The sequence below is a fragment of the Peromyscus eremicus genome, chromosome 18 (assembly GCF_949786415.1).
Source record: "Peromyscus eremicus chromosome 18, PerEre_H2_v1, whole genome shotgun sequence".
Taxonomy (NCBI): Eukaryota; Metazoa; Chordata; class Mammalia; order Rodentia; family Cricetidae; genus Peromyscus; species Peromyscus eremicus.
The window spans coordinates 33,726,256-33,870,434 of NC_081434.1; the positions used below are offsets into that span (position 1 = coordinate 33,726,256).

Genomic DNA, 144,179 nt, shown 5'->3' on the forward strand with positions numbered 1-144,179 from the left:
TGCAAGGATTGCAGGGTGTGGCACCACACCCGGCTGGAGTGTCCCTTGCCCCAGCAACACCCTGGTGGGGATTGACTTGGAGGACACCAAGCACCGCAGGAAACAACTTGCATGACTCAGTAGTCTCTCATCTTGAGTCACTGAGTTGGCAGTCCCCAAGCTCTACCATGGGACTAGTTTGTTCCTTCCTTCTGCTGATCGGTCAGTGAACAGCTGTTGTGTGCCAGGTACTGTGTGGGACACGATGTGTCGGGGGAAGGGGGATATGGACTAGGTCAGGAGAAGGGTTCACTTATCCTCAGCATCTTTCTCGTAATATCTCATACACTTCAAGGTTGCCTCAGAGGTGGCTCCAGCCTACAGGCATGGAATCTCAGACCTGGGGGAACTTCATTTCCTCCCAACATCATGTGCACCAACAGCATGGAAGAACATCAGCCCACAGACAGCAGCTGGGGGTCACATCCATCCTGTCCTCAAGATGGGGGTCCCAGGCCCTTACCCTGGAGCCTTCATGGGGCATCTTTGGGGACCTGAACCTGAGCCAGAGCCGAAATGGAAACTGGAGCCCTGGCTTTGGCCAGTGGAGCCCGAGGCTTTGGTAATGCAGACATAGCATCCTGTACGGCATAGGGCGGGTGATGTAGGCACACCTATGGAGCATGTGGCTTTCCTTTTACAGGTAAAGAGACTGCACCCAAGAAAGATGATAGAAGTTAGCGCTGGAACCAGAGCCCTGGGTTTGCGGTCCTGACTGTCTGTTCTGTTCATGTCCTCTGTTATGATGCGGTACAAAATGGCAATAAATAAATAAATAAATAAATAAATAAATAAATAAATAAATAAATTTAGACTTAGATAAAGAACTGAAAACCCTGGATTTTAATCCCAACCCCATTATTCATTATCTGTGTGACCTTTAGTTCAAAAATCTTATCTTGGCTCCTTGATTGAAGCAAAGCAGGGTTAATAACCTAAGTATCAACGGAATTCATCTATTGCATGGAACTGTTTAGAATGTAGGCATTACAAATAGTCCCCAGTGATGACGCCTTTTGCTTTTTGAGTACTTATTCATGGTATTTACTCAAGAAAGGGCTAGGAATGTCATATTGTCAAGTTTCATCCTAATAAGATCATTCATTGACATTTTCTAAGAGAACATGTGTAGGCGGAGTTTTCATGGGGACCACTGGTCATCTCTGTCCTGCTAGCCACTCCCAAATAACCACACAAAGACTTAATATTAATTATAAATGTTCAGCGATGGTTTAGGCTTGTTACTAACTAGCTCTTACACCTTAAATTAATCTATATTTTTATCTGTGCTCTACCATGTGGATCGGTACCTTATCTCAGTACGGCGTGTTCATCTCTGGCTTCCTCTGCCCCTTGCTGGCCACTCCTGAGACTCCACCCTTCTTCTTCCCACCCAGTCTCTTCTTGCCCATCTATTGGCCAGTCAGATCTTTTATTAAACCAATCAGGAGGCACCCTGGCAAAGACACATTTTCACAGGGTACAGAAGGATTATTCCAGAACAGACATGTCATTATCTCACCCCAGCATCTCCTGCCACCTCCTCGCTCGGGCGGAACCTATTTAGGTCCTGGAACCCCGACGAAGAGCAAGAGAATGGAGAAATGATAGACGCACGAACACAGAAAAGCTGGGATTGGGTGATCTGGGTTCTCAGATGCAGAAGCTGCAGCAACCCAGAAGCTCAGCCTTTCTCTGTCTACAGCTGAAGGAGGAGGCGTAGTCATTGCGTACAGCTGAACCAGGAGAAGGAGTTAGATGATCTTGGTGGGAACAGTCTCTGCAGGAAAGCAGTCTTCAGGCTGTAAACATGGTGTGTGTGGGGGGAACTATGGAGGACATTTTCTGTACATGCTATCAATATCCGCACATGGACCAGGGGAAGGCCTTGCCATTTCTTTTGTGAATCTAAGGCATTGGGAACCTTGACATGGTCATGCCCATGCCAACCAATACACATTCACTCACATTTTTACTCACTCCCCACAATTTCCTGTCTTCAGATCCATAGCAGTGGCCTATGAAGTCAATTCATTTAAGATAGTCCAATAGCATGGTATCAGCCAGCATCCTTACCTGTAAACCTCAGGCAGCCTACGAATGACCTTTCTCATTGTCTTTACCTTGGGATATTGTAGCTTCATCTGTGTCCCAGGTACACAGGAGGCCTTGAGATAATATTATGACATTGCTTAGCCAACATATGCTCCTGTGGGAACTCAACACCTGCCTCCCCTAGTCTTAGAGGGTTTTTTTTTCTCATGTGTATGTGTGCATGTATGTGTGCATGCGTGTGTGCTTGCACGTGTGTGTGCTTGCAAGTGCGTTTGTGTATGAATGTGTAGAGGCCCAAACTAGCACCAGGCATCTTCCTCAATCTCTTCCCATCTTATATATTAAGGTAAGGTTCCTCACGGAACAGGGAGCTTGCCTTTTCAGCTAGTCTGGGCGAGACAGCTAGCTCCAAGGATTCTCTTTCTACCTCCTGCTGGCTGGGTGAGCTGCCTTGCTTGCCCAGCTTTTACACTGGTTCTGGAGATCCAAACTCCAGGCCTCATTCTGAGCCTTCTCCATAGCCCTTCTCTTGTTATTTCCAAGTTACAAGAATCCCAGGTTCAGGGGGTGCTCACCAACCTAAGACAGAGCGCCTGTGTGGCCTGGGCAGGCGTCTCCATGATGGGTAAGGTGACCTGCTGACGTCCCACGCAACCTAAGTCAGAAGCTCATTTTTTAGTAAAAGGGGACCTGTAGGGCCCTGGCCCCCGTTTTGGGTAACTGTTGCCTTGCTTGCTGACCTTGACCTTGATATCCTCCCTATGCTAATTCCCTGCCGGGTTCCACCCTCCTGAATGCTTAAGGAAAGATCCTTGTCTGTGTATCCTGCATAATGGGTGTTAACAGCTTAGATGCAAGATTGTAAAACATCAGTAGTGAACTTCTGCCCTCTGGGGTTCTCCCATTGTGTTGTAAACCTGTATTTAAGACCTCCTCCCTCCTTCAATAAACAGCATGGGGGGGGATTATACTGTATCAAGCTGATAATAGAAAAATGAATAATAAATAAAAATGAAAAAAAAAAGAATTCCAGGTTCTACATTGTCAATGTAAAGAAAATACTCTCTCCTCCTCTCTGTGCTGGGCCCCAAGAACAGCAGTGCCTGGCTCTACCTACAAAGCCTCGGGTAACAGCTTCATCACCGTGCATGTGTTTTGGAGTTTCCCTGTGTTCGGAAGCCCCTTATCTGGAGTTCCCCCTGCCAGTTTGGTGGGCCTGAGACCTTCCTGCACCATTCTAAATAACTACTGTCATTGGAGTGTCAGGGATCTTTCACATGGGACATGACACCACATGTCTCACCCCTTAGCTTTTTTCAACATTAAACTGTTGATCTTGAAACTTCAATCCATAATATTCCCCCACCTTTGCCTTGAACCTGCTAGTATGACGTCTTGCCTTCCATGGTATTTCCTGAGCTTCTGGTAATTGGAGAGATAGAGATAGAGATAAAGATAGATAGAAAGAGAGACAAAGAGATACAGAGATAGAGATAGAAAGGAAGAGAGAGAGAGAGAGAGAGAGAGAGAGAGAGAGAGAGAGAGAGAGAGAGAGAGACTGCAGTTTCCTGTAAAGCCTGATCCAACACCTTCTAGGATCAAAATGAAAGAGAACCCCCCCCCCATTTTCTTTACTTACACGTCTAAAATCCAAACCAGCTGTTAGCATAGGTATTCAAGGCATCGCTGAGCGCCGAGTCCATCTGTGCTTTTTTGGGCTTACCACACTTATGTCATGTAGGAAGTGATTTCGACTAGTCTGGGCAGGTTCTGTATTGTATTGTTCTGGAAATGACGGCAGTGAGACTCACAGCTCGGGGACCTGTGCTACTCTGTCACTACGTTGTGCTTTTTCCCTCCTTCTTTCTAACGACACAGATGTGGATTTGAGGGTGAGTCCTAGAGTACAGAGTCCTAACGAATTTCAATCCACGGAAACATGTAAACATTTGAAATTAGCTTTAATTCCCCGTCAGCTGCTCTCCTCTGATGTTCTGCTCATATCTGTACCACCCCATCGTAAAACTTCGTCATACACCATTCCTCTTCTTATGGGCTACAGGTTAATTTAACAACAACAAAATTAGCGTGGCCAGGGAGATGGCTCCCTGGGTAAGAAGCGCGGTTGCTCAGTGGGTAAAAGTGTTCGCTCTGTATGCCCAGTGACCCGAGTGCATGGAACTCACGTACCAAGCTGAATACCACAGCACACTCATTTGTTTTTTGTTTTGTTTTGTTTTTGGTTTTTTTTTTTTTTGGTTTTTCGAGACAGGGTTTCTCTGTGTAGCTTTGCGCCTTTCGTGGAACTCACTCGGTAGCCCAGGCTGGCCTCGAACTCACAGAGATCCGCCTGGCTCTGCCTCCCGAGTGCTGGGATTAAAGGCGTGCGCCACCACCGCCTGGCTGGCACACTCATTTGTAATCCCGACGCTCCGATGGTAAAATGGAAGGCAGATGGGAATCAGTTAGCATCTCATGGGCTCTTAAGCCTAGAGGATACAGAACAGTGGCAGAAACTACAAGAGAAACCCTGCCTCAAAACGAGGTGGAAGGAGAGTTCTGGCTCTTAAAATGTTGTTGTCTGAACTACACATCTGCACGCGCGTGCGCAAACACACAGCAAATACATAAAAAATTAAACTGTCCCTTTCTGAGTAGGTGTTAAGGTTAGAGATGAAGGATTCACAGGGGGAGTGATTTATATAAGCAACTCAAAGCCGTATCGGAGTCAACTGACCAGTTTATCTCTCAGATGCATTCAGTTGAAGGATTTATCCTTGGGTGTTTGCGTTGAAATGGACTGGAACCAGAAATCAAAGCATCATATTAGCTAACAAGAAATTGTTCTGGTACACACAGAGAGACGTTATTGATGTATTATTTCCAAGTTCATCATTACCCCATGATCCCAGGCAAATGTGGGTCTCATAGTCTTGTGTCTGCTATACTTGTCTTGTTAATTTTTTCCATTCATTTATTTATTGAAACAGGGTCTGGCTCTTTAGCCAAGGCTGACCTAAAACTCATGATCCACCTGCCCCAGCCTCCTGGATACTGCCTGGTATTACAGGTGTGTGCCGCCACGTCAGACTTTATGTGTGTGTGTAAATGGGTGTGCACTGCAAGAGGAAACACATAGTGAAGTTGGGGTCATTACAGTGAGTGTGAGTGTGAAAGCCTGGGTGGCCCTACACATCTCCCACAAATCAGAGTGGATGGGAAACCCAGGGCAGCAGAGTATGAACGGAAGGCTTTCTAGCAATTTCCCAGACATGATGGATAATATCTACAAACGCACCAAAGTCACATGTCCCTCTCCAAGAATCCGACCCACAGGACAGAGACAAATGATTCGATGAAAGAATTGGACGTGTAGGGACAAATTGTTCAGTGGTTCTCCACCAAGTTCAGACATGATCGTGTATGGGTAAGGAGAAATGGTCCAGGTGGTTTATCTGGCTGATCTTGGAAGGCTGCTTGGAGGAGGCCGGATGCGAGATGAGTAGGGATGGGTAGGACACTGACACTTGCTTTTCAAGGATGAAGGTGGTCTGGGTGGAGCTTTGGAGAAATACAGATTCCTGGGTTTGACATCAGCCTCCCGGGGGTGAGGCCCCATTAGAGCAGCTGGGATGTAAAACCAGGATCAGGGCCCATCAGGAGCGAGGCTCAGGTCCGTTCAGAAACTATGAACAGAGTCTTGAAGGGGCACCTCAGGGCTGTGCCTGGAGCAGCCAGCTATTTTTACCTCTTCAGAAGACCAAATAAGAGGAATTAAATGAGGCATAGTTTACTCTTGGATGTGAAGGTTGTTAAAGACACTGAGATTTTCATCTGCTATAACAAACAAAGGCCTTCTTTGGAACAAGGAAGAAAACCATTTAAAAATCAAGCCATTGTCTGTGGTTGACATCTTGTGCACCCCAATAAACTTATCTGGAGGTCAGAGAACCAAACAGACACTATATTAAACATAGAGGTCAGGCAGTGGTAGCACACGCCTTTAATCTTAGCATTCTGGAGGCAGATCCATCCAGATCTCTGTGAGTTCAAGGCCACACTGGAAACAGCCAGGCAGGGTGACACACGCCTTTAATCCCAGCACTTGAGATCTCACGTCTTTCTTGGGAAAGACACATGCCTTTAATCCCAGAAAGTGACGACAGAAAGCAGAAAGGTGTATAAGGTGTGAGGACCAGGAACTAGAGGACTTTTAAGCTTTGAGACTTTTAGCAGCAGTTCAGCTGAGATCCATTTGGATGAGGACTCAGAGGCTTCCAGTTTGAGGAAACAGGATCGGCCGAGAAGTTGGCGAGGTGAGGTTAGCTGTGGCTTGTTCTGCTTCTCTGATCATTCAGAATTTACCCCAATAACCTGGCTCCTTGTATTTAATTAATAAGACCTTTTAAGATTCATCTACAATTGTCAGCATGGTGATATACGCTCATAATCCCAACACTTGGGAGGCTGAGGCAGGAAGACCAGAAATCTGAGGTAAGCCTGGGTGGGCTGTGTAACCCGACCCTCGACCCTGTCTCAAAATTCAAAAAGCAAACCTAAAGCAAACCAAAATGAAACAGAAAACATGCCAACCTCCCCACTCCCAAAAGAAGAACAACAATCAAAAAGGATTCATGATTTTGTTGGCTAAGCCAGTGGTGGACAAATGTTTCCTGTAAAGAGCCGAAAAGGAAATACTTTCAATTGTACAGACCATATGGTCTCTGTCACAGCTTTAATCCATTCCATTGTGGAACAAACACGATGTTAGACGGTGTATAAGTGAATAAGCATATCTATGTCCCAATAAAACTTTATGGATGCTGAAATTGAATTTTATGTCATGTGCACCTGTTACAAGATGCTACCCTTTAAAAATTTCGTTTTCAACCATTTCAAAATGTAAATTCTTGGGCTTGGGATGTAGTGGATTATCTAATACATACAAGGCCTTGGACTTGACCCCCCCCCAGCATCACAAAAATAAATAAAACAAATTCTTATTATTTCCAGTAGCCAAGAGATGGGTCTACACATACTAGAAAAGTATTCAGCTTTTGTCTTAGGACGTTATGCTAAGTGAAATAAGCCAGTTGAGGAGAGACGAATATTGTATGATTCCACTTACATGAAGCACCTCATCAAATTCATAGGAGCGAGAAATAGAACAATGCTTTCCAAAGGCTTGGGGCAGGCTAAGGGTGGGGTCGAAGTTGTGCTTAATGGTTATAGCATTTTAGTTGTACAAGACTAATGTGTTCTGGGGAATCAGCTTCCTAACAAAGCAAACACACTTAACATGACTGAACTAGACCTTTAAAACAGGTACATTTTATTGCCTTATTTTTCAAAGCTACAATTAAAAAGAAAAAGGAGTGAATTCTTCCACTTAAGCCTGGCAGATCTTGCTTTTTCCCCCCCCCCCAAAACTATAATTACAAAGGAAAAAGAGAATCCCCTTCACTGTAGCTACACAGGAACAGGCCATAGACTCCTGAGACAATCCAAATCCAAATCCATGCTTCTCAGCGTCCCCAGCAAATCCTCTAACCACAAGGGGTGGGAAAGGCAGCTCCCACGAGGCCACCCACAGGTCTATGAAACTTCTTTAACCCTACTCCGTAATGCATGTTGCTTTGATGTAAATGTGGCTTTCAGTGTAAAAAAAAAAATCAGTAGGAAATGGGTGCTTGTTCGGACTCAGTGAGGCTGGATAGTTCAGTCCAAGAAGCACAGTTCAAAAGGGCGGCAGAGGACTGGGTCTTCCAGTGGACACTGACTGCAGAGTGAATCATGTTCCCTTTACCCCATTTCGCGGTCCATTCCCAACCACTAAACGCTGCCGCACCCCCAAACACGGATGCCTCTCCAGAGCAATGATGGCAGACTACTTTGCGGTTTCTCCCCAGAACCACCAATTCCCAAGTGTCTGATATCACTCACTCTCTTGATTGTCTTCTCCCCCTCTGGTTATGCTTTTTTTTTTTAATCTACCTGTAATTCTTTCCCCCTTTATCTGTCTATCTATCTATCTATCTATCTATCTATCTATCTATCTATCTAGTGATGAGGATTAACTCATGGGGTTGTGCATGCTAGGCAAGTTACTTTACCTCCAAGCAAGACCTGTGCAGATTTCTAGAGCGTTCTCTCTGAGGTGCTGTACAGGTGTTGTGTCCCCAACCCCCAGCCATCTTCCTCAAGAGACTGAGGCACCACTTACAAATGACCCGCCTGGACACTTCGACACATCCCGCCCTGAAGCCCAAACTTCACTTGACGGCCCTGAAGACAACCTGTGGGTTTTGACAAGTGTGAGATTACACGCGTCTACCACGGTAGCATCACACAAGGCAGTTCATGGCTGGCCCTAAGTCTTGTTCTGCCTCCTTGTCCCCAGCTCCCGGTGACAACATTCTCACTGCCCTCCATAGTTCTGCCTTTTCTGTAAGAGCTGGAATCATACATTTAGCCTCTTCAGACTGGCTTCTCCCAGACGCACACTTTCTAAAATAAAAAGCAACATGCGCTCCTCAAGTGCCCGTGCTTCTGAGTTAGATGGTACATTTACATTCTACATTCAGTTCACACGGACAGCTGGATCGTATAGGGACACACACAGTCTGCGTTCTTCTGCTGAGTGACAGGAGAAGCCAGCTAGGGATTTTAAATGATAATCTCCAAAGTGGAAAATGAGCCGTGGAAAATCAGGGTTTGATAAACAGCCCCCTTTCCCACACCCACCTTGATCTGTTTCACTTCTTACCTGTTTCTTTTCAGAGTGCTGGGGAGCCTGGTCCCAACCAACAGGTTATACACGTCAGTTATTAAGCAAAAATGCTGGCCCTGTTTAAAAGGGTGTGGGGATAAGCAGTAGCAGGTGGGGAGAGATGGTATTTATTTCCATGAATCCAATCCCCCAGACCTTTAATAGTAAGGAGATACTTATAAACAAGTAATTCAGAGACATCACAAATACTAGGAAAAAAGAAAGCGAGGAAATGTCAGAATGTGGTCCTCCTGACCTGGAAACTGGTGTTGGTCTGCTTTGAGTATGCTGTGGCTAGTTTTCAAAGCACCCCCATCCCCATCCCACCATGATTCTGTTATCCTGCTCTGACAATCACACCAGACACACAGGGAGCAGGAAACCGGTGGGGTAAGGCCGGGCAGTTAGGGTTTTAACAAGCCACTGTTCCCCCCTACCCCCCATGCTGAACGTTCAGGTTTGAAAACCACTGATCTGAAGCCCTAAAGAGTGAGGGCATGGGGCTGGAAGGTTCTGGAAGGCTGTGAGTTTGAAGCAGGAGGCTGGGGTGCGGGAACTGTGTTGAAGGGTTTGTTAATTAGAGACCCATTCCCCCCTGCAGCCTCAGAGCAATGTCCAACTCTCCAATCAGATCCTGGCCAGGGCTCTCAGGGGCGGGGAGTCCAGGCTTGAGACCACAGGGTGCCCCTTCCGGAGTCTGAAGCCACCTGGAGCTCCAAAGTAGGCACGAGAAAGTGGTGTCTGTTAAGTCGTTTTACAGTCTCTTTCTTCTGTTTCTGGTTGTGAGCCTAGCCTTTAAGGGCTGAGCCATCTCTCCAGCCCTATCCGTCTCTCTCTTAAGAAACCTGGCTTCTAGTTTGTGGCTCTTAAAAAAGTTTAATCCCCAAAGAGGACCCTAATGCTAAAGTTGGCTTAAAATGATGACTATCATTATTAATTATATTGTTACTGTTAAGTAAGTCCCTGACAGTAACTCTATCCGACCGCATCTCTAGGGAGCGCCCATCATCTCCTTTTGTGTACACCCTACTACATCTTTTCACCCTAACCTCGCCTGGTCTGCAATAAAAGCAGCCCAGTGCCCAGAGCATCCAAGCCCCGAACCCCACTGGCGATTCCTCCCAGCCCTTCCATGCCTACGGACAGAGATCAGCGCGCCCAGCTTCCTTTCAGGCCAGCTTTGCAGGGCACGACCCCAGCCAGGGTGATGCCCAGCTCAGGGAGCCGGGTGCACGGGAGCCGACGGAGCCCGCCGTGTGGAGGGGCGGCGGCCTTGCCGGCGGGTCCCCAGGCTCCTCCCCTGGGGTGGCCGAGCAGGAAGCGGGGCGGGCGCGGCGGGGGCGCGGCGCGGGGGCGCGCGGGGCGTGCGGGCGGGCGGGCGCGGGGCCCGGCGCCGGGGGTATGCGCGGGTCTGGGCGAGCAGCCCCGGCGCACAGCCGCGGCCCCGGGCGCGCGGCGCGGGGCGGAAAAGCCTGTTTACACAGACTGCACACCGCCTGGGGAATAATGCAGTAAAGGAAGTGAGCAGGCTCGGCCTGACTGCTCCAACTTCCTGCTCTCACACACAGCAGAGAAAAAAAAAAAAAAAAAAAAGAGGAGCGAGAGAAAGAAAAAAAAAGGGGGAAAAATCAGGATCTCATTACAAGAGCAACAGACCGTCTGCAGACGCCTGTCAGCATGGAAAGTCGGGGGCTTTCGCCCGGGTCCTCCTAGAAATCTCCCCAAGAAGACTCCCAAACGCTCCCCCACATCTGGGTAGGTTGCAGGACTGTTTGTGCCTGTTGCTCCGGCGCTTGCAAAGTTTTCTTCGGGGTAGTTTTTTTCTTTTCTTTTTCTTTTTTTTCCCTTCTTTCTTTTCTTGGGCTGGTGGGGGTGGGGCGGTGGGCGCTGTGGGGTGTGGGTTGTGGATTGTGGTGGGGGAGGATGGGGGTGCGTCCCCGCGGGGGAGGATGCTGCGCGCCGTCACCGCCACCGCCACCGCCACCGCCACCACCACCACCACCGCGGGAGCTCGTGTGCCAGCCTGGGGGCTGCGCTGCGAAGCTAGTGGAAGGGGAGCCGGGGCGTGCAAGCTCCCGCACCCCTGCAGGCTGGCGAGCGGGGCTCCGGGGCCCTGGGATGGAGGCTGGTGGCCGGAGCCGGCTGCGTGGCTGGAGGCTGGGTCACCGCTGACCTCCAGCTGGGGCTGCGGTCGGGATTCCCTTCGGGATGGGCACCGAGGCGCGGGTGCTCAGATCCAGGGAGGGTACAGGGATGGAGAAGGGGGTGGAGGACGTGGGCCGTGGAGCTGTGGGGCCCGGGGCTGCGTGTCCACTCTTCGCTGGGCAGGTGACCCCCGCCCAGGTCACCGCCCCAGGCGCACGCCCAGTCCAAGGGACCTTTAAAAGCCGGCCGAGGCTGCTGGTCCGGATTCGGACCTGGGAGATGGGCCGGGCGAGGGATGCTCTTGAAGTTCTCACTTCTTTAACTGCCAACAACTGCCTGCTGGCCTGTATATGTTACTGGAACTTTTTATTTTATTTTTTGGGGGGGGGGAGAAGCGGGGATTAATTTGGGGGCGGGAGCTAAAAAAAAAAAATTAAAAGGTCTCCGTTTTGTTACGTTTTCTGAACCGAATCATTGCCGAGGATAAGCTGCAGTTACGCGGCGGGTGGGGGTGGAAGCAAGAAAGGCTATTTCAGAAACTGCAAAAGGGGCTTTTTAGAAGGAAAAAAAAAAAAACAACGAGTGTCGGGAGAGTTTCTGGCTTGTCTGGAAACGGCAAGACTAATTGCCGTGCGCTTCCGCTTTGAAACTGGCTGCAGACAGCATCTTGAAAATGACTCACTGAGGAGCTCACAAAGAAACTGTGGTTTGCTGCTTCTCAGGTTTATGTATTTGTGCCCTTTTACAGTTTCCTTTGTAGTGTTCGAGAGGGTCCCCCCGCCCCTTTCCCGCCGGCCCCCTCCCTCCCTCCCTCCCTCCGTCCTTCCCTCCCCGCTTTGAAAGCCCCTTGCTGGCCTTTAACTCCCTCCAGCCCTCTGCCCGAGGTGGGGACAGTTGGGGGTAGGGGGAGGCCGAGTTGTTTTTGGAGTTGGCTGGGGAGAGGGTTAAAGGGTTTCTGCTGCTGCAGGGGGAAAAAAAAAATCCTTGAATTTTCCACTGGCTGCCGCAGGAAGAGAGAGTCCCTTCAGTCATTGCTAAGTAATGTCTGCACACGCGCGCGCGCGCGCACACACACACACACACACACACACACACACACGCGCGCGCGCGCACACACACACCGACTAATCTCATTGGGAGTTTCCGCTGCTCCGCACAGGAGGGGTTTTGTGCAAGCCGCTGTCAGCCTGCTGCCCAGCCAGGCAAGTCACCGCCTTATTGACTTAGAGGTGCCTGCTCCACCCCGCCAGTCTTTCCAGGGCAGTCTCAAAAAAACTTGGAAGTCTCTTTGGCCATTTTGGTTCTCAGGCGAACATGCTTTTCGTCTGTGCGTGCGTGCATGCGTGCATGCGTGTGTGTGTGTGTGTGTGTGTGTGTGTGTGTGTGGTTTTGTTCTCTGTTGTCCAATCAACTCTTTTACACACACACACACACACACACACACACACACACACACGTCTGCCCATCCTCTCCCATCTGTGCCTCGGCTTTGTTGGGGGGTGGGGGCTGGTGGGGGGCGGGCGCGCTGGGGAAACCCAGCATATTCCGGGCATCTATTAAAGAGCCTAAATCGATTTCTGAGCCTTACTGCCCAACAAAATATTCTCTGGTCTCTCTCCTTTTCTCTCTTTCTGTGGCACGCATTTATTTGGAAAAGGTCAGTTATGGGTTTGAATTTATGAGGATTATAAAATTAGAGATTGTGTGAGGAGGGCGTACAGGTCAGACAGTTAAGGAGACTGTCGGACGTAAGTGTCCTAAGAGCTTCCAGTAATGACTCTGCTTGCAAAACCCCCTTTCGTTGCCAAATATAGCTCAGGCCTTCTGGCTTTTCCATTTTTTTCTTAAGTCTTTAAATGTTGACTAGAAATGTGTAGAGTTACTAAAAAGGACAAAGACTTTTAGGGAGCCCCCTTGGAAGCACAGGACCCTTTCTTGACCTCTTCAGACTTCTAAGGTGTTGCCATGACTTCTCCCGTGGCAAATGTACCCCCAAAACAACCCAGCCAGCCCACCCTATCTGAGTGAGTGGGCCCAAGTTCAAGATTTCTCTTGCACCCTTCCTTGGGCTGAGTGGGTGGTCAGTAAACTGTTGGTGCTGAGTGACTGAGTTGGACAACAGAACTCCAGCTGATGGGGAAGTCTTCCGAGTGCTCACATGCATCGTCTTACAGGAGAGTTCCCTGAGGTCGGGGTTGTGAACAGTGGTTCTCAACCTTCCTAATGCTGCGACACTTTGATATGGTTCCTCATGCTGTGGTGACCCCACCACCATAAAATTATTTCCATTGCTACTTCATAACTGTAATTTTGCTACTCTTATGAATCATAGTGTAAATATCTGATATGTGACCCCCTCCAAGGGGTTGCGACCCGCAGGTTGAGAACCGCTGTTCTGATCAGAAGAAGGATGAGTGTCAGAGAGTCCATCCAAGTTGTTGAAGATGCTTGAGATCTGCTTCTGTGGTTTTTCTTCAGGGCTGATTTTTGCTTCCTGCAAACATCACCTACCACGGTGCCACTGGCCTCCACTGGCCGATGCCAGGGGTGCTGCTACTCATCCAACAATGCCCGGGATACCTCCCCATAAATAATCTGCCAGCCCCAAGTGTTAGTAGTGCTTACACGGAGGGACCCGTTCTCATTCACCTTAATGATGACGATGAAGCTCCCACGGGTATTCATTCAACAAATGGGATCAGAAGTCTTCAGTTACCCCTTTTCATGAGGGTAGCATACTCTTTATGTCTGTTTCTGTCTCTGTCTGTCTCTCTCTCTCTGTGTCTCTCCCCCCTCCTGTCTGTCTTTTTTTTTTCCCGGTGCCACAGAATGACAGATACTGACATTGTGTTGCCGTGACTTTTGTGAGCTGAATTTTTGAACCTCTCTCAACTCTGACTCTTCACACAACCAGTACTGAAGCCTTTTAGATGGGAAGGGCAGTATTTGGATGGGGGAGAGCAGGATTTTTTTTTTTTTTTAATCAGCCCCATTTGAATTTTGAAGTTACCTAAGCATTTATTAAAAACCTCCCCCTTTGTCTTCTGTAAGAAAGCAATTAATTCAAAAAAACTACTGCTAATATACAGTAAATGTATATTACTGCTGATATACAGTAAATGCAGCTCTGAGGTCACACATTAAAATTTATGTTTGTCATAACTTTGTGGAACTTAAATCTGTTCCTGGAATTCCTTTTAGAGGATTTCCAGGCAGTGTGTAGAAATTAAAATATTCCTTCTCAGTGATCAGATACTGGATTTTGTGTGTCCTGTGCCACTAAATTATATGTATATAGATAATATTGTCAGATGTTAGAAAACGTAACCCATGGCAAGCCCGGGGCACTTTATTAAAACATTCCCCGTGGATGGGACTCCCTGGAGTTAGGTGAGCTACTCCTTACTAGTAGGTCGTTTGGGTCCTTGACGTGAGTAGGCAAAGACATGATCCTCTTTCCTTTCCAGGCCTCAGGCTCCTCATCATGCATAAAAAGCGAAGCGCTCTCCCTTTGTTTTGATTTTACCCTGGCGACCCTTTCCTCAGCCTGCTTTTCTTCACTCGAGTTTGTGAGTGGCATGACGTCCCTCACCTTCATCAAATAGCCTTGTATGTTCCGGGCAGACATTTTCTGTGTAGTAGACGCCTTTAGCTCCTCTTGGTTGTTGGAGGGTGATTTAGAGCAGGTTGGAACCACACCAGTCAAAAGGCATCTTCTAAAAGTTACTTTTTCTGTTTTTCTTGGTTGTGAAGCATATCACAAATTACCCTAGGAAAACATAGAAAGCCACAAGGACAGCAATAAACATCTCCAAAAATCCTGCTGCTAACATGGCGTTGTATATTTTTGTAGTCTTTTAAAATGTGTGCTGTGTATACAGACGCACAGGGAACATGTGTGCTCGCAAGGTTTTATTTGGAGGCATGTCGTACTTTTAAAAATAGCTGATTTTCACATAGCATCCCACATGGTGCATTTTAATAATGAGTACCGAGACTCAAGTTGCCAAACATTGAGCTTGTGTTTCTTGGGGATGGGTTGCCACGATTTCTAATGAACTGGTCTTGTGTTCTGTCTTCTGGAATGTTTTCAGAATGCTGCCCTCTTGAAAGATTGGGTTCCTGTGTGCTGTGAAATTTGGGATTTTGATGAGTTTCTCTATGACTTAAGTGTGAGTCATGATTGGCAGTTGAGTATCGAGCTGTGGTAACAGGAAGTGAGGGCACTACGCGCCAGAACAGAATGCTAGATGAAGGAAGAGAATGGAGGTTAAGCTGAGAAATACACCTTGGGATGATCCAGATGTGGAGGGGAGGAGGTTCCGGTCCACGTAGACAACCCTTATTTATTGCTGTATCCATACTTTCCAAACTTTGGTGTTTTAAATTATTTTTTTTAAAAACTCAGTATTACTATTGCCAATGGCCAGTTTGAATTGAAGTCAGTTTTTTGGTCGAAACCGTGGCAGTGACATCATGGTGACTCCATTTTTGCCATGTAGAGCGCAGGGCCAGCAAATTAAATTACCCCTGTGTTTGTGTGTTTAGGGTTCTGTTAACAAATCCTGAAGGCCTCCAAAGGTGGTAGCTCATTCTGTCTTTTAAGTAACTGCTCTTCAAATATTTAACTCTCTGTGATTCTCTTCCACAATCAGAATTAATATAGCCTTGTACTTATTCCTGGAAATCTGCACCAAGGTCAGCAGTTTGAGAATAAACTTTGCAATGGTCACTTCAGACAGATGTGATTTGGGTTGAATTGTCACTCGGAATAACTCTAGCAACTTTACTGACATGTAGTGATGTACATTTCCTGGGAAGAATTACTGAACTATTTTAGAAATTAAATAGAATTCATTTATAACTTAGCTGAGAATTCTACTTGTATATTTTTTAAAGTAATCAAGGTGATTGGTTGTAATAACATTCGGATTTGAATCAAACTAAAGTGAGTTGACTCACACACTCAAAGTGGCTCAAAGGCTTTTCATATTTTTAAGTATTTCTCAAGCCATAGGAGCTAAGGCATTCCCATTTAGCCACGAATCTGATAGGAATCATGGAGTAGATATAAAACACAAATATCTGGATGTGTTTTCTGAAGACTGGTTAGGTTAGGGCCCTCAGCAATAGGAAAAACGAACCAAGACAAAAAAAAAAAACCATAAGACCCTGACATATTTTTTACTTTAACAAAAAGGGAATAGGTGTTGCTGCCTTGGTATGTACACCTTTGACACCAGCCTTTGGGCAATCGAGGCAGGCTGATTTCTTCTACGAGTCTGAGGCCAGCCTGGACTACAAAGTGAGACCCTGTCTCAAACAAGTAAGCAAACAAACAAACAAAAGAAGGCATTGGTTTACGTATATTCATATGTAATATTTTTATTTCTATCACTTCAAAGTATTCCCTGAGTATTTTTTTTTTTCGTTCCAATGGGGATAGTTTCATGATTCTACCAAGCAGATTTTTAAATCCCCAAATTCCTTGATAAAATACTGCAGTCCTTTTACTTAACTGTACAGCTAAACACGAATCAGTAGGATATGTGGATTTCCTCATCATACAGGGAAGAATCTTTTCTAGTTTATTTGATGTAAAAAATATTTAACCAGTGTTGTAGGGAAAATGAAAGTATTGCTTTAAAACTAACTGGGTTGAGGGGATATTACTTAATCATTCTGTGCCTCAGTTCCCCTGGCTGGAAATATGACTGAAATGGAGGACCTTGAATGTCACGTCCCAAGTCCTATAGCGGTTTTCTTGGAGGACGTACTTGGCCTTGTGAAAATGTGATATGAATTTTTGCTGCTACCTTAGGACCAAACGTAGCAATTTAAGTTTCCCGTTGACTTCACTTGACCCTTTATTGAATAAGGAGGATCCAAAGAAGGACAGTGCCACCCGCCTGGCTTCCCTCCGTTCTCCCTGAGTTTGGAGGCAGAGCTGAATGTTGTGCTCATTTCCAATGACCTTCTGCCCTCTCATACGGCGGAGCACAGTGACTGAGCTGGGTTGAGCTCGGAGCCTGAGTTGTCCCAGGGAAGGTCCCTGTCTCCAGGCTAAACCCTACCTCTTTTGTGTGAGCATAGGGGTACATATGCTCCATCACCTCTGCTGCTCAGAAGGACACCCACCTTCTTTATCCTCCCCTGTCCCCAGACCCTGGCAGCACCAGGAGCCACAGTCCTTTCTGATCTCACACCCAGCCTTCCTTGCGCTGGCTTCCCTGCTCTACCAGATCCTTCTGGAGGATGCAGCTCAGGGTAAAGATGCACATCTCTAACTGCAGCTGCACATTGTGGATGCGGCCAGCCTCATCAACATGTGGTCCTTTCTTCTGTTCCTCAAGCGCTTACGGATTCCCCTGCACTCTGCTGGGAAACCACTCTTCAGAGGCTTGCAGTCTACAGTCATCCTTTATTTTTATTTATTTTTGGAATGAACTTAGTAGTTTTCCTGTTTTTTTGGCATACAGGGTAGTAGATATCATCATGTCATGCATGCTCATGTATGTACATCACTGTACCATGCTGACACCCCTTCTCCACCCTCCCTCCCTCCCTCCTCTCCCCCTTCAACTGGTCCTCTTTGGCTTTCTATATCTCTCTCCTCCTCCTCCTCCTCCTCCTCCTCCTCCTCCTCCTCCTCCTCCTCCTCTTCTCCTTCTCCTTTTCCTTCTCCTCCTCCTCTTCCTCCTCCTTCTCCCCCCCCCCTCTCTCTCTCTCTCTCTCTCTCTCTCTCTCTCTCTCTCTCTCTCTCTCTCTCGATTCACGATTCACCTATCCCCTCCCTGGCGAAGCCTGTGCTGGCCCTCAGCCTTCCCTTGGGACCCCAGCCCTCAAGAGAGGCTTTATTCCCAGGTTTCCTCATTACCCAGATTCTTGCTCTCTGAACCCAGGAGCTAGACAGTTACAGGTGTGTATATCTGGAGACTGCCTGTTATTCCTAATTACCTATTAATACCTGTTACCCCAAACTCCAAAACCAAGAGTATGTGATAATATGTTGTCTAGATCCTTGAACCGGGTAGCTTCAGAGAGTGAGGGATGCTTGCCGGTGTGTGCAGCCTGATGTTTGTTCCACATCTGTGATGCCCATCCGGCTGGGCGCTCGCTTTGGGCCCACATCTGTTTTTCTCGTCCTCATGTCCACCCAGCACTGTGTGCAGCACCTGGCACTTGGTGAATTAAAACCAAAACAAAGCCAAGAAGCCTTATCAGTGTAGCCTGGGCTTGATAAACGGCCTTGTTGTGCATAAACCCAGACCTTTTCTAGACAGTGTCCTGCTGAATTGCTAACAGGCAGGTCTCCTGGCTAAATCATAAAGCCAGCCAAGAAGAGTGCCTGTGCCATTCGCTATAGTTTTTATTTAAACTTCCCAGGAAGGTGGATGTCCAGAAACCGGGTTAGTTTGTTACTATTGAGACAAACTTGGCTCTGATTTTAGGATCAGTGTGTTCGACCGAGAGTGGCCGGCTTCAGCTCGGAGGACTTTCCTAGAAAGCGCTTTCCTGCCAGAGTCCATCAATTTTAAAGACACCCTACTCCTTTATGGAAGATTTCAGGACAAGATGCTCACAGTTGCCCTGATCATCCGTTTTGAGTCCTGCTGCCTTTCTTTACCTAGAACAGCTGCACAGGAAGTGTCTGTCACCTTTTGAAATCAATGATGTTTCTGCTGGAGTTTAAAATAATAGAAAGGATGGGTTAAAGACCAGCTCATTTCTTGACCAAGGAGGACTAGTTACACTAACTTGTTTCCCCTTAGTTTTGCGAAGGAGCCCTTTGTTGGGGTCAAGTCTGTGTTAACCAGAATATATGATCAAGCAGGTACCCTCCCCCACCCCCAGCCCTGCTGCCATGATCTTAGTCAGAAAAAAATGACCAAAACGAGCCTCAAGATTTTTCCCCAGGGCCAGCTCCCCAGTATGACTAGGAATTAACTGGGAGACTGCTCATACCCATACCTTGTTATCCTCAAAATGATGTCACCTACACCCACAGTGCTCACCTAAGGAATACTGTAAGCAAGAAAAGGGGGTGTTGATGTTGGATAACTATCCGACACTCGAAGTTAAGAACGTCTCGCTGGAAGGCTTCACTGAATCTGGACTGGAGTGTCCCCACGCCGTCCCCTTATTGGAGTTTGTTAGATTTGCCTTTGGAGGCGGAAATATAAACTCTACTTATTAGGATTATTTTTAAAAAATGAAAGAGATTGGTGTGGAAAGGGGAGTGTACATATATGTGTTTGCTTAGGTAGACAGTGGCTGCTGGGTCTAAGAGAACCTGGCAGGATGTGACCTCAAAAGTGACCAAAACAATTCTTCCTCCTATGTAGGGTGCAAGGCTGCCTGTGTGTGGGATTTGAGCCCTCCTTCTGTACCTAGGGAGGTGCCCAAGGAATGTTGTTTACTGTGCCTCTCTACCCGGAAGAATCATTGTTTCAATATAGGAAGTCAGGCGAGAGCCTGGGTTTACGCTGTAATTTTCAGGAAAGAGAAAGCTTAGATTCCCCATAATGCCAGCCAGTCCTATTATGGACATAGAAAGGAGGCACCCAGGCACTTAGTGCTGTCTGTAAAGTTAAGTAGCAGGTTCGCTGCCTTAGTTTCCTTGTTTGATCTTGGACTTGAATTCTTGGAGTCCAGGACTCAGGAGCATTGATAAGGAAGTTATCCCTGCCTTTGTCCATCTCTGTTCTCCAAGCTTCACCCTCAGAGGCCATTTAGACCAGAGGGCATTAGGTTCTCTCTGTCTCTGTCTCTTTCTCTTCCCCTATCTTTCCTCCCTTCTCCTGTCTCTTTAAAAGAAAAAAAAGTATTTTAGAACTGTACCTCCAAATGCTCCTAGGCAGAAGCACGTGGTCACACCTGGATTGCATACCCAGTGCCGGTAGAGAAGGCCTTGGGCAGACTCACTTCATCTTGGATGACTGAGGCAAAAGCAGTGTGGTCAGCCAGCCACTTGGTATCCCTGGGTTTTGGTGAATTCCCTTAATCCATCACTTTACTATTCCCGACTCTGAATGTGTGATATGTGGGTAAATAGACTCACGCACATGATATTGAAATTGTCTTTTAAAGGGAGTCATTTTAATCACCAAGGTGCCTGAATCAAATGGGATGATGCAAGAGTTCTGTGGTTCTCAGAAGGTGGAAGGTTGGGTTGGGATACAGGTCAGTCGGGAGAATGCCTCACTGGCACACGTGACCCTGGGTGCCATCCCAGGCACCACATTCACTAGGTGTGGTAGAGTAGCCCGGTCATCCCAGTGCTCCGAAAATGAAGGCAGGAGAATCAGAAGTTCGGAGTCATACTTGGCTACGTAGTTAGTTCAAGGCCAGCCTGGGCTCCACGAGACCCTGTCTCAAAATGCCAGCAGCAGTAGCAACAACAAAAACAGTGTTAGACCTAGAATTTTGTCCTTAAATGGGCAGAAGCTGTCCTGGGGGAATGACTTAATAGTTCCCTATTACCTTTAGAGTGCTGATTGGATCCCTAGGTCCCACGCATGTGGCAGCATTTGCTTGTAATGCCTGTGCAGGGGAGGCAGAGGTAGGACAATCCCTGGAGCTCACTGGCGGGTCTGTGATCATTCCAGAAGGCGGATGCTGTTCCTGAAAACAACATCTGAGGTTGCCCTCTGGCATCTGTATGCATATGCCCTCCAACACGAATACACACACACACACACACACACACACACACACACACACACACACACACACGTGCGCGCAGAAACTTTAAGACCTCGTTGTAGAAGATTATAAATTCACTACTAGATTAGACTATTTCACTTTTCAAAGGGGTGATTTTCTTCTTGAGGAAGGGGGGAATATCATCTAAATCCAGTACTGGCTATTATTATAGCTAATACATTCATGCTGAGAAAAAGAAACAACATCAAGTTGTATGTGGTATTTCAGAAAGAGCCACCTCCATGAATGGCAGATTCCTGCGTAGGAGTTCAAGGAGGTGAAGCTGCTTTGGGATGAGGGTCCACGTTTGAGACGGGTGCCATCTTTTTCGTTAGATGCTTTTGATGACCTTTATGCAGCATCTTTCATGAGACGTGAGTGAATGGTCCATTGGCAACACAGCACTGTGTACTTGTTCAGTGCGTTTGTTTTTGTTTTTGTTTTTTTGGTTTTTCGAGACAGGGTTTCTCTGTGTAGCTTTGCGCCTTTCCTGGAACTCACTTGGTAGCCCAGGCTGGCCTCGAACTCACAGAGATCCGCCTGGCTCTGCCTCCCAAGTGCTGGAATTAAAGGCATGTGCCACCACCGCCGGGCTGTTCAATTTTTGGAAAGGTTTTAGGTGTAAGACACTGGAGAAGACCAGTTTTGAAGTCACGCACTGTGTATTCTGCAACCATCTTCTTATCAATAACAGCATCTATGAAGAACACCAAGGCATTTTAAATGTGTCCCATTTACTGTCCCATTTCACTTACTGTTGTTGTCCAGGTGTGGTTTAAAATAGACATTCATGAAGAGTTGGGTGACTTCTGGCTTACTTACTTACCTCAACACCACTGGGCTGTTACTTCCTGTTTAAAAAAAAAAAGAGCTTTATTAGATGTTATTTATCATTGGAGGGAATTCTCTGCATGTGTCAGGTCCCGTCTGACTAGACTTGAGTCCATGCAGGAAAATACATGGCATGCGGGCCAGTGAAGCTGATGGGGCCAGTCGCCACCTTCCTGACTTCAGATGCCACCACACCTCCACACATGCCCACCACATGAGCGGGTGACGGCACACTGAGGACTCGAGCGTCACTTCCAAATAGAATCTGAAGACCAGACTGGGGTGCGAGCATTAGTGTCTGGAGTTTGTGTTTCCTCAAGTATGAAACAGCTTTGCTTTGAGAACGATAGCAACGCTGAGTGGCCACAGCCTCAGAGCCCAGAAGCACCCAGCTCCTAGCACAGCACTCTGTGAGGGGCTCTCTACGCTTCTCCAAAACCCAAACACGATGTCTCCAGCCAGGTCTCATCCATAAACACCAGTAGCACATAACCGCTTTGTGTGAGAATACTGTCTGTCTCTAGCAGAATCAAGAGATCTGCTCATGTCAGCCCTCAGTCTCAATACTGGTAAGTGTTTTAGTTAAGCAAAAGCAAAGGAATTATAGTACTGTTAGCCTCCTGTAAAATATCAGCAGTTCCAAGGTGCTATATAGAAACATTTTTATCTTAATCATATACTTCTAAACAAAGACAAGATCGGCCAGTTGATTTCTCTTTCTTTGTTTCTTTATCTGTGTCCCATTAAGAACCAAGAGATTTAAAATAGTTGCAGTGGAGTTAGTCCTGGGAGAGAGAAGGGTTGCTAGTCTAGGAGGGAGAGAGCTGTCTAAAACAAGCTTCTTGTTATTCCATTGATGATGGTGGTGGTGGTTGTGGGGTGTGTGTGTGTGTGTGTGTGTGTGTGTGTGTGTGTGTGTGTGTTAGGTAGAGATAGAGTGACAGAGATAGACACTTGAGAAATTATCGTCTTAACACTTGTGGAGAAGACAAGGTTCTAAGCTTCCATGGTAGACATGACTGTTCTTCGCCAGGGCTTCTGTGAAGGAAGCTGGAAGGATGTGGTCCAGGATTCCTATTGCTCATTCTGGTTCCCTAGAAAACTAGTCTAACGCACCACACATTTGGGAAGCAGATCCTGAGGGAAAGCTGTGTTTTGGTGATGACAGTTAATGACATGGAGATAAACAACCTGTCTGTTGCCTGTGATACTCATAGTGGCCTTGGAAGGAAAGGGGTAGTTGTGTTCTTATGGAGACAGGACCCGGGAGAAAGGAGAGGACCTGTAACTGTCTCCAAGAATCTCTCAATGTGATGTCAGAGGTAGCCAGACCAGGTGCAGCTCGCCAGGAGAAGAGGAAGGTACCCGGATGGCTGGGTACCGCTCTGCCAGGAAATGCCTGACCATCCTTGTATCACGTCTAGGATGTCCAGCACGGCTGTGCAGACTTCCCATCCCCAGAATCCCCCAGGGTCCTTTGGAGAGGAAGGGATTGCGAGGCCGCTCACACCTAACCCCACCTGGGACCCCTTCCTTCCTAGGCCTGCACCCTGCTTCCTGACCCCTGCTCAGCCCCCACCCCCACCCCTGTGCACAGGAGCAAGAGAGGTCTCTTGTAAGCAGGACCTACTGCAGGGTACCATCAATGGCGAAGGAACAGTGCTGGGACTTTCAGCTAGAGGAGCTGACATGACTTTTCTCAGTGTTTCAGTTTGCCCCCCCCCAACCCCCACCCCACCCCATGTTTCCACTGGGTGGTGCTACAGGAATTCCTACCTTTTGCCTCAGGAGTTTCCCCCTTCCCAGAAAGACGCCTCTGCAGCATAATAGGAGGAAGTCCTGATTTAGAAAGGTTTTGCAGTTTCAACACAATGGGAGAGCTGGAGGATGCTCTGGCAGGAAGCGCCTCGGTTTCGGGATGTGGAAAACCCACCATCATTCTGTGGCGTGCAGAAGTGTTCTCACTGCACGGGGCTTGTATTTTTGCCTCTACCAGCGCCCCGTTAGCACCCTAAAGCTTTCAAGTTTATCTGAAGGGTTCCAGTTTTCCGTCTCCCGGAAGTGGCGTGGAAGATTGCCTTTATTTTGATTGATTTATTTATTTTTTTTGAAAAGCCACCTTCAGGTAATCTAAGTGAATAAACGCTTCCTGATGGTAACACAAACACAGACGTAAGAACGCCTCTTCCTTAAGGGGACAGCTGAATACTGGAGTCTCCTCTTACTGGAAGGACGGTGCATTGTTACTTTGTTATTTTGTTGTTCCTATTTGTGGTGCTTGGGGGGCCTTAACCCATGGTCTCAAGTGTACTGGGACTGCTCTAGCCTTTAACTGTGTACCCAACCTGGATTACATACTTTTTATTTGCAAAATACTTTCGATCTTAAAAAAGAAACAAATCTATCACTTTGTCCATGGTCCTGTCAAGAGTGACCTTTGCCTTCTGTAGATGGGGAGCCTGAAGGAGAAGCTACCAGTGTCCTGTCTCAGAACCTATAAACTCAAAGGTTTGGTAGGCACCAGGGTTTTTTGTTTTTGTTTTTGTTTTTATTTTTTTCATAGCCCAACTCCCAATGTCCATCCCCCGCCCCCAATGCACAAGACTGAATTTATTAACGTTATAAGCTAGAAATTTGGGGAGAAGATTTGCCATTCCAGGCAGGCCTCTGAAATACACAGATAAAGAGTGTTGGGGAGACATGTCCACTGCCTTACATTGAAAGTCAACTTTAAGGACAGTTGGCAAGGTTTTAGTAAGTTGAACTGCCCGTCTCTGCCTGATGGGAAGTCACTGAGGCTGCTCTGGGTGCCAGGTCCCTTCCAAGGGCTCCCACACACAGGTTGGGGCGCCCAGGCTGTCCCTCTCCACATGAGGAGCAAATCTCACAACTTGTTTCTGAGTGCCACGAAGTGCCCATGTTTGGGGTTAGGTTTACCTTCCTTCCGTCCTCAGGTTCCACAGTCCTGCTGTCCACACGTCCAATAAAAGGACCGGTCCCCTCACCTCTGAAGAGCAACCGAGTTCTGGAGTTCACAGAGGGCTCGTGGCCTGCTCTGTCATTTGTCACCGACCTTCAGCCTGGCCTGGTGGCACAGGCCTGAAGTCCCAGCTAGCTACTCAGGAGGCTGAGGCAGGTGGATTACAATTTCAATCATTGTCATCTTAGGCTCCATGATGAATTCAGCATCAGTCTTCAACTTACCCAGATTTTGACTTAAAATTTTAAAAAGTGAGTGGAGAGTTAGGCCCACTTGTCGATGGTTCTTTGCCCAGTGTGACTCTGAGGTTCAGTTCCCCATTAAACAATCCCATTGGGTGAACCTGGCAGGTCCATCTGATGCCTTTTTCCTGTCTGTCTCTCTGTCCTTCCCCCATCCGTCTATCCGCCTGTCTATTTCTATCTCTGTTCATCGAGGAAATTGGCTAAAAGAAATTGTGGCAGAATAGCTCAGATTCCTTTTATTTTGTTCATTTCTTTGAGACCGGGTCTTTCTATGTAGCCTGGGTTATCCCAGAACTTGCTCTGTAGACGAGGCTGGCCTCGAACTCACAGAGATCCACCTGCTTCTGTCTCCGTGTACCACCATGCTCAGCTCGGATTCCTTCATCACACGGCCCAGTCAGAGTACCTGGAGTCACAGAGTGGTGAGATCAGAAATGAAGGGCACCTCTGTACCATACCTGCTGAGAATGTCACTTTGCCTTCTGACTGTTGTCTTAGCAGCAGAGAGGTATGGGAAACAAGCCTCCAGAAAAGTCGTCCTCAACCTTCCTAACGCTGTGACCCCTTAACAGTTCCTCATGTGGTGACCCCCAACTGTAAAATTATTCTTGTTGCTACCTCATAACTTTTTGTTGCAACTGTTAACAATCATAATGTAAATATTTGTGTTTTCCCGTGGTCTTAGGTGACCCCTGGTAAAGGGTTGCTTGACCTCCAAAGGGGTTGCGATCCACAGGTTCAGAATCACTGCTCTAGCGTGGCAGTGTGCGTTGTGATTAGAGATCTGGCCTTGGGAGCAACTATTCCTGGGTTGGTGTGTGTGGGGGGGTCTGTCTGCTCTTCTGGTTCCTGGGGCCACGTGCATCTGTCTTCGTGTTTCTAAGTCTTGGCTTCCTGGTGGACAGGCCTGATGGAGAGTGTGAACATGTACTCAGTGTATTAAACGCAATGCTTGGTGTCCTAAATGGCCATCGAAGGTTAAGTTAAAGGAAAGGCTCCTTTAAGGGTGGAAGTTTGGGCCTGAGCTCTGTTCTGGAGAAGTCCATGGTTCTTAGTATTGGCAGTGGTGGAGAATGCAGCTAGTGTTTCCTCAGACCAGGACTCTTGATTTGGAACTTACAGGTCCCTTTTAGATGGCTGCAAACCCTGCTGACATGCTGTTGTCCAAGCATACACGTGTTTATGTCTGTATGCGTAGACATATATATAATATTTTTCCCTCAGCGAGTTCTCAAAATGGTCTACGGGTCAAATGCACAAGGAAGACCCTTCCCTGTGTTTGTGATGATGTGTATGTGTGCCCATCTATTTTAGGTGTGTGACTATATGTTTTAGGTGGAATATATGAGATTGTTGCTATTTAACGGCTTTTGACTGTAAGAACAACAATTTCATATAGTTCAGCCTAGTAGACTGTGATGCTGAGGAAAGGTAACTTTGAGTAGTCTTATAGCCGGGCTGCCTGTAGTGAGGTGTATATTTACAGCTTCCTTTCCTGTTCAGCACCAAAGCCTGGCAAGTTCAAATGCATCAGGCAGCTTGTAAATCTATTTACCTAAAACAACTTCTGTTGTGTCTTGTGTTTTACTGGAGCAGTCTTGAATTTTCACTGGAGATTCGATTGAATTCAGGGACTCACTGCTTGAGAGAAGCCAAAAAGTCCGACAGGCGCGTTCTTAGCCGTCAGCATATGAGCGTTCTTTTGGAGAGAACAGTTTGGCCGTCGTGTGGAGGGTTAAAATAGAGCGGACACATAGGCCGAATGAAACCAGAGCTGCAGTTACAAAGTGGGACAGATGTGGGAGGCCAGGTTTCCTGTGGCCCATTTTCCAGTTTCCTGCCTGCAACCTGCAGAAGAAGAGGAAGCTGTGAGAAGCCTGGGATGCGGGCTGTGCCTTGAGCCAGAAATAAGACTCATGCAAAGAGCCTGGACAGTGAAAACAATCGCACAGAAAGTAAATGTGCAGGTTTTCATCCAAAAATGTCTGGAAAGGAGCAGCCCTGCTGCTGCTGCTGCTGCTGCTGCTGCCCAAAGAAAAACACGGTCCGCATCCCTGGGGTACCGGGGTGGGGGCGGGGCAGCCATACCCACCATGCCGGAACCTCTGTGTTTTACAGCCCTCCTCCTCCTCCTCCTCCTCCTCTTTCAAGACATGGTCTGCTTTGTGAGCCCAGCTGGTTATCTGGAAAGATTTTTTTTTTTTTTTTTTTTTTTTTTTTTTTTTTTGGTTTTTCGAGACAGGGTTTCTCTGTGTAGCTTTGCGCCTTTCCTGGGACTCACTTGGTAGTCCAGGCTGGCCTCGAACTCACAGAGATCCGCCTGGCTCTGCCTCCCGAGTGCTGGGATTAAAGGCGTGCGCCACCACCGCCCGGCTTGGAAAGATTTTTTTTTTTTTCCCCTCCATAGTGCTATGGTTTCTCATTCCGTCTCCTGGACCTATTGATACCCAGAGAGGTGGACATGGACAGACCAGTGACTGCAGCCTCCCTTGCGAAATCTGGGTTTCTTTCTTTGATCTAGCTGCTCCATAACACTGTGGTCTGTTGTTTTCAAAGAAGCAAGGAAGTGGAGGTTTGTCTGTTGAAGATACCTTCCTTGCATGCTCTGTTGGTGTGGCTGGTTACCCCGATAGTGCATGTAGGGTTCAGATGACCAGGAGATACTGGCGAAGTGGATAATGCCTTATTTTTCCGAGAAAGTGATTGCTAAATGTCTGTGGGTCCCTTGGCTTTTATTAAGCATCTATGAAGCCAAATACTTCACCTCCCCCAAAGAAAATGAGATAAAAAAAAAATTGGGATCATTACACACCTGTTTAGTGGGTGCTTGTCTTTCATTGTGTGTTGGAATCGCTGGGGATGCTGGGGATGCTAATGAAATACTGGCTAAAAATATTTAGCCAGTCTGTGGGATCCTTGCTTCTTATAAGGCAGCTTTGACGGCCACGCAAAGGCTCTGCTGCCGCCTGCTAACATGCAGGATATTATTCTGAACTCCAGGGCTGTCCCAGGTAGAACTGAAAATTGCATCTTTGAGGTCCATGGAAGGTGTGTGCTTCTGGGACACGGGATATTTATTTATTATCCTGTAGATGGCCCACCTCTTCTCTAGGCCCAGAAAGAACAAAATGTACCTTAGGAAGAAGCTTTGGGACGTTTCCATATGAGAGATCAAAGAGGGTCTGTGTGAGGCGGGCTAGAGAGGTCTGAAAACGTGGGGTAAGATAGGGTTGGGCTGTGCCCCGCCGGGGTGGGGTGGGAAGTGGATGAATTTGCGGATGTTGGAGGAAGTAGAAGGACACTGTCGCAGTGGAGATGGGTGTAGACATCCATTTAGTTTCCAAAGAAAACAGCCTGGTATGGGATCCACCAGCGGGCCAGGCCAGTCACTTCTAATTTACCCACAGATGACAGAGTTCCAGAAGAGCTGGGCAGTTTGTGTAGACAGTGAATTGTGATCCTGTTATGACAGTGGCTGTCAGGGATTTCTCCTGACGGTTCTCTCCTCAGATGGGAGAACCGTTGTTAAAGCACAGCAAACTGCCGGGCATAGTCTAGAGGATAAATATCGAGGGTGAATAGTACTCGCTTCTCTGTGCTGTTCTCTCGTTCCTTTTAAGAACATCCACAATCTATAGCTTATTTACGGAACAGAAGGAGAACACAGACAGTGGTTGTCCCATGGGAAGAGCTTTGGGGAACATGAACACCTTGACCTCGTATGTTTATTCTTCATTTGTGATGGTCGGCAATGACTAAAATGTTTCTTGAAAATGAATTGTGCCGGGCAGTGGTGGTGCATGCCTTTAATCCCAACACTCGGGAGGCAGAGGCAGGCGGATCTCTGTGAGTTCGAGGCCAGCCTGGTCTACCTAGGAAGTTCCAGGACAGCCAGGGCTACGGAGTGAGACCCTGTCTCAAATCAAAGCAAAGAGGTAAAAGGCAAGAAAGGAAATCAAAGAGCATCCCTTTACCCTCCCAGCTGCCACTTCTGTACGAGACCGCAGAAGCAAAGCGGACATGCTGAGAGAATCAGGTGCCAGTCAGTAGAAACCAACAAACAAAACAAAGCAAAAAAGAACAAGCAAGTGGGGTTTGGGAAACCTGGCTTTGAGCGAGGCGGGTGCAGCCAATTCACAGAAGGACATCTGGCGCCACCTTGTGGCAGGTGGGGAGTAGCGCGCCCTCCGACGAGCGTACCTGAGCTTCGGAGGGGCAGGGGGGTGGGGGGGTGGGAATCAGATCTCCCAAGTAGTCAGTCTCGCCTGGGTGAGTTTGGGACGACAGCAAGAGTGGCCAGCCGGTTCGTCTGCGGCATCTTTCACTTTGTGATCCTGCCCTAAGTTTTTTTTTTTTTTTTTAAAGCAAGAGAGACGACCGGGGAAGAATAAAATCCATGTCGTGTTTACATAAAAACAACAACAACAACAACCCTGAGTGTTGGAAACACCAAGGCAGTGAATACTCAGAGTATACAAACACCCCACCCCACCCCACCCCTGTAACCCCTCCACCTCTTTGCGAGGTCCGTTGTCCTAACCATCTGGCGTAGGGAACCCCCATAGAGTATGTCACGCACAGACAGAGACTTGTTGTTTTAGAGAACCCCTCCTTCCCCCTCCCCCTCCCCACTCTACAGATCTCATCCACTTAACTCCCTGGCCTTCTTCCGGAACACAAGATCCAGGGGAGCAAAAGTGTTCCCAGGGCCAACCTGACCAGCGGGGGTGGCTCTGTGCTGAACTGCCCAGCCGGGAGGCCTCAGGAGTTAGGGGCTTAGGCTGGTGGAAAGGATTGGTGCTGTGTTACCTCCAAGGATGCCAGACAATAACAGCGTAGACAGTTATATCCCAAGTCACCTTTTAAGTCCACGTGCACGATGTAGCTGAACGTTCACCTGGACTTCGGTGACTCTATGGAAGCCATTGCCTAATGATAGAGACCAAAGTTCATACAGGATCTGAATGACGCCTTTGAGCCGGGCAGAGGCCATCTGATGTCACGGCCTCATCTGTGAAGAGCTTTCCACTAGTGTTTAAGTAGTGCTTACTATGTCCCCGGTACAGTTTATTAGTAACGTTGTAATATTTAACAGTAATCTGCAAGGCAGGTGTTTTTACCCTCTTGTTACCATTATACACCACCGTCACCATTATAACACCGCCATCACCATTATAACACTGCCATCACCATTATAACACCGCCATCACCATTATAACACCACCATCACCATTATAACACCACCATCACCATTATAACAACACCATCACCATTATAATAACACCATCACCATTATAACACCATCACCATTATAACACCGCCATCACCATTATAACACTGCCATCACTATTATAACACCATCACCATTAAAACCACCACCATCATCATTATAACACTGCCATCACCATTATAACACTACCATCACCATTGTAACACCATCACCATTGTAACACCACCATCACCATTATAACACCATCACCATTATAACACCGCCATCACCATTATAACACCATCACCATACCACCATCACCACTATAACACCAACATCACCATTAAAACCACCACCATCACCATTATAACATCACCATCACCATTATAACACCGCCATCACCATTATAACCACCACATCACCATTATAACACCGCCGTCACCATTATAACACCACCGTCACCATTATAACACCACCGTCACCATTATAACATTATATCATTATAACCCCGTCGTCACCATTATAACCCCGCCATCACCATTATAACCCCGCCATCACCATTATAACCCTGCCATCACCATTATAACACCGCCATCACCATTATAACAACATCATCACCATTATAACACCACCATTATAACACCACCGTCACCATTATAACACCGCCATCACCATTATAACACCACCGTCACCATTATAACACCGCCATCACCATTATAACCACCATTATATCCACCATGGTCATCATCCCCACTTCACCTGTGAGCATATAGATGTACAGAAAGGTGAAGTCACATGAAGTCACATCTCCAAAGTCCCACAGGCAGGCGGGGCAGATGCTCCAGAATCTTGTCACACACCGAGTGCTTCCCCCGCACGCACACGCACTCCTTCACCTAGCATCTTGGAGAGGTAGAAAGGAGCCCTGCTCCGGGAAAGCCATGCAGCGTCTAGGTTCTGGAGAAGACCCCTCTGGCTGGTGGGATTCAGATTTTTGTGGAGGCTCATTTATGGCTTTGTTTATTGTAGAGAGCTGAGGTAAAATAACCTGTCGCTGGTACTCGGCCCTGCCCTACAACGCTTCATTGTTTCCCTCCAACACCCGTTTTTTGTCCCCATTTGCTTATTCATTTCAGTATGCCTCCCTGTAAATGCCCCATCATTCAGATTTTTGTTGTCATTAGAACATCTCCCGAGTGCCCCTTGTCGATCAGTGAGTAGAAGATTGTCTCTGGCCTGTGTTCGTTGTATATCTGTCTAGCAACTGCGATTTGATCCTTATTTGAAAATTCCATGACAAAGGCATTTCTTCACTGTCAGCGTCTCAGCAAGCCCTTCTCTGACGCCCGCACCCCTGCCCCAGTCCAGCCTGCCCCCCCCGTCCCCCCCCCCCCCCCCGCCGCCGCCGCCGCCGCCGCCGCCCCCTGGTCCAGCTGTAGTGATTTTCCGACACACTGCATAATTTAATTCATTGTGTGTTTTGTTGTTCCCAGCCTGTCTCTTTCCACGGGCGTGTGAGCTCAGTAAGGACACAAGTCCTTTTGTCTACCGATGTATTCCAAATAACTAGACAGCATCTTGGCACAAGATAGATACTTAAAAAGAGAGAGAAGAAGAGCTAGAGAGTGATGTTGTTGGTTGGGTGTAGCATCATCTTATTTAAAAGAACCTACAGTGATGTACACAGTATCATAGCTTTCAATGAATTTTGTTTTCCTTTTATTACATTTATTTATTCTTGCTGCGCGTGCATGCGTGTGCGTGTGTGTGCGCGTGTGTGTGTGTGTGTGCGTGTGCATGTGTGTGCGTGTGCATGTGCGCGTGTGTGTGTGCGTGTGCGTGTGCATGTGCATGTGTGTGCGTGTGTGCGTGTGTGCGTGTGCGTGTGCGTGTGCGTGTGCGTGTGTGTGCGTGTGTGTGTGTGTGTGTCTGGGAACACATGCCATGGCATGCGTGTGGAGGTCCGATGGGAATTTGTTGGAGTTGGGTTCTCTCCTTCCACTGTGTGGATCTTGGGGAGAGAAATCAGGACGCCAGGCTGGTGGGTAAAGTGCCTTTATCCGAGCTGTCTCGCTGGCCCTGTCTTGTCTTGTTTTGTTTTGTTTTGCGAGATGTGGACAGGTTTCCGCAAACATCATCTGCCACGTGTGAAGCTAATGGTTCATTTGAATGGGCTGGGAGAGGGTTGGCTTTTGCCTCTGAATTTCATATCATCCTTCGAGAACTGCCTGTCCTGAGCCTCTTAGACACCGCTCTGCCCCTTTACACGTAAGGAAAACCACAGTAAAGAGTGCAGTAAAGAGAGATAGATTGTCACCACTGCCGGTGGATCCGGCTGCGTGCCTTTTCAAAGGAGGCTGTTCAGATCTGATAAGCATTTTACTTTGTTATTTTAATCGTTTAATTGGCATGGTAATGGTATGTATTTATGAGGTGTGATGTGGTGTTTTGATACTTGTGTATTGTGTGATGATTGAATCAGCAACATTAGTCCATTCAGTACATCAAACGCTCGTCGTCCCTGTGCGGCGAGACTCGAACCCCATCTTCTAGCCACCTGGAAATAGGCCATCCATTACTACTGGCTTAGCCACCCTGCTGTGACAGCAGACCCAGGACTTAGTCCTCAGGTCTCTTGTGACTTAGTATCCCTTCTGCCTGGCCTCTGCCCCTCTGTCCTCTCCGTTGTCCCCAGGCTCTGGGAACTGTTCTTCTGGGCTCTGCTTCCTGGAGACAGGCTTCTTAAGACTGTGCTTGGGTGAAATGTGCAGGGCTTGGCTTTCTGAACCTGGCGTATCCACCTAACATAATGCCCTCCAGGTCCATGATGAGGGTTTTATCATTTTAATAACCGAATAGCATTGCATGATGCTTGTAACCTATCTAACGTATCTCCCCATCTGTTGATTGACAAGGCGGTTGATTCCATGTCTTGTTCATGGTGACTAAGGCTGCTATAAACACAGACGTGACGTGCAGCTGTCTCTTTAACATGCTGATGCCATCATTTTCTGTGAATGTGGGCCTCGTAGTGGGGTGGCTGAATTGAGGTGTTTAGGCTTCTCCGTGGGTTATTCTTCTGTAACTGTGCTAATATAAGGATGGTCATTTCCGCAAACCTCTCACCAGCACTGGACAAAGGTACCCCGACAAGATCCAGCCTGGACATTCCAGAGTGAAAGGGGCCCTGGAGCGGGCTGGTGAGCTCAGTGGCTTCTGCATCCTCTTTCTCTGTAGAAGTAGAGAGAAGGAAGAGCCTTGAGAGGGAAGGACCCTGCAGGCGGCAGGCTGGAGGTGAGCTCCAAGGAGTATGGCAAGTCAGGGCAGCGCATCCTGTGAGAGCAGTGAGCCATCTAAAGCTGGATGGTGCTGTGGAGCAGGGAAGGGCACTGGCGGGCTGGTGAGGTGGTATAGTGGATGAGGTGCTTGCCTGCAAGCCTGGAGACCTGAGTTCTGTCCCTGAGAACCAACCGCACGAAGCCTTCCTCTGGCTTCCATTCACACATTTTTTTTTTTTGTTTTTGTTTTTTTTTGTTTTTTTGTTTTTCGAGACAGGGTTTCTCTGTGTAGCATTGCGCCTTTCCTGGAACTCGCTTTGGAGACCAGGCTGGCCTTGAACTCACAGAGATCCGCCTGCCTCTGCCTCCCGAGTGCTGGGATTAAAGGCGTGCGCCACCACCGCCCGGCTCCATTCACACATTCTTACACTACAGTGTGCCTGTGTATCCCGTTGTCCCCCCATCCCCCCCCACCCGCCCCCAGTCATTTTTTACAGGGTGGTGCTAAAATGCCTGATAAAATTTCATATACTCAAAATAAGGTCTGGGCAGGGCAAGAGAAGCATTTTCTAATCAGCCAGCGGACAAACACACAAACAACAGCAGCAAAGTGTGTTGTGTGTTCCCTTCAGTGTGTGGTTTGAGTGTAAAGTCGTCCTTACTGGAGGCTGGGAAGGTTCGGGGTGCCAGATAAAGGGAAGTTCGACCACAGAGACCAGCGCACATACCTGGAGGAGCAAGTTCCGGCAAGTTCTATTCTAGGGACTCCCTACTTTACAATAATCTATTGTTTATCTTACAAGAATCTAAAGACAGAGAAGTCCGAGGCTCCGAAAATAAAGAGGAAAGAATTCACCTCGGTGCCTTTTGTGTGTGCTGCCATATCCTGAACTAACAAAAACCAAAGTGTGTGTGTGTGGGGGGGGGGGGGCAGCATTTAAAACATTTAAAAGCCTAGACTGCCCGGGAATGGATGTGGGAGCGTTTGTCACATTTCAAGTGTTCTGTTCATTGGGAGCTCCCAGGTCTGGGCGACCAGCCAAATGAATGTCAGCTGATGACATATTGTAACTTAAAGCAGGCTTGGCTGCCAGGACCTTGTGTCGATATGATACAATATGATACAGTCTCATGGATATGATGTATCCATATAAGTGCTTGCTGTGATAATACAGCTAACATCCAGCCCAAGCAGCAATGCTTTCTTGAATTCTTCCCTAGTAAGTCCCACCGGAAGCTAAGTACAGCCCCCCACAGTTCTTAGAGCATACCCCCAGGTACGGACGTCAGAACCTTTCTCTTCCCCGGACATTCCAAATGACAGGTACTGTAGCTGGCGGGTGGGGCAACGTGACGCATGGCCGTGTGTGACAACACCTGCACGTTACACAACTCGATGTTGTCATCGTTAAAATGAACAGAAAGACATGGAGTCAAAGAAATACAGCTTGTGTCCTTGTGGGAGAGGGCGAGGGTAGTGTCCTGCACGGGTGACTCACCTGTGCCTGGTCTTGGCTCCCTGCAACATGGCTTGATGGTGGGGGTTCAGAGCCACCTTGTGCCTCAGTCACACACACACACACACACACACACACACACACACACACACATACACACACACACAGGATGCCTTCCACAGTGGTGGGACTGTGAGGTGACTGAAAGGGAAATATGTCTGACACTCACCACCGAGCAATGTGCGGTTTGGACTTCCAGCACAACGTAGAACTTTGTGTGACTCAGTCATCAAAACTGGGGCACCTACTAGGGCAGACCAGCGGCTGGAGTGACTTTTGAAGAGGAGCAAGTCTGTGCTGGGTGGGACGCTTTCCACACTCGAAGCCTGAGCCCTGAGTCACACCCAGGGAGCCCAGTTGCTCACCGCAACTCCGAGTGATCTTCGAATGCTCCGGCTTGCTGTCTCCCACACTGAGGGTTGATGGGTGGCTCTGAGATCCTAATCTCCCACTCTTGCCTTCTGTGGGACCGTTTTCCCCATTTCAGGAATCTGGGAGTCCCACATCTACATTTGGCGCCCAACGTGGGGCTCAAACCCACGACCCTGGGATTAAGAGTCCCATGCTCTACCGACTGAGCTAGCCGGGCAGCTGGGTATCCCATCTCCACCATCCACTCCCTGGTCTGCCCCGTCTGCCCTTTCCTGCCTCTTTGAGCTCCAGAGGGCGTCCTAGTGAAGGGATTATGATGTTACAGCTGTCGACTTTGGCTGTATCGGCGCCATGTAACAAACTCTCCCAAAAGATCCTTTGCTTGCTCACTGTGGCCTTTATTTTACAACATGTCTGTTTCTTCAGACTGGGTCCGTGCCAGCCTTTGATAAAGTTCAGGTAAACTCTGTGTATCTCATCATCACTCCAACCCAGTATTTCACTGGCTGGATAAAGACACATAGCCAAGCCCAGCTCTCAGGGTGCTGAAGATGTAGGGACCCCCTGCCGTGTAGTGCCACCTGGCCCCCTAAAGGAGCAAAGCAGGGAAAAATTGGGAAGAAATTCTATCATATTCTTGGTGTCCAAATTCTGGCCAAACCTTTGGACAATACCTTATTTGAAATACATTGGAAACTTTTGGTAGCCATGTGAAGGGCTCTGCTTGTAGGTGCAGAAAGAGGCTGCCAGCTTGGAGGTCCGCACAGACAGAGCCACAGGGACCGAGGAAGCCACATGGGACCCCACAGGTTGTACTGAGTCCCTGTTCCCTGTGCACAGGTTGGAGCCCACAGAAGGGATTCTAGGAAACACAACCCCCCAGGAACCTGGTGAGACCATGGTATAGAATGCGCAGGCGGGTCTGCTTTCTTCCTGTCTCTTGTGGAACAATACTGGTTCCTGGCAGTTAAAGATTCAGGGCTGCTGGGTATGTTCCCACCTGGCCTGGGAGCCTGAGAGAGAGAGAGAGAGAGAGGGGGGGGGGCAGGCCTAGTCCTTTCCTTTCTGCAAAACTCCGAACTGGCTGGCATCTCTCTGCCTCTCCAGGAAGGTTCCTCTGAGTGGCCACGAAGTTTCAGAGATACTTAAAAACTCACTGCCAGAAGGTTTGGCCGGAGACACCCAAGAATTTGAAACGTGTGTGGCTGATTCGAGCTCATTAGGAGCTGGAGCCGTAATGCCGCACATCGTGCCAGAAGCCCTTGCCGAGGTCAGGAGTTGCTGGTGTGGTTTGAAGTCAGAAGCCGGGGGTTGACTCTTAGAAACCCAGTGACCAGTGTGGTGAAGGCAGATCTCTTTAAGAATACCCCCTTTAAAGAGTTATAAATAACACACCCTGTGGGTGTGTGTAGCACGTTCTTAGTCTGGATTTTCTCTAACAGAGACACCCGCGTGGCACCCATGTTGCCCAGAGAAACAATGAGATTCTTTCTTCTGGCTGGGCCTGTCAGAGGAAACAGGAAGTGAATGCTTATAAAGGGGTGACTGGGGGCTTTCATATGGCAAGGGGTGGGGGTGGGGGTGATGACTGCTGTTAGGATCCCAAAGCTGATTCTTGTGGTGCCGCCGTGGAACCCAGGGCCCAGGCCATGCTGGCCAAGTCCTGTCCCACTGAGCAATACGCCTGCCCTCTGGAACTTGCCGGAAGGGGCGGAAAGATGTCAGCCAGTTTGAAGGTCTGACCGAAGGGAACCGCTGGGCCTGCCTCTCTCTCTGGCTCCTTGGCCACCTAGAAGCTGCTCTATGAAGGAGCAATGGAGAAGAGGAGCCAGGGGACTCACTGTAGAGAACTCAAGGCCATTGCTCTGTCTTCTGGGCATCTTGGTTACTGTCCCTCATGGCTGTCCCAAAGACCCCGGTGTCCCCTCATTCTGCCGGCTTGTCTGCACCTCACAGCTTGACTGTTGTGCGTCATGAGGTAGAAGCCTGGCCTCCACCTCGGGACCTTTCCTGAGCTTTCTCAGCTCAGCCTCAGAACCGACCCAGGTCCATCTGCCCAGATCAGAACACCCACAGCGTTTGCTCATGAAAAGCTTTTCCTAATTACATGGATGATAGTAAAATAAATGGGTAGGGCTCGCAAGCTAGCTCAGCAGGTCTAAGGGTGCACACCAGCAAGGGTGAGACCCCAAGTTCAATTCCCAGGACCTGGTGGAAGGAAAAAAACTGACCACTGAAAGTTGCCCTCTGACCTTCACACACATGCCACGGTGTGCATGGGTACACATGTGCACTGTGCACACACACGCACGCACCATGAATAAGTGTAATAAAAACATCGGGGTAATCTCCTATCAATATACTCAAGTGAAAAAAAAATTGGAACCTCCAGCAATCCCCCCTGAACTGCGTCAGTGTGGATGAGTTAGAGTTCATTAGGTTCCAAGAATGAGAGAGCAGCGTGTTAGGAGGAATGAACGCCAGAGTTGATGCTACAGGGAAAGGCGAAGGCTAGCGTATTTCGTGGGATTTCCTCTCCTGGTGGGACAAACACTTCCCACCTGTGTGCTTGAGGCTATGCGGTTGGAGAGGCTGCATAAGTGCCTGGGGGAGTTGAAGTCCTCTTCTGTTGGCCATGACCGGTTCTTTAAATTCACCAGGGCGTCTGCTCTCTGTAAGCACTGTCCTGGGTTCTGACCTCATTGACAATGTGAAGCATAGCTGGGTCCCTTCCCGGTAAATGCCACGCTGGCTGTGTAGTATGAAAGGACCGTGTGACCAAGGGATGCTGCGTCTTCCTTACCCCAGGCCCCCTGTTTAAACTCAGTCGGCCCCGGCAGGTGCTCATGGCCACATTTCAGCAAGTAATGGCCAGAGAATAACCAAAACACAGTTGACATGATGGGCGGGAATAAAGCCAAGCCAAGGAAGAGATGGATGGGGCATCACTGTACGGGGTGGTCGTTCCTTTAGTCAGTTTAATGCCACATAGTTCCCAGTGCGAGGTGACCGCTGCTGGTTTGTATGTCATGCATTCCAGGGTCCGAGAGCACTGCTGTTGTGTTTCTGGATCAAAGCGGCTTGCAAAAGCACAACCAGAGAGTCTGTGTGTGGTGAGGCGGTCCACCGGGATGGGGTGGGAAGCGCTGTGGCACTGTGGCGCTCTACGGAGCAGAGCCACCGTGTAGCACCCCTGGCCTGCAGGCCCCAGCTCTGACCTGCCTGTCTCCCCCCACACACACACCCCCAGGTAATGGAGAGTGCAATCACGTTGTGGCAGTTCCTGTTGCACCTGCTGCTGGACCAGAAACATGAACACCTCATCTGCTGGACGTCTAACGACGGTGAGTTCAAGCTCCTCAAGGCGGAAGAAGTGGCCAAGCTGTGGGGCCTCCGCAAGAACAAGACAAACATGAACTACGACAAGCTGAGCAGAGCCCTGAGATACTATTATGACAAGGTAAAGCCATCCTCAGCCCCGTGGGGAGGGGGTGGGGGGAGGCGGGGCGGGGTGGGGGGGACACTCGTAGCTCACCGATGAGCGGGTGCCGTGGATCAAGTTATCAAGTTAGAAGACCGAGTGGTGGCTCAGGGGCCACTCAGTCAGTCAAATGTGTGTCCTGTGGGCACAGGATCTAAATCCAATTCACCGACAAAAAAGGCCTGGTGTGGTGGAATATGCTATCCCAGAGCCAGACGGGTGGAGACGGGAGAATACCAGGGACTCAGTGGCCAGCCAGCCTCGCCTACTTGTCAGTTCCAAGCCACTTAGAGACCCTGTTTCAAAAAAAAAAAAAAAAAAAAAAAAAAAGACTGATGTATGGAACCTGAGGTGTGATGGCCACGTGTATACCCATGACCATGTGTACAAACAGCACACGGAAAGCCCAAGAAAATGGAGGTTACTTATACCTTTAATTTTGAGAAAAAAAATTTCCCTCCTGTGGAAACCTTTGGTGTGTTACTGGGGCTCAGATCTTGTCTCCCCCCCCCCACCCCCACCTGCCTTTTCATGTATAATTTGCTGAAGACTGGCAGCTGGCGGCAGGGGTGTCGGGTGGCTGTGGGGCTTTCCAGATGCTGCTCCGGGGACAGAATAAGAATTAGAGTCTTTCTGGATAGGGGCGCAGTCAGAAGAACCTTCCCTGGGAAAGGGCAGTTTGGGGGATGCAGTATTTGCCCCCCTGTGTGCCGGGGTTGGTGAAGCCCAGTGCCTTGTGCGTGCTAAGCAAGTGTTCCACCACCGAGTGACAGCCCCAGCCCTGGACACGTGATTACTGTTAAGTATCTGGCATCTCAGTATCCCTGTTTGTGAAATGGGAATCATAGCAATTCCAGAATGCAGGGTCTCTGTGAGGATTCACTGAGCCATAGCGTGCTAAGTACTTCTATCTGTGCTTGGCATGTGACATTTGACGTGTTAGTAACTTCTCTGGTTAGAAACAAGGCCAGTTCCGTTTCTACATTGAGGTGAGAGAGCACTATAATTTAAGAAATTAATTTTATGTATATGGGTGTTTCACTTGCATGTGTCTGTGCACCACATGTGTGCAGTACCCACGGAGGCCAGAAGAGGGCGATGAATCCCCTAAGACTGGAGTTACAGACAGTTGTGAGCTGCCATGTGGTAGCTGGGAATTGAACCCAGGTCCTCCGGAAGAGCAGCCAGTGCTCTTAACCACTGGGCCATCTCTGCAGCTCGTAGAGTGCTTTTAGAAGTGAATCACAACACAGTTGCCGAATGATTGGCGTGAGTCTAATTCATTTCTCACAGATTAGTTAGCATGCTTTGTAGGGCAAAATTCCTTCTCTTTAGTATAAACATATCCGGTCCGTAATTATCGGGCATTTCTGTTTGAACCCATGCTCGCTGACTGTTTAGCTTCTTGAACACAAAGGCTTAGAATCCTGGTAAACACTGTGAGCTTTTGTTCTGGGTTCGCTCTTGCTATGAAAAGGTGAATTCCAACTGATTTAAATATTAGTTCCCGATCTATATTTAGCGCCTTCTGTCTGCAAACCCCTTTGGGATTGAAGACAGAAGGATTACACGTTCCAGGAAGCGAGGACGTCATTAGTTATAAAGCACTCCTTTCTGCTTGCCCCTAATTGCATGTGATTATGTCATTGGAGAGCTCAAGGTGCATCCCATTAATGTGACAATTAATTAATCCCGGCTTAGCGCAGAGTCCTCCGAAGATGTGAAGGCACTTCTCGGCTAATTGCACTGTCTGGAAGCCAAGCAGATGGCGTCTTGCTTTGCCTTTCCCCCCACCGGGGTTCCGTGTTCTGCCGTGGGAATTGGGGGCCCTGCAGGAAAACAGTCCGCCTCGCCTGATGGCGGAGAGCTCCCGAGCTTGGCCTCTCCACTGTTTTAAATCAAGGTGTCGGAGAACAGAGGGTTTGTCCTGTCAGCCTGGAGGGGTCTGTGTCAGGGCTGGGGAGTGGCCGTTGGTGGCCGCCAGCGCCGCTGTCTAGGGAGAACATCTTCAGATGGGGAGAGAGACAGTCAAGCGTCTCTCTCACACGGTGAGACCCCGGTGTGATGGCGTCCACGTCACCCCAGCACTGAGAAGGCAGAGACAGGAAATCCTCAGGGTTCACCGGACAGCTAGCCCAGCCTAAGTGGTGAGCTCCAGGCCAAAGAGACCCCGTCTCCAAGGAGATGACTGGTGCTCCTAAGGATGACACCTGAAGTCCTCTGACCTCCAGGTGCATGTATATGAGTGTGCACACACACATACACACATGTGCACACACAAGTACAATATACATACTCACAAGTGTACACACACATACACACATGTGCACACACACGTACACACAAGTACAATATACATACTCACAAGCGCACACACAAGTATAATTCACGTACATGCACACACAAGTACAACATAAATACACACAAGCACACATACATATGCGCACACGTACACACAGGTGCAGTATACATACAAGCACACATACATATGCACATACACATATACACACAAGTACAATATACATACACATAAGTACACATATATACACACACATGTATACACAAGTACAGTTCTCATACATACAAACACATACATGCACACACACTTTTTTTTTGAAAGGTGCTTCATAGCTGTCGGTCAGGGGGCGTATTGCTGCTTTCTGTTAGGTGTCTAGGGACCAGGCCCAGGCAGTTCCTGTTGAACTAGATGACTTTAAACCGGATGACACTCCATGAGACAGGTCCTTCCCCAGCCTCTTATACAAAGCAGAACATGAAGACCAGGCTAGCCCACACAGCTGGTGAGTGGTAGGGGCTGGGGCCCAGCTGCTGCGTGTTCTTTACGACACAAACCTTGACTTTACTTTGGAACCTTGGAGCTCAGGTCAGCCACCCATAAGCTCTTCTGACCTCAGGAATTGGGTTTTTTGTTTTTTGTTTGTTTGTTTTTGGTTTTTGTTTTTTTGAGACAGGGTTTCTCTGTGTAGCTTTGCGCCTTTCCTGGAACTTGCTCTGTAGACCAGGCTGGCCTCAAACTCACAGAGATTCACCTGCCTCTGCCTCCCGAGTGCTGGGATTAAAGGCATGTGCCACCACCGCCCAGCCTGGTCCCCAACTCTTAAAATTGCAGCAATGCCATGCTGAGGATTTGGCTTCCACCTTCCGGACTCTGGGGACCCGCTCCAGCCACGGCCACAGACTCTCACTACAGTTTAAAAAGAAAAGGAGGGGGAGGAGGGAGCAGGAAGGGGAGGATGATGGAAGGGAAGAAAGGAAGGAGGGTGAAGGAAGATGCGGAGGAGCAGAAGAGCCGAGAGGGAAGAGCAGGAAGAGAACCGCCATTCTATCACTGAGACCATTTATTTTGCGTTTTTTCTGGCTAACACTTCCTGTTTCGCCAGCAGCACTCTGATGGGCTGCATCAGTCAGACTGGTTCAAATCTCTAGTGTCTGGCGGCATTAGCCTGGCAATCGCGGCCGACGTCAATGTCAGACCTCTCTCGGAAGGGCAGCTTGGATCAGGGTCTCTGTGGGTGTGACACCCTTGGGCCACACGGGGGGCACAGTGTGATGTGCCCTGCCCTGCTCTGCTTTTCAGGCGAGGGTGGGGGAGTGATCCCAGACTCAGGCTGGTCCCCTCTGCCTCTCGGTGTCCTTGGGATGGTCTTGGACCTCCTCTCCCCCGCCCTCCCTCACACTGAGCCTGTGAGTGGCATAAACCTGTGGCCATTTTTTTTCTGTTGTCTTTTCTGGCCTTCTCTAGCTAGCTAGCATCCTTTCCTTGGTGGCTGAAAATGCACATCCTTCAGTTTGTCCCAATAGGGAAGTTTCTCTGCCAGAGCAGACAAGCCTGTGACTAGCCTTATTTTTATATGGTATATGTTGTATTTTTAGCTTGTTCCAGCATATTAAAAGTGGGCAGAGGAGAAATGTGGAAATGTGTATAAAGCTATACACGAGACACGGAGGGGGGAATTCTGTATGTGTTCATGACATCTGGCAGAGTGAAGTGCAATAATCAGTGTCCCTTCAATACATGTGCCCTCCAGCCCACAAGTTGGGATGGAGAGGCGGGCATGGTGTGGGTTTGGGATTAGATGTTTCGGTTGGAGACCAGCTGGGGAGGGGCAGTCTCTCTGGGCCTGCCTCAGCCTCCTTCCTTATAATAATGCTAGATTCTGTGACGTCTAGATTCAACAGCATGCATGTCAGTGTGTCCACCATCAGCCAGCACCCAGGCCAGATCAGAGGTGAGGGAGCTGAGGCCTGCCTTGGGAGCCTCGGAGTCGCTGGGACTTAAAAGGTCCCTGATCTCTGACACCAAGGGCTTGAAGAGGTGACTGGGGCTGAGATGTAAGCCGCTCCTGAGGACTCAGATTCTGGGGTGGCCACAGCCTCCACCTGCCTATCTATGGGTTTCCTCATGCACATACCCATTATTTTAGGAAAATCTGGTGTGTCGGGGATGAGTGTCAGGGTTTGCAATGTTGACCTCCAACAAAGAACTCCTAGGCCTACCCAAAGCTTTCAAAGGGGTAAGTAACTGAGCAGGCCCCACTAGCATTCTAGGAAGGGGGTTTGGGGTAGGGTAGGTGGGTAGCGGCCTCTGGCCAGCCTAAGGAGCTCTCAGGCATTGAGAGAACACTGTCTGAGCCCTGGGCAGGGGAAGGTCGAGGTGGCAGAGACCTGAGCAAGGCACTGAGTGGCACTCACCCTCTTCTGACAGACAGCCTGCTTTCCCAGGTGTTGCGTTAGCTCTGGGTGAGCTGCCCCGACAGCTGCAGCTCTGCCGAGTGGAAAGTTTCAGTAGGCTCCCCGCAACCCTAGTTTTAAACCGATACTTCCAGAAGGTAGACTGGAGGATGTAATTATAGGGCCGCCTTTTGGAGAATTTGTTAACAAGCTGTTTCCTCTACTCCTTCATAACAGCAGGCACACTTGGTTTAAAATCTTTCATCTTAGGGCAGAGGAGGGAAGGACTGACAGACAGTTAACATGTGTAACTGCTTCCACCGTGGACCAAGGGGTGTGCTGCCTTCATTCACTTAGAACATTAATTTATTTCCTCCTCATGCTGGGTCGCCTTGCCCAGCCTTAATACATGGGGAGGAGCTTAGTTAGTCTCACTGCAACTAGATATACTGTGTTTGGGTTGATATCCGTGGGATGCCTGCCCTTTCCTGAGCAGAAATGGAGGAGGAGTGGATGTGGGGGTTAGGACGGAGGGGTGCATGCATGGGGACTGGGAGGAGAAGAAAGAGGGGAAACTGTGACCAGGGTTTAAATAAATAAATTAATTACAAAAAAATTCATCTATTTCAATGTATATAGGTGTTTGATGTGCATGTATATCTGTGAGCCACGTGCATGCCTGGTCCCCAGGGAGGCCACAAGAGGGCACTAGATCCCTAGGACTGGAGTTACAGATGGTTTTGAGCTGCCTTGTAGGTGCTGGGAATTGAACTCGGGTCCTCTGGAAAAGCAACTAGTGCTCTTAACCACTGAGCCACCTCCCAAGCCCTGTTCATTCACTCTTTAATGACTCCTTTACATTGACAATTACATCCTTCTCTGCCACTTCTGTTTGTTCTCAGGCTCTCAAGTCTCTCAGCTATTTCTTTGAAAATGTCCGTCCCTCCACTCACATGGTTCAGCAGCTATGGGGCTGGGGACAGAGACACACAAATCATCCCCACCCCACCCCCAAAATTGTAAAAAGTGCTAGCATAGACATGGTGCCAGGCCTTCCAGAAGAGGGGGGTAGGGAAGTAGGGATGGAGAGAAGACTTCTGGGGGGGGGTCAAGATATTTGACCTAAGGCTCCTGGGCTGAACCCGAGTCCAGCTGGTGCCAGGCTGGGAGAAGAAGACTAAGCAGGGAACAGCATGTGGGAAGGTGGGAAGCGCATATGTTTGACCTCTCCTAGTGCAGAGTATTTATTCAGGGAATGAGGTTGAGATGAGGCAGGGGAGAGAAGCATGGGGCATCTCAGGTTGCTCTTGGTACTTAGTGATGAGAGCCGGTAAAGGATGGAAACCAAGAAGGAGCCACGATTCGATTTGCATTTTAGAAATAAAAATCCTCATTTGCCTCCCGTGCTCCTTGCCGTTGGTTGGTTCGGCACTCGGCTCTGATCTTTTCTGGCCATTTCCTGAGGAGGCATTTTCCTCACTGGGTGAACTGGCCTCATCATGACATCAGAACCAGGGCCTGCAGCCCCATCTCCAGCACACAGGGGCAGGGGAGGCGAGAGACACACTGCCCGGCACTCCCATGGGTGCAGCTGCTCATGGGAAGCTGATGCCATCCACCTCGGGTTGCTCCACGAGAAGACCCGGAAGCTTACTCAATCCCTTATCCTTCCCCCCGTCCAACAGACCTTTTGTCTCTGTTGTTGTTGGCAGAGAAGTTCATCCCAGGGGGAGACTGGAAACTCTGCCAGCTCCCTTCTCATCCACAGATGAAAATGGTGATAGGCTGAACAGCCCTCTGGTCTCCACAGCAACGGCCCAGCTGATCCTCACAGGGCACCGAGTGATCTTCACCTAATTGGAAGGAAGTTAGGGGGAGCAGTCAGGGCAGAGCCACTGGCAACAGATCCCAGGAAGTTGGATGCATCACCTTCTTAGCTTAATTGGGTAATTCATTTTAAATGGGGTGTTCAGTCATGACGAGAAAATGTTAGTACTAATAGCCTGTATCTGAAGTCAGCTGCCTGTGCCGGAAAGCTTGGCTCTGGTGGAATCCTTTAAGACCCCCAAAAACAAATTTTGAGAAGATAAAAGGATGGCTGTATCTTCAGTCCAGTGAGTGTTCCTGTCCTGGAACTTTCTAGAATGCCTGTCTGGGCTGTTGTGATGGTGTTCTGCATATGGTTGAGATCCTTCCTGCCTGGCCCTAGGCCTGAGTATCGGGGAGCCTGAGAGCCCTGCTGGGTGCCTTTCCCCTACTTCGCGCCACGTCAGCTGCTCCGATTGTGGGGGGCGCAGCAGATGGCACCTTGGCTTCTGTCCAGAGGCCAAGGAGGGTAACCAGGACTTCCCTGCATGAATTTGGCCCTGGAAGCTGCCTGGAGACCTGCGTGTAGCTGAACTCCCTTTTGGAGGACTTCCAAGCTGGCCACCTTGCCCCCTCCCACCCCCCACCCCCGCCCCCGGAGATGGCAGCCGGCATAAGAAGGCAGGCAGTGGGCGTGCAAGAGACCGGATACCACGCGTTAAATTTGGGGGGTGCTTTCTGTCTTGCCCGTGCTTCCGAGCCGGTGTCCCTGTAGCACTCCACATTCCCCCAAATAGGGCGGTTGCTAAGAAACAGGATGAGACGGTCTTGAGAGTACAGTTAGCATGTTGATGGGGCGGCGGCTGGGGGGTGGGGGGAGACCTCAGCTGCCGAGGAGGCTCGCCAGCCTTGCCAAACTGCTGCATCAGGCACTTGCCCTAGCCCACACCGAGTTCCCTTTGGCAGGCGCCAGCATTCCTGCTCCGGGCTCTTAGCTGCAGGGAAATTTAGGGATTGTGTAGACAAACTGACAAGAAAAAAAAAAAACCTGCTAACATTCACATTGCACCTCCCACCACCCACCAGCCACCAGCTGCTCCTCTGGGCGGGCTCTCCGCCACTTTGCTCACAGGCTCAGCTCCTACCCCAGATGGTAATACCAGGAGGGAAGCTCACGTGTGTGGGGGCATGCTGTGCTAGGCTCTGTGCTAGGCATTGCATGCACATTTGCTAACCATTGTCTGACTCCCAAGGCATTCGGCCTTGTGGCCAGTGATGGACCCATTCTAGAGATGGAGATACCGAGTCTCGGGGTGGGGGGGCGGGAGGGGGGAGGTTTGAGTAGTGCGCACCCAAGATGAAGCAGTTGCTTAGGGTCAAGCACTCAGCCTGTAAGTTTTAGCCTCGAGGCCGGAGTTGGGGATACGTGAACTTGAGGATCACACAGGTACAGGTTGCTGGGGTCCCAGGCTGGAGTCTTCCCATCCTTCCTGTGGCTGATCTGGGGCAGGCCGAGAGACAGAGAGGTCCCAACGCTGACTGATCAAGTGGTCAATGGAAAGACTGCTCTGAGCCGTGAGTGCTGAGTGCTAAGGTGCTCTGAGCGAGCTGAGGAAGGGAGATGTTGGGTTGGAAGCCCCAGAGAACCCCTGCTTCTAGATCATGCTTCCTTAAGGAGCCAGGATGAGAGGGCTGGAGACATGGCCTGGTGGCTAAGACCACTTGCTGCTCTTCCAGAGGACCCAGGATTGGTTTCCAGCACCCAGATGGGGGCTCACAGCCATCTATAACTTGAGTCTCAGGGGATCTGGGACCCTCGTCTGGTCTCTGTGGGCACTAGGCGCTCATGTGGTGCCCGTGCATACAGGCAGGCAAAAAAATACTCCTGCACATAAAATCAAAATAAATAAGTCTTCAAAAACGATCCAAGAAATTATGAAGCCGGACATAGTAATGTACACCCTTACCCAGTGTACAGGGAGTAGAGGCAGACATGAGTTTAAAGCCAGTCTAGCGTACATTGTGAGTCCCAGGCCAGCCAAAGCTGCATAATGAGACCCTGTCTTGGGTGTGTGTGTGTGTGTGTGTGTGTGTGTGTGTGTGTGTGTAGGGGGGGGAGGGGGGCAGGCAGGAAGCCATGTTGGCATTCCTTACCCATCCGCTTTCTTACCTCCCTGGCCACCCCAATGGCCCTGGGAAATCCCCACACTCTCTTTACCATCTGGCCTCACTCTACTGGTTTTGAACCTTCCTACCTCTGGGTCTCACCTTGAGCCCCGCCCACCTTGCCTGTCTGCCCCAGGCCACCTCTCCAGCTGAACTCTGTTCCTCAGCAGCCTGTGCTTGGCTGTCTTGTCCCGTGCCCCCTTCCCTCTCCCATCACTGATCCACTTTATTTGGGCCCCCGCCTGGTTTTTTTCCCCCTAATTTGCCATCATCTCCACAGTGTGGGCTGTGGTGGCTTCCTGTAACCGGAGAAGTGTGAGTGAGGGGTGAGCAGGCCTCTTCCATAGCATCGGGGGAAATCTGTCATTGTGAAATGTCAGCCCCCCCCACCCCCATAAGAACCGAAGAAGCCACCTCACTCACCTCACCCCGCCTGCTGGACCTCTAACCAATGAGGAGCCTCAATGCAAAGTATTCTTGGTTTCTTTTAAACGCCTCTTTAGTTTGGTGCTTGCCTTAGCTTTCTGTTCCCGTGATAAAGCTCCATGAATCAAAAGCAGCTTGAGGAGAAAAACGATGTATTTCTATCATGGGGGGAAGTCAGGGCAGGACCCTGGAGGCAGGAGCTGATGCAGAGACCATGGAGGAGCACAGCTTACTGGCTTGCTGTCTTATACGGCTGCTCACGACTACCTGCCCAAGGGTGGCAGCACCCACAGTAGGCTGGGCCCTTCCACGTCAATCATTAATCAAGAAAACGCCCCACAGATTTTCTACAGGCAGTTTGATGGAGGTTTTCCTCAATCGAGGTTCCTTTTCCAGATGACTCTAGCTTGTGTCCAATGGACAAAAAAGCAAACCAGGCCAGTGCCAGAGGCTGAGCCCAAGGCTCTGTCTCCAGTATGGAGTGTCAAAAATCTGTCAAAGCTGGGGGTAAGGGTGTACTTCTGTCCACCTGTGGCCCTGACGTCCGCATGTCAACTGTCATTAGAGCTGTGCAACCCAAAATGGAGAACCATTGTAGCGGGTCCCCAACCCAGCCAGGGAAGGGTTCTGCTGGCTGAGCAGTTACGGTTCCATTTATTGGGGACAGACACCCTTAGAGGGGTGTTTAAAAGAGCCAGGATGGAGTTAGGGCTGAACCTAGCAAGAAGCAGCTGCAGAGACAGCAGGGGAGAAAGATGCCCTCAGCATCCAGCTTGCGTCTCCCAGGGAGGGGTGTCCTGCCGGACCAACAGGAAGAGGGGGTCCTCGGGATGCCCCGGTGGCTCAGGCAGTGAGTCTGAGGAGCCCTCCCAACGTTACATCGCGGCCTGGGGCGAGCTGATTCACACGGCAGTTTACTAATGCCAGAAAAATAAAAAAAAAATCCTTAACCCAAACCACAAGAAAAAAAAAAAAATCTCCCAGCCGGGAGCTGGCGGAGTAGGCCAACTCCGAGCCAAAGTTAGGGTGTGTTATTCTTAGAAGTTTGTGATGATGTGTGGGCGCGCATGCGTGCCCGCGCTCCAGATGTAAGATCTAGACAAAGGGTGTCCCAGCTCTGCCTAGCCTGGTGCCTAGACCAACATCCAGCGTGAAAGACGCAGGCTGGGCCCTCCACAGAGGCAGTGGCTCTGCTGAGCAGAGGTAATTTAAGAAGCCCCTCAAGGCTGCTGTAACAGATATTCCCCCCCCCCCCCGACTTGGTAGCTCAAAGCAGCAGAACGTTCCTGCCCCCCTCAGAAGCCAAAAGCCTAAAGTTAGGTTTCAGCTGGACCCTTGGCTGGTTTCAGGGAAGATCCCCCCCCCCCCCCACGTCTTCCAGCCCTGGTGGTTCCCAGCAGTCCTTGGTGCTCCATAGCCTGTCTGCCTCTGCCTTGATGTGTGCGTCCTTCCCAAGTGTCCCTCTCTGTCCTCTTCTAGGACACTAGTCATAGCACTTCCTGCTGACCCCAAGTCTCGACCCCCTTGGCCGGTTTCATCAGCAGAGACCTTATTGCCAAATAAGGTTACCGTCTAAGGTTCTGAGTAGGCATGAGTTCTCAGGGGAATACCATTCACCCACCACACTGTGGGGGTAGAGGAGGCGGCCTAGTTAGAAGTAGCTCGGGTGGATGGGGTCAAGGAGCCTCTGATACATGCTCCTTGGGGGCAAAGGTGAGAGGACCTTGCCTAAAACAAATGTATAGCTGATCCTAATAAAGCTAAGCAACTGCTTAGGGCCCTGGCAGTCCATAGGGCTCAGGCTGAGCTGAGTCAGGGCCTGCACTGACTGCCCACCTACCTAACACTTAGAGGCTTCCAGGACTCCTTCTGGTTCTGGTTCTCAGAGCCTGGGCATTTCCAGAGGAAAGTCTCTTGGGGTTTTGTGGGCAGGTTTGCAGGTTAAGGACAGGGAACGTTGAGCGTGGCTCCCGTAGGCATTGTGTTCTAACTTTGGAGAGGGGGTACTTCAGCAGAGTGAGTCAGCCTCCAGTCTGTACATGAATCAGGTGATGCACTTATGTGGGGTGTTGGCTGGGAAGCCAGTAGCTTGGAGACACGCCACCCCTGCTGCTAGACTGTGGGAACTCAGGGCAAAGCTCCGGGTCCCTCATCTGCGAAATGGGCATTTGGGTGGGTGAGGCTCCCTCACAGGCTTTAGAGTGAGGTGCCATCTAAGGTTATTCTGATTGCCCCACAGCAGAATAATAAAAGTGTGGTACAACGGCCACTGTTGGCCAGGCAGAATTCAGCTGTGCACAGACGTGTTTCAAGGACTCCGTGAGCAGGGTACTGACACTTACGAGCTTCTAAGAGCAAACCCATGAGCTATTTTTTTCCGTTTTAAGGCAAACAGAGGCCTATGGAAGTTGACTAATGTTTCCAGGCTATACCAAGTAGAGAGGCTGGGATTTGAACCCGGGTCTGGCTATGCCAGTGTTATTTCATGTAATGTTTGGTTCATCAGTGCTGGCTTTAACTGTGCGAACTGTTGGCCACGAAGGCACACCAAGCCTCGTGTACTAGAAGTTAGTTTTCTGTTACTCGCCTTAGGTAATATACCACTCCTTGGTTGGTTGTTGATAGCTAGTCAAGGATGGGATTACTGGGTCCCAGTGCTTCATGCCAGGGGATCTTATGAAAGCAGGTACCTCCATGCCCCAGGGATGAGCAGAAACAGTTCTGTTTGTGGCTACAGAGAGTGCGCCTCCCCACAGGGAGGAAGAAGGAGCCTTTCTGTAGCTAGAATTTTCCTGCCTGGCCCACAGTCAGGACAAATCTCTCTCACCTGCCAGTCCCACAGCCGTTAGACCCAACCAAGTAAACACAGAGACTTATATTGCTTACAAACTGTATGGCCGTGGCAGGCTTCTTGCTAACTGTTCTTACAGCTTAAATTAATCCATTTTTATAAATCTATACCTTGCCACGTGGCTCGTGGCTTACCGGCATCTTCACATGCTGTTTGTCATCGTGGCGGCTGGCAGTGTCTCTCTGACTCAGCCTTCCACTTCCCAGCTTTATTCTCCTCCTTGTCCCGCCTATACTTCCTGCCTAGCCAATGGCCAATCCGTGATTTATTTACTGACCAATCAGCAACACTTTTGCCATACAGACCATCCCACAGCACCTTTCTTCAGCAAGGACCTTGCTTCTGCACCGAGGAGCCAGTTCCTAGGCCCCTATCAACAAAACCCCACTGCTGCTCCAGAATGCAGTGGTTTAACATCAGTAGCAGCCTGTGGACCCAGGGCAGCTGCCTTCTGGAAGGGGGTGTGGTCGTTGAGCAGAAATGTCTCAGGCCTAGCTGTGAATACAACCCAGGTTAGACTTCAGGCATGGTTACAAGTCATGTGACACGGGCCCAGTTTCAATCTGACAAGCAACACATACTAGATACATGTCATGTAGAAAACGCAGATGGAAAAAAGAATATTATAATCACTGTTACATTACATTATGCATCTTCTAAGATTAATTTCTTTCTCCTATAAGCATGCATGCATATGTATGTGCATATATATGTGCATATATATAACATATATATACATATACATATTAACATCAATTCACTGAAATGATGAAACCTCCCATAGGTACTGTAATTTTTCACTTAAGTAATATGTAAAGATACAAGGGAGCAAGCACACTGTTGTTCTCTGAAATAGTGGCATGATAGTCCACTCTATGGCTGCCCCACTATTTAATTCCCCTCTCTAGGGTGGAAAATTGGATCAAACCTCCATGTCCACACAAGAGCAGTGACTTGACTTCATCTTTAAAGCAGCTGGGTCATGTGCACCTTGTAAGGTGGCTGTGTTCATGGTGGGTGGTGGCCTGCTTGTGTGCTGGCTGTGTCTGCCCCCTGACCCTTCTTCCCCACAGCTCATTTCACACAGAGCATCCATCTACTGTGAGAACGTGCCCCACAGAAATCCACCATCCCGTGTCTGCTGGCACTCAAGCTCCTGGATCCCACTGCCAGGGACCTGAGTGACAGGCCCCCAGGGTCAGCAGCCTCCAGTGGTCTCCCATTGGAGCCACAGCCACTGTCCAGAAGCCAGGCTGGGCCTTCTTGTCCGGCAGCACATTTCCTGCCTCAAGAGGCATCAGGAGCAGTTGGCATCTCCTGGGTGTCTGGCTCTTGTCTGTACGTCCACACGGGACCTGATGTGCAGCGTCTCTGCCGTAGGCTTTGGTCCCCATCCATGGGCATCTCACGAGTCCTCAATTTAGCAGTGGCTCCCTGATGGCCACTGCTCTCTCCTCCCTCCCCCAACCCCTAGAATTCATTGGATCGTGTGAGGTTTTCATATCGTGGTGAACGTCACATTACGGCTTGTGTTCAGCATGATGGACCGCACATCTCTTTCTTGTCTGAATCCAACTAAGTAAAACACCGTGTTTCCCCTGCTTGGTTGAGGTATATAAACCAGATGCAATCTGCCTGCTGGGCCGTGGGCCACAGAACTGTGGATAAAGCAAGGAGAATACACACAGCCTCCCAAGAGGTTCGTTTTCACTGTTAACCTGTCATCCAGGCTAAGAGCAGGTAGCGTGAATGGATTAATATTGGCTAAATGGGCATGGAAAATAAGGATGGTGACACTAATGCCAATGAATGTTTGGGGCTTTTATTGGGTATTTGGCTACAAACATTAGGTGGATGGGTCTGTCCCACTCTACAGTTGAGGATGTCAAATCATGTGGGTAGAATGAGACTGGGTGGCGCTCAAACTTAATCCAAGCAGCAGCCTTGCAGTAGTATCAAGTAGATACTTACGGGAAAGGCCCAACTGTGTTGTCTGTCCCCTTCCCGAGCTGTGCTCCCCACACGCACGAGGCTGAGAAAAGTCCCAGCTGGTGGAGGAAGTTTCTGTACAACTTCTCCCTCCTGGCTGTGCCCGCGTGGCTGACCTTTCTCAGGGCTGAGCCCAGGGTGGGGGTGGGGGGGAAGTGGCAAGGTCAGAGGGCAGGAGGCTGCAATTCCAGGGAGCCCTCAGAAGATGGAGCGTCAAGGGAGCGCAGCCAGGAAGCACGATGAGAAACCCGTTGAGGAAACCGGTTGGATCACAAGTGTGAACGCACCAAAGCCTGACCCATGACTTTAGATCAAAATTGAGGTGCCAGACCTGTAAAGCATGTTTTACACACACACACACACACACACACACACACACACACACACACACACAGTGAGCCTCCTTAGCCAACAAACGGATGAAACAGAAGATGATGAAGCTCTCAAAGGTGTGACGTTGTAGGGATGTGCGTGTGGTGACAGTAGACCGTATCTGTGTAGATTTTAGTTTAAAAATGCCATGGGGCTGCTGGGCGTGGTGGCGCACGCCTTTAATCCCAGCACTCAGGAGGCAGAGACAGGTGGGTGTCTCCTGAGTTCCAGGCCTGCCTGGTCTACAGAGGGAGTTCCAGAGCAGCCAGAGCTGCACAGTGAGACGTTGGGGATTGTGGAAGAGGGGGCGGAGAGGCTGTAAGAGCCTGATGTTGCCAAAGAGTCTCCTGGACATGGCTGATGTACTCCAAGAACTCACTGCAGCCGACCTGTACAAGACTCGACCCGCCAGCGTTTCATCATGAGAGGGAAGAGGATCATGGGGCCTTACCCCGCCCCGAGGGACTGTTCAGTTGCCATTGGCTGGGGAAAAGGGTGTCGCTTTCTTCAGTACTATAGCTGCTGGTACGCTGCCCCGTAACCTCCCTCCTACTGCTTATGCAGGCAGCCCTGTTAAACTCAGTAGACTCCGTCGATCACAAACACACACGCATGCATGCACGCACACACGCACGCACACACGTGCGCGCGCGCAAGCACACACATACACACAGGATGAGAAAGTGGGAGGAGGGGAGATAACAGGGGCATAGGGAAAGAGATGAACTAAAATTCATCAGATACATGTATGAAACCGTCAAATAATAAAAATATATAATTAATACTTACCTGGCAGGGGAGATACCATGATCACGAAGGTGGTTTTCCCAGGGTGAGGCTTATCCATTGCACTCCGGATGTGCTGACCCCTGCGATTTCCCCAAATGCGGGAAACTCGACTGCATAATTTGTGGTAGTGGGGGACTGCGTTCGCGCTCTCCCCTGAATAAAAAAGAAAAAAAAAAAAATATATATATATATATATATATATATATATATAATTATAAAAGTGCTGTGGGGCAAAGCACATGTAGACATGTGTCTGTATGAGATATTTGTATGAAATTGCCAGTGGCCTCTGGCTTCATTAGAGGGTCATTGCTCTCTATAGTCAAATTCATGTACTACGCGAATGCTTAGTGAGCTTATTTGAATATTATCCTGATAGAACTAGGAACGTAAGTTCCACCCCAGAAGCATCTCTCTGTGTGTACACATAGTAGACAGTATGCGTGTACATGCACCAAGTCGTAAAAGTTCAGGAAAATTCTCATCTTGTCCACTACACGTAGACATGATTTTGAGAATCCAGCCGAAACAGAGTGGAGAAGATTTGAAAAGATGTGCCTGTCCCGAACATGTATACACGTCTGTCCTTGTCAATATTCAGTATACTGACCATGTACATAACATTAACATTGAGTTAGGAGATAGAAGTAATATGGAGATTGTGTAAAGTATATGGGAGGGTGTGCACAGTCTGTCTGGGAGTCCTGTGTCACTTTGTGTAAGAGACTTGAGCAGATGCAGGGTCCAGAGGCTAACCGCCCCGCCCCCCACAGACAGTGAGGTAAGAGATGACAGTATTTGGGATGATTTACACAGCCCTGTCCTCTTCACACCCACCACATATTTAAGCACAGTTATGGACACACATGTTCTCAGAGGTGAGTCCGTGTGTGACCTGTCAGGGCTGCAGACAGTTCTGGGGGAAATGGAGGCCAGTTTGTTGCTGAGGAAGTGAGCTGGGAGAGGCGTCGTCTTTGCTCTGACACCTTGTGCCTTTACCTGTCAAACTGGCCACACTTCAGGTGTCATTTCCTGAATGACAAACTCCACAGAGGAGTCATTTCCAAGCCCAGCCTTCCTTTTCTGGGTATCGCAGTTGTGTGTCAGTGGTAGGGGAATCTTGTTTCCCTTTCTCTGAAGTTGGCCTTGACCTTGTCCCCGCTGCCTGGGGCTCACCAGAAAGGGTGCAGAGTCGGCTCTGGCTATGAGTCACATTCCACATTTCATGGGGGATGATACGGTGGCTCGTTCCCCACATAGAAAGGAGGCAGATGTATGCAACTGTCTCTCTCAAGCCACAGAAAGTCCCTTGGCTCAACTGGACATGCATCCGCGTTTGTCCGGTTGCCAGGCAACAGGGAGTAACAAACACTTGTGAGTCTGGTACTGAAGGGGTGAAAAGCGAACCTCTCCAGAATGTCTCCATCACTTACCATAATAAGAGCCCTACCCAAGTGCTGCTCTGCTTTGGCTGACGTAAATCACCTATTCTGGCCAAGAGCTCAGGAGCCAGATGCTTCCAAGTACGAGTTTCTGATGGTGTGTAATTTATAGTCCATGAAGCCTCAGTTTCTTCATCTGTCATATGGGGTGATAATCTCACGGAAGACTAAATGAGTTAATAGCTTCGAGTTCTTAGGCAGTGCCCAGCAAATGCATGCTCAGCGAACCCCAGCTGCTATTACTGCCTACACTGTGTTTGCCCAGCCGAATTGGTAGGAAATGTTCTTCTGGAACAGTAGGGAGGTCTGCCGATATGGTCTCTCCTATTCTGGGGATCTGCCCTGGAAGACAAGTTGCTTTAGCTGCCTCCCTAGCCCACCGTACTTCTCACGCTCTAGCTGTGGGTACCAACTTGGTTTTCCTTGCTAGTTTCCGTCATGGGAGCAGATGTTGAGCCCCTGGCATGCTGGGAAGCATCTCTCTGATGCTCGGCCCCTGCCCTTCCCTCCCCATCCTTGCCTTGGGTCATTCTCAGCCTTCCCTGTGGCTAAGGAGCCAGATGGCATCCACCTTGCCAGCTGGCCTTTAAAGAGGTGGAGCCCATCCTCGCTCTTCCCAGCAGTCACACTTCCTCCTTGTGGCGTCTTGTCCCATCTACCCCCAGTGCTGGTGAACTTTCCTCAAAAGCCCTTCTAATGCCCCACTGGGAGGCTTCCAGACCAGCAGTCGACACAGACCCTCCCATTACCACTTTTTCCGGTTTGGGGTGTGTGTGTGTGTGTGTGTGTGTGTGTGTGTGTGTGTGTGTGTGCACGCGCGCGCATGTGCTAGGTTGTGTGTGTACATGAGGAGGCCAGAGGTTGACTTCAGATGTCTTCTTCAATAGCTCCCCACCTAATTTTTTTTGAGACACTGTCTCTCTCAGAACCTGTAACTCGCCCATTTGGCTAGACTGGCTGGCCAGTGAGGCCCCCCGTGATGCTTCTGTGACCTCCCCTCAGTGCTGGGGTCACAGGCATGTGCCACCACGCTTGGCTTTTCACATGGGTGCTGGGGATCTGAACTCTGGTCCTTACACAGCAAGCCCTTTACCCTTTGAGCCCCCCCCCCAGCCACGCCCCACCCTTGTGTCCACCTTTTCTCTGCAGAGCAGGGTTTGGCAAATGAGGATGTTGCCATGGAGCAGCAGGATCATGTCCACTGTCTTCTAACGGGCACGCACAGTAGGTTCTCCACATCCTTCTTAGGAAACAGCTTTATCCAGACGTAATCCCCACGCTGTTCACCTGACTTGGGTCAGGCAGGCTCAGGACTCCCCCTGTTTAATCTTTTCTTGGGGGAGGGGAGAGCTGGTTTTCCTGGCATGGCCTCTACCCAGTCTGGTGCCGTTCTTAGTAGAGACACCCCCCACCCCCAAGCAGCTAGTGGAATCTTTGTGTTCCCCCCATTCCTCTGAAGATTTGCCAGCGTGAGGTGTGGGAGTGAGGTCAGCTAGAGTCACGGGATTGGGGGGGTAGGGGTGGTAGCGAGTTGCAGGCCAGAGCACCAGCACACCAGCCATGGGACTGTTCAACGTTGACGCTCATCTGACCTGTCCCTAGACAAGGGAGCATCTGTGTGCTGTGCTGGGCAAAGTCTCCCTCTGGGGCTCATGTGTTTGGGATTTCCTGCATAGGGACCTTGCATGCCTCCTGTAAAAACCTGCCCCAGGGAATTTCTTCTTGAACATCTCAGTGACGGGCAAAGGGACCCTTCTCTCCTGTTGTTGAAAGGGTGGGGAAAAAAAAAATGGAAACCTAGCAGGCAAAAAGCTAACATGCTCATACTTAGAACGAGCCAGGACCACCCGAGGAGGGTCAGAACACATGGAGATCTCTCTATTGGGGTACTGGGCTCCCCCGCACCCCCGTGTGGAAACGTGGACAGGCCCTGGCTTTAGTGCCAGTCGGTGCTGGCAGTCTGGGGCTGTGGCTCCATTCCCATGCTTGCTTGTCCTGGCAGGGGAAGGATGCTGCCTTCCTCCCTGCTTGTGCGCTGCTGTGGGATTTATACACCAGGTAGCTGCACTTGTGACCCAGTCAGTGAAGTGCTTCTTCCTCAGATGATGTATCTCACATGGCTGAGGAGGAAGGGCTTCTGAGGAAACCTTCAGGCTCCTTTCAACACAGAATAGTACTGGCTGTTTGAACCAGAGGGAAGCCATCTTTTTCTCCCTGGAGTACCCAGTTCTTAGAGTCAACCACGGGGCGAGACCCGCAGCCAGTGTTTGCCAGACAGACATGGAACTGGGTAGGTCCTGCAGGACTACTCCCCCGGCTCCGTTAGCCTGAAGAACAACGTAGCCTTCCCTATAAAATCCACTTTCTCATGGGCTGGGAAAACTTGGGCCTTGACAGTGATTTCCATTTCTTTCATTTACATCCTAATGTTAGAGGGACCGAAGAGCCGAACGTAGACACTAGCAACCAAGACTATGAAAGGAATGCCATAAATATCCAAAAGCAGGCAATTCGTTTCCCTCCGGTGGCTCTCTTCCCAGAAACGGCTGCCGGACTGAAAAGAATGTTGTGTTGCCGGGTAGCGATAACACACATTTCTCCAATGCTTTGTAGCAAAGTCCTTTCCTGTTATGATTTCATTGCGCTCGCTGCTCGGCGCCCAGAGGCAGGTAAGACAGTACTGTCTTAGGGTGAAGGAAGTACTCCCTTGCTGTAATGAATCATTTCAGTGCTGAAAGTTTACTTCCTAATTCTTAGAACTGTTGGTGTTTGCATGTGTGGTGTGCATGCATGTCTGGGTATACATGGTATGTGGGTCCAGGCACAGAGTTGACATCAGATGTCTTCCTTGGTTATTCTCCACTTTACTTAACCGAGGCGGGAACTCTGGCTGAACATGGAGCTCGAGGATTCAGGCTAGTCTAGCTAGCCAGCTTTTGCGCTAGAGACCCCCTGTGTCCCCGAGTGCTGGCCGCCACACCTGGCCAGCGTTTACGTGGATGCTGACGATCTGAAATGCGGTCCTCATCCTTCATCCTAACTGTAAAACAAGAAAGACAAACCCTGCTTGTAGGATTACTGTGCAGATTCTGTGAGCGGAGGTGTGAATCATCCCACACAATACCTGCTAACTCAGCGGGTAGCTTTTGCTATTACAAAATTGTTACAATAATACGGATGAGAAAGTGGCCAAAGGCTGGAGAGTACATCATTCCTGGGCAGCAGGACCAAAGTGCAAATGGGGCCTTCAGTCTCTGACGTTAAGAGTCTCTGATGTCCTCTTAACCACCCTGTGGACATCAGGAATATTTTGGGGGCTTCGGCTGCCAACATTTCATCATTCCTTGTCTCCGGCTCACCCATTTTAAATGTCCGCTTTTGTATTCACAGAACATCATCAAGAAAGTGATTGGGCAGAAGTTTGTGTACAAGTTCGTCTCTTTCCCGGATATCCTAAAAATGGATCCTCACGCGGTGGAGATCAGCCGGGAGAGCCTCCTGCTGCAGGACAGCGACTGTAAGGTGTCCCCCGAAGGCCGAGAGGTCCACAAGCATGGCTTGTCCGCCCTCAAAAGCACAAGCCGAAATGAATACATCCACTCCGGCCTGTACTCCTCCTTCACCATCAACTCCCTGCAGAACCCTCCTGAGGCCTTCAAGGCCATCAAGACGGAGAAGCTGGAGGAGCCGTGTGAGGACAGCCCCCCTGTGGAAGAAGTCAGGACTGTGATCAGGTTTGTGACCAATAAAACCGACAAGCACATCACCAGACCTGTGGTGTCCCTGCCTTCCACATCCGAGGCCGCGGCAGCGTCCGCTTTCCTGGCTTCGTCCGTCTCGGCCAAGATCTCCTCTTTAATGTTGCCAAATGCTGCCAGCGTCTCGTCTGCGTCACCCGCCTCATCTCGGTCCCCATCCCTGTCCCCCAGCTCTCCCCTCCCTTCCGAACACAGAAGCCTCTTCCTCGAGGCAGCCTGCCATGACTCGGAGTCTCTGGAACCCTTGAATCTGTCATCGGGCTCCAAAACCAAGTCTCCATCTCTTCCCCCAAAAGGCAAAAAACCCAAAGGCTTGGAAATCTCTGCACCTCAGCTGTTGCTCTCCGGCACCGACATCGGCTCCATCGCCCTCAACAGCCCAGCCCTCCCCTCAGGATCCCTCACTCCAGCCTTTTTCACGGCACAGGTAAACACTCTTCCCGGGGGCCTCGTGGGGAGAAGGAAGAGCCACCCCCATAGTCCTCAAAAGAGTTCTCCGCTGGCCAGTGTCCCAGAGTCACTGTGTATACTGAGAGGCGCACCCGAGGAAAGGCTTGGTATCCTGGCAACCGAGGGGCATTTGCTCTTTGTGACTCAGAGTAACCTCAGATGGATCATGCACATAGGCTATGAGGGTGGGGAGACCTCTGGGGGCATCTGCACTTTCGAGGGGGCATTTTAGGCCTTAGGAAGTTTTTAATGGCATGATTTTCTGAAGGCACGTAGAAGTCACGTGCGTCCGATAAGAAGATCCGTGTTCACGGGTAACAGTGTGAAGCTGCGTGTGTCATGTTGACCTTTAACAAGAAACTCAAGGGTTTCACGCAGAAGGAAAGTCCCCACCAAAAGCAGGGGTGCTGGGGAGGGGGGAAGCTCCATGGGGAGAGGAGAGCCATCTCACATAGTGTGAAAGTCTTAGCTGCTGTGAGTCCCTGGAGAAGGTGGCCTTTTTTTTTTTTTTTTTTCCCCTGGCAAAATGTCATAGTGGTGTGTGGTTCAGCTGCAGGACAGAAAGAAGAGGTGGTCCCGGACCACAGCGTGGTAGTGGTAGAGGTTAGCATTGGCTTAACCTTTGCTTCTGCCTCCCCAGCTTCCTAGGTGTGGGACGGGGGACAGTGCTGTCTGAGTGACGCCGTGTAGTGACAGTACACTGGGAGGGTGGCCATGCTGCCCTCCTACCTAGCCAGCTCTAACTAGCTGCCCGGCGGCATTATCATCCTGGAGCTTTGTGGTTCCAGGTGGGATCACACTGTAGGTGGGCTGGAATTCTGTCATGGTCATGGCGGTCTTGGTTGGCCCCAACAGTAGACACCAAATTCTCTTGGCATGTGCCAGATATTCGCCACACACCGGTGGCACGCCTTGCCATCCATGCCACAGCAGCCCCCTGGCGAGGATACCGCTGTCCTTGCAACCGCCTAGCTGAGGCGACTGGGGTTACGGGGGTATGTACCTTAACTCGGTCCCATGGCTGTACGTAGGAGGAATGAGTTTGGACCTGTTTTGTCTGCCTCCAGTATCCACTCAGAAGCCAAACACTCTCTGCTGCCACATCCTACGGGGATGGGGGATGGGGGATGGGGGATGGGGGGTGGGCGAGCAGCTGTTGGACCCTGACTGACGGGCAGACCACAGTTTCTGCAGACCAGCTGCCAGCAAGTCTTTGCTACTTTGCTTGGCAAGGCTTCCCAGGCAGGGGTGACAGGACGGCTCGCTCTTGGGAAGTGGCATTCATGACTGAGGAGAGAGAGGCGCAGGGCTCTTGTGGTAGGTTGGGACGGGGCACATGCACTCCTCCATTAGCATTCCCTAACAAAGCAGGGCTGCCTGGCCATGTAGCAGCTCATGCTGCGGCTGGCTCAGGCGAGTAAGGGATCAGAGCTACCAGGTGGACAGTCTGGCCTCCGTGTCTATGACTGTAAGGTTGAGAGTGGTCTAGAACCAGGCCAGGTCACCTCCTGTCTTGGTGTGTATGTTCTCTGTGAGCCTGGATCACCTACTCTGCACGACGTAGCCCTGGCTACCTCGGGGAAAATCCCTCAGGTTTCTAGTGTGGCTTTGGGCCTAGCTACTCTAAACTTAGTGGGTGGACCTCGCAGAGGGGCCGAGGGAGGCAGGGCTGGGGACCTGGACCTGAGATAGGGATCCTAGCATGTGGACAAAGCATTAATCCCAGGAGATAGAACCTCTGGCCTAGAGCCTGGAGGAGAGAATGCTTAGGGAAGCCAGGCTTCTGTAACAGAGGCCTGTGGGCCTCAGGCATCTGGGAGTCAAGCTGAGAGGACTCCGCCTTCATTGAGTGAGTACTAAGATTTTCAAAAATGGACTCAGGCTTCCTGGGAGAGAGAGACAGACAGACAGACAGAGAATGAGAGAGCTTGGAAGGAGGGCGCTTGGGGACACAGTGGAGCCTCAGGACCTAAACGCCACCAGAGGTTCCTTTATGTTCCTGGAGTGTGGGCCCTGCTCCTGGTGTGGCTGTGGGCAACAGAGATGGGGGAAGGGCAGAGATACGGTAAAACTCAGCCACACCTGCCTTCTCTCAGCCGGTTGGTGGTTTATCTGGGACCAGATGGGCCGCTCGGGCTTATCCTGACAAGCCTTCGGCCCTTCAGGACTGGCTGTGCTTGAAGTTGGTGTTAAGATTTAGATTTGTAGAGAAGCTCCCACCGACAGGTTGCTCCAGGAGCTTACCCACCCACCCTTAGTTCTCCCACCCACCCTCGGCTCTCCCGCCCACCCTCGGCTCTCCCGCCCACCCTCGGCTCTCCCGCCCACCCTCGGCTCTCCCGTCCACCCTCGGCTCTCCCGCCCACCCTCGGCTCTCCCGCCCACCCTCGGCTCTCCCGCCCACCCTCGGCTCTCCCGCCCACCCTCGGCTCTCCCGCCCACCCTCGGCTCTCCCGCCCACCCTCGGCTCTCCCGCCCACCCTCGGCTCTCCCGCCCACCCTCGGCTCTCCCGCCCACCCTCGGCTCTCCCGCCCACCCTCGGCTCTCCCGCCCACCCTCGGCTCTCCCGCCCACCCTCGGCTCTCCCGCCCACCCTCGGCTCTCCCGCCCACCCTCGGCTCTCCCGTCCACCCTCGGCTCTCCCGTCCACCCTCGGCTCTCCCACCCACCCTCGGCTCTCCCACCCACCCTCGGCTCTCCCACCCACCCTCGGCTCTCCCCCTTGGGGGGCAGGCGCGGGCAGGGTTCAGAACCAGAATGAACAACATCCCGTTGAACCCTTCCTATGGGAGGGTTTACTCCCTGGCTCATGCGCTTCCTTGCCCACCTTAGTTAGCACTTCCCCTTAGCCATGGAAACATTCTTTTCTCCTCTGGGGTGCCTTTGCGAAGTGGGACCCTGTGGGCACACGGCATTTGGTCACCTGTGAGAACACCCTCTAAACCTTTGCCCTGGGGAGGGGAAACTTTCTTTACAAGAGAGGACACGTGTGCTCCACTAACCCAGTCCCCTGAAAGTGAGGGAGCCTTGACGCGCCGCGTCACGTGATTACTGTCCTGTTCCACATCACGGTCGTTAGAGCCAAATCCAGATTTGAACTTTTCACCTCCAGCTTGATGTGCAGAGAAGAAAACCAGGGTGATTCTGCCAATCCCTCGGTGCCCCGGAGCCACCTCATGGCAGGAACACGTGTGATGCCTTTAGCAGGAGCTATAGAGAGCCGGGGACGTCACCCTGGGTTTTAAGTTTATAATAAGCAACAGTTGCCAGAGCAGACAGTCAAGAACTTCAACAAGGGACTGTAAAACTCAAACAAAAGTCAAATGGTATAGAGATGGGAGGCCGCCAGAGCTCAGCCACAGAGGTCCTATCCGAATGTCGCCGAGAAGCAAGGCTGCTTGCTGTCTCTGCTGGCACAAGCTACCAAATTGGAGGCAGAGGGGGAGGAGCCGGGGTGTGGAACCCCCCCCCCCCCCCCGGCCTCTAACCAGGCACCTTGGCAGGCTGAAGTGCCAGCTGGAACTTCCGGTTCATTTTTTTTTTTTTTTTTGCACCTTGTTCTCATCTGTCCCCTCCTCCTGTCATTTTCCCTTTGTGTCCCATTACTCCTGTCTCCCCGAGGCAAAGTTAACTCAGGATCCAGGGCCGATGCATTACCTTTCTCGTTTATGCCAAGACTTATGTTCATCTCACCTGTACTGTGCAAGATGCTGAAATCAGATCCCTTCTAGCACGGGGCAGGCATTCACCCTCAGAGTCTGAGTATGCACGCCCCAGGGTGTTTGCTCAGCAGCCGCCCCGGATTAGTGCTGACTGAGTGGAGACAGCCTGCTAGGTCTGAAATGCTAAACTCGACTTCCTTTATTATGGGGTGGCCAGACGGCTTTGATCCGGAGTCAGAGAGCGGGAGTCTGGAGGAAGGGAGAGCAACCAGAGTGCAAGGCATCCTGTCGGCTCCCGCTTCTAGGGTGGTTCCCATCCTCCTGTCTCTTGTACCATCCTCAGAAGAAAAACAGGGTGTTTGTTCTCTCCCTTCTCTCAAGGGTCGTTCAGCTTCCTTCTTACTCTGTTAACACTTCCCCAGCCAAGCCTCCAGCTTTGTTTATGATGACCTTTCCTACTGCCGAGAACTTCCTTGTAGGAGGTCTCTGCGGGAGGTGGGAAGGTTCTTGGCTCCCACGTTGTGGGCTGCCGAGATAAACACCCCAAGGGAGTGCCTCCCTCCTTGTGCCCTGGGTCCCCCTTGTTGCTTCTCTGCTATTGACCGCTCATGGCTCTTTCTTCTTCATCTGTCTTCTCCACCGCTTTCAATACTTCTTCTATCCGATGCGCGAGATTCTCCGTGAGATTCTCCTTACCCCTTTCCTTCAGATCGGAGCTGCACAAACTCTTATGGGATTCCAGTCCTCTTTCAAGTCTTTAAAACTATGATTTTATTGAATTAAGACAACCTTGTGGCTTTCTAGAGATCGTCACTTCTGAAAGTTTTACACACACACACAATTGTATATGTGTGATGGCGGGGTGTGTGCTGCAGTGCACGTGTGGAGGTCAGAGGACAACATGTAGGAGTTGGTTCTTTCCTTCCACTATGTGAGACCCAGAGATCGAACTTTGGCCTGGTGGTAAGTGCCTTTACCACTGACCCAACTTTTCTAAAATAATGTTTAACTGGGTTGCTACTATCACAGAGTCCGTGTGCCTCCGGCATTGGTTTTAAGGTCTATGTGTTGGGGTTCCTAAAGTCTGAATGATTTTCCTGTTGTCTCAAGCACCCACTCAAGACGTCAGCAGATACTTGCCACTGAGGAGATGCTGCATTCTGTTAGGTAGCGGATGCCTCCTCTTTTTAATCAGCTCGAACGGAGCTGGTCACTGAACACCCAGACGCTTCCTTGCTTGCCCAGGGTTAGTAGAGAGACACGGTTCTCGTTCTCAAGAGCTTACAGGTGCTGCTCACAAGGTCAAGAATATGGGCCAATATGTAATTTAGGGTCATGAAAACTGCCTAGGAGGCTGAGACATGAGTTGACAGGACATTAACAGCTTCTAGAGGCATAAGCCAAGTGGAACACACATCCCTCATTAGAGTAAATAAATAACCACTGAACATTAATTTTGCAAGATGTAAAAAGGACATAAGTGACTAGTTTTACAACCTTGGGACCTAGTGTAAGGATTCTGTCCTTATTACGTCATCAGCCTGTGACAGCGTCACGAGTGCCGCATTAACCCCTTCACCTAGCCATGATGAAGTGCACACATGTGCATGCACACATTCACACGAGACAGTTAGGACGTGCAGAGGAGACCCGAAGAGCACAGGGAACAAGAAGAAGATTTGGCTCCGTTCCCTAACTATGAAGGGGGAGCACCATCTGTGGTGGAGCTAAGGATGCAGCCTGGATGGAATAGTCCCCTGAGAGCTGGGAGGCACAAAGGGGATGTTTAGGAAGAGGGGATTCATTTGCCCAGAGGAGTAAAAGAACATGGAGAGTTGCTAAGGGATGGGTGGTCACACTTGGGTCAGGCATTGAGGAAGCAGTAGGAACCTTTCTGGCACACAGGATGGGAGCACTGTGGGCTGAGAAGAGCGTGAGACAAGGATGTGGACGAGCTCTGGGTATCAGGAAGAGCTGTAGTTTAGTCAGATGGGAAGGTATCCTCAAAGGTAAAGGCAGCAGTGTGGGGGAGTCGGAGAAAGCCGGAGGGGTCTAAGTGATGGTATTAACTGTGTTGGCATTACCCCGATGGACGGTATTAACTGTGTTGGCATTACCCCGATGGCATACATCTAAAAGGGGCCACTGTATCCAGGTAGGATACCTTGTAAAAAACACTCCAGCTAAAGGACAGTGAAGCTGTCAGGCTATGACAGGCACAGCCAGAGGAGTTGGATCTGGGAGACATTTGGAGAGTACCAGCCACAGGCCATGGTGACCGGAGAGGTAAGAGAGAGCTGGAGGTTGAACACAAAGACCGCGGGAAGCTGCTGGAGAAAGGGTAACAAGTGTGGACTGTGATAAATCAGAGGATACACTCAGGTCAAGATGTACCAGCTCAGAGAACCAGGGGACAGAGTTAAGGAGTCACCAACATGTGAGGGACGGTTAAAACCACGGGAACCAAGCTGGGTAGTGAGGGAAGCTGAGTGTGGAAAGGTTGGTGAGAGAGTCATCTAGGAATCTCTGTGTGATAAGCCCAGGACACATAAAGCCAAGGAGGAGGGTTCACAGAGGAATTTACGGGGTACGTATTAGGTTTTAGGGGACGTAGCATTATGGCTAAGGAGGCCATTGTTTTTGTTGTACTGGAACTGAATGGATTTTGAATGAACGGTGTTTCAGTGACTTCAGTTGGCAGTATGTACAGAATGGATGGGGGGGGGGACACATGAGGCAGGTGGACTGGTCTAGGTGGCCGTTGTAGAGTATCACTGGTTGAGTGACATTCTGGTTGAGTCTTGAATGCAGATGAAGCGAAGAGACAGAAAGTGAGTTCAAGGAAGGCAGTGACTGGATGCTGAAGGAAGGGCCATGTGTGCAGACATCATGTCTTGTGTTTCTCTTGCTTCTGCAAATATTTCCCGTGTCAGTCAGGGTATACATTGAGATACAGGACTGATGGTACTGCCTGCTGAAATGGAAGTCTTAAGAAGCAGCGGGTATGAAAGATGAGTTCAATTTTGAACACGTAGGTCATTCCAGGTGGAGAAGCTAAATGAAAAGACTGAATTAAGAGGATGAGGCCTGACTACCCCTCAAGTATGGAGAAGATTTTTATTGATATGAGGGAGAAGGCAGGCAGAGGGGAGAGTCCAGGCTGAACATGGCCAGCAGACTAAACTAGACCCTGTGAGGAGAGAGGGAGAGCAAGAGAGGAACTGCCTATGAAGAGAGGTAGCCTGGGCCAAGAGACCAGCATGGCCAAAATGGCTGAAAGATAGAGGGATCAAGTGGGGAAGGGAAAGCAAAGCCCCGCCCCTGGGAGGGAGGGGTTTAGAGTAGGGGGTGGGGTGATAAGTGCTGGGTGGAGCCACCGGTACCAAGTGAGACTTGTCCTGGGTTCCGATGGGAGAGCACAGTGCTGCAAAGTCCTTTCGCTCATCAAGCACTTGGGGACTGAGTAATCAGGAGGAAAACAATGAAGACATTCTCCAATGGCTGTGGGAAGAAATTCCACTTGGCTTGAGGAGAGGCCAGGGGTCTACTTTGAGAAGCCGGCGTTTTTTTTTTGATGGGCAGAGGGAGACGAGTAGAAAAGGCTGGAGGATGTGACACAGGGCCACGGACCAGGACATACAGGTGCAACACATCTGGATGAGGCCCAGCTTCTGTGGTTAGAGGTCACATGTCTAAGTGAAGTTGAATGGTGAGGAAGAGGAAGGAGATCCTTGTGGGGAACCCCTTTTTCCTTGTAAATGGGTGCCCATTGACCTTGGGTGGCTTTCACTTGGATCAGGGACTCCTATGGCCATTTGTTAAGACAGACATTCCCAGGTGGATTGGAAGAAGCAGTATGGGTTCTTCCTGTAGCTCTCCTCTCCCCAAGCCCCCCAGGTCCTTCTTGCAGGTCTCCCTCCAGGAGGGCAGGCAGAGAAGCAGGGCTCTGCCGTGTCCTGAGATAACCCAAGCAAGGCTCTTGAGCAAGTTCCCCTTCAAAGTTCCCAAGTAGTTCTTCTTTTAAGGCCACAGGATCTCCAGGGAGCGCAGCGATCGGAGGAGGAGTGAATGAAGTCATTTCACAACGTTTATTTGCATAAATTACAGAAGACATTTCAACTGTATTACCATGAGAAACAGAAGGCCGCTGCATTCTAAGTACATCCTGTATTCCTTGGGAACAAATGTGCAAACACCTCCAATCCAGAGGGGCATGTAAATTGCAGACTACGAAACAGAAATCCTGTTTTACATATTGCCCAGAGGTGTGAGTTTGTGGCCTCCGGTGAGAAACATGTAGCTGTCCTGTATGGTTTAGAAGACTGTGTAGACTTTGAGAAGTCTTCATTGAGGGTAACCCAAAAAGCCCTAACATTGGGTATTAAATGTTAATGTGACACACTGTGGTTCGAACCTGGCTCTGGAGTATCGTGTAAATTAGTTCTCAGATCACCTGAGTCTGTGGACTGGAGCCCAACACACCTGCAGCGGCTTTCACAGAACTTTTCTCCACACAGTTAAGAATTTCTCCCATGAATAAAGCCCATTCAATGAGTATGTCGGGTACATCTTATCGTTAATACTGATTCACTAGTTTACAAAAATATCAGGACTTGGCATGACTTGAGTCTCTTAGACTTGATATTTCTGTGTGTCGGTTGTACATAGATTAAGAGTTTCAGATGGATTATATTATCTTCCCAGCAACCCTACAATAATAGCATGTATTTTCATTCTTACCATTTAACAGATTAAGATGGAGGTCCAGAGGGGCTAGATTTCTTGTCTTAGGTTGTCTAGTTAGTGAGTGGAGGTTCTGACATGGGAACTCTGGCAGAGCTCATTAATTTTTAACTGTGAGGCCAGCTGGCCTAGCATACTTGTGAAATTGCCTACGACTAGAAAAAAAAAATGGAACGCTGATTCAAAACATGAATTTATCCTAGTAACCTCGTAGGCCACTCACTGTGTAGAAGGAAATGCCGTGGAACCAAAGACTCAAATAACTTGGTTTAAATTTGTTTACCTGTCAGCACTTGGGCTGGATGTTTGTCTCTCTCCCGCCGAACAGAGCAAACCTTTCAATTTGGGTTTAAGCTCAAATGTTCCTGATAATTATTGAAGCTGCTGAGGCCAGTTCTAGGAAAAAATAACACGGCAGCATCCAGCATGATGCAATCTGAAATGCTGGCGCCTTTGCTGAGTTCTTACACAAAGAGTCTTATTGAGGGGCTCCTTCTGGTCACCAGAGGTGCAGACACCCTGGGCCAGGGAGCTGGCCTCTGCGGAGAATAAAAGCCGTGCACATTTCCTGGCTTGGGCGGGTTGTTTCTCCTGCCCTTTAGCTGGCTTGTGGGCCAGGACTCCTGCCGAGTGTGGGCAAGCAAATGCCAATCCTGTCACTTCTAAGAAATGCTAAGTTCTGGCCCTACAGCCCGACTTTCCATTGCCAGGGTGATGAATTCTTCCCAGCCCCACCATGTCCAGAGGGAAGTCTGCAAATTCAGCTCAGGGGTTCTCAACAAGCTGCTGCAGACTCTGCTGATAGGATGTCAATTATTAAAGGGCTGTTGATAACAGTCAGTGAAGCCTGAGAAGACGTTTACGAACATGTGTGTGCCCATGTAAAGTAATAGGTGTCCACTGTGGCCAAATAGTATGGTAAGAAATGAAGCCCTCCCAGGGATGCTGTTTTGTCTTCTTTGTTGACTGGGAACAGAGGAAGAGGCTGAAGGAACTGTTCTGACAAGCTGCTACAAACCCGACTTTTCCACCGGAATGTTTAGGCAGGGGGACTTGCCTAAGAATTGTGGATAAAATGAGCATTAAGAAACTTAAAACTGCTCACAGCCATGCAGACGGAACTCAAGTTGCCCAGTTTTCCTGAGAAGGCAAGGTTTGGTTCACTGTCCATGGCCAGTGCCCCTAACCGGTTCCTGGGCTCCTTTTGGTCATGGCTGGCGTTAGGTGAAGCCCTAACAAGACCTGCCTGTTGCCTTGTCTTCTAGACACCGAATGGACTGCTGCTGACCCCGAGTCCACTGCTTTCCAGCATACATTTCTGGAGCAGCCTTAGTCCTGTAGCTCCATTGAGTCCCGCCAGGCTGCAAGGGCCAAACACACTCTTCCAGGTAAGGGTTTACAACGAACTTTTCAACATGGCTCACCCATGGCTTGTCCTCTACATCCCATATATACCTAGTTACTATGTTAAGTTTCCAAGGGGGATTCGTAAGGATTGGGCTGCACAGCTTTTTAGAGACAATGTCACTGAGGCAGAAAAGATGTGCTCATGTCAGGAATCCAAACATGGGATTGTTCAAGTGTTCTAGATATTAGTACATGACTAGGAAAACTGGAAATCTACTACAGGAATTATTTGAAATGAAAAAAAAAGCTTTCATAAACGCTCAATAAAGGACTTTAAAATATGAATCCAACAAGCCAATATATTCACATAGAAAACATTAAAAAATAAAAAGAGTTTTTCCAAAACTGGAGTAGAAGTTACCTGGACCAGTCTATAATTTATAACCAAACTCTAATTTTGTAATACAATACCGTGCAGCATATGGTTAAAGAATAATGAAGGACCTCCCTGAGTTAGGGGAGCACATTCATTATTCATTCAGGTTCTGGAATCTTCCAGGATTCTTTCTCATCATCACGGGGAGGTCAGTATTTCCTCTGAGTCCCAAAGACGGCTACTCACCCACTCAAGGGGTGACTGTTGTATGTGAACACAGGCAGGGGCAGGCGTGAAGCAAAGGTAGGTGGACAGGATGCCAGCCAGCTCTTCGTTCCCCAGTTCTGGCTCGATCATCTTATCTAGCCTGCTTCCCCTGTCCTAGTATGGCTCACCCCCAACTGACCGTAGCTCCTTGCTCACACGGCATTTAGCATGTTGTTCTGGTAAACTCTACTGGTCCCCAAATGATGGGAATCATATTCTGGTCACTGTGCCATTTCCCAGCATCGAGGATATCAGCTGGTGCACAAATGTCAGTCATTACTGATGACCTAGTGACAAGACACCAAAGCGCAGATGGCAACAGAAGGTGTGAGGAGCTCAAGTCTCCTCAGTTGGTCATTGTGCTTCTGAAGGTTAGTATTTGTTGGGCACCTCTCTGCAAGAACACAATGTATACACGATAGGATTTAGGGTCTCCTTGGAAGAGCGGGTGAGCCACAGAGGTTTTGATTGCTATCATGCTGCCCCTGGTTTCCTAGCAGGCTTGGAGTAGGGTGTCATGATGTGACTGTTCCCTGGAGTACTCGGGTTTCCTTCTCTCTCTGGCCCTCAGTCCCATCACGGCTCAGTTCCAGTTAGGCACAGTGAACATGGCGATTGTTACGATTCTAACCGGAAGTGGCATGTTCACGTAGAAGCGGAGTGGGAAGGGGTTGTAGGAATGCAGCAGCTCCTTGGGAGTAGGACTGCAATACTATATTAAAGACTCTAACATGGAGCTTTTGTAGAGTTCAGTAAATATCTAAATAGCAAGCCGCCTCTCATTTCCGTTCTATTGGGAGGCTTGGAGACCTCCTTGGAAAGCCACAAAGAACCCATGGAGTCTTATGTTCCTATTCCAGTCTCCCAAACAGTAAATACAGCTCATGCCCATAGTCCATAGACAGCCAGGACCTCTAGGAGCTGGGAGCTGCCCTTACCACATACCCATGGTTCTGTGAAGTCAGCATGCACGTGAGTCACATGGATAGTGTGTCAAGTGAAGATGCTCTGCCCACACTGGGGCTTCTGATTCATGAGGTCTTGGATAGGGTCTGATAAAACATTGATTTTTTTTTTTTTTTTTCCGAGATAGAGTTTCTCTGTGTAGTTTTGGTGCCTTTCCTGGTTCCCACTCTGTAGACCAGGCTGGCCTCAAACTCACAGAGATCCGCCTACCTCTGCCTCCCGAGTGCTGGAATCAAAGGTGTGGTCCCCGCCGCCCAGCCTGATAAACACTTTATTCACATTTCTTTTTTTTTTCTTTCTTTCTTTCTTTCTTTCTTTTTTTTTTTTTTGTTTTTTTTTTTTTTTTGTTTTTCGAGACAGAGTTTCTCTGTGTAGCTTTGCGCCTTTCCTGGAACTCACTCTGTAGACCAGGCTGGCCTCGAAATCACAGAGATCCGCCTGGCTCTGCCTCCCGAGTGCTGGGATTAAAGGCATGCGCCACCACCGCCCGGCTTTATTCACATTTCTAATGTTGCTCTAGTGTAGGAACCATATTCTGAGAACTGTTATCGACTAGGGGTTCCTAATTTACACTTCAAGTTCTGCAGCTTACTGCATATAAAGGCCATCTGCAAAGAATTTCAATTTTAATTTTACCAAACAAACCTGTTTTCACTCCAAGAGCCATTCAGAAAACAAGTGGGGAGGTTGGGGGACGGGGCTACCACTTAGTCTGGATGGCTGACAGGTTACATGGCCTGCCGTTCCTAAGTTACGGCTGCATCCATGAGACAAAGGAAAACCACTTTGTACCTTTTAAAATATCATTACTCTTTTCATACAAAAAGAGCAATGGAGTATGGCAAAAGTTAGAGGTGGCAGTTTTAAAAATGGTAAACAACCATGCTAACGGGAATGAGATTTCCAACTAAAAATAATAGGCACCAAAATGGATTTTTCAGAATTCAGATTACTACTGTGCCCCTTCCAAATGAATAAAATTAACAAGCCTCATTTACATATAATAGGTGTTAATAAACGAAAGAGAAAAGACAAGTTTCCTGTGTGATCTCTGGGAAAGCAAATGGAAATCCTTAGGGAAAGACTTGTCCACCACAAAAGATCTCCTGAGACAATTATGTATCTTCCTGCCTATCTTTTTTTTTTTTTTTTTTTTTGGTTTTTCGAGACAGGGTTTCTCTGTGTAGCTTTGCGCCTTTCCTGGGACTCACTTGGTAGTCCAGGCTGGCCTCGAACTCACAGAGATCCGCCTGGCTCTGCCTCCCGAGTGCTGGGATTAAAGGCGTGCGCCGCCACCACCGCCGCCCGGCCTTTCCTGCCTATCTTAGAGGGAAAGGGACAGGCATAGGGTCACATACTGCAGCTCTGGCTAGCCTGGAACTCACTTTGTAGCCCAGGCTGGCCTTAAACTCACAGTAGTCCTCCTGCCTCAGCCTCCTGGATGTTGGGATTACAGGTGTGCACTAGCATACTTAGTCCACGATTAGGGCAGATCTGGCAGGGTTTCAGCAAAGAGGAGAGAAGGACAGAGGTATGCTTTCTATCTGCAGTATGTTTTAGTGGAGAGAGAGAGAGGAGCCAAAGACAGGGCCGTGCATGACTCAAGAGCCTGATCTACCAATACAGCGCAGTTCGGTTTAAGCTGGCCAGGTGGTCAGATCAGGACTGCACCTCACAGGCAGGTACACGCGAAAACAAGGGAGAAGTGATGCAATCCCCTGAGAACGTGTTCGGTCACTTTTTAGCTTGGCACGTTTTTACAGTCTTCCGTGGCAGGGCCTGTAGGAGATGCAGCCCAGGAAGAGCTGGAGCTGGATCAGCAGGGGACGGAAGAGCTCTTCCCAGCTGGAGACCATGTAGTAAGGCCCCAAGCAAGAAGCTCCCCCTGAGCTGAGACAGAGAGAGGGACAGGGCTTCCACAGAGAGAAGAATGTAGTTAGGTCTTAACACGTTTGCGTGGCTGGTGATGGATCAGGTGGGAAAAGCAGCTACAGGCCTCGAACTGTAGGAGCTGCTGCCCTCACCTGTTAATATTTTATACACCACAGGTATGAGAGTATGTTAGGAAAATCCCACTGATATGCGTGTGAAGGAAAGGTGAGAGCCAGTTAAGGAACAGAATATAAAACGATAGTACATCAGACAGATCCGAACTGTAGCGGGCATGTGTTTAGCAGACGGTTCAGAGGTAAGAGAAAGACTTGGATTGGGTTTGAGGACTAGGGTAAGTACTGAAAATTATGTATAAACAAAGTTGGTGGGTTCTTAGAAGGTGGGGATGCTATTAATACCGGCTGGCATGCATCAGTGTGCTAAGTTACACTTTGCTTACTGTGTGCCAGACTTCAGCCCAAGTCACGTTTCTTTCTGTGTGTCTGTACTTCAAAGACGAGATTTGCCCAAGGTCACACAATAGTATAGGGAGGTGCCCTGGTTCCGGTTGCCCGGTATTCCTAACCCTGCCTCTCACAGACTCAGAGCGCCAAAGAGCCGGGTCTGTGAGGCTTCGGATTCAAACATCTGAAGAGAGTGTAGCTAGCAAGTTCAGGGTATGGACTGGAGAAGCGAGAGGGAGGTCTGGGGAGTGCTGCAATTTAAGAAAGGCTGTGGTGGAAGAAAAGCAAATACACACGCCAGGAAAACAAACAAACAAATAAACCCAAAAGCCAATCAAGAAGTGTAACAACTGAGTGCATACACAGGAATTTCTAACACCCGGAAGAAGCTAAAACTAAAGACGATGCTTTTATAGCCGCCTATAAAAGAGAGAGAAGACACAACTGTTCTTAAAGAAGGAATGCCCAAGGCCAGTTCTGCTGTTCACCTGCAGTCACCATGGGCGGGGTGACCAGGACATGGACGGTGTAAACCACATTCTGATAGATCTAGGAACACACGTGAAACAGAGTCCTACAAAATGTAAAGATCCCAAAGCTGCCGGAAAGACAGAAAACTTCTATGTGCCAGTTACTATTAAAGAACTGGGCAGTTTAATAGAGCTGGAGATAAGACTTAGTTTTGCTTATGAGCTATGACTTTTAGTTAATCAGAACCTCTTAGGGTTGTTTTTCTCATTTATAAAGTGAGCCTAAGAAGCTTACTTTCTATTCCTCAACACCCAATGAAATGTCAGCTCCTGAGAGGGTGGTGTTGGATGTGTTACTGAAACAGTTTGAAAAATTAAAAAAAAAAAAGTATTTACTCATTCTACAAATATTTATTGGACTTCTAACATGTGCCAGGCTCTGTAGTTTGATATTTGGTGTTGAAGTTTAATATTTAACTTTCCCGGACTAAACAGGGATTAAGCTAGGAGAGCACCTGGCAGATCAGCTGGACACATTTCATCTTTGGCAAGGCAGAACTTGAGCAGTGAGCAGTCACATGCTCAAAAGATGCTTTTCCCTGGTCTTCTTCATTTAGGATTATAGCTGAAGGATTTGTTCGGGTCATGAAGTCAAACCATAATGCTCTCATTCTGCATTTACCATTCTAGTTACCAACAATACAAAAGTCTCACTGTCTTCTCCTCTGGCTGCCACTGAACGCATTGATACTAAGTCAGAGAAAGTACTTTCTCATCTCCAAAATTAAGACAGTCTTTCTTTTACAAAAAGTCATCTTGTTTTTAATTACGTGTTTGTGTGCGTGTATGCCCACAGAGGCCAAGACAACAAGATCTCTGGCATAGGAATTAAATGTTGAGCCACGTGTGGGTGCTGGAACCAAGCTCAGGCCCTCTGTTAAGGGAGCAGTCAGCACTGTTAACTGCTGGGCTGTTTGTCCGGCTCCTTGGTCCTCATTTTAAACAAGTACTGATGGACAATTTTGCTGTGGAAAACTGACAGCGAATTTCAAAACTCGAGATGACTGACTCCTATGTAAAGAATCTTGGTTTCCAGTTTCACACACACACACACACACACCCCACCCCCGGCTCCCCCAATATTTAAAGCAAATCATCAGGCTACATAGCTGAGAACCTTTAAAAACAGTAGTAGAGTTAAGTTTTACAGCAACATGTAAAGTATGCTTTGGGACCTCAGGCACACAGAATAGGGATATTTTCCGGGCCTCCCTCTGTGGCTCTAGGTAACCTTTGCAAAACAGATGAGCAACCAACTCCCATCCCTGGGTGCCGGGAACTACCTCCACTGGTGTGTCTGTGCGTGAAAAGAATGCAAACTCCTCAGTACATCTGCCACAATTACTGAATGCCTCTCATCCCTTACAGTTCCCCACACTGCTCAATGGTCACATGCCAGTGCCACTGCCCAGTTTGGACAGAGCTCCGTCCCCAGTACTGCTCTCCTCCAGCTCTCAGAAGTCATGATGACCGGCGGCGGCGACAAGGAAGGACTCAAAACTGATGAAGCCAGTTGTCCCCATGGGCTAGTTTACCTGTGTCATGAGAAGGACATTGTGAAACCCTGTTAATTTGGTTTGCACTTTTCATAACACGGATAATCTAGATGTATGTTAGCATTTTAAGAACCATTTTTTATATATATATTCAGCTATATATGAAAGTCTGTTCTGCATTAAGTGGATTTTAATGTTTCTGTTTTTCTATCCTTTTAGCTCTGAAGTGTTCAGCACTGACAGTGAAGAACCTTTCTTAATGTTTTCTATATAACTAATACGGATGTGAAGCTTTTTATTGCTTTAATTCTGCATATGCTGAACTCTGCTTGTATACACAATATAACCAGCTGTGCCTTCCTTTGAATTTAGTTTCATGTACATGATTTATGTATTTCTAGTGTTAAGAGAAAATGTTTGAAGGACAAAATAGCATCAAACAGCTCTTGGAAGAATGTTATTTTCACAAGTAGAAAACATGAAAAGTGTGCTCCTACCACTGTAAGAACTGCCTTAGACCCTCTTTTGAAATGAAAATCAGTAAATACAAATGTCCAAGTAATGTTTTTATAAGAATGAACGAAGCCATATTTAGACAATAAACATTCTTTAAAGAACATGTTCCAAAGTGCATTTTTAAATAGATGAGCTTCTGAGTGGCCAGCTGCTTAGCCATTTGAAGTAGCCTTTCTGCTCTGGGGTACTGAAACTACACTACGTCCACACCAGCAGAACTCTTACAGGTACTTCCCAGGTTTACGTGTTGTTATCTCTGTTCTCTTGATTTCCTGTAACCACAACCATCTGGTATCTTTATCACTTCTGGGAGTTAGGGTTTCTTTAGAATCCTGGCATGACAACTAATATTTAAAAATCGAATGTTTTAGGGCTGAGGGTGTACTCCGTAGAGTGTGGGTGCGATCCCTAGCAATCTGCTCCTGGTCCCTCCTAGAAAAAGGGGGGGGGGAGACAAAAACCAAGAGTGGAACATGCTCACAGACGGTGATGAACTCGTACCCCAAAGAAATGATTATATTACACCAGGTATCTTCCTGTGTACAGACACAACCATTTTTGATGGGTTAAGCAAACTGTACTACGGAGAACTGGAGGAGCTGGAGGCTTTGCTAGAGAGGAGCACCTAGGAGACATGCTCTCTGTATTCAATTGATGAGGAGAATAAAGGCAATGGGGTAAGAGAAAACTTCAGGAGGCTCACTGTGGACGTGACTGTGCGGCCATTTGGATGCTCGGCGGGAAAAGCATCGTGTGCGGTGGGTTAGGGCTGTGAAGGCAGCAGCCCCTCAGCTGGTCAGACACGGGGAAGGCAGCAGGCCTGTGCATGGGCGGAAATGCTGACGCAAGCCGATGAACTCAAAGTATTGCCAATGTAAGCTGGGGTGTGCTGTCATACTGGTCTACAAGCAGGAAAAACCTAATCTGAAACGGGCCTCAACAGCTGTTCCAAACTAGGTACTAAATAAAAATATTATAAGGTTGTTTTGTTTTTTTTTAAGAGCTTGTGGAAAAACATTTGAATTTTAAAAAATCTAAAATTCTGTTTAGATACTTACAAATTGAGACACTGTTCCGAAACTGACCATGTTTCTAAGGGGGCGGTGGTGTCTTTACGAAGAGGCGGGGGTGGGGGGACCTCTGACTGTAAAGCCACGGAAATAGCTCCGAACCCATAAATAGGCTGTCCTGCCACTCCCTCATGGCGAAGAACAAATCTCCCTAAAATAAAAGGAGCTGTTTCAGGGAGCTGTAATTACTGAATACAATGTCAGAGCCAGGAGAGGCTTTGAGAATGCTTTCCTCCAGCTGGGAGAAGTTGGGACGCCAAAGACAGAGTAAGGCTGGTCCCAGATTCAGGTGAAGAAACAAGGCTGGGGGTGTCTAAAACTGCCCCATGAGAATGCATCCGATGTGCGGGATTCTTACAAAGAAGCTAAAGGAATTAGTGTGCAGGAATTTCAACCAAAATTCTTTTCTGTAGACTTTTAAACTCTAAATGTTGGTTGGAAATGGTCAAATGACTTTCTTCCAACCACTGTGATTATCCTATGTTATAGATTCATTGATTAGAAATGGGAAAAATGCTATAATTCTTGAGGCATCCAAATACTCACTGTAGTGAAGAGACCTGGAGGTATGGAGAATAAACTCAGCTTCGGTGTTTTTAACAGGATTAATTTAGCCAGAAAACAGATTCCAAAGAACATTAACATTCCTAACCAATGCTAAACTGCTGTGGCTGAAGTTGGAGCTCTAGAACCTGAACTCAGTCTCTGTAGGCTGCTTCTCCAGGACTGCAAGTTTCATCCACTTCCACATGGGGGTTTTGTTGTCTTTACTGTCATATTGTTTTGATGAATAAAAAGACTTTGTGATAAAGAGTGTGACAAGGCAAGTGGGTTAGTGTACTTGCATTTACTTACAATGACTCAAATATCACTTTCTATGTAGACAAGTTGGATCAATACACTGTTTCCTACCCGTAACTATGGCACAACAAATGCTTTATATATACAGAAGGGTTATAGCACAGTAGAAGAACACTCGGTCTCCAAATCCCAGTCCTGTACACACACACACACACACAGACACAGACACACACCCCCTCACCACTGCGGTTGAATTGGGTGGAAGACTGAAATGGGTGTGGAGCTGAGAAGATAGCTTAGTGAGTAGGGCATATGAGGACCAAAACTCACGCCCAGCACCCACGTGAGAAGCAGGGCATGACTGCATGTCCCTGTAAGTCCAGCACTGCTGGAGGGGCGGGGGTAAGAGACCGACCTGGGGCCTGCTGGCCAGCAGTCTTGCTGATACAGGGAGGATGAGATTCAGGGAGAGACCCTGACTCAAGGACGTTGGGCAGGGTGCCGAATGGAGCATCCCACGCCATCTGTTCTCTGAGCTTGTGCATGTACACATGTATGTCACTCACACACTCACTGACACACACACACACACCACCACCACCACCACCACCACCACCACCACCACCACCACCAGCAACAACAAAAGTGAACAAGTCCTGTCCACTGTTCTCTGCACCGAGGAAATAAAGAGAATGCTAAGCCACAATTTTTCCTTTTAGCCATTTTGTTTACAGAGAGCATGTGAACTACTGACTTATTGCAAATGTTATTATTCTTCCTTGTTTTACTTCCGAGCTGATGTGTGTGTTTGAGTGTGTAAGTGTGTCTGTGTGTCGGGGGGAGGGGGAAATAGCTGATAAGCAGGGACTCAGACTGACATGTACAGTGTCGCTACAGTTTCAGAAGGGACACACATTCGTAAGCTATGCATGGTGTAACGTATCTGTAGGTATGGTAGGAGATCAGTCATTCACTAAGAAACATCTGAAAATAACTGGTCCAGGGAGTACTGCAGATACACCCCTTCTACCCAAGAAGATCGTATGTGTGTGGTCCTGCTTATACACAACAGGTCACCACAGTCAGTGGTACAAAGTGTCCCTTCTGTCAATCCTCAGGCATCTTTTCTGGGCACCCATACTCCCTCTTGGCACATCCCCTTGGCTTGTGTGGCTCGGACTCTAGAAGACTGACACTGAGTTCCGGTACCCTCTTTCAAATGAGTCTGGAACCTAAGACCCATTTCCGTTTCATCACGTGACAGTTTCAGTTAGTGACAGTAACTATCTCCAAACTACTTAAGATGTACTCTGTGGGAAGTTTATTTATCCAGACCACTCACGAGGCCCTAGGAGGGAAGTACTATTATACATAATTTTATAAGGAAATTGAGGCCTTTTGTAGTGAAATAGTTGACTCCAAGAAACAGCTGATCAACTTTCAAACTTGTTTGTTTGTTTTTGTTTTTCGAGACAAGGTTTCTCTGTGTAGTGTTGCGCCTTTCCTGGAACTCACTTGGTAGCCCAGGCTGGCCTCCAACTCATGGAGATCCGCCTGGCTCTGCCTCCCGAGGGCTGGGATTAAAGGCATGCGCCACCACCGCCCGGCACAGCTTTCAAACTTATACTTTGATTGTAGAGGCCATGATGTTGGTCAGTAACGCTTACATCTTTACACAGTACCTGGTACACATCACTGTTGTCTGGGAGAGTCTCCGTAATTATAACGTGCCCTGTCTGGACTTTATTTCTAGTCCTGTGTGTGATCTCTGCCTTTCCCCTCGTGTGTGTGTGTGTGTGTGTGTGTGTGTGTGTGTGTGTGTGTGTGTGTGAGAGAGAGAGAGAGAGAGAGAGAGAGAGAGAAGACAGACATAGAACAATTTGATAGCTTGATTATGGGTTAGTTCTTAGGTTTTTTAGATCATTTTTGCTGCATTTATCTTTAGTTCCTTCATAGAGAAGAGACTAGGCCAAGTTAATGTAAGTGATACGTTTTACTTACAAACAAGGATCTCTTCCCTCTGTGTCTTAACAAATACTAGTATTTCTTTAAACTAGGAAGACATGTACCCGTCTGTGGTAGGGTAGAGTCAGGTAAAGAGAAGAACCACTAGAAGAGAGTTGAGACCCAAGTGTTGGAAGACAAGAAAAAGAAGAAAACACCAAGCGGAATAAAGATGGAGTCTTAACAAACAAATATGCAAGAGAAGAGACGGTTGAGGACTCAGAGATCAAAGGACACACCGTGATAAGAGATATAATGTGGAATAATTAGTAGCGATGAAGCCTAAGTTCAAAAGAGAGGGGGGAGTTTCCAGGTAGCTAAGACGTCATGAAAGAACGATTGATTAGGGGTCTGGAAGGGCCAAACAGTTGGACTGCTTCCAAAGCAATCTTCTAAGAGTTCCAATGTTTCCAGAAAAAAAAAAAAAAATGGTGCATGAACGTTATCCCCCAATGACCCACACAGTCCACACCACCACCATCTCACTCATTCATCATTAACAGCCTGGGGGAAATTAAAGACCAGGTGGTGAGAACTGTCACCACAGCTGGAGCAGGGGCTGAAGCATCTGCAGCTCTTCACCAGTGCTCTTCTAGGAATTCAAAGCCTGGCAGGAGTGGTCTCCTGTCCGGAGCCCAGCTGAAGATCTTGCAGACGAGAGCTTTTGTAGGCGGAAGTGGTAAACCCAGGTGCTCATCTTCTTGTACACGTCTACCACTTCTCTATGCTTCGGTAGGACAGGGGTGGAGGAGGGCAGCAGGGACAGCCACCACTGTCCTATGCCAGTCTTGTCCATCTGTCTGTCTTACAAGTGTACACTTGCACACCTAGGGGCTAGGTTTGCCAAAAATGTTTAGTTTTTTCCATCTCTAAAGAGGTAGCTTTCCAAAAAATGTTAGTTTTTCCAATACACTTATTTCCCTTAGGGAGAAGGCACAAATGACAAAGTCTTCCAGCCATCACAGGTCAAGATTTCATTCCTTTCACATCAAAGTAGTTTAATAATCAATAATTTGCTTATACTCTTCCAGTTTTAGATGGACAGATGTTGTTGGTAGTTTTTTAGGTCAGAAGTAAGAACTCTTGACTAGGAATGATAGTAACAGCTCCTGATCATTGTAAGTCCAAGTTGGTCTAGGAATGATGGTAACAGCTCATGACCATTGTAAATCCAGGGTCTGAACTCAGCATTAGAAAAAGTTCCAGAAGGAAAACATGTATTGCTTTGTATCTAAAGTAATGCATTAAAAAAAGTTTAATTCTACCAAGCTTGTGGGCTTATATTGCCACCTAACACTTCTATATGGATGAACATGAAAAACAAAGGAAGAATTAATTTGAAAATCTAGATGCATGCCTTTAATCCCAGCATTCGAGAGGCAGAGGCAGGTAGATGAGTTCGAGGCCTGACTGGTCTACAGAGCAAGTTCCAGGACAGCCAAGGCTACACAGTGAAACCCTGTCTCGAAAAACCAAGGAGGGTTGGGGAAGAAGAATTTAGATTAGAATATTTAAAGACTAGAGCGGCTGACAGAAAAAAATAGAAAGGGATGACATTTGGGGATAAATCTCTTAAAACCACACAAACTCAAAATAGCTAGTAGAGATAATACATATTACCAAATCAACTAAATACATATCTATCCTTCCTTTCTCATATGTATATATATGAAAATCAAAATGACCTACTATAAACAAACACAACTAAATACAAACAGTATGGTAGTAGGAGAATTAAGACAAAGTACCTGAAGGGTAGAACATTTCCTTCACTCACTCTAATGCCAGCAAAGCCTTAATACCAAATGGAGAGATACTGCCAGCAAACAAGAGTACAGGCCAAACCCATTCTGAATTCAGGCTAAAACTCTCAACAAAACACTAGCAAACCGAATTCAGCAGCATGTTTAAAGAACTACAACTTCACATCCCTAATATGAAATCTAAAAGGCCTTGACACCTGAAGCTTTTAGAGTAACGATATGCAAAACAAACAAACAAAAACAAAATAAAAAACACCTTCCAGATTTTTGTAGCATTTCAGATTTCGTAATTTTGAAGCAGGGATGCTCAACTACCACAGACTATGCAAATATTCCAAACTGGGGGCAATCCCTTTCTATCTGAGACACTCTGGGTCCCAAACATTTTCCTAAAGGATGCTGAAAATTTAATTCATCACCAAATGGTTTCTTCCCAGAAAGCAGTGCTGTTATCTAAAAACAATCAAGGTAATGAACGAAGAAAGCGACATGACCATCAGAAATGACAGAGAAAACGCTTTAGAAAACAAAACAGCCAGGAACCTCCCATGATAAAACAGTCTGTAAACTAGGAACGGAGGAAAGTCCCGCAGGAGGGCTATACAAGGAAGCCGCTGCTGGTAGCACCTTGGGTGGTGAATCCCAGGAAGCTTTCCCCCCAGACCAGGAACACAAGTCAGTCAGCTTCTTTCACTACTTCTCAGTGATAACGAAGGTCTACAACACCAATTAGGCAAGGGGAAAACAAGAAAAAAAGAAAAGAAAGAAAAAACATCCAAATCATAAAGGAAAAAAAACTATTTCTTGCTGCAGATGACAATGTTGTATGTAGAAGAGCCTAAAAAACAGACAAAAAAAAAAAAACCTTTAAAGGCAACAAATTCAACCAAGTTGGAGGTTACAAAATCAAAACAAAATCATCTGTACTTCAAGAACTAGCAATGAAAGAGAAATTAAGAAAACTATCCACCTGCATTAGTAGCAATAGACACTTAGGAATAAGTTTACCACAGAGGAGTAATAATTCTATATTAAAAACTACTAAATGTTGCTGAGAAAAATTAAAAGACAACCTAAGTAAGTGGAAAACACCTCAGACTCACAGACTGGAGAAAATGCTGTTAAGAGGAAAATACCACCTGAAGGGATAGGATTAAAATGCGAAGCAATCTCCATTAGAATCCAATTTTGTGGAAATAGGAAACCTTACTCTAAAACTCATATGGACAGTTTCAAGTGATGCTGGATAGCCTCAAGTCCTAGACACGTCTAAGCTTCAGACTGTCAGCTACGTGGGACCAAAGCATGGTTATGAATACAGTCCAATTCAGACTCGTGAGCAACTTAAAACATGGTGAGAGTTTCCTTTTCAATTCATTTTATGTAACTTGGTTGTGCAGCTCTCAAGCATGGATCTGTAGATGATGACATCCTGTTATAATTGTCAAAAAGCTGTTGGATAACTCACATTTCCTGATTTCAAATTTTAACCTCACCCCCCACCCCCCAAAAGCAAAGCAAACACTGTCTAGAAAACACCACAGTGAACAAAACACGGAGGCACTATCTGAACGGCCAGACTACAGACGTATGCTCACAGAGCAAAGGGCCCAGAAATAAACCCTTCCCATCCCGCAAGCTGCCTGTCGATGAGGTTGTGGGGCTCAATGTGGGCACCTTTTCATGAAATGGTGTTGGAAAATGACGCCTCACACTCAAAAGCGTGAAGCTGGACACGTACGGACCTAACTTTAAGAATCTTAAAAGGAAAAATTGAGGCAAATATTTATGATCTTGGAAAACTGACAACAGGTTTTTAAAATCTGACACCAAAAGCACCAGCAACAAAATGGAAGACAGGGGGGTGAGATGCAAAAGGAAAGCTCTGAGGCCTTACCAGGCAGGCTATCTTCAAGAAAGTGAAAGACAACTCGTAGAACAGGAGGAAACAACTGAAAACTATGAGCGTTATAAGGACAGATTAGGAATCCATAAAGAATTCTTATAATTCAGTAACAAAAAGACAACCTTGTTAAAAACTGGCAAAATTTTTTACATGAATAGCTTTTCTTCACACAAAAGACACTCAATCTGGGTAATCGTTAGTAAATGTAAATAAGCCTACAATGACCTCCATCTTCATGCCTCTCCTGAGAACATGATGAGGACACTGACAACAGCAGGTAGTGGAAGGATAGAGAATTCTCACATCACCAGGGGTTTAAATAGTGCAGCTGCTGTGGAAAGTAAACATCAGGATGATGTCTGGGCAGGCATCTCACTCCTAATGTATGTACAGCACAAAGAGGAAACAGGAACCCAAACAGTGCACACCAATGCTCACAGCAGCAGTATTCACACTTGTTCAGTCACAACAGAACATTAGTCAGCCATGAAGACAAACTCTGAAAATACTATGTTGAAAGCAATAAACCAAATGGTATGGTTGCACATACCAGAAAAATATCGAGAGTAGGGAAATTCATAGACACAGGAGGTAGTTAATAGTTATGAGAGGCTTAGATGGAATTATTTTTTAATGAGTTCAATTTCTGAAACAGTAAGACAATCTTGGAAATAAATCAATGCAACTATTGTATTGTGAATGCAGTTAATGCCACAAAGAGGTAAAGAAAACCAGTATGAACTGTCATGAGTCTGAAAGGTAGATTATAACATGTTATTAAATATTCTTTCAGACTAAGCTGATAAAATGCCCAGTGAACCTGTTTAGACTGATCTAGCACCTCTTACCTTCCTTCAGAACTGGCAGTTTGGGGGCTTGTGAGAAGTTCCAGGTTCAATCCTCCCAGGCCTCAAGTCTCTTCACTGCAAAGTTTCCAGGAGCTGAATGAAGGGGAAATGTCAACAAACAACAACCTACACGTGTCTATTTGCTTGCCGAATTCCTTAACAAGAGGTCCCTGGACTCCCCAGAAAGAGTTTAATGACCGCACGAACCTCTTTACTTTTTATAGGCAAGAATCGAGCTCACTGACATCTAATTACAAGCTGATTTGCAAACCAAACAGACAAACGTGCCATTTCTTAAGTAACGGATGCTCTCTTACAAGATTCCGTAAGAGACGGCTAACCAAATGGTCGGCGCAGACATAATTTTCAGCACAGCGACATTTCCTCATGGGAAAGAAAGGGACCCCAGTGCGCACAGCCTTCTTCCCCAAGAAAGAACAGTGACGCAACAAAATCGCATTTTATATAACACAGAGATTTAGTTATTATAAATTTCAAAACAAAATGAAGGAATTTTCACATAATATTTATAACCTTCAAAGTACAATATTAATACATATGTCTGTCAGTTAGAAGTAACAGCAGTTAGGCTACAGGGTTTAACATAAAACCAGTTGACAAGTTTGAAAAGCAGTGGTGGTCCGATATTCACCATTATACATGAATCTGTTTCTTCCAGAACTTTTTTTTTAAAAAAAAAATTAAAATTTCAGTATCATGAAATATTAAAATAACATCCCCAAACATGCCACAATCACTATTCACAAATAAAGTTAAAAAGAAATATACAAAAACTCACTTAATACTGTTAAATAACAACAATAAACTACAGGATTTCCTGAACAGAAATGAGAGGACCCTGAATGTTTACAGTGAATGGCAGGACAAAAAAATTAAGTTATAACTATTTTCATGATATAAGGCAAAAATGCACATGACCATTTCAAAATATATCAATTAAGATTTATAGTTATAGGATGCACTAACCAATAGTCCTTAAAAATGAACACAAATGCCTAAAACACTGTTACCAACACCAAAGTGTCTGTGATGTTCAAGGAGATGCATAATTCAAGTTACACTAGTTAGTGTCTCTGATGAGCAGATAATACCCACAATGCTTTAGAGCGGTCCTCTGGGTTCTTATTTCTCATTTCTAATTTATCATGGCTCATTTTAAAGACATAGTACAGCTTTCAGCTGATTCCAAGTGAATGTTACTGAAACAGACACAGCCTCCGAATGAAGGAAACTGTTCCTCAAAATGAATTATCATCTACTAAAAGAAATGTGCTTAAAACAAACAGCAGCAAGGCCTTTCCTGTTTGAATGACTTCTCTGTTTAAAATTTAACTAAAAGCACAGTGTGAAAGAGTTAACCAAGGGTAGGAGCATATGAATATGCAGCAGACATTTCTAAAATGAGGAACAGGTATAAATAAATAACTTGGTTTTTAATTTATTGGTGTCTAATGTAAAAATCCAAAAATGTCTGATATTCACTTGCTTGAATCAACTCTCACATTGCATGCTTCTTAAACACGCTGTGCTGCCAATCTCTGAGCTACTCTATTGGCCAATGTTCCTATGAAATTATATGTAGCACGAACTTAAGAGTGTTCAAGATGGCTCACGGTTTTACTACTAAGCAAAGCTAAATATACATTCCAGGAAACACTGCAGTTTAATTTTTTAAAAACAAACAAACAAAAAAAAGAGAAATGCAGCAGTAAAACAATCTGTGAGGAGAAACAGATGCGTTCACATATAATCAAGCCACTGCAACTTCTTCAGGCATCCGACTGTTGTGTTAAATAAACAGACAGTAGTTATTTAGCAGCAACGATTCGCAATAAATAATGCACTGTGTTTCTCAGTCCTGCACAACTCTGCAGCTACAGTTACATTGGGAGCTGTAACCTACTGGCTCTACGGGCAGAGAAGACCTTAAAACCAACTGGACAAGAAAAAAATTGTCACACTGTGACAACAAATATAAAAAAACAATCTGTAGGTCTGCAATAAAAAGACTCCACTGTGAAGAGGACAGTGTAGACAAACGGAGATCCCAAGTCCAGCACAAGAAATAACTGCCTTCAGCTCTGAGTCCATGACTGACAAGAAAGGCTGGCGCTGGGCTTGAAACCATGTTACGAGACTTAAAAGAGCATGCTCTGTCTTCTGTTCTTCCCGTGTCCTAAAATATAAAGTCATCTTATGAGGCAGTTCAAGGTTCAGTTTTCATCCCACATACAGTATCTGGTGACTCTAGGAAGCTAATGTTCCCACCAGCAAATGCTAATCTTCCATGGTAAGAGTGCTCGGCACTGTCTTAAAGGACCCTCTGGTGACGGGGTCAGTCGATGGCTAGGCAAGTACAAGGTATGTCTTCTGCCTCAGGTACCAGGGATGGCGTGTGCAGTGATCAAGGCAGGTCACTTGTAAAAGGTCTTTGTGCCAGCGGCAGCTTTCAGGATCCCTGACTTGACGGAGGCAATTGCTCTCTGAAGACTTACTGAGCTGCCCACATCATTCAAAACAGTAAGTATGCGCAATTCTAAACGTACAGAGTTGTGGGATGCACTGTACACTGGTTTTTACATCAGTAACTTTACTCATCACCTTCTAAACCCAAAGCTTGGCTCCACGCAAAAATTCATGATCGACACGTGAAATGGTTTATGACAAACACACCTGTCTCTGGATAGGAAGAATTTCGAAAACCCGGGTCCTTTTGCAACTGAATCTCTTTCAAACTGAATATTGATACGCCTAAAATGAACAGACAAAAATCACCAGATATTAACGACAAATCTAGGTCAATTGTAACAAAACATTCAAAACGCATATGATGACTCAAGATCAAACATCTATACTATACTCCCAAGGTTATGGCCCCCTTAAAGATTTCACATTTGTCCCTATGTTCTAAACAGAAAACCAAATCAAGTTATCTCCTTTCAGAATCATTCTCTGTCTAACTCTGCCTTTAAAAAATTTTTACATTGTTTCAGTACTTATTAGGGTTGGGAGATCTACTTAAAATGTGTTACTGGGTTCTTATTCTCCCTGACATTTGTCCCCTTATGATGGCCTGAGGACATCAACCTTTAAATTATCTTCAGATACTTTCAGTAAAGAATGGAGTAGATCTGTACAAGAATCACTAAATCAAACTGAAACTTGGCATGGTAACGAAATGCCTCCCTTAAAAGAAAGGAAAGTGTAGTAGCACGCGTCTGTAATCCAAATACTTGGAAGGCAGGGTTTTGTGGAGCACCATAAACTCAAGGCCAGCTGCTTTACACGGTGAGTCCCAGGCCAGGCAGGGCTAATAGCAAGACGCAGTCTTAAAAAGACTTAGGAAATATAAACATACATCGCCTCTTATTTCTAACCTCCATCAGAGAGAGTTTTACATTAAAAAAAAAAAAGCAAATTCTACATGAAGTCTTGTACAGGCTTTGCTACCGGCTGTTCCCTGGACTCAGTTAACAAGGACCTAGTAAAAGAGAATGGGAAGGTGCCAGTAGCTCCCACAGCTGTTCTCCCAGGCAGTCTCCTAGTCCCCCCTCTCCATTTTAAAGTGAAACACTGGACTAATTTAAGATAGCGTGAACAAAATTAAAGCGTTACCTCAGGCCCGGGAAATTTTCTATTCTAGTGATTTCGGTAATAGGCTTACTATTTTCTTAGGGATAGTACAGCCAGAATGACAAGGAAGGAAAGCTGTCTTGGTAGCCTCTCAGGAAAGAAATACAGCTAGCTCCATGAGGAAAATCTTGCATTTTGATTGTGCTTCACTTAGTCTTTATAGAAAACGGAGTGTGTGCGCCTGTGAACGCACCATTTTGACTATGCTGGCTGTGGGCTCTAGGGATCCCCACCCTGCCAAGTACTGGAGTTATACATGCGCACAGCAGTGGCCAATTTTTACATAGAGGTTGGCGATCTTAATTCAGGTTTACACATGTCCAACTACTTTGAACAAATGAATTGAACCAGATTAAGCATAAGGATGATATCATCAGCATATTCTAAGGTTAATGATTCACATCCAAATATTACTGATTTCTTAGTGAGTAAAGACAGTGTGTTCAATGTTATAAGACATAAATAAGAAAAACAAGACATATACCTTGCTTGGAAAAAATTATGATCTGATTACAAACCAGGACTAAAATTTTAGGTTTAGAAACCAATAACCATCCCCAAATTAAATTCCCAAACATTCCAATGCTCAATCCTAGACAAATGGAAATAAAAGGGAACAAACTTGAGCATTTCTTACTTTCTGGCAAAGCATGTATTCTGGGTCCTAGACTTCTGAAGTACACATGTTTCATGGCCTCTTCTGCTGGAACCCTTTTCTTAGACTCATACTGTGAAAGAGCAAAAAAACTTCATTAACCTTTTCTCTAATTACCGTAAAAAGCTGTAGAAGGATACATTAGTATTTAGAAATATTTTAAAAATTCTTGACTATTTAATATGACAATTTTTCTAGCATCAAATTAGAGTACTCCCAATACACGCAGAGTATGGGGATCATTCTATCTCAATTCCACATTTCCCAGCTAAGCTTCATAATAAAAAATTATGATTCTTTCATCACTTTTTAAAGTGATGAAAACTGAAAACACTCAGTCTTGAACGTTACTCTACTTTGCAAACAGCAATGTACTGGTGGAGATATGAGCAATGTCTTTATACCAGCATCCTTGGCCAATAAATCACACCGCTCTTTTCTCAATAAATGACGTTCATGCTTCCAACTCCAACAGACGAATCATGAATCTTGACTGTTCTAGGTTTAGGCTAATTCCCCAATTCCCATTTTTTTCTTCTTCCTTCTTTACAATTAAATGTTCTGGCCAAGGAGACTTGGAAGAAGCCTTTGCTTTCTAGATGTAAGAGAGTTAATGTGCCGATGGCATCCTTGTTCTCTCTCTCCTTCCTGCTCTGGAGGAGAATGAGTGGTATTGGGGGTGCCGCATCCTGCAAAGCACAAGTGTAGGAAAAGAGAACATAGGAGCGTGAACTGCAAAGGGTGCCACTCTGAGTGGCCGCCATTCTAGAAAGCACCGTGAGCAATCTTACTGCCATTAACAGTGTTTGAGGGGTTATTATTGATTCTATTTTTCCTATAAGGAAAGCGATACTTAGATCCATTTAACGTTTATAAAATAAGACGTGACTTACCTGAAGAAATTTTGTTATCAACTCAATTCCTTCAGAGTCTAACCTAGAAACAAGAACAACAAAGCAAAACAAGTGTCCATTTATTCCTTTATCTTAGCTGAAACACTGCAGATAAAATTATTTTTCAAATGTTCCCATTTGCCAAATTTAAGTAGCCTAAAATAACTACTCTTACTACTTTCAAAGACCCAAACCTGTTTTAGCCCTAAAAGACTTATCTTGCCATTTTCTTGAGAATAAACCATAAATAATTGGGACTGCCATTGAAATATTCAATATTCAAGAAAAATTATTAACGTTATAGAATTTTTTTTTTTTTTTTGGTTTTTCGAGACAGGGTTTCTCTGTGTAGCTTTGCGCCTTTCCTGGAACTCACTTGGTAGCCCAGGCTGGCCTCGAACTCACAGAGATCCGCCTGGCTCTGCCTCCCGAGTGCTGGGATTAAAGGCATGAGCCACCGCCACCCACGTTATAGAATTTTTAAAGTTAGCATTCTACTCCCAAGGAAAATTTAAACTGGACACCAATATTCAGTGTGCTAATGAAGGCAGGCACACCAGAATATCACTGCCCTAGCACATAGGTAAAAACAGTGAGACCGTGACCCCGAAATGTATCAAAAGGATTCAAAATACAGGTAAGCCATCAACAAAATCATAGCAAATAACTTGCTAAGCAATGACTACTGTAAAGTATATAAAACTTCAGTAATAAAGGCTATAAAACCAATGACAAAGCCAATGAGAGTCCTAAACAGAAGTGTCATCATGGCCTTTGTGGATCTATCTACATAACCTCCAGAATGCTAATATATGCATTCTATATTCATTTTACAGCTCAATTCTATTTACATACTTTGGTGATTCTTGACCACTGACTTATAAAAGTATTATGTCAATGGAAGGAATTGACTTAAGTCACACACTGCTGAGAAACCTTCCTTATCAGTCCTGACCCCTCACTGTGTAAACACAGCTACCGAGTCTAATGAGCCACAGGAGTCTGCCCCTTCCCACTTAAAAAGACATACCTGGGGGCATGGTTAATTAGAGGTTGTGCCTTATATTTGGGAAAGTTGTAGTTCTTGAATTCATCATTTGAAGAAACACCTGGCCAAGTTTCCTGAGACGGAGTTCCTGAATTAAAAAAATAAATTCATGATAAGCATTTAAATTATGTATGTGCAAACATATATAAACAGGCATTACTAAGAAATACTTAAGGAACCATATGTTTTATTAAATGATTAAACCATTTCAATAGGAATTAAGATATTACACATACATACATGTATGTGTGTGTGGATAAAGAACTATGTGATTATGCCATAAATATGATGAAGTCCCTTTTCTATCCATATGACACTAACTACACTAGGTGCAGTACTTAATAATATGCAGAGGGTGAAATCTTCTTTCCTAAAATCTTTGTGAAATAAAGTTAAATGAGCAGCTACCCTGGAAGACCTACCCTGTGACAGAGAGGCCAACCGCAGTTATCGTAATAGCTACGCACGCATGTACACACATGCTCGACACACAGTCCTTATTTAACTAGCCAACTGCGGCTGTGAATCATGGGAAAAAGACTTCTTTCTTACCTAGTAGTCGAAATATTAAGTGCAGTTCATCTTCCACAGTTGACCCTGGAAACAGTGGTCTTCCAGAAGCCATTTCAAAGAAAATACAGCCAACTCCCCTTTAAAATGCATCATTAAAAAAAAAAAAAAAGAAAAGAAATCAATCCATTTACATATTAGAAAGCACAAGTGTATTTTTTCTCAAGATTGCCTTTCAGGAGAATTTTAAACCAGCCTACCAGAAAACTTTCCGCAAAGATAATTTTAGATCCAACTAATTTATTAAATTTACTGTATAGACTACCATGTTACTAATTCGTTTTTCCTCTTAAAATGTCTAGCTTTCTCTTCTATAAGATTCCCAAAGAATAAAAAACTATTCAGTAGTGACAGAAGCGTACTATCGCTACCGTCACCTGGACGACAACAGTGGCAATGGTAGCGTGGAAGAGAGAAGTCACGACTCATGAGCGATGCAGGAAGGAGGGAGTCCGCCGGGTGCTGGTGGTGATGTGACCGTGTGTAAGAGGAGGAAAAGGCAGAGGCTCGGAGAATAGACATTATCGTTAGGAACCATGCGATACAAGGAAGGTAAGACACAGTGCTTCCAGAAGGGCGGGCAGGCAGTAAAACCACACAAAACTGAAAGCACCAGGCAGAAAATAAAACGGCACATTGCTATGGAAAGCAGTATGATGGTTCCTCACACATCTGCAAACAGAACTGCTATGACCCGGCAATTTCACTTTTAGGTACATATGCAAGAGAACCCAAAGCAAAGTCTAGAAACAATATGTACATCCGCATTCACAGTAGCATCATGGACGGCAGGTGAAAGATGGAAGAAACTCTAGTCCCTATCATTGGATGAACAAATAAACAATGTACTGTACATACACAATGACTTGAGGAAACCACACACATTGCTGACGAAGCCTAAAGACACCGTGGTAGATGAGCTGAGTAAGTCAGTAAAAGACAAATGCAGCATGGTTTCATTTGCATGAGATACTTGGAACAGGTAAATTCAGAGACAGGAAGTAGAGTGCTGATTACCAGGGACCAAATACAAAGGTAGAATGGTTATCTAATGGGTAAAGTTTCAGTTTAAAAGAGCAAAAGGTTCTTAAGTTCTAAAGATGGACAGTAGAGACCATTGTTTAACAATGTAAATGAACTTAAGTGTCTGAAACTGTACAATCAGACTAGTTAAAATTATAAACGTTATCTTCGGCATATCTTATTAGAATTTAAGAGAAAAAAAAGTCCTACAAAATGAGATGCAATTGCTCAAGACAATAACAGAAACAAGCATTTAACTTATCAAGACATAAAGAGTAGCTGGGCAGTGGTGGCGCATTCCTTTAATCCCACCACTCGGGAAACAGAGGCAGGAGGATCTCCCAAGTTCAAGGCCAGCCTGGTCTATAGAGCAAGATCTAGGACAGCCAGGGCTACACAGAGAAACCCTGTCTCAAACAAACAAACAAACAAAAAAAGACATAAGGAGTAGATAATAAATACAGCCATGATTCAGAGAAAGGAACTGCCTCTGGAAGGTAGGGCACACTCAGGAAAGGACTGATAACAAACTGTTTGGAATCTCTACACGCGGATCCCACTGGGTAGAGAGAGCATGTCAAATGAGTGGACTGGGGTGAACACTAGGCAGAGAGTTGGAGAGCTAGGCCAATTAAAGAACAGCAAGCAGAACAATTGTGTAAAAGAGAACATTGGTTTTGAGAAACAGGCTGAACTTAGTTGGAAAAGGAAGTTTACAGACATCTATGAAAATCTCTATCAGATCAAGGAAATATATAGGCAATGATTCTGTTAGCAACAAGCATAGAAGATCGTGGTTATAGTGATGTAAAGGCTGGGGAGACGGCTCTGTGGGCACAATGTGTGCTGTACACACAGCCTGAGAACCCACATACAAAATGCTACAGGCCTGAGACAGGGAGGGCCCAGCTCTGGCTGGCCAGTTAGCCGAGCTCCAACAGCAAGCTGTAGGTGCAGTCAAAGACTGTCGCAAAGAAATAATGTTTTTTTAAGTGAAAGTGATATGAGAGCACACCTCATGTTGACCTCTGTATGTGTATGCATGTACAGCTGAGTGCACCCGTACACATATATGTGTACATACATATATAACACACATAATAATGTATTAAAAAGGTCTTTGAAATTTTAATTATTATTTTTGGACCAAATATGTAGGTCTATTCTACATATTCAAAATACTTGTTGGAAATTGCTACATCATATATTCTTTTAAGTGCTCTCTGAGCATTAGTCTTAATATCATCTACTGAACTTTATTATTACTGTGTCCACCCCCTTAAATGAAGGCACAGGCTAATAATGTGAATAAGGCGGTTACATAGTCAGTAGTGGCAGACTTGATATTTAAATCTAAATAGTTCTATTTCCATGCCTCAATTCTTTTTTTTTTTTTTTTCTTTTTTTCTTTTAGTTTTTCGAGATAAAGTTTCTCTGTGTAACTGTCCTGGCTGTCCTGGAACTCAGTCTGTAGACTAGGCATACCTCAATTCTTAATCACTGCTCATACACATACTAACTCTTTAAAATACCTCCTTAAAAATCAGTACTTGTCAGGGTGCCCTGTTCATAGCGATGCTCTTTCACACTATAAATGGCGATGACATCTCTGCATATTTACCACATGTCAATCTGGGTTGAGTACTCCGAGGAACCGAGAAGCACATCAGGAGGCCGATACCACAGCGTGACAACTTCATTTGAGTAGGTCTTTGTGGGAACTGACTTGGCTCTGGCTAGTCCTTCACAGAGAAAAGAAAACAAGGAAGGAAATATACTGAGATCCATGAATATACTGAATTTCTTAGTCCCTACCATGACCCATTCATTCAGTGAAGCCTACTCCTTAGCATCTTGAAACTTCAAAATTAGTTTCACCAATTCTGTTGAATGTATGGAGTCCTGGGCCGAGTCAATATTATATAATTAAACTAAAAACAGTAACTGCAGACCAGAGACTAAGCTGACGCAGTGTCTAAGTTAATTAAAACTTAAGATATTTTCTGTTTGTTGATGAGTCATGATACCAGAATTATTTCCTACTGAAATTAATCCAAAATAGGTCAATGACACTGAGATGTAGTTTCCTTGCTACGGCTATAAGCTATTTATCACCTTTTAACCCAAACACCACATTTATTTGCTACATCATTTTTTACAGATTAAAAAGCTCAAAATCATTTGGTCTATGACCAATTGAATTTTATTGGCAATTTTCTTGAACCTGTTTGGAGATTACTCTGGAACAAAACTCAGTGTTCTTTGTCCTTTTTTTTTTTTTTTTAAGGTCTTGCGTGATGTGGGTAACTTTAGGGTAAGAGGGGCCTTGATGCTTTTGGGTAATACCAACTGCTGTAAACAATGCCCATCCCTTGTCGGCCTCCTGTGGACTCTACTGTGTGTTCCCAAATACAGAAAGGCCTGCAACCTCCTTGCTCTGCCACTGGTGGAGAGTTAATGATCTAAGCTTCTAAACTGTGGTTAATAAGTTTACATTTGAGAAACATAACCTTATTTTTATCATACATTTTATTTCAAGTAGCAAGGGTGCTTAGGCTAAGACTGCTGTTACGCGTAACTAGGTATCTTATTAAAATATTAAGTAAGAAAAATGTCATAAAATGGTAATTAAACACTTCATTAAATTGGTGTAATGTTGACACTATTTTAATTACAAATTGTTACCCCAGCATTCCAGTTTGGTATAGTCATGTCCAACAAATTATTTTTCCACACATTTTGGTAATTAGCAAGATGTAGGGCAGCTTTCTCATTCCTCACGCTTGGTGTTTTGTTTGTTTTGTTTGAAACAGGCTATCACTATATAGCCCTGGAACTCACTCTGTAGACCAGGCTGGCCTCAAACTCAGAGATTGCTTGCCTCTGCCTCCTGGGTCCTGGGATTAAAGGTGTGCGCCAACTTGCACATCTTGATATTAAGAATGAGTCATGGATGGCAAGACTGTCAATCTGCTGGAACTTAAGCCATTAAAGCCAACTGTAGTTATAACGTCCCCAGCATTTTACTCCCCTGTCCTGAACTGAGATGTTTATCCTCCTGGGCTCAGGGGTCAAAATCAGAGCTTCAGTCTCTTCTATGAAAATATATAAGCAATCTCTTCCCAAATTAACTGTGATATAGTATTTGTTTTAAGCCATTTTCTACCAGTAATGGAAGTATGTATTTCTGTTGGACTTTACCAACGGTCTGAATTTCACTGATAACAAGGAAATAATGGAATTGTTTAAAGGGATCAAGAACAACTCCCAAAGGTGGAGATGTAGCTCAGAGCTACTGTCTGCTCCTACACTCAGGGCTGACTTGGATCCCCAGCACCACAGGGGGAAAAAGGGAGAATCAACTCACAGTGAAATGACCCGCATTACTGGAAGCCATACATGTATTTACTATGCAACCAATAAAAAAGAACAGCCAAGCACGGGAGACAATGATGACTGTAACATGGATCTGTCTGCTTGTTCTCTGGAGATTAAAGGAAAAACTGAAAGTCTGCAATTCAGAGCATTCTCAGATAAAAGACTGTCCATGGCCTTTGACATGCCCTCTGCATGACTGCTCTGCCACTGCCATTCCCCACTTCAGGACTAAGCGTAAGGAGAAAAAATTAGCTTGGCAAGGAGAGAGGAAGGAGGAGCAGGGACGATTCTAAGGGAAATAACATAAATGATGTCCAAGAGGTAACGGTTACATAATCTGTATAAGCATACACAATTAATTTGTTGCTTCTCATTTAGACTCAGGGAGCCAAACAGCAGACCCCCTTCAAACGGCCAAGTTCTAAATACAAATGTCCATAAACAGCTAGGGGAAATTCACTATTCAGTAAGAATGAGTTTTTAACTTGTTACTAACAGAAAGCTGGAAAATCTCCTATTTGTGAAATGCATTAAAGTCCTAAAGTAAAATTATCGTAACTTAGGAAAACTTACTAATCGTAGAAACTATATTGGCATTTAAAAACTAAATTTACTAAAATATTCAAATTCTCAGTATTTAACAGAAAAATTCAAAGCTACTCTACAAAATGTCCTTTCAATATAAAACTTGCTAAAAGTGAAGTGTTTGTAAGTGTATTTTATTTTCAAACCCCTTAAAATCAGATTAGTTAGAGGGATACGGATAAACAGCTACTAGTTAAATCACCAAGCAAATAAAAAACCAACCAAACAAACAAAAAACCAGACAAATGGTAGCAGCCATATGGGGAAAAGCTTTTCAGAGACAGCTTCCAGGTCTCAGGATCTGGCGTAAGCTTTTCAAAATTAAGAACCCCCAAGTGCTTTCATTTGTGTGGATTGTTGGTATTTATCATATTTATAAGCTAAAACTGAGAAAACTTAAAAGCACTTATTTACAGATTAAAAAAAACGAGACTCAGTCAGGTGTAGCAATGCTGTCCTATAATCACATAATTCAAGAGACTGAGGCAAGATGATCATGAGTTTGAGGTCAATGTGGGCTACACAGTGAGACCCTGCCTCAAAAAAAAAAACAAAACCCACCCAACAATCGTAACCTCAAGTGCCCACCATTCACAACAGGCTGTCTGCAATAACATCTCTATAAAAAGTTATTTTCCATGGCAAAGGCGGGGGGGGGGGGGGGGGGATATTTTACGTTAATGAAGGACAACTGGATTCCACATTTGCGTCTACATTTGATCTGCTGTGATACGTTGCTTTGATAAATCACAGTGTATGAGGAGTAGCACATCAACTTTGTAACAACTCACATACATACGACAAGAATAAATCCCACAAACACCAAGCGCCTCTGAGGCACGAACCGTCTTCTGCAGCTGTGCTGAGCCAGAATGTGGTTTGTGAAAACTTATGTGGTAACTGAGAGCGCCTCCATGAACTTCCGCTGCTTTCCTGACAGCTCAATGCTCCAGCTAGTGCTTTAACTGGATCTTTATCCAGTGTCATCTCCTGGTAATTTGGGAAATGCTGGTCTCTGGGTTATATAAACGGCTATGTATTTCTTTGATATATCAAAGGTTTGTATTTATGTCACCACTGTATTGTTGCTAAACATAAGCAAGTTAGGAAATAAAGTCAAAGTAGCAGATCCAAGTTCTCAAATTTTAACTTCTGTTTGAAAACTTGAATAATCCTTTTTTCCTTATTTATGTATTTATTTGTGTTATATTAATATATTATTATAGCACATGATATATAAGTATATATTAATGTTTTTATTAAAAATGGCAACTCATTTAAAAAACCTTTGAAATTAAAATCCTATCATTTCCCCTTTCCCTCTCCTCAACTCCTCCCACCTTCCCCCCCCACAACTGCTTTCAGATCTCAAATTCATGACGTCTTTTTCTTTCATTGTGTGTGTGTATGTATATATGTCTATGATGTATATAGGCACATACGCATATGTGTGTTTTTATATGTGTATGTGTTGTGGGATAGTTGTACACTGTATGAAGATGTACTGCTGTAATTGGTATGCTAAAAAGCTGAACAGCCAATACTAGACAGGAGGTATAAGTGGGATTTCTGAGGAAAGGAAGAGAAAGAAGAATCTAGACATGCAGAAGATTCCACTGAGATGCAGAATGATTCAGACACAGAGAATGGGAGAGAGGTAAAAGCCACGTGTTAGAACATGGGTTAAGTTATGAGCTAGTGGAACAAGCTAATGGCCAAGCTTTCATAATTAATAAACCTCCATGCTATTTTTTGTAAGCCAGTGGCCCCGAGAAAAATCCACTTACGTGTGTGTGTGTGTGTGTGTGTGTGTGTGTGTGTGTGTGTGTAATTGTCAATCTGCTCAGTCCACGTAATGTTACTTGGACACATATATAACTTAGGGCTGACTACTTGGTACTAGATAACTTATAGTGAGGCTCTTGCCTGAGGCAGAGTATTTCTTCCACACTCAGCATTCCTTAGTGGTCTGTAGTTTGTTTGGTTTTCCCCTAGGGTTGGAGTCCCATGAGATTCTCGCTTCCATGTTAGCATGATATGGGTTTGGGGAAAGAACCTACAGCTGCCACTTCACTAAACTAGCACAATTCCTCACTGCACTCTAAGATTTATCCTTAGACCCACAGGTACGTGTAGCTCTAACCCCTCAACTAAGAAACTCCTCTCTGCAACAGCTAAAGACTGTTACAGAAAACCACAGCTGGTCAAAATGCAGAGAATAAGTGATCCCGTGGTACCCACCCCAGCTGATCCATCTAGAACACAACTCCTGCACCTCAGGCTCAGGAACCATCTCCCAAGAGGAGGCAGGAGACCGAGAGGGCTGGAGGAATGTCAAGCTGTTCTGCTGAGAGGACTATGTGTGTCTCCAGGAAATACCAGGGTAGCTACGTCCATGAAATCTCAACAACATGGCTAACTAACCCAGGCCTGAGGAGGGACAACTAGTATCGCTGGGAGGTGGTGGCACACACCTTTAATCCCAGAACTCTGGAGGCAGAGGCAAGCAGATCTCTTTGAGTTGGATGCCAGCCTTTCCAGGACAGCCAAGAAGGCTACACAGAGAAGCCTTGTTTCAAATAAATAAATAAATAAATAAATAAATAAATAAATAAATAAAATTAAAGAAAGAAAGAAGAAAAAGCAAGCAAGCAAATGAATTGAAGTCTAAGTAATCGGTCCATTAGTCCAAAATTTCCCAGTAAAACAGTGATTCTTTAGAAAAGGACCCCGTAACCCCTTTTTCTTTAGATTACTGTTGTTTCTGTGTGAGGTCAATGTGTTTTATACATTTACCTCATTTTAATCACAAGAAATACTGTAAAGACTTATACCCCAGGCTGAAAGTTGAGGAAAATAAATTTTACTGCGGCGGTATCAAGTATTTAAGTATAACTGACACTTCGCCCTTCACACTGTGAACAGTGGAGCCTACACATGAGAACTCATGACTCTACTTCTTACTGGATTTGAGTCACCAGCACAAATATTAACACAGGGACAAAGGCAAAGGACACCAGTGTAGCCCTGATCATGTAGTTTATCTTCAGAGACCCTGGAAGGTCTCAGAAGCCCCAGAGGTCTGGAGAATGCCTGGGAACCCATGCATCTCAGTGTTGACCACTAACGACCATCATAAACCATCCACCTAAATTCTATCGCACATCTCTGAGCTGCAGAGAAAACTTCAACACCCACACGAAAGTGACGACCCCTTGTGACCATGGTGGGTTTTTTAACTCAGCCACCCGGAAGTCTGTATGAATCTCTTATCTCTCCATACCAAAGTCAGCCAGCTTCAGCTCCCCTCTCTCGTTAATGAGGAGGTTCTGTGGTTTCAGGTCCCGGTGCAACACCTTTCTTCTATGGCAATATGCCAAGCCGCGGAGAATCTGGTACAGGAACAGCTACAGAGACGAATGAAAAGGACTCTTGAAGACAATGTGACAGGCTTTGCTATAGGGAAAAGTCAAGTAATTAAAGCCATTTAAGGACATCTTTGCCTCTTAGAGTTGTTTTCCAAATTTTATGGTTTATTGTTCAATTAAAGCATCATTTAGTTTTTAACCTAATGATAACCAGGAAAATAAATACAGCAAATAAAACTTTGAATAATAACAGTTCACTGGCTGGAGGCCTAGCGTTTGATTATAAAAATTCTGTCGTAACAACCAACCAAACCCTGCCACTGATTTCCTCCTTGAAACACACACACACACACACACACACACACACACACACACACGCCTGTACTGGGGCAGCATCACAATTACCAGAATTGACGGTTTTACATAAGAGCCAAGGTATCAGAAAAGAATGGTGCTGTGTAGCGCTGGCAAATGACTTGCTATAAAAATACCCAAGCCAGCTCCTCATCCACCTCCTGGGCACTTGACTCCCAGTGCCTCCTACTCACTCTTCAAAATCCGCTGTGATTCAGAGAGGGGCCCTGGCACCATTGTCCTCTGAATGACTGAGAAAAGTGACTCCTGCAAGGTTAATGGCTGAGGGCTTTTGTGTATTTTAGAGGAAAAGACTCGGTGCATTCTGATGCTTTGTGGTTAGCAGGAAAAGAGCCTTCCTCCGGAGAATTCACAAGTGTCTTTAGGTCACTGAAGGTGAAACTACAGAAGATGAGTGATAGGCCTGAACGAATTCTAAGAAGCCGCTTCCAGAGTTTGCATATTGATATGTTCTGAAAACTCTGGAATTTTCATCTCAATATCTGTTAGATTTTACCCTTGAAAAATGTAAGTGTAATTTTAGCAGATAGACAATAACATGCTTTCCACGTCACAGCACCCTCATGGACCTAACTTAAAAAGCAAAGACTTTGCAAACTTTATCCAACTATGCCAATTAAACCCTTTATTTTCTTTCCAAATTATTGCTATATATAAAAGTAGGGAAAACAAAAATAAAAATATACAAATGCTATTCATAACATATTACAAAATAAGATACAATATTGTAGAAAAAAACCCTCCTAGAACACATGGAAACCCATTTAAAGCCCTGCTCTTAGCAACGGATTAGCCCGTGTTCAGAGTTCTCTGTTAGGAACAGAAACTGGCTTTTCTCTATATCCACCAACATACTATTTAAAAGAAACAAAGTTAAAGTTATTATCTACAGAATTAGAAATGTCTCCACCACACACGAGACACTGCCTTTTTCCAAAATGGGTTTCCGTGAACTGTTAACTTTGCATAAATAAATCTTTGCTAAATTTGGGGTACGCCAATTAGGTCAAAGACATCTATTGTTAACACTCAGCTGTGTCAAATGCTTTCACTTAACTACTAACTTTTGGGTTTCATCTGGCACTGGTTGTCTTAGCCAACTTCTACAGCATTACTTGAATTCTTAGGTAATTAATGCTAAGAAGATCTACTATCAGAAGATCAAGACACCTGTAAGTTTCTGACCTTGTTCAACGGATTATTTTATAATTAAACACTATTTTAAATGTGTTAGTGAAGTTTATCATCAAAAGGGTCTTTCAAAGTATGTACCCATCATTTGTATTTATTTATTTATTTATTTATTTATTTATTTATTTATTTATTTATTTTTGGTTTTTCGAGACAGGGTTTCTCTGTGTAGCTTTGCGCCTCTCCTGGAACTCACTTGGTAGCCCAGGCTGGCCTCAAACTCACAGAGATATGCCTGGCTCTGCCTCCCAAGTGCTGGGATTAAAGGCGTGCGCCACCACCGCCTGGCTTGTATTTATTTTTAAATGTTTGTTTTTATCCAGAATATACTTAGATGTCCATCCTACAGATAGAGGAATAAACTGTTGTAAAAGGCAAAAATTTAAAAGTCCTGTAAAATGAAGCAGCACTACAACAGGGTATGATTTGTAAAAGCTACGGTGTAGTAAACAGATGCTGACTAAATATACTTGGTAGGCGCTAATAGGCTGCTATATTGGCTTGGGCAATCTTGTCTAGCTGTGCTCTAACTAAGGTTTAAAAGGACATGTAAAACATACCTTTACATTGTGCATACTCATGATGTTTCCACAGTCATCCATGTACTGTTTCAGGTCTTTGTCCTGAAAAGAGACAACATTTCACCATGTGACACAGATTTGGGGATTCATGGTGATCAACCTAAGAGCTTTTTTTCTTTAACAAAAAACATTTATTTATGTCTGAGGGCACACATGTATGTATCATGACATGTATGTGGAGGTCCAAGGTCAACAAAGGGAGTGATTGAATTCTCTCTAAGTTCCAAGGATGAAACTCAAGTTGTCAGGAGGCTGGAGTTAGATAAAGCTGATAAGCACCTTTGTCCATGGGGCTATCCCTCCAGCCCAGTAGAACTCAAAGAAATAGAATGCAATACATATAAATGTAGTTAAATACCAATAATTGAACAATAATGTCCCTGGGGCTGTTAAAAGGCCCAATTGTCTATTGTATTGAAGCAAAACAGAATGATAAAGTTTATTAAATGCTTACCAGATACTCAAAGACCAGAGTCAAAGATTTATCTGTGTGAACAATGTCATGCAAGGTTACTATATTTGCATGTTTTAAATCCTTTAACAGTGAGACTGAAAAACAAAAAGAAAGCAAGTTATTTAGTTATTTAGTCTTTACAAAAACCCCAAGTTTTGCACATACATTGATTGTGTTTAAGATAAAGGCCAAAGTTTAAAGCCAGACTGACAGTGGAGAAAATGAGGGTGTGGATTTCTCCTTTGCTTGTGTGGTTGTGGGTTTGACACTGTAATTCCTGAAACTGTCCCCAACACTACAACCCCACAACTTCGTATCAACTACTTGAGGCTCTGAGATCATAGAATACAAGGTACCTTTTACTCTTCCGTATCATTAATCAGACTCAAGCTCTTTCTTAATAATCTGACTTGTAATGGCATGTGTGTGTGTGTACGTATGTACGTACGTATGTATGTATGTATGTACATATATGTCCCAGCATCTGTATGTGTTTTATGCTTTTTCTTTGGTTCTTTTTTTCTTTTCTGTTTATTTTGTCCTATACTGGTTTGTTTTTATTTTATCTTATTTTATTATTTTTTAGATGTCTATTGGTATTTTAATGAGAGACAGACAGAGAGAGAAAGTGTGGATTTGGGGTGGGTGGGAAAGTGAGGAGTAGTAGGAGGACCATAATCAGAATATTTTCTATACATTGTATCTATTACCAATAAAAAAAACTGAGTTTTAAAAATAAAATGGTCGTGTTTATATGCTATTTGATTCTTATGTTTAGTAATTTACTGATGTAGGTAATTTGTTGTTATCATGGTCTCTGTACACCAATACATAGTTTTCCTAGGTCAAATACTTATCTGTCAGAGATTTTTAACAGCTTCGTAAGTATTTCATTATGAACTATACAATAATACAATTGACTAATCCCTTTCTGTTGAATATTCTGAGATTAGAAACGAACAATGGCGAGGTCTAAAGACGGCTTCCAGCCATTGACTATCTTTACACCTAAGCACCTTTTACAAACAGTCGTCTTACTATGGTTTAGACTTAACTGTTTATACAAACATCGCACCTTCTCTTATAGCTGTACAGGGCGCTCCTTCTTCGTGCTCCAAGCGGATCTCTTTTAATGCGACCAAATTCTCTGTCAATTTACTTCTTCCTTTATATACTGTTGCATACGTGCCCTATAAAATATATTTGAAGGCCCTTGTTCAAATGTGATAGTCACCAGGCATAGTAATGTATGACTTACTTCCAGCACTTGGGAAGCAGAAGCCACCCTGGCCTATATAGTGAGTTACAGGGCAGCTGGGACTACATACTGAAGCTTCGTCTCAAGAAAGTAAAGAGCCTTAAGCTCAATTTCTAAATTAAATTAAAGCATGCTAAAGTTACCTTAAAACGAAACATCCAGTTTTTCTTACAGCAATACCTTAGTTTCATATGTATGATATCCATATTTCTACCACACTGTGGTGTTTCCAAAGTATAAGAAAGCATTTCCTTTATTCTCGTGTTATTTCAGATTAACAACTGATCGATGGATTAATATCAGAGGTACTTAAGGTAATGGTATATAAAACCCACAGGGCACTGAGCACTGTCAATGAAAATGTAATGACAATATTCAATCATGAAAACCCGCTCCGGCCTCCACACTCTTCAGAGTCTGTGCACATTAGCCCTCCTGTAAAAAGCCCCCTGAAGGCTTGCTCGTTCTTTTCCTGCCCTTTCTTACTGGAGCTGGCAGGCCATTTCTAATTAACAGCAGTACAGGTATCAGAAGCAAGTTCAAGAAAGCCATGGCCTAAAGAATTTTCTCACCTTTGATCACTTTTATCTCTATAGATAGTTCTCTGAATTCACACAATGTCCAGATCACAACAGACTCCAAGAAGTACACAAGTAAGTGCCTGTTCCATTAGTCACAAAACACAGCATTTGTGCTTCAACAAAAGGGAACAGGTCTACTAAGAAATATTAACTTCATCTTTATCAGTTCTTCAAGGACTGAGACAATTTATTCTACCTAGTTCTGCTGTCATTTCAGAATTAGGTATAGATCTTTTAGACAATAATAACTAAAAATCTGTAGTTTTCTAAGTTGGCAAACATTATGGAGTGCAAGTCTGGATAACAAGAAAATGTCTTATTTTAAAAGTGTACTCACCTCTCCAAGCTTTTCCAATTTGATGTAGGTCTCCATTTTCCCAAACCCAATTTCTGACTGAAAGCAAACAATTATGAATTTAGCATCTATTCTTAAACCTTTACCTCTTCTAACTTCTAACTCTCTCCTAAAAAGTAGAAACTGTTGAACACCTGGCCAGCTTTAAAATACATTTGTTATTAGAACATCAGAAGGTTTAAAAATAGCCAAGTTTATAATTAAAATAGTCTATATAAGAACCACTAATCTTCTGTTAATGAACATGTAAACCTCTAAAATGTGCAGGCATTCCAACGAATCTGCAGACTTCCCTCACAAGAACTGTTCTTAGGCTTCTGTTACAGTGATACATACATGTCATGCTACAACACGTGTTATGGCACTGCTTAACTTGGTTTTAGCAAACCAGAATTTTTAGTCACAGGTTTATTATTGAATGACTAAGAATGGTTTTTTGTTTGTTTGTTTTTGCACACTTAATGATTTTTTTGTATGTATATGGTATTCTTCTGGAAAAAAATAGAAAAATCAAGTTTTAGAAACATCATATCTATGACTTGGTATTAAGGCTTTACTTTTTGCAATCAATAATGCTGAAAATGAGGTAAAATTACAACAGAAACACTTTCTATGTTTCAATTTAGAAAATACATTAAACATCTAAGTATCTGGTACAGAACAGCTTGACTCTGAATTATCTTTTATGTAAAAGTTTATGTAAAAAACTAATTGCCAAGATCATAGAAATGTCACATCATATCAAAATGTTTTATACCTGGTATCTTTAGAGTTCTGATATTTTAATTAAATGGTAGTGAATTTTTCTTGTTCCCTTTCACAGAGTGAACAACACTACATTGAGAATAAATTCAAACTAGTATGAACAAAACAGTGAGCATCATTGAAACATCTTAAAATATCATCTACAATGAAATGTAACTGTGTAAGCTAAGAACTTTTTCTCTCAGAATAGTGACTTCTTTTCCCTACTTGTCTTTTTATAGTGAATGAATGCTACCATACCCTGCAAACACCCAATACATTGTGGTCCAGTAGTGACTATGACAAAAACACTGAGGTTTGCTTTAAAGATTATGTAAGGTACTGACAACAAAATAAGAGTTATATAAACAGAATGTTTTAGAATTACTGTAATACTAAGTACACATGGAATAAAATATAACAGATGCACCAAAAATTAATATAGCAAGAGTCGCTCTTTAGAGAATGAAATATAGTGACATTATTAGTATATATCACACACATGAAGACATGTGCATGTGCCCAAATTCACAAATACACACACATTCAAGTCCATATATACACACAAAGCAGCTATAGTCCATAATAATAGTATATGTCAAAATACCTAGTATATTTTAAATACTGCTCACAAAGAAATAGATATTTTGGTGATAAATACGCTGCTTACTCTAATCAAAGCTCATTGTGCACATATACTGAAATGTCACACTGCACCCCATAAATATGTATAATACATGCCAATGAAAAGAGAAAGTGAAGACTAGAATCAATTATTAAAGTTATATTTGGATAACTAGTTAGTCTAGAAGATGAACAGCACTCCTGAGTTCCATCCATGTAGGTGGCCAGGAAATCAGACAGAAGGACTTACACTAGTGACTGGCTGTCAGATCCTAATGCAGAGGATGATGACACAATCTCAAGCCCCTAAGGAATCTTCAACTTAGTGGACTCAGCGATTACATCTGAACAGCAACTAGTGAATCTTTAAGTGGAATTTTTAGAAAAAAATTTGCCTGTATTTTTTGTTAAACATGACAGATTAACAATCATTAACAAATAATTAACAAAAGTTAGCAGCTTGTTGCCACCCCTGCATAAAGTATTCAGAAGACAAAAGACAAGCCCATTTATTCAACAGGCATGGAGGGCAATGCCAGGTAATGAGCACACAGTGAAAACAAGACGGTATGCACACTTTCCTGAACTAACAATCTGCACTCAGGCCTACCAACAGGCATCATAAAAACAATCAGATGGTTCCAGAAGCCTATATTTAAATACAATATTAAGAATCCGTAATGTGCTCTTTATACAAATGAAGATTTTTTTTTTTTTGGTTATTTATTCCAAGAGAATAATTCATTACTTCAAGAAGTAACTTTTCACAGTCTAAGCAATTACTGTCCAGACAACTCTTACAACAAAAGCATACAAATAGGAAATTATATATAAAGTAAGTTATATCTTATACGAGGTCTACCTACAACAGTGTAACATGTAAGTGATAGCAAGCATTAGGAGAGACTTCTAGCTTACTTGGGGTCTAGTAACATAACCCAAAACACACACAGGAATGGGAACAGATGCACTATCAGATAATAGTCAAAGCCTAAAAACAAGCTTAAAGACCATAAGTACAAGAATGGATAAAGTCTAACACACCAAGAAAGATAGTATACTTATACAATTGCGCACCATACAACAGTGAGAACAGACTAGGACCACAAGCAACAAAATCAATGAAATTCACGGACTTAACACTGAACAAAATAAATAACTACAGAAACACATTTTGTATACTTATATACAGGCTGTGACTCTATAGTAACATATCAACTTTGTATGATAAACACACGTATTTCTTACATATTTGTATAAACACACTTTATAACCTATAGTCATAACTACATACAGTTCAAGAGATTAGACGAGAGGAAGCAGGAAGCGGATTCAGGTATTATAGAACATGTTTGTGATCACAACACTTCAGGAGGCTGAGTGAGGCCACCCTGATTTACACAGTGACTTCTAAACCAGCAAGACCCTCTCTCAAAGAAAACAATGTCGCAAAGTATTGAGTACTTTAAAAAACAAGTATGATCATGTTTATAAATACTAAAAAGGCTCAGATAGAAAAATCACACCATGAAGAGTATAATCTCAACACAGTATGTATGATCAAGTATGTAAAACTAATCTTTGTTTCCAGAAAGCAGGGATTATGGGTAAGCTGAGGAAAGAGGGTGTTAAGTAAAGAGAAAAGTAACAGAAAAGTGTCTAAAGCTTTCATTTATTCATCTGGATACTGGTTACAGAGTATGGCAACACCACACAAATACACTGAGCTGTAACTGGGGTCGGGTACTCTGCTGTAAAATGTACTGTCAACATACGGGTGGCTGCATGTCTAGTACATGGGGCACATATATCCGCAGATACATCCAAAACTAAGGTAGGACTTAAGTAAGTCCGGCTGCCATACACCACGACAAAATGCAGACAATAATGTAGTAAAACTGAGTGAGTGACTCCAAATTTACATGTAAAAATCAATTTCAGGGCTGGGGGTACAAATAAATGGTGGAACACTTGCGTAGCAGATCCCTGTGTTTCAGAAAGTTATGAAACGTGAAAAGATGGGGAGAGCGGGAGGCAGGGAGGAGGTGAAGAGAGAAAAAAGACAAAAGGAAAAAGAGCTGCACCCCAGAGAAGCCAACAAGCCGTCCTCACGGCACAGCACAAGGCCAGAAACTTACCAAGGAAGCTCTCCGGGACCTGCGGCTCATGGGCTGGTCGAAGGGTGGGCTGCTGATCTGCAGCTTCTCCAGGTAGCCATCAGGTATCCTGATGTCTGCAGGCAGGGACAGCCGCTTATTCAAGTCCTGCACAAACCAGCAAGACCAGGGCATTAGACTTCAGATACACATGCCCAGGCATGTTATTTTTTAGTGGTAAGTAACTGAAGCTTTCTTGCAGTTCCAAAATTACTTAAGGCAAAAATACCTACTATAACCAAAGGCAAATAACAGGGTTTTAAAGAAATGGGTTAAAAAAGGCTCAGTACTTTCTTTAGCAAATTTAAGTTGACCTTTACTCTGCGATCATACTCTATGCAGAAGTAAGCAGCCTAACACAGGATGTCATCACTTCAGTAACGAGAGGACAATTTGCAGGAGTCAGTTCTTTCCTTCCGCCATGGGGGTTCCAGGGACTGAACTCAGTTTACAGGACTGTCAGCAAGTATTGTCTCCTGCTGAACCATCTCTTTAGTCCCCTAAAGTTATATTTTAAAACATGCTCAGAAAAAAAACAAGACGAAAAACCATACTTAGTATCATTGCAGAAAGCTTTTAACTTATAGGATATACTGAAATAATAGTCCTAACAAATTTCTGTCCATAAGACTATAAACATGTATTTTTAAAAATAAAATGAATTATGTGAGGTTAAATATGTATTTACGTTTACGAATGTTTTGTTTGCATTTATGTATGTGAACTGTGTGTGTGCCCAGTGCACTCAGAGGCCAGAAGGGAGTATCAGGTCCCCTGGAACCACATGGGCACTGTGAACTGAACCTGGGTCTTCTGCAAGGGCCGCAAATACTCTCAACTGCTGGGCCACATCTGCAGTCTCCAACTGTTTCTTCTTTTACATAGAGAAATAACTTAAATCTATCAAAGGGATGTAGATGTAGTGAACCATTTAGGAGAGACTAACAAAGTCAGAAAACAATCTGGCTCTGGTTTATTTATACCTCTTAAAATCAAAACATATATATATATAACTACAAAGTGTCCGGATGACTATTGAAAAGGTGTGATTAAGAAAACGTCTTCTGCAGAATGTGAACCGTAATTAACGTACAGTTGTTTTAGGGTAGTAATTAGACAAAAGAAACATCAGACCCCAGCTCACTCAGGCAAAGCAGCAGTTCTTGTGGGAATACCATTTGCCTTTATGAAGAGTTTCAGATGAACTCTACTTGCTCCATCTGTGTGTGTGCATGTTCCTTCATCAACACCAGTGTTCACACAGAGGTGGATTTGAAACCGTTACCTCCATTGAGATCCGTCTGTGTATACGATTTCTGAGGCAAACCCCTGTAGGGGACTGGACTTCATCAGATGATGTCCCAGAAGCTTGGTCACTCTCACCGTCTGATCCCATTTTCAGATTTTCATGAACAATATCTGTGACAGAAAAGGAGGCATTGTTTACCTTTAAAATACAGATCTTCATATAGTATAATTCATTATCATTACAAGAAAAAAGAGACAGTCAACAACCGGAAATCACAGTATTGAAAGTCATCTATATTCTGGATGCATAGATATGTAGTCGACAGATCGAAACATAAATTCCTTACAAGAGAAATAAGAATCTCAGGCCAGGTGTGCTCATCAGTTTTTAGTCCACTTGACACAAGCTATGATCAACTGGGAAGAGGAAAACGTCAACTGAGAAAATGTCTCCATCAGACTGCCCTATGGGCCAGCTTGTGGGGAATTCTCTTGATTAATGATTGATGGGAGGGTCTAGCCCACTGTGGGTCCTTATTTGTATAAGAAATCAAGCTGAGCAAGCCAGTCAGTAAGGTTCCTCTCTGTTGTCTCTGCCTCAGTTCCTGGCTCCAGGTTCCTGCCCGGCTTGAGTTCCTGCCCAGGCTTCCCTCAAAGATGTACTGTGACTAAGATGTGTAAACCAAAGAAGCCCTTTCTCCCCAGCTGCTTTTGATGATGATGTTTATTACAGCAACACAAAGCAAACTAAGACAGAAAGAGAAACCGGGATTGTGGGCTGTTGTTCAGACAGAACTGACCGTGCTGTTATGGAGAAAGATTGTAGGAATATTTGAAACTTTGGGCTGGAAAAGCCATTAGCACTTGAAGTCGGAAGAAGGCTGAGAGCAACAGATGATGGGAGGCGTGGCTTGTGACGTTCAGGGGAAGGCAAGCATTCTATCAAGCTTTTCATATATTCTGAATTTAGAATCTGTGGTTTCTGGTCAGCTGGGGGTGAAAAGCAGGGTTGGTTATGAAGAGACCAGCATCACCGAGGTGAAATCTTCTGGCAAGTGTTTCCTCGGGGTCACCACACAGAGCCGTGGTCCAGAAGGAGCCAAAGCTGCATTTCAAGCTGGCAGCCAATCTTGGTGATGTGTAATAGTCTCCAATGTGTTACAGGTGTTGGGAGCAGGAGAGCTGCAGAACTGAAGGGGTCATGGAGAGCAGCTGAGAGCACCTGGCGCTGTGAGAGGCCAGGAGGGGCCACTGGTGAATGTATAGTCTCAGCTGCAGTGGAAAGCCCAAGACTGAAGGAGTCTGGAGAGCCTGGAGAGAGGCTAAGGCTTGGCGCCATGTAGCAGGCTACAGAGTCCCTGAAGAGAGGCCAGATGACGCCATTGGTGAATATATACAGTTACAGTGGAGACCCGAACACACTAGAGTCCAGGGCTGTGGGACAACCACCACGGACAGAGGCAGGTGTGCAGTGGAGCCAACCTGAGCCTGTGAGATTAGCTGCATGTGCCATGGATGGCACAGCAGGAGAGGTGGAGCTGCTCAAGTCCCTTAGTTAGTGCCAGAGGATCATGAGTGACTGAATCCTAGATGCTGGACATTTAGCTAAAGGCGTTGATTTACATCTTAGATGGTGGATTTGCTCTAATTTTATCGTAACTGTGCTGTTTCTTCCCTCTTGGAATAAGAAGTATGTAACCCTTTTTATTTTACATAAGCTCAAATTGAGAGACCTTGAACTTAAAAGATACGGATATTTTAAAGAGGCTGGATTTTTCAAAAGTGTTTGAATATTTTTAAAACCATGGGGCTTTTAAAAATATATTATGCAAGCCGGGCGGTGGTGGCGCACGCCTTTAATCCCAGCACTCGGGAGGCAGAGCCAGGCAGATCTCTGTGAGTTCGAGGCCAGCCTGGGCTACCAAGTAAGTTCCAGGAAAAGGCACAAAGCTACACAGAGAAACTCTGTCTCGAAAAACCAAAAAAAAATAAAAAATAAAAATTAAAAAAATATATATATATTATGCTTTATAGTTATATAATAGTAATACTAGTATGATATCTTGGGGACACAAAAGAAAGGAAAGGTTGGGGCTTGATGATGATGTGTTTGTCAAATGACAAGGGTTTAATTGTACTCACAGTTTTTTTGCCAACTTGACTCAAGTTAGAGTCACTTGGGGAAAGAGAAAGTCAATTGAGAAAATGCCTCCATCAGACTGTTGTGTAGGAAAAGCTTGTAGTGAGTTTTCTTGATTAATAATTGATACAGGAGGAGCCAGCTCACTGTGGGTGGTGCAGCTCCAAGCAGGTGGCCCTAGGCTGTATGTAAAAGCAAGCTCAACAAGCCACATGGAGCCAGGCAGTAAGTAGAGTCCCTCCATGGTCTCTGCTTCAATTCCTGTCTCCAGGTTCCTGCCATCCCTGAGTTCCTGCCTTGGTATCCCTCAACAATGGATTTTGATTTGGGATGTAGAAGTCAAAAAATGAAAACAAAACCCCCCCTCTCTCCAAGTTGCTTTTGATCATGGTATTTCTCACAGCAGTAGAAAGCACACTAGGTCATCAGGCATTGTGGCACATGCCTTTAGTCCCAGCACTAGGGGGGCAGAGGCAGGAGAGGGGGAAAATCTCTTTATAGTTTCAAATTACGAAAAAATTTACAAGAAAAATCATTCAAATTATTATCAAGAACTGAATTAAATTACAGATTCAAAATAGTTCAAAATGAGAAGTACTCATTTTCCAAATTCTAGGAATCAGAGACTTCCAAGGGTAAATGACTTTCAGATCAGAGAGCTGAGACACACAGCTGCAGACTAGAAACCTGGCCTTTTGCTTCTTGTGAGATCCTTTCATTAAATGTCATTAGGTCAACAACAAAATGGAGCCAACTCATAGAACAGTCTTTTTCAAAAGCTGCTACCCACCAGTAGCAAGAAGGATGTGGAGGCATATGCCTGCAGTCCCAGAACTCCAGAACTACGGCAGGAGGATGGAACAGAAGACGCCGGCTGAGGCTACATAGCAAGATGCTATATCGATTGAGTGTTCCAAGCATTATTCACTGAATATCACTACAAAATGAAGTTTGTGGCCTCTAAAATATCAAAAATCTGCTGAGAGCTCCAAGTGCAAGGCCTGCCTGGACAAACAGCAAGGCCATGTAAGCTCAGTGATACAGCATTTGCATAGCAAGTCTTAGTGAGTCAGAGGTTCAGTTCCCCAGTACTACCAACCAACCAAGGCACAGGCAAACAAAAAGCCAAACAAGTTACAGGGGATGGCTTTGGAGTTCAAATTACCTTTGTTTTTTAAATTTAGCTGCTTAACTATAAACCTTAACAACCAACTATAGCAATCATCTCTTATGAACCAGCTCAAGATGATTCCAGCACACCATTCTTTATGCGGTACTGACAGGGATAACGGCACATTTCTTACAGATGAAACCACACTGTAGGGAGGCTCAGTCTTAAAATTACTGAAATGAACCAGGGAGTAACCTACAGTGGTAAGAAATAAAGTGAACAGTAGAATAACATATTCAGGAATGTCAGAAAATACAATCATCTAATGGGACAGTGAAACAGCAATGTTTAAAATTATTTTTAAAATCAAAACATAATACACCACTATCAAAAAAGATCAGAGACATGAAATACACAAAAACTTGCAGATATTTTTCCTAGATATTTCTAAGAACATAAAGGCAAAAGAACAACAAATCAGGCGATAATCTATTTCTGGTACTGGACCATTATGTGGTAATGATTTGAAGAGCTACTGAAGTATGACTATATACTATGATACAGTACGATAGTTAAGCACTAGCCACAGTTTGAACTCTTTCATCTGCTTTTTTAATGGAGGTTCTTCTGGATGAATAGACATGCAAACATTACTTCTCTATGGTATCAGCACTCCATCTTTTTTCTCTACACAACTAACACCCAGAGTACCTGTCCTACAACCAGAAAGTCAAATGCAAGAGAACCACATTACCTAATCGGCTTCCATTTCTGGGCATTGCCATGAAGGAACCAAGGCTTCCTCCAATAACACTGTGGGGTCTTCGCAATGGCGGCTTCTTGAAGGACCCTGTGTACTGATGAAGGAAGGAATGCACACTGTGGGACGTGGGAGGCCTGCCATTCTTCACGATGGGCTCTGTGTTCACGGCATCCAAGAATCATTCCACAGTCATCGCAAGAGTCGGGATCAGGTGAGAAGGATTAAGAAAACAAAACAAAACAAAAGGCTGTAATGGAGATCATTGACATGTAAGCTCACTTCTTTGGCTATTTATTCAAAGTGCTAGAGTAAAATAATTTCTATGAAAAATATATTTATAGAAAATACCTTAATATTTTAAGTTGTTTCAATGACCAAAACTGGTTAACAATCACTAATATACCCCACCCAGTTTTTTATTATCAAATTACCTACATCTTAAAATTATTTTGATTCTATTCCATGTGCTATCTTACATGTGTCTCATGGTTAAATATGCTATAATATAACACACATAATCCTTACCTAAAGAAATTTATACCTCTATTGGTAGATATTCAAAAAGGTAAGTCAATTAGTGAATAAAGCAGAAATACTTAAATGTATATCAATATGGAGGCAGAGATATTTGCTCCAAATTTGGTATTTTGTTATATAATCTTTAAACAAGTAAAGAGCCATTCCTGAGCAGAAACAGCTGACCATATAGTCCATCAGAATCGGTTAGCTATACATGAGGAAGAATCTCAGTGGTGTTTTGTTTGAACACCTATTTCAATTCTATTAAGTATATCCCCAAAATGGAACTGGTGGTCCATATGGTAATTCTATGCTGAACTTTTAAAGAAAATGAAACAAATTAATTTTTGACAATTTTTAAAAACTAAACTCTTAAGGCTGGGGATATAGCTCAGTGGTACAGTGATTGGCCAGCAGGTGTGAGGCCAAGTCCAATTCTCGGTGCTACAAGAGCAAACACATAAATAAAACGAAACATATCATTTTTCTCAGTTATCCTTCACAGTAGGTATTTTAGAAATAATAGCTTACACCTCCATTTATGATTTTCAATTTATATTTGAATAAAGCTGTTCTAAGTTAGGGCCAGTATGTGTGGAGTGGCCAAGATTAACAACTTTAATCAAATATCATCTATAAAATTCAAGATTCTTCTTTCCTGGATTCAATCCATCAGTCAACGTGCAAACACCCTAGCTACGCAATGTACTGTGAATTACAATTATAGCAGAACATCTTCAGCTGAGTTTAAGCCTTCAAAGTGTGATACAGTTATTAAAACTACAGAAATCTCTCCAATTCTGGTTGAGAGGAATACCATAGATGATACCGAAGGTGCCATGTACATTAGAATTTTTCTAAGCTATTTGTATAATTACAACCCTGCAAGTGTGAACTTCTCCATTTTGTTAGCATACATGACAGCTACATGCCTACACATAATGAAAGCATAACAGAGATCTCGACCGTGCCTGTGATCAAACCAGAGACAGGAAATCAAAAATTGGTCTGGGGCAGTTTATTCAGAGAAGTTACAAATGATTTCCCTTAAGCCAGACTGCCACTGTTTCAAACTAGACAAAGATCGCTTTTGCCTTATAAATGTATTACATTACGTGTAAGATTTTTAAATAGTACAGTCCACATACATTCTTATGCAGTATTTTCACATGAACTCTATCTCTGTGTGCAACCTATCTTGTGTAGTTCTTATGCTAAAAACAAAAGAGGAAGGAAAAAACTCTCTAAGGGGGAAAAGGTATTTATTCTAGCTAGTAGGCACTGACAAGGTCAACAACAGACTTAGAATTCCCGTCAAAACTGCAGATGAAATCCACATCATACACAGAAAATAAGCAGCAACCGACTATGGTAGTCATGCCAAAGAGGAATAAATGTCTACCTATGTCTTCAAGTATGATATCAAGTCACTCTAATGAGGAAGAGTTCCAACAGCGTCCCTATTTTTCCTTCACTGTCTGTTACAAATAAACAACTTATACTATTTTTAAAATATTAGGTATTTTTAACATTTTTACCTCTGATGGTTTGAAAGAAAATGCATGCTCACCCCCAAGGGAGTGGCACCATTAGGAGGTGTGGCCTTGGTGGAGTGGGCGTGGCCTTGTTGGGGGAAGTGTGTCACTGTGGGAGTGGGCTTTGAGGTCTTCTTTGCTCAAGCTATGCTCAGTGTGACACACAGTTGCTTCTGCTCCCTGGAGATCAAGATATAGAACTCTCAGCTCCTTCTCCAGCACCATGTCTGCCTACATGCCACCACTGAGATAATGGATTAAATCCTGAGCTGTAAACTAGCCCCAATTAAATGTTTTCCTTTACAAGAATTGCCGTGGCCAGGCGGTGGTGGCACATGCCTTTAATCCCAGCACTCGGGAGGCAGAGCCAGGCGGATCTCTATGAATTCGAGGCCAGCCTGGTTTACAGAGTGAGATCCAGGATAGGCACCAAAACTACACAGAGAAACCCTGTCTTGAAAAAAACCAAGAATTGCCATGGTCATGGTGTCTCTATACAGAAATAGAAACCCTAACTAAGATATCACCATTTGTTACAAACTAATCAGATTTTGAGATAATTACTCAAGTATGTCAGAAAGTAATCAATTAGTCTAAATTATTAATTACCTCTCTAAATAGAGTCAGTGCATTTTCCATGACTCGATTTTAACAAAACAGTTTGTCTGGTAATCAAATGTTCATTAGGAATGCATTCTAGACGCCAGGTACCATGATGGACACTTTGCCTCTTTCATCCCTGAGCATCACTGCAAATGCCCTGGCCAGACATTTGTAGCACAAGAATGAGCAAGCTGGACTCAACCACTATCACCACCAAGAAGTCAAGGGGGGCCTGGGAGGACAGTACGATTCTGCTCCACGTGGCTCACAGATCCCTTTATAGGAGGGATAAATATTACAAAATCATCTTCAAGATTTAAGCCAAATACAAATTTTACCACTCTATAGAATGATATCCAAATTATTGTCTTGAATTTCTTCTGGAGCTCATTTTTCTCCCCTTCTGTCAGAAACCAAGCCATCCAGGAAAGCATTCCCAAGCCAAGCAAGGCTGCAGGCGTGGAAGCAAGGGTCTCAGCTCTGCCGAGACGAGGGAAACCGTTCAGCAGATAATGATTTGTCTGAGTAGAAAAGCCAAGTCTCTGAGGCCTGGGAGGAAAAGCTGACTTCTTGATGTCGCTGAGGCAGTAGTATTTCAGTGCATTAGTACATCCGCAGTCCCACACCGTGACTGCTGACCTACAGAATCCTCTGTCTGCCTCACGCCACAAGCATTTACCTGCAATGGGGCAGGCATTCAGGCTTTCAATCACTGCCTGAGATCTCCAACCAGAATTTCAAGTACACAGGAAAGGAAGCGCTCCAGATGCTACGCTGCAAACCCTGGCTCATTAGAAGCCATTGTTATGAGCTCCTTCCTGGTCACTAGTACATTCCTAGGGCTATTTTGGCTTTGACTGTACAACCTTGTTCTAAAATTTTCACCAAATTTACATTTTAAGTCATTCAACTTATCAAATCCTTCAGTCTTTTACATTACACTTTATGCACTACTACTTTGTATTGTAAAAGCTCTGTCAAATGAAACATCATGTTTCTGTCTTTGTTATAAGTGTTCTCAGTACTGAACACACTGTGGTACATTAAATAAGAAAATAGTAAACTCACTCATCTGATGAACCTTGCAATCTATAAAGACAGTCAGTGCACATCCAGAATGCTATAAACCATGATAAAGCTACAAACAAGAATTGTATAAACTTGCTCAAGTTACGAAATATTTAAATGTTAATTTACCAATGGTTATTTAACAATCGCTATAACTGTTATTTAAGAACTAATAAAAACAGAAAGGCATTCACAGGAGTAGGAGACCAAGTACATGGGCAGTCCATCTCATTGGGGATGAGAACAGAATATACTAGCCAATATTCAAGTTAGTCTTTTGCTTCCAAAACACCGAAGAAGGATTTAGCCGAGCACCACGTTCGGCTTCTCTGCACGGAAGGCCTCAGCGGTGTTCAGGAAGCAGTCAGACGTCTCCCGCCCGGTATCGCCATCTCCCGCCCGGTATTGCTGTCTCCCGCCCGGTATTGCCGTCTCCCGCCTGGTATTGCATTCCCCCGCCCGGTATCGCCATCTCCCGCCCGGTATTGCCGTCTCCCGCCCGGTATTACCGTTGTCTTTGCTGCTGCTCTCTTCCACAGTCATCTGCTCAGCCAGCTCCGACAGCGACTCGTCGATCGTCTGGCTTCCCCTGAGCGTGAGGGACAGTCTCCTCTTGAACTTTTTCATCCTACCAGCTGGATGCAGCGTGAAAACTTCTGAAAGGGAAGAACAAGCGAAAAGTGAAGTTTTAAATATTTTATTGCTCCAGAAAACTGTCATTCTGGGCTTACAGTGAATCTTCAAAATAGGAATATATTAAGGAGTCCTCAATTCCAGCAAACATCACAGAATCTACACTTTTTGTTCAAAAAGTTGGAATTTGATTAATGCTATATTCAGTTGGCATCAATAGGAGGGAAACATTTTTATTGAAGTCCACAGAGAGACAAGAATGATGAGATCTGAAGGAATGAAAATCTCGTATACAGTACCCTCTGGAAATTCCTAGAGTGAAAACGGACTATTATTTTGATGCTAGGTTCCATCACAAGTCTCAACTATCATTCAGGAAAGAGTCGGATCCGTCCTATCCCATTTTCGCGGTAGGGAAAACACCCAGAGACCTCCCCTGAGCAAATCATCAAATACTAGGAAACAGAACTAAGACTTGCAGGTAAGATCAACGTTTACCTTGTCTTCTAAATTACAACATTTCTGAAGTCAGGATGCACGTTACAATTTACAGGATGTCAAATGTAAGTGGCAATATTTTTTCCCTTCTTACTAGAGTCAGTAGTGCCTAAGTGAAAAACAAGGAACTTGCTCCCTTAGCCAACTCCACAAGACCTGTACTTTTCTTTTCTAATTGCTCTTTATGACCCATAATAACCAAATTTACCAGATCACCTTGCAAGCTATGAAGGTTATTCTAAATAAAACAAGGGCCTTTACAACCCCCCGGTGCTAAAATAAATCCAGCTGTTTATATGTTTTCCATATGTGTTCTACTTAATTTCCCATTCTAAGGGTATACTCTAGGTTTGCTGAACAGGTGACTTATGGAAAGTTTTTTGTTTGCTCAAAGGCTGGGAAACACAAATACAAAGTTATAACTGATAACTTCATATCTGACCATTCTCTGCTATGTATTTGCTCTAATTTGAAAAACATCACCAGAATAAAACACGAAACTATACCCATGAAAAGGCAAGTATTGCAACTACGATCCAACACGGTTTCTCTTCATCTCCAAGCTCTAAAATCTTAAGACATGTTGACTAATCAGTCTAAAAAGCAACCAGGGGATAGCTGGGTTTAGTCTTGACACCAAGACAGACGAAGTGGTGTTGAACAGGGCCTAGTAACTTACCGTCATCCTTCCTGCCACCTGTGTCTGACCCGAGAGGAAACCCATCCACTTGTGCTGCTCATCTCTTCAGTTATAGAACCCCCATTTGATTCTTTTCTACAGATTCCAGTTCTCTAGTGAAATTCTCAGCTTAGCATCTATTTTCGTGAACGTATTAATCACCGTATGTTAAAGCTCCTGTCTGTCTATAACCCCCCAGTCTGTATAACCCGTTGATCTGTTTCTGGTGTTGGGTTTTTCTCCTTTGGCTGTGTGGGTAGCAGTATTTTACTAAATGCCAGACATTCTATGTGAATGGGGATGTGAAACTGCAGCAATGTACAGGCTCCAGATGCTGCTGTCTCTCCCTCCACAGAGGCTTTATTCATTTTTCCTAGCTGGATGTCCAAGCAGAAGCAGATCAGCTGATGATCGCAATCCGATGAAGGAAGGACAGATTGCTGGAGACTGAACCTCAGACAGAGTTTGACCCTCTCCTGTATCGTCACTTGGTGAAGTCCTTCAAGAGTCTCCAACTGTAATCTAGGGCCAGAGTAACAGCAGCGGCACAAACCAGGGGAGGCTCTGTCGATGTCATTGGTTGCTTTCTGCTCTTCTCTACGCCCTGCTCAACCTTTATCCTCCAACCAAGAACAGTTTAAAGGCTGTTTGAAAGTCAATTCACTCACAAACAGTAGAAAGACAGTGTCTCCCTCCCTTCCCTCCTGAATCTACTCAAGTCTGGACTGACTGAGAGCTTTATATCCCTTCAAAATGGTCTCATTCCCCTAGCATTTCAGCAGGACTTCAGTTCACTTAGTTACCCCATCATAGGCAAAATGGAAGCTTTGGTATGGGTTAGACAAGATAATATACAGACGTCTATAGGACGCAGCCCAGCAAGCTTAAGCTGATTCCAAAGAACCACGCTAACTGTAGACATGCCCTACATGTGCTAACTGTAGACGTCCTAATAAACACTATCCGCTTCACTTCTGATAGCTGCACCTTTGGATATGGATCTACCATGGCATTCAGTAGTAATTCAGGACATCTGTTTCAACATCTTAGACATTTAAGTGAATTAAATGAGTCGCTTTCAACTATCATTTTGTTCCCCTAAGACCATATGCTAGAGCTAGGCATGGTGGCTCACACCTATAACCCCAGCCCCAGGAAGGCTGATTGATGTCAGGATAGTATGAACTATACAGTGAATTCCCAGCTGGACTGGAGATACTGGGTGAGACCTTATCTCAGAAGTCAAAGAACAAAAACAAGAAAACAAAACAAGACTTCACACTACAGAAGCCCTCCTTTCGAGAAGGTTCAGGAAGCACCATGTCCAGCAGAGGAGAAATTAAGCAGGCTTAGGAAAGCTCATCTGTGAGAGGCTCCTGGAAGAGAACCTGGAAGCCCTTGGAATACTCCAACTGACACGAGTGTCTCTATACACTTGAAACTAAGTCATACTAGATAATTATTTTCAGTGCTAAGGATCAAATGCAGCACCTCATGCATGTGAGGCAGGTGCTCATAATCCAGCTCCCAAGCCAGATCATCACATGCCCTACCAACGTTTCAGACCCTACTCTCTCTAACATAGCCATATGGTCCCTAATGTCTATCTAACTACATAGCATTACTTCAGAACCTGAACACACACAACATATTTTAAAGTTTGCTGACCGTGGTTCTTGCCTATTGCTCTAGAATTAGGATAACATAATAAACCATAAAATAATCAATTATATCTGGATTCTGTATTATAGCACGGAGGTCAGCTATCCAAAATATAAGCCAATGTGGCCAATGAGCACTTAAAAAGTGGTCAGTCCAAACTGAGTTATGCTGCAAATGCAAAATTTAAATTTGGCATGAAAACGAGAATGTAAAGGTATCTTCATAACTGCAGACAAAGTCATATAAAAACAACTAAAATGGAAGTTCCTGGGCCTAGGGAAAGAGTAGAAAGTGGGAAATAATACAGACAGAATTCTGGCTTTTCAAGAAAAGGAACTCTAGAGATGGACAACAGTGGTGGCTGCATGCTAACAGAGAACATTAAATAGATCTTGGTGGGTTTAAGTAGATGCATGAGGGGATAAAAATGACTTCTTACTACAGTGCATCTGAGTAACCGTGTACATTAGGGAAGGGTCCCTTTATTCATAATTTATAACAGTACAAATAAATACTTATTTTGCCATCAAACAATGAAAAATATTCTGGTAAATAAGTATTTTATTTACCAGGGACATTTGGGACCCCATCAAGTACACACATGAATTCAGCATCATGAGAATTCCTTAAGGACAGCAAAATGGAAACAAATACATATTTTTAAAAAAGTAAATGTTGGCCCCAAACTCCTAACTCAGATGTCAAAGACACAAGTATACAAAACCTACTAAGAATAAACACAAAGAAATCCACCCTGAGACACCTTTTTATTAAAAGTGTACAAATCCCAAAGCAAGGAGCCTTGAAGCAGCCAGGGGGAAGCTATTTAATCTACACAAGGTCCCTCAACACGGTTAAAAATCAATGACACGTTAGAGATTAAAGGCCAGAATAGCATATTTAAACACTGGAAGGAAAAAGAAAATGCTAACCAAGAATACTATAGTCAGCAAAACTATACTTTAAAAATGAAACCGAAATTAAGATATTTGTTCCCAACAGACTTGCCCAACAAAACATGATGTAAGAAGGCTTTCAGGGCAAAGTAAAAGGAGAAGGGATATAGCTAAGAGGATTACAATAAACTGGAAATTTCGACAGCCAACTTACAAAAATAGTTAGAAAAAACAGACAAAAAGAAAGAGAGGACTTGAAAGTTTAATGTATTAGACCTAGAGGCAGATGCAGGATACTTCATTTAACTACAGTGCACACCTCCTCTTAGGTCACACAGGACACACGGCAGCCCAGACCACAAGGTCACAAGACAAACTTGAATACATTGTTTTCTCTTTTTAGGTTAAACCCAGGACATGCACATGCTAGGCAAATGCTCTACTACTGAGCTACAGCAGCCTTGGCAGAAGTGTGTGTGTGTGTGTGTGTGTGTGTGTGTGTGTGTGTGTGTGTCTTTTTCTGATTATAATAAAATGAAACTAAGTAAGTATCAAACAAGGAAAGTTTATAAATATGTAAAACTAACATAATACAATCTTAATTAATGGGCCACAGAACTTACAACAGACCACAGAATATACCTTGAAACAAGTAAAAACATGAACACCCTAAAGCTTACAGTATACAGCCAAAAGTGTTGAGGAAAGTTCTAGCTGTACTGTCTACATCAAAAAGAAAATCTCAAATTAATAGGCAAATAGTACACTTCATGGAATCAGAAAATGCCAGGTGGTGGTGGTGGTGCACACCTTTAATCTTAGCACTTGAGAGGCAGAGGCAGGTCAATCTCTTTGATGCTGTGGGATGGTCTGTATGTCAAATGTGTTGTTGACTGGTCAATAAATAAATCACTGATTGGTCAGTGGCCAGGCAGGAAGTATAGGCGGGACTAACAGATAGGAGAATTGAGAGACCAGGAAGCTGGGTGAGAGAGACACTGCCAGCCGCCATGATGACAAACAGCATGAGAAGATGTCGGTAAGCCACGAGCCACGTGGCAAGGTATAGATTTATAGAAATGGATTAATTTAAGCTGTAAGAACAGTTAGCAAGAAGCCTGCCACAGCCATACAGTTTGTAAGCAATATAAGTCTCTGTGTTTACTTGGTCGGGTTTGAGTGGCTGTGGGACTGTCAGGTGAGAGAGATTTGTCCTGACTGTGGGCCAGGCAGGAAAACTCAAGCTACACTTTGAGGCCAGCCTGGTCTACAGAGCAAGTTCCAGGACAACCACAGCTACACACAGAAACCCTGTCTCAAAACAACAACAATAACAACAACAAAACAATAATTAGAAAACAAAGAGCCAATGAAATACAAAACTAGAAAAAAGAAGTATTCAATAAGAACAGAGTGGGGATAAACAAGACAAGAATTTGGTTCTTTGAAAATGTTACACTGACCTAGAAAAAAATACCAATGAGAAGATGAGATGGAGAGATGGATCAGTAGGTAGGGACTTGCTGCCAAGCCTGGTGACTGAATTTTATCCTCCAAACATATGGTGAGGAAGAAGAGACTCTAAAAGTTGTCCTTACTTACAGACACACACACACACACACACACACACACACACACACACACACACTATGGCATTCAAGAGCCACAGACACAAGTAAATAAATACAATTTAAAAAGTGTGGATATTAGTACCTATTTAAGTAGACAATATATTGTGGGATGGTCTGTATGTCAAATGCTCTGATTGGTCAATAAATAAAACACTGATTGGCCAGTGGCCAGGCAGGAAGTATAGGCAGGGCTAACAGAGAGGAAAATTGAGAGAACAGGAAAGTGGAAGGAGACACTGCCAGCCGCCGCCATGACAAGCAGCATGTGAAGACACCGGTAAGCCACGAGCCACATGGCAAGATTTATAAAAATGGATTAATTTAAGATATAAGAACAGTTAGCAAGAAGCCTGCCACGGCCATACAGTTTGTAAGCAATATAAGTCTCTGTGTTTACTTGGTCGGTTTGAGCGGCTGTGGGACTGGCGGGTGAGAGAGATTTGCCCTGACTGTGGGCCAGGCCAGAAAACTCTAGCTACAACAATAAATAAAAAAAATCTATGATTTATGCACCAGAAAGTGAATAACCTAATAAAATGAACAAATCTCAAAAACATGCAAAACACGAACACTGGCTCATGAAAAAGTACAATTTAAGGAGATATCTAACATCCAAGGAGAACGAATTAGTATAATTAAGGAAAAGTCCAGCACAGGATATATTTACTGGTGAGAGATTCTTTCTCAAAAAGCAAGGTAGATAACTCCTGAGGAGCAACACCTCCACAACCCACGTATGTGCACACACGTGCATGTACACTGCACACATGTACTCACGCACACAAAGAATACACTTACAACAGCAACCAAACAGTATTAAAAATAACATCAATCCTTAGGAGTTATCCAACGAGATGACAGACATATGCTAAAAACTAAAAAATAGACAGTGGCGGTGGTGTACACCTTTAATCCCAGCACTCGGGAGGCAGAGGCAGGCGGATCTCTGTGAGTTCAAGGCCAGCCTGGTCTACAGATTGTCATGGTCACACAGAGAAACTGTCTCAAAAAAAAAACAAAAAAAAAACAAAACAAAACAAAAAACCCAAAACAAAACAACAAAAAACAAAAACTAAAAACTATTGTTGAATAAAGTTAGAAAACATGTATGTAGATGAAAATATACCCTCTTTTCATGGACTCAATGACAAATCTGTTAAGACTGACGATTACTCTAAGGGGCTCTACCTCTTCAATACAGCCCCATCAAAAGCCCAACAGTGTTTATTTCAAGCAACACATCCTAAATGTACACACCCTAAAATGTATATGGTATTCCAGAGACGTGAATAATCACAATGATCTTGAAACAGAAGAGAACTATCGGGCTCCTATTTTCTTTACTACAAAGTCTGCTGAAACACAATGTATTCCGAACACTGTAGCCCTTGCATCAGAAGTAACACGGACATCTAAGCAGGAGGAGGAGGAGGAGTTCACACAAACCATCAAGATAGTCTTCCAACAACAGTGCTGGGAAATTAGATATCCTAATGGAATACAATGGACTTGGACTTGTATGCCATATGCAAGAGTTAATTTAAAACAGATGAAAGAAAATAGATGGACCTAAACCTAAGCATTAAAACTATGTAACAAAAACCAAACAATTCTTGGGGCTAGTGAGATAGCTCAGCTAGTAAGGGGGACCTGCCACCGAGCCAAGCCTGATGAACTTGATCTCCAGTGCTCGTGTGGTAGAAGGAAAAGACCTAAGTCCAGCAAACTGTCCTCTGACCTTTACACATGTACCATGGCACGTGTCCACCCCCCACCCCCAGGTCCCAAAGTCCTCAAACATTACAGCCTATTACCAATGTTCCTGGATATCCTCCACAACTCGAGATAAGACCTTATTGGAGAGAGCAAACGGTTACTGACCTGGGAGCTCCATCTCTGCTGGTTAGCTTTCACGGAGCTGAAAGATGCTATGCATTGTATGAGAGCAGAGAAGTAATGACCAATACTGCCCAGGTATAAACTCTGGATTACAACAACCAGCCTGGTAAGACATGTCCACTGGTCCAATAGTGCCATGAATGTCATGGGCATAACCAACCGTTTTCTGTTTGGATTTAAGGCCTGCCCCCAGGATGAAACTCATCCCTGGCTAAGAATCTATGGCTAGCCAGATCACAGACCCTGGGAGAGAACCTACTACTATTATTCTGCTAGATGGACACAGTATTAGACCCTAACACTCCTATCATTATAGCCACAGATGGAAGCATCTCCACGTATCAGATAAGCCTCTGTTTTCAGGAGATGCCCATAACCAGCCAAGCAAGCAGGTAAGGTATAGAGAAGAAGAGACTGCAGAAGGCAGGCCTGAAGAACATACACGCTGCACTCCCTCCTCCCCAGGCTCGGGGATCGCTCGCTGTGGAAGAGGGGGCAGAAAGAGGGTACGAGCCAGAGGAGGTGGAAACTGTCTTCTGGACACAGCAGAGCAGCTACACATACGGTATCCTAACGGTTGTGACACCATGTATAAAACCGTACAGGCCTGAAACACACCAAGACCCGGTGGGGGAGGGGGCTGGACAGTTTCACCCCTAGCCAAGGGCAATTCTTTTTATAAGGTTTTTTTTTTTTTTTTTTTTTAATTTATTATGTATACAGTGTTCTGCCTGCATATACGCCTGCAGGCCAGAAGAGGGCACCAGATCTCATTACAGATGGTTGTGAGCCACCATGTGGTTGCTGGGAATTGAACTCAGGACCTCTGGAAGAGCAGCCAGTGCTCCTAACCGCTGAGCCATCTCTCCAGCCCCAAGGGCAATTCTTAGCTGCTGGGAGAAGAAGGGTCACTTTCCTCTAAAGTGTAGCCCCTAGTAAGTTAAGTAAATCACAACCCCAAACCTTCAGGATTTTAAAAGATAATTTTTTTCTACATGAAGTTTATTGTTTTCTTTAAGCGTATTTTCAAATGTATTTGCTTCTAGTCAGTAGGTTAAAACTTAAAATATAATTAAAACCTGACTTTAAAATCATCAAGATGCAGATACTTTCTCATCGCGAATAATCAATTTGCAGGTGGAAAGTCCCCACAAAGGGGGTTTTATTTTAAACAGCTGTCCCGTTTCAGTGAGTTCAGAAGGTCATCGTCTCACTCGACAGAACCCCGAGAGCAACTGTAACGATGTGAAGTGGTGCCCCGGCCTGACACACAGCTACAGACAACATGGGAAAAGCCCAGTAAAGGAAAGCACAAGACAAAGAACATCGCAGTATCATTTTACAAATGAAACAACTTCTCTTTTAAATTATGTACTCCAGCTACACTTATTTTGCCAAACCCCCTTTGATTTAAAAAAAAAAAAAAAAGTGACTCTAGGGGCTGGAGAGATGGCTCAGATGTTAGGAGCACTGGCTGTTCTTCCAGAGGACCAGAGTTCAGTTCCCAGCACCTTCAAGGCTGGGCTCACAACCAACCATCTGTAACCCCCAGTTCCTGGGATCCAATGTCCTCTTCTGGCCTCCAAGGGCACTCAGGCACCCATGGCACACAGATATATATGCAGAAAAAAATACCAATACACATAAATAAATAAAATTAATTTTAATAAGTAACTTTAAATCATAAAACCAGAACTTCACTGAAAGAGAAAGAATCCTTTTTAAAATACTTGCTCTGATGATTATCTCCTGGACTTTAAAACCAATCACCACCTGTGGTGGATGGTTAAACAACACTATCTGATGAAAATTTAAATTCCTGAACTATAATTCAAAAATAAATCTCTCCTTTTCTTTGGTATTTAGGATTAAATGTACTCTACTATTGAGTTATACCCCTGTCCAAGATTGATATTTTATCAAAATATAGCCTTGGATTGGTAATACTTTTACGAAACTAAAAATAAAAGTATTGCTTAGATCAGCAATTCTCAACTTGTGGATTACGATTCCTAACAGCAGCAAAATTACAGTTATGAAATAGCAATGAAAACAATGTCATGATTGGGGGTGACGTCAACACAAGGAACTCTATTAGAGGGTTGCAGCATTAGGAAGGGTCAGAACCACTGGCTTAGGTAACTGTACACAACATTTTTATTGAATCCAAAAGACTAAAGGACACATTCCTTATAGTTACTGATTAGGCAAAAGCGAGAAGAACACACAGGAAGTTACTGTCAATGTTTATGAAGCTGAGGTCACAGATATTAGCTATTGTCCTATAAATACACATAAAGATATGCATAACATGAAGGGATCAGTAAGGCTATGTCAAGACTACCATAACTCTGTGCACATTATCAAAAAAGTGATAATATGCTTAGAAAATACTGGGAATGAATAGACAGGCTAATTAACAACTAACATGAGATTAAAACTCTGAAGAAACTCAATGACATAGTTTAATAATAAAAAGAAGCCTAAGGTCAATGGACTGGCTTATTGTCTTCAATCCTGCGGAGTAACTATAATCTCAGGCTATACTGATTTAACAATGGTGTTTTTCCCTTTACGATTTGATTTTTGTTATTGTTTTTAATTATGTGTATTCCCTGTGTCTGTTGAGGGAGCATGTGCACATGCTGGCAGAGGTCAGAGACATCAGATCCCCCAGGTGCTATTGACGGACAGGGGGTTGTGAGCCATCAGGATAGGGAAGGCCCTTGTTTGCTCCTCAGAGAGCTGAGATCATACTGTTCAGGCATACAAAATTTCAAAGAAGTCCCCCTTTGAATCCTAAACCCCCACATATATCAGTCAAGTCATCTAGTTAGTAGGTGACCAGATGAACAGGAGAAGTAACAGCAGGAACGGAGACAGCACTCTCTTTAGCTTGCTTGTGAAATGTGGGACCCCCCTAGCCTGGTAATTCAAGGGTTTCTCTCCAGTCACTGGGGCTGCTGGGAGGTGGCAGAACTGAGAAGAGGTGGGACCTAGTGAGAGACTTAAGTCACTAGGGATGGGCTATCAAAAAGGTGGCACTATTCATTCTTTCTCTCTTTCACACTGGGCCTCCACCAAGTGCCCTAACAAGAAGAGGGCAGCCAGTAACAGACTGAGACCACCCAAACTGGGAGCCGACACACATAAGTAGCTCAAGTATTCTGCAACAGTACCAGAGAGCTAACACAGTAATTATAAATGTGTTAATTTATAGTTAGATGGAGGTAACCTATATTAATGGAGAGTCCAACAGAAATGACATTAAGGTCTATAATACAGATCATGGTGAAGGACTCAGCAAAGGAGTGGGTGTGTGTTAAATTGTAATTACTATAACTTCAAGACCTGGACACCACATGTGCACGCGCGTGTGAGTGAGTGTGTGCGTGCGCACATTCGCGAGTGTGTTGGTTGGGGGGGTGTTCCCATATCAAAAAGCACCAATGATGAAAGCACATCAAGGAACGTGGGGTTAATTTGTGGGCCCCGTGAGCAGGAAGGGCAAGGGAAGCTTGAAGACTTCCTTGAAAGTGGAGCATAATGCTCAAAAAGCTGAGAAACTATACAGTCTCACCTCAGACTGATTTTCACCCTTCTCTGGAACACCTTCAAAGGACTGGTGAAGAAGATATGCCAGTAAGAATGTGCAGGTTCTGGGAGGCAGAGGCAGGAGAATCTCGGAGTTCAAGGCCAGCCTGGTCTACAGAGCAAGTTCCCGGACAGTCAGGGCTACACAGAGAAACCCTGTCTCAAAAAACAAGCCAACAAAAAAGAATGAGCAGGTTCAATCTCAGGATAACTGAGGTGGAAAGGCCCAGCGAAGCCTCTGGTATGTGGCTTCTGGAGGGGTTTCATATAAGTTACAACATGAGGATCCAGTTTCAAGTTCTGAGGAAGTTCAGATGCCAGCTGTTAAAATAAGATGTAGCACGAATCTGAAAATGTCTTATAATAATAATTCAAAAAAAAAAAAAACCAAAAAAAACAGAGCCACATATCGGGGTGAAAGCTGAAAGATCAGAGAAGCAGAACAGCTAGCCTACTAGTTTACCTCTATGAAATCCTCAGCCTCCGGAGAGTTCCTGTTTCTTCATGCCTTATATACTTTTCTATGTCCTGCCATATTACTTCCTTAGATTCAAGGCGTGTGTCACCACTGCCTGACCTCTATGTCTAATCTACTGGCTGGCTCTGTCCTCTGATCTCTGGCAAGCTTTAATGGGGAACACAATGTATCACCACAGTAAGGTCCTCCCCTTCAGCAGATACTGTTTATCATGACTTCTGCCCTCCACAGTGATCTGCAAGTATGCTCATTCGTTAACAGTCACTGTGTACCTCATGTATACAGATCTTATTTATATTAAGGACTAGGTAGAGAAAACAAAACAATACCATTGCCTTTGAGATGAAAAATAACACAACTATGACGACATTTGCTCAAACACCTCTGGGACCACAGAAGAGGCCACCTAACAGAACACACAGACAGCAGAAGCCGCCCAATAACTACCACGGGAAAGATGGACTAGTATCATCCCCAGCACCTGGGTTGGTAATGTCCTATTACTTTGACAAATGTATTAGACAGGCTATGATAAAAGGACAAATATCACACGTATAATTTTAACAGATTTTTCCATATTTTATTACATTTATTTATTTGTGTATGTGTGTATGTATGAACACAGGTATGGAGGTCAGAGGACAACTTGTATAAGTCGGTTCTCTCCCTCCACCACTGGATCTCTGGGATTGAACTCAGGTCATCAGTTTGGGTGGCAAGAACCTTTACCTACTGAGCCAGCTCATCAGCCCCAAGAATTTAATCTAATTGCTAACCAGGAACTGGAGGACTGAAAAAGAAAAAGAAAGAGACAAGTGATCACGGAAAATCAACACAGCTGAAGGAAACAAAGAGGAAGCAGCTGGAATTATTACAATTCGGAGCCTTGAAACAGAAACTGTAAAAACTGAACCTCTGAAAAGAGTCAGTTGTTCGCAGACGCCAGAAGCCAAGAGCTGCATGAAGGGGGCCCAGCAATGGCCACATGCCGATCCCTGAAGGGGCCATGCCTAGGTGATGCTCACTGTATCTAAGATGGCGAGGGCAGTGAACACACACACTGGGATCACAGAACACGCACACTGGGATCATGGGCTATGCTGCTCCTGCTAGGCCAGAGCTCCATGTGGGGGCAGTGTAAGGAAAGACGTGACCAGAACAATCTCTGCTCCCACAAGCTCCTCTTCCTTCACTCAGCTGTTCTTTCTCTAGGCAGAATGTAACAAAGGACTTCAGCAAAAGAGAAACAGTTTCAACACAGCCTGTAGGACCCCTGATCTACACAGCATCAACTTAGCATGTGTGTCTGGGGCCATGAAAACATGGATTAGCAGTCAGAACCACCTGATGATTTTATTTCTCCATTTACGTACTTATGGTAACACTATGCAAATATTTGGTTATAAAAGCCTACCTAGTTAGGAATGTTTGATATTTCTCTTGTGAATTCTGAAGTAATTACATAAATAATATATGCCAACATAAAGGTAACTACCTTAATAAAACCAAACTTAAAAAAATAACCTTTTCTACTTCATAGTAAAAACAAAGTATAGATCTTAGAAAACAAAATCAGAAATTCAAGAGCTGGAAGAAAGGCCTCAGTCTCAATTTGGCATCCACATGGGAACTGTACATTCCCATCTGTGCAGCATTCAGAGGTAAAGATTGATACGGATTAGTGGACAGCCGGACTGTTAAAATCTTAGATGAATCCTAGTCCATTACTTTTAAACATAAGTCACTGTCCCCTTAAACTAAGCCTTATTCACCTTTGTGTCCAAACTGGCTGAAAGGTTGTCTTTCTCTGTCAACATTTAATGTTTGTTGTTTTAAAAATACCTCATAAGGTATCACCAACTACAGATCACAGCATCACTGCACAAACTAGTGAGGAAAAAATGCTGTAAGTTAAAGTCCGTGTTTGTGGGTCCTTTCACAGTTTAGAAGTCAGTGAAGAAGTTGTCCTGTCCCCCCAATCAACTACTGCAGTGCTAAAGGAATATCACCTCAGGACAGGCTTATATGCAAAGGCAATCACAGACTGACTCACAGATACACCCCCTTATACACAGTCAAAGTTCATAACCCTCCAGTTCTGAGTTTAAATAAATGTCACCAATTAGCATGATTATAATCAGAACTCCAAGACAAGTGATTCAAGCGGGGTTCCACACAGTAAGTCAAGGGTTCCATGAAATGCTACCTACGTGAGCTATTTGAACTGAAAAATACAAGACACTGTTTCAGCTTGGCACATCTGAACAATGCTGAACCTCACAGAGCTAGGTGACCAAGCAGTTTTATGACAGCAACTCCCTGAAGACAGTAACCTCTAAGAAGGTGGCTCGTGCCAATGTAGTCCCAGCACTGGGAAGGCTGAGGCAAAAGATCACCCAGAGTGTGTTCCAGGACAGCTAGGGCTACACAGAGAAACTCTGTCTAGAAGAAGGGGGGGGGGGTAGCAGGAGTGGGGAGTGGGGTTCGGAGAGGCAGGCCAGTCTGGGCTACATAGTGAGTTTCAGGCCACCTGGACTCCAGACTGAATAAAACGTCAGCACCAACAACAGAAGGTACCTGGGAGTGGTAACAGGCCTGTAATCCCAGTACTCACAAGAGGGAGGCAGGAGGATCCAGAACTCAGAGCTAGTCTTGCTACAGAGCGAGCACCTACAGGCTGGCCAGGGGCTACCTGAGACCCTATCTCAACAACTTCTTTAGACTGCCACACTGGACCCCGGGGTAAAAGTATATTTTTGCTACATGTAACTTCTTTCCTGGGCGTAACTCTGAGGCTATTCCTGTTGTGTGGCTTTTCACTGCTTATCTGGAGTCTGTTCTATAAATATGCCCCATTTCCTTCTCACATTAGTACAGCCACTTACGTTAGCCTTCTCTGGGTTAACATTTACATGGTATTGTTTTACCTCTTTTCCTATAAAGTCTCCATTTATGCTTTTTTTATCCAGCTAAACTCATGCATGCTAAGTGTGTACTCCAACAATGAGCTACATCCCTAGCCCTAATCCTCCTTCTCAGGAAAGTGTTCCGTCCATCTGCATTAATTGTACATGCTGCCTACCATATTTTCCTACTTGCTGCTTGTCCCACTCTTTGACCTCTGTCTTCATTTTTTTGTACTAATAGCGTACTTTAGTGTTGTTACACATTTTATAAGCTTGTAATATCTTTTAGCATTAGTGATTACTGTAGAAGACACAAAAAATCTTTATTTCCCATCTTTTCTAAGGCTAACATCTTACTATATAGCCCAGGGTGGCCTTAAACTCACAATCCTTCCTCAGCCTCCCAAATGCTGAGATTACAGGCACGCATTAACACATACTAGGTTTACAGAACATTTAAATTGTACTGCGCACCAAAATTAATAGTAACTCATGCTTCTTTAAAGTTAATTGGCTGAGGCTAGGATTTAACTTTTGTTCTTTATAAAAAGCAGGGGATTGAAAAGATGGCTCAGTGGTTAGGAGTGCTTAGTGAGGGGGCTGGAGAAATGGCTTCGTGGTTAAGAGCACTGGCTGCTCCCACAGAGGACTCAGGTTCAGTCCCCAGCACCCACATGGCAGCTCCTAACTGTCTTTAACTCCAGTCCCAGGGGATCCAACACCCTCCACAGACATACATGCAAGCAAAACACCAACGCATATAAAATAAATAAATAAATCTAAAAAAAAAAAATGCTTAGTGATCCTACAAAGGAGCTGAATTCTGTTCCCACCACCCACATCAACTTCAGGGGACCCAGTGCCCTCTTCTTGACTCTGTGGGCACTCACGTGTGTGTGCATATACACACAGATACACACATACAAATATTTTTTAAAAAAATCAGAATTTCAACCAGGTATAAGGAGTCATAATTTTGAACAATCAGAAACATTAAGTACATATCAGTAACCTTATGAGTACTTAGCCAAAGTTATAGGTGACCATCTGTGCTGGTTGGGTTTGGTCAACTCGACACAAACTCAGGTTATCAACTGAGAAAAGGCCTCTATCAGAGTGGACTGCAAGCCAAGTCTATAGGGCATTTTCTTCATTAATGACTGCTGTAGGAGGGCCCAGCCTGCTATGTGTGGTCACGTCTGAGCAGGTGGTTTGGGGTTCTATAAGGAAGCAGGCTGAGCAAGCCATGGAGAGCAAGGCGGCATTCCTCCAAGACCTCTCCTGCAGTTCCTATCTCCAGGCTCCTGCCTTATTACTCTACTGTTTTCTGGAAATGCAAGATGAATTAAATCCTTTCCTTCCAAAATTGCTTTCAGTCAGTGTTTTATCACAACAATAGAAACCAAACACAGACACCACCAACTAGCAGGAAGGTACAGTTAAAGTACATATAACTTCAGATAAATATTCTAAGTAGAAACATGTTAAATTCATAAAATCACATACATGTATTTTTTAATCTTATTTCCTTTCTTTCCTTATTTCATGATATTTTTAATGATTTCTACTCTTATTTTGCTCGAGAATATGTCCTTCTAGAGTCAAGCACGGATCTCTGGCATAATGGTAGTTTCTTTGGTAGCAGGAAAACTTAACCAAGTGAAGTAGCAGTTTTCAACTCTACGATTAATTGTTCAATTTAGGGATCACAGTATGAGCTCCTGAATTTATTATTAATAATCAAAGAAATTTGAGTTATAATTAATGAATTAGAACACCTTTAAGGTTATTCTTTAATTGATTAATGGGAAAAAGTTGATCTACAACTTCTAACTTGGAAATTGATCGCCATACTCTGTTGTTCATCAATAAAGCAATTTATAATATTCTGTAAGTGAAATTATCTATCCTATCAGGCAAGTAAGAGAAGGAACAAAGTTGAAATGTCTGCTAAATAAAGCTTAAAGACAGGCATGGTGACTCATAGCGCAATTCCAACACTTGGGAGGCTGAGGCAGAAGGGTTGCCATGACTTCAGGGCTGGTCTGTGCTAAATGGTAAGTTCCAGGCCATCATGGACTACAGAACGCTATTCTGCCTCAAAAAATAAGCAAACAAACAAAAACTAAATTAAACCTTTACAGTGACTAGTTCAGAGAACGACAGACCTAGATTTATCAATGAGAAGCATGGGTTTAAGAATGTATACGTCACGGCTGGGGTAAAGCACTCAGTGGTAACTTTGCTGAGCAAATGCGGAGATCTGAGTTTGGACCCCCAGTACCCACGTAAAAGCCAGCTGCAGAAGCAGGCATCTGTAACCCTAGTGATGAGGATGCAGAGACAGGGTGACCAAAATCAGAGATCTCCTCCCCAGAAGTAAAGTGGAGAGGGTAAGTGAGTTAGAAACCAAATGTCAACTTCTGGTCACGCACGCACGCACGCACGCACGCGCACACACGCGCGCGCGCAAATATGTATATCAAGGGACACTGGTTCACAGCTGGGTGGTGGCGGCGCACGCCTTTAATCCCAGCACTCAGGAGGCAGAGGCAGGCCATCTCTGTGGGTTTGAGGCCAGCCTGGTCTACAGAGCAAGTTCCAGGAAAGGCTGCAAAGCTACACAGAGAAACTCTGTCTCAAAAAACCAAAAACCCAAAAAGATCTGCCTGTGTGAGAAATCACTGAAATGTCATTCTTTTTATGTGGCTATCTATTCCCGAGTACCTTGTGACTAGACTTGGAAATGACAAGAACACTCCTCCTTTCAAAGGTAGGGAAGAGGTCCCCCTGAGGTCAGGAGCGTCTCCCGTGGCTCTGTAGTTAAACTGTGTTAACTTGCTCTGCTCTAGGAGGGAAGCAATCAGGACAGATCAATGTGCTCGGCAGGGCTTAGTCAGCTGCTCCAGAGTAGGCAGCCAGCAAAACAGCTTTGCAGCCTTCTCTGGGCACCGTGCCTCAGAAATCTGAGTGCAAGCCAATCCCATTACTGCTTATTCCTGAAGGCTATTTTCCACTCCTCACTTACTAAGAAAAAAATAGAAAATAGCCGCCTTTTATATTCCAGTTGTGGAAGTATTTCATGCTTTAATATGCACTCGAAAACAAAGTGTTTTGACACCTCTGTATAAAGCCATTGCACTTGGTCAAGAGTCCAAGGGTCTACCCTAGAAACACCAGCTGAAGGAAATATATGAGGACGCCTATCACCCCTCCATCCCCCCCCAAAAAAATTTCAGAAGGCTGCTGGAAAGGATCAGAAGAGCCTCCAACTCCTAGGTAACTACAGAGTCCTTCAAAAACAAAACAACAAAAAGCAGCATGGATGTAAAGGGTTACCACAGGTGCTAGACCCGACAAGGTGCACTAACTACAAAATCAATGTATCACTCCAATTCTGTTATAAAATCTATGTTAAAGTCTTTTGACAAAGTACTTCACTCTTACCATTAACGTTCTTCTAAGTTAGAATCCAAGAGAAATATGCTCAAGATAAGAATTTGGTGAGGCCAGGTGGTGATGGGGCATGCCTTTAATCCCAGCACGTGGGAGGCAGAACCAGGCTGCTATCTGTGAGTTCAAGGCCAGCCTGGACTACAGAGTGAGTTCCAGGAAAGGTGCCAAAGCTACATAGAGAAACTCTGTCTCGAAACCACCACCCCCCCCAAAAAAAGAAACAAAAAGAAAAAGAATTTAGTGAACAGATTAACTTAGGACCAGCCTAATCTAGTTAGTAGTTCAGGGAAACACATTTGGGGGGAGGGAGAGGGAGGAAAGAGGGAGGGGGAGAGAGAGAGAGAGAGAGAGAGAGAGAGAGAGAGAGAGAGAGAGAGAGAGAGAGAGCCTAAACCTTTTAACATAAAGCATTCAAATGCGCTTACCAGTCCATTCCTAGATGAAAGCCTGGATCCCCCATAAAAATTCCTTATATAAATAAACCACACACCAACAAACACCATTTCTAGCTGGTTTCATTACAAGTGAAGGCAAACTTGAAAACAGGCGTGAAGCAACCACGGCCAACTCACGTGGATATTTATAACCTCTCCAGACTCTTAGTTCTCTTCCTCACATCGAATGCCAAGCCTTTTCTCACAGAAGTTACTCTTTATGCATTAACGTTTCATTAGTTTAGGTAGTGTCTGATTAAACTATGTAAATATAATCATAAGTAAAGCTGACAAACTGATGGGAAAAAAAATTCAGGCCAAACTAGACAGAAGTCTCTCCAGGGGTTAGCACTGAACACGCCAGGGCCACCAGACTTATGGAGGAAAAGCCACACACTAGACTAGAGACTGTCGGAAGAGTTTCTCCCACACCTCACTCACATCAATATTTTTATTCCCTTATTTCTATATGAATGCATGTAGGTAAGAGAACAACTACGGATGTCCTCGCCTCCCACCACGTGTTTCACGGACTGAACTCAGGCCACCAGCTTGACAGCAAGGCTCTTCACCACTGAGTCGTCTATCTCACTAGCCCTTACTCATTTCTAAAGCAATGCCCCCAGTGACCACTGCACTTTGTCACTAATGCCACCTAAAATACTTAAAACTATTAAACATGTGACAAATCTCTTAACTGAAGAACAAGCTTAATTTAAACTTTCTAATGCAATGCTGATAAACAGTAATAAAGATCCTTGCAATTTTAAATGATATAATGGAAAAGGGGTAAACAGGAAAAAATCCAATATTATTTGCAATTACAATGTTCCTATCTGTCCATCATCTTTAATATAATAAATACATTTCACATGAGATTTCTTTTTCAAAAAATAAATTCACTTATGAATCTCAAAAGCTTTCTTATGCTTATGCTTACAATTATCTTTGAAATATGGTATTTACTAAGATTTACTGCTTATCATATAAATAAAAAATAATGTAAGTCTGATCTGATGTTACAAAATCAGCTTCTGTCTTTATCGTGTTGTCTGATATAATTGTTTTTAAAAGAGCGTGATTTAAATGTGATCAGATATAAGCCAATGGGTTCACAAGCACATACATGGAAACAAAAATCTAAGCACAACACCAAGGTTCTCCAGCACTCATGAGCAGTAAGACCAGAGGTGTTTTACTTTATGCAAATATTAGAAGAAAAACCATCATTTAATCACAGTGACAATACTCAATTAAACAGATCTCAAAAGTGCTTGAATCATGAAAATGCCTCCCAAAGAGTCCAAAGTCAACCTCTTTTTGTGGTTCTAACTGCTTTCAAAAACACAGATTTTTTTTAAGCAAAGAGAAAATATGACCTTTTTCTCCTGATACACAGACTTCACCCTTTTTTAAAAAATTAAGCCTAGGCATGGGAAAGTAACAGCATCTCCTTGCTTTGGGCATCTCTTTCTAAGCTTAAACTAGAGCTCTGATACGTATTTACCTTCTATGTAAGCATTTCATCATCATCCCTTTTTTCTCAATATCCCCAGTGTTATAAAATATAGAAAAAGGTTTCTACTCTTGTTTATTCTTTCCTGTAATCAGAAGAATTAAATGCAATGACATTTTCAAAAGATGCTATGAACCTGGAAAAAATAATATTAATGTGTACTATCCTGACGCTTGACCCAAAACAATATACCAAAGACAACAAAATCAATCTCAGTCTTGGACTATAGGCAATATTCTTGAGTTAACCAGACAACTTCCAGGATACACAGCAGTCACCATAGCCTTCAAGAGTTATTTAAAAGTTTATGGGAAATTATTAGTATTTAGAGCCATCAACAGACAATTTTTCTCTCAATAAGTGGGAATGGAGTTGAGGTACTCTAAATATTGTTATAGTCTTCAGAAGTATGATGGAAAACTAAGTTTCCGCAGCGTCACTGTGTAAATGAGAAGGGCTGTATTCTGAGGAGAGAACAGAGTGCTGGGGATCAAGAAGAGGTGACCAGATATTAAAAAGGCACAGCAGAACAGAGGTGGCACACAGAAAAGTTGCAAACAGTCCCAGCTCCAACATGGGTTCCCAGTGGGTAGAAGCTGAGGCTGCAACCACAAGGTCTGTTGCTGGAGACTAGCTACTCCAGGTACCTGAACACTAGATAACAGTCACAAGCCAGGGAGCCCGCCACAGTATCTGGATGGGAGAAGTCACAAAAGAAACAGTTATGGATGAGGAAGGGTGAGACGTGAACCAGCTCAAATCTTTAAGCAGCAGAGAGCCCAGGCTATGGAGGACGAGGTGTTGGTGGCCCTGCCCTCTGTGGTAAGCAGCAAAACCCATGGCCTGGCGATTAGTGGAGATGGAGAGCTCTGTGCTTGCTCTGGGCTTGGCTCACGAGGCCGTATCTGCTAGATTCCTTAATTTCCATAGCTCCCTTCCTCCTGCAGTGTCTGAAAGCCGTGGGATGGGCAGGCAGAGCTCAGATCCCTCAGCTCTCTCCGTCCAGTGCAGAATCTGTGCTGTTTACCTTACCACCTCCCTGACATACTCACCATCACTCAGGTGGGATGCGGGCCACCCCCAGGCAGACCAACTGGAGGGTCTCTGGAGTGTGCAAGAATCTGATGGCCAACAGGCCAGAAAGCTCCTGTGAGCCTGCAGTGGGAAGTGTCTACAGCGGACGGAGCAGTGACGCTGGCAGCATCCCCTCGATGGCCCAGCCCTCAGACCACACAGCACCAACCTCTACCTACAATGAGTACAAAGCGCAAAGGCACCAGACTGCAGCAACAACCCAGTCTGTCCCCAGTTCCCAGTCACGGCTTACTCCAACGCTAGAGGATTTGGAAGAAAAGGTCTTTAATCGCTTGTCTTCCTTTTGCTATAATTTTAGCATTTCAATTTTTGTTTGTATATTGTTTTTATTTTTGAGAATTTCGTGTTTTTATTATACTCTTTTCTCTTCCTCACTTTCCCACTCTCCCAACTTCATGTTCTTTCTCTCTTAAAAACAGAACAACAAACGTGGAGAACGCTTTGTGCTGGTTGACTACTCCTGAACACGGGCCTGCCTGGAGTGCGGCTGACAGCCAGGCTATCTCCTCTGAGGGAGACTGACTTCTCTCCAGCTACACTCCACTTCTCTGACAGTGCCTTTGAAACCTCTCACCATTCTCTTCTGCTTCCTCAACTGCGCCTCTGTTCTTTTTCTTCTTTTCCTTAACTGTATCACTTTCCTCTCCTTTGATCGACTTTTATAATAAATTTTTAACATCAGAGCTTATTTTGCATTATTTTTGACATTTCCTTTCCTATGGTTATGGGTAGAGTGATAAGTGACTTTATTTTTACAATATTTCTGTATCAGGTTTCTTTTTGTTGTTACTGTGATTGTGGTTGTTTTTCCTCCTTTCTGAGGAGGACTGAGGACTGAGTCCTTCTGAGAGGATGCTATCTAAGATCTGTCTTAGTTACTGTTCTTTTGCTGTGAAGAGACAGCATGACCAATGCAACTTATAAAAGGAAGCATTTAATTAGGGGCTTACTTATAGCTTCAGAAGGTGAATCCATGCTATCAGGTCTGAGAACATGGCAACGGGCAGGCATGGTGCTGGGGCAGTAACAGAGAGCTTACATGTGATCCACAAGCGGGGGTGGGGGGGGTGGGGGTACTTACAGACAGACAAGACCAACAGACAGACAGAGACTATGACTGGGCCTGGTAGGAGCTTTTGAAACTTCAAAAAGCCCACCCCTAGTGACACACTTCCTTTGACAAGGCCACACCTCCCAATCCTTCCCAAAACAGTTCCACCAACTAGGGACCAAGAAACCCAAATATGAACCTACGGGGACCATTCTCATTCGAAACCCACAACAAGACCACAATATAAAATGGAAAAGATATATATTTCAACATATGCATAAATCACAACACAAAAAAGGTGATAAAAATGAAAAAGCAACGAAATCTTACACCTACAAAGATTCTTTAACCCAAGAGTACTGAAATAGATGAACTATCAGACAAAGAATTCTAAAGTTTAAAAAAGACTCATAAACCAATAAATGAAGTAAAGATGTCAATACATGACTGAGATGAAAAATTTAACAATTTGGATGAGATAGTCAACAAAGAGGGAGGTTCTGCAGGGAAAATATGAAATCAATAAATCAATCTGAAACTCAGTTTAAGGCACCATCAATTAACTAGACCTTGTAGAATAAAGAGTTCCAGGGATGGACAAAAGGTGGAGGAATTTTAACACGGAAACATAAATAGGAAGGGGGGGCAGGGAGACGGAGAGGAGATGGGGAAGGAGAGGGAGACAGTGAGCATAAGAGTGGACAAGAAAGCAAGTGAGCAGTAAGGGCACAACATTCAAGACCAAGGCATTCGGGACAACATAAAGAAAACAAACCTGCCGATCAGTAATGGGTAACAGTGAATTAAAGATGCGGACTAGCAGCTCAGTAAATCTAGTCAATGAAACAAAAGCAGAAAATGTCAGAAACCTCAGGAATGAAACAGATCTCCAAATCCAGAGGTATTTAACCCCCCTGTGTCCTCCTGTAAATGCCAAGAGAACAGGACAAGAAAGAACGCTGAAAGCCACAAGTAAGAAGTGTCAAATTCCTTATAAAAGCAAACAATCAGAACGCCTCTCAGCAGAATCCCAGGGCCAGGAGGGCGTGGACCGACGTTATTTCAAGCCATGAACTAAACTGTCACCCATACTATATCAGACAAAGGCAACCTTTAAAATGAAAGGAGAAACCGACCTTCCATGAGTGTAAAGTAGTTCACGACCATCGAGCCAGCATTCGAGTGCTGAGGAAATAATAAGCTGCATTGGGTTGGGGAGGGGGAAAAAATCAAACATTATTAATAATGTAAGGCAGCCAAGTTCTAAGGTAAAGAAGAAAGAAATAGGCACAAAGTTTGACTAATGACTCTAATGTAAATGGTCTTTACACTCCAATTAAAAGACAAAGACTGCTAACTGAACTGCCAGCAAAGTCTTTTGATGTCACTAAAAAAACCTCGGCCCACTGGCAAAGATACTCAGACCAAAAGTGAAAGGAGAGGAAATATCAGAGGCAAATGAAAACTAAAAGTAAGCACAATAACTATACTGCTATCCTTCAAGGCAACTTCAAAGGCAAACTAAGTCAGAAGAGCTAAAGGTCACTATTAATGACAGGAATACTCCACTAAGAAGATACAATGACTGTGGATACATATGCACTGAGTATCAGCATACCCAGTTTTTTTTTGTTTTTGTTTTTTTTTTTTTCCTGGTTTTTTGAGACAGGGTTTCTCTGTGTAGCTTTGCGCCTTTCCTGGGACTCACTTTGTAGACCAGGCTGGCCTCGAACTCACAGAGATCCGCCTGCCTCTGCCTCCCAAGTGCTGGGATTAAAGGCATGAGCCACCACTGCCCGGCCAATACCCAGTTTTATAAGACAAACATTACTGGACACAGAAGGACATATAGGTCCATATACAGTAATGTAGGTGACTTCAATACCACACTCTCCTCAAAAGACAGATCAAGACAGACTGAAAAAACAACAGAAAATTTCAGTTAAAACTAGAGCACATGCCAAAACGTTAACTGACGACCTATAGGATATTCCACCCCAAAGCTGAAGAATATACATTCTTCACAGCAGCCCATGGAACCTTCTCCAAAATAGATCCTACCTTAGGCCATAAAGCAAGTCTTCAAATATAAAAGGAATGACATATTTGTCATCAGGTTATAAGGGATAAGAATAAAAGTCAGTAGCAGGAGTAGCGATACAAATATCATGAGAAATTAACAATAAAATGTCTGAATGATCAGTAGGAGAATAACAAAATCAAGAGAGAATTTACAAAATCCTAAAAAAAGCAAGAGCTACACAGAGGAACCTTGACCCCAAAAAACAAAATTAATACATAAACGAGGATGGGCAGGAGGGAGCTAATGTATGAAAATGTCATCATGAGGCCAGGTGCGGTGGAGCACACCTTTAGTCCCAGAAGAGCCAGGCAGATCTCTGAGTTCAAGGCCAGCCTGGTCTACAAAGCGAATTCCAGGCAGCCAGGACTACACAGAGTCCCTGGTCTTGAAAAAAACAAAAGAAAAACTATGTCGTCATGAAACACATTATGGGGTAGGTGAAAATAGCTCAGAGGGGTTTTTTTTACACTTACACTTACACACACACACAGACATACACACTCACACACACCACCACCTACTATCAAGCTTGACAACCTGAATTTGATCCTCAAAACCTGGAGTGGAAAGAACTGATTCCTCAAACTGTCCTCATATACATGGCACTTGCCACTCCAGGCAAACTCTCCCAAACTAAATAGAAAATAAATAAATAAATAAATAAATAAATAAATAAATAAATAAATGGAATCCATTATTTTGTACAATTAATACGTTAATAATTTTTGCTTAAATTGAAGAACTTCCTCAGTCACCGATTTCTCTTGAAACAGTACCTACAAATTCAAAGAAAAAGGCATTTCAAGTATAAGTTCAGGTAAAACACATTCTAAGTACTGTAAGGTCTGGTGTCATTCAAAGTAATAAAATACGACTTAAGCAGTAGAGAGGTGAACAAAGGAACTTTTCCTCTTACAAATTTCCAGTAGTCACTCTAAAAAACGTGATCTCTCTGGGGGTGCTAGCGTTAGCACTATCAAAGAAATGATTTCTAGTCCCTTCTCAGTGTCTTTGGTAACGGGGAAAGCAGCTGAGCAGTATTATATGCCAGAGTGTTCGAGATGACATTGCTGAAATTAGCCTCATTTTATTCATAAGAAACTTACCAAGCAAAGAGTTAAAAATCCGGAACAAGTTACAGCAAGTTAGCAGAGAAGCCACTTGAAACCCAAGTAGTTTAAAAACGATTGTCCAGACTCTCAACCACTCCATAGTATAATCCAGAATAGAATGAGCACATGCCTTTGCTCACAAGCATGAACAAACATGAATCAGTTGGGCCCTTCATAACTTTTTCTTTCTGCTGGGAGTTATAAAAATCAGCATAGTTCAGGCATGGTGGTGGCACTTGCCTTTAATCCCAGCACATGGCAAGTTTCTAAGTATCTCTCATTACTAACCATACATCCTGAGCGCCTTGGAGAAGGAAGACATTGCTGGAGGGACCATATAAGTATTAGACAAAAAGACAGAAAAGGAGTAACTTTAAATAAAACAAAACAAAAACCAAACACTTCCCTGAAATAACTTGTATTTAAGAGACACAGTACATTCACTGCTTAGTATATTTTGTAAATGTAACCAAATTAGGCTGTATTAGTCAAGGTTCTGGAGCAGAACTTTTAGAATGAATCTCTCTTTATATATATTGAAAGGGGATTCATTAGAATGAATTACTGGCTGCTGTCCAGATAATCCAACAATGGCTGCCTATGAACAGAAAATCTAAGAATCCAGAAGTTGCTCAGTCCACAAGGCGGGACGTCTCAGCTGATCTTCAGTAGAGGTTGAATCTGAAGAAGTAGGTTGTAATGCCAGTGAAGGAATGGACTTGCAGGCAAGGGAGGACAAGCAGGAAGAGCAAAAGCTTCCTTCTTCCATGTCCTTCTATAGGCTTCTAGCAGAAGGTGTGGCCCAGATTAAAGGTGTGTCTTCCTGCCTCATGATCTAGATTAAAGGTCTGTCCTCTTACCTCAAAGATCTGGATTAGAAGTGGATCTTCCTACTTCAAATTAATCGAAAATCCCTCATAGGTATATCCTCCATTTGGGGGTTTTAGTCCCAAATGTAAGTTGACAAGCAAGAATAGCCATCACATAGCCCAAAATACATGTGACAAAATTATAACGTATTTCAGGTAGTAGTATTACCAGAGAGAGATGATTCGAAACTGTGTATTAATTACTTGATTTGATTGCCATGAAAACTTTCTTTGTTATTGCTCTTCCCATTTTCCAGGAGGAAAGACATTCCAAATCAAAGAATGTGCCTGAGATTACAATCATAAGTTAGGAGACCTTACCACATCCAAACAAAGTCTATACAGACCTAAGTGAATTTATCCAATGACAGTCAATTCCAGAAAAGAAATCTGGTGAGTGACTACTACAGGGCAGAAAAGGCCCGTGATAGTGTGCAACTCCAGAGGACCCAATTTCATTGTGCTCTAAAGCAAAGATGAGGGGATCTTTGCAAGGGGGTCAGGCAATTCTCAGAATAATGCAAAGAATTTATTGGCTTTCCCACACTTCTCCCACACATACACAGCAGGGTTTTCCACAGGCTGTGTTTCATAAACTGTTTCAATAGACTAAATGCGAAAATATGCACTATGATGTAACAATTCAGCTGTTTTTACATTTTAACAAGTTTTTCATGTTATGTAAATAATGGGACTCTTCATTATTTTAAAAAGTCACCTCTCTTTTAAAGCATGTTAACTTGTAATATTTGTTATTTTTCAATAAATAGCATTTCCTTATCACTTAAATTTTGTTTTCATTTCTAGTAGGCAGACAGATACAAACCACATAAACCAAAGCTCTTGAGGGTCTTCAAATATGTGTAGGAGTGTCTCCTAACAACACACTGCCATATCTATCGATCAGTGTATACTGAACCTTCAGCAGAGAAGCTGCTTCTTGTACCAGATGGCAATTAACAGAGACTAGACAACATGCAGACAGTTAGAGGCTTTGGAGAACTCAGCCCTAAACGGGATGTGTAGATCCCGCCCCTCCCCTCAAGGATCAGGGATCTATGGGGAAGAAGGAAGAGAAACGTTTCAGGAGCCAGAGGTGGTAGACTCTAGGAGACAACTTGTTCCAGTCACTACAGGGCTGACATACACATGATCTCACAGAGACTGTGACGGCACGCACATGACATGTGCAAGGAGCAGAGGAAGAG

The 144,179-nt window shown here is 45.0% G+C and overlaps 2 protein-coding genes, 1 long non-coding RNA gene and 2 other non-coding genes across 5 annotated transcripts; 2 read left to right on the plus strand and 3 right to left on the minus strand.

The window, feature by feature from the left end:
- The first annotated feature begins 10,268 nt into the window (after window positions 1-10,268).
- Window positions 10,269-75,708, plus strand: Elk3 (ETS transcription factor ELK3). The gene is made up of 5 exons (XM_059245261.1): window positions 10,269-10,618; window positions 38,396-38,605; window positions 58,550-59,344; window positions 69,039-69,161; window positions 74,964-75,708. The coding sequence occupies exons 2-5, from the start codon at window positions 38,399-38,401 to the stop codon at window positions 75,060-75,062; spliced, it is 1,224 nt and encodes a 407-aa protein (XP_059101244.1). The 5' UTR covers window positions 10,269-10,618; window positions 38,396-38,398; the 3' UTR covers window positions 75,063-75,708.
- Trnak-cuu (transfer RNA lysine (anticodon CUU)) lies at window positions 35,290-35,362 on the minus strand. Its single transcript has one exon. It is a non-coding gene; the product is annotated as a tRNA-Lys (tRNA).
- LOC131895387 (U1 spliceosomal RNA) lies at window positions 53,710-53,873 on the plus strand. Its single transcript, XR_009375150.1, has one exon. It is a non-coding gene; the product is annotated as a U1 spliceosomal RNA (small nuclear RNA).
- LOC131894909 (uncharacterized) lies at window positions 58,292-59,435 on the minus strand. The gene is made up of 2 exons (XR_009375051.1): window positions 59,247-59,435; window positions 58,292-58,865 (listed from the first exon to the last, which is right to left on the minus strand). It is a non-coding gene; the product is annotated as an uncharacterized LOC131894909 (long non-coding RNA).
- Window positions 75,709-84,456: 8,748 nt separating the features above from the next.
- Window positions 84,457-117,156, minus strand: Cdk17 (cyclin dependent kinase 17). Its single transcript, XM_059245355.1, has 16 exons — window positions 116,989-117,156; window positions 112,746-112,910; window positions 108,778-108,911; window positions 107,475-107,600; window positions 103,951-104,007; window positions 102,850-102,964; window positions 101,775-101,869; window positions 101,300-101,362; window positions 99,089-99,212; window positions 93,464-93,584; window positions 90,802-90,899; window positions 90,232-90,337; window positions 89,202-89,244; window positions 88,291-88,381; window positions 86,694-86,771; window positions 84,457-86,196 (listed from the first exon to the last, which is right to left on the minus strand). The coding sequence occupies exons 1-16, from the start codon at window positions 117,104-117,106 to the stop codon at window positions 86,159-86,161; spliced, it is 1,572 nt and encodes a 523-aa protein (XP_059101338.1). The 5' UTR covers window positions 117,107-117,156; the 3' UTR covers window positions 84,457-86,158.
- Window positions 117,157-144,179: the final 27,023 nt, after the last annotated feature.

What these genes read in the sequence shown, in the direction of transcription:
- Elk3 (XM_059245261.1), top strand. Translation starts at nt 38,399, where the DNA reads ATGGAGAGTGCAATCACGTTGTGGCAGTTCCTGTTGCACCTGCTGCTG. An exon ending in CAGCCTTTTTCACGGCACAG is followed by an intron (nt 59,345 to 69,038) that starts GTAAACACTCTT and finishes CTTGTCTTCTAG; the next exon opens with ACACCGAATGGACTGCTGCT. An exon ending in GGCCAAACACACTCTTCCAG is followed by an intron (nt 69,162 to 74,963) that starts GTAAGGGTTTAC and finishes CATCCCTTACAG; the next exon opens with TTCCCCACACTGCTCAATGG.
- Cdk17 (XM_059245355.1), bottom strand. Translation starts at nt 117,106, where the DNA reads ATGAAAAAGTTCAAGAGGAGACTGTCCCTCACGCTCAGGGGAAGCCAG. An exon ending in TGAGTATGCACAATGTAAAG is followed by an intron (nt 99,213 to 101,299) that starts GTATGTTTTACA and finishes TCGTCTCTGTAG; the next exon opens with CTGTTCCTGTACCAGATTCT. An exon ending in CTTAATATTTCGACTACTAG is followed by an intron (nt 90,338 to 90,801) that starts GTAAGAAAGAAG and finishes TTTTTAATTCAG; the next exon opens with GAACTCCGTCTCAGGAAACT.